Below are 112,793 nucleotides of genomic sequence, written 5' to 3' on the forward strand. Positions count from 1 at the left end.
TGTGATGTCAGCTTCAGCTGCCCAGCATGCACACCTGAAATGTTGGCGGTTTCAGTTGATGGTAACAGAAAGCTATATCACTTTCAGCAAAAAGAAAGGTGCTCATTGTTGATGTTCTTTGTGTTTGTGTTTGTGTGACATAATAGTTTTTACTATAGTAACCAAACGACTGTCTTCTGCAAGATGACTACTGTTAAATTAGAGTAAATGGAAAATCTTGTCATTTACTTTATAATTTCTTGCTATTTTATTATATTTGTTACATGTCGTAGACACGGGGAAGAGGCACATGTGGGGATTCCCAGTGGACAGCAGCACGAGAGACTTCAAGGAAGGCCTCCAAACTGGATGAAGAGGAGATGGAGGTCGCTGTGTGTCGACATGGATTGTGTCTTTTGTGTCACTTTCACTTCAGGGACGGCAAACTGTGGCGTGTTTCAGGAACGGTTACATGCCCGACAACTACACTTCTGAACAGGTCCAACTTTTGATTTGCACTCAGAATGATTACATCAAAGAGTTTAGTTAAAAACACTAAATGAAACCTGCAGACTTGCTTAAAGTGATTCGTATTCATGAGAAACTGGAGCGTCATTATCATTGAGTTTATTTCTTTCCCTGCTAAGCAACACCAAGTCTAGCCCTGATTGGCTGATATAAGTGACCACAGACCTGTCGCTGTGTGAGTTTGAATGGGTGATTAGAGACCAACACATGTTTGTTGCTGCTCCATGTTTTCTGCAACATTGTGTGTAGTTACTGCAGCTGTGTATGCATTCTGCTGGCAGGAAACAAGTGAAAGAAAACTGGCGAGCATCCTGGAAGGAAAACTTAATCGGACATAACAAGTTAAAACAGTTTGCAAGCTTCAAGCCAAACTGCTGAATCTACCGTCCAGGTTCTCCTTGATAGCGTGACTCTGTGTTGTTCTCCTTCATTCTTCTGTCTCTGTCTGTCAAATCTCAGCGTATTATAAACCAACTGTTGTCACCCTCTGCTGCTCAGTGTGCTGGCTGTTTTCTCGAGAATCTCAACCACAAGAAAGTTTATACGAACGAAGCTAAAAAACCTGTGACAGTTTGTGAAACGTCATTAGCAGCAGTGAAATAAGTTAGTTAGTGAAATGATAGAGGCTATTTTATGCTGGAAAAATTCTTCTAGCACAAAGTGGCCCAATAAACGGAATTTTTTAATACAGAAATACATCTAATGATAAAAAGCAGAGAATTCATTGTCTGTTTTCCATTGCAGAGCTGGGATGCTCGTCTCCTCATGGAGCGCTCTCGAGCTGTGAAGTGTCCAGATATCAGCGCTCACCTGGCTGGTACCAAGAAGGTTCAGCAAGTGCTCCCCAGGTACAGGATTGGTGCACATGTTGTTTCCTTATTACTCACACAGTGGTAACTGCTTCCTTTGTACACAGTTGAATATCTTCTTTTAAAGCGTAATGTTGCTCTAGCTGTGCTCACTGTGATCCTGAGCTCCTGTTATGTTTGCTGCAGGGGATCCAGCGGAGGATCACAGTGACCCTCATCCACGAGAAGGGCAGCGAGCTCCATTGGAAAGATGTTCGTGAGCTGGTTGTAGGTGAGCAGCCTGCCTTTAGGGTCTAGTCGTGCTATACCTCTGTGTAGAAAACAAAACCCCAAAGCACCGAAACAATGTTTTATAGTGTTTGTGTGCTTTTGATAGAGGAAGACAGGACAGAACATCATTAAAGGGATTTGACTTTGTGAGATCACCCTGAAAACGCACCACTCGGTTCACTCTGAGATATTTTCAGTCTGGAAAGATGAATCTGTCGGGCTTCAGGCTGCTTCTCACTTTAAGCAGTTCATGCTGTAGCTGATGGACCAAAAATGACATTTGATATTTTAGACATTCAGCTGCTGACTCTGAAGCCAACAGGCTCTTGAGTGTGGATGATTGTGTTGGTACTGGATGCTGTGATCAAACAGCTGTTCTGATCTGTCTTCATTCATGCCTGTTGTTATTAAGCCTCCTAAGCTCCAAACCAGTAAAAGCAATCTTTGGAGGCAACACCCTTTTTAGTACTTTGCTGTATTTGTTTGTGATTGTGTGACACTAAACCACAGTGCTATGTATATCCTCTGTAACACTCAGACGTTTCCAGATCAGTGTTTCCCCCTCAGCTGTTTCTCACTATAGAGTCTTTCCTCTGTAACAATGAGGCACCAGCAGAGCATATCTGGCTCCCAGTCTGTGGCTGATAGTGCCCCCTGCTGTTAATAACAGGAACAGTGTAACCTTGTATGGAGCTCATAGTGATGGTCTGAAGATTGCTGCTGCAAGGCAGTAATTTGTATCCATGTGTGCTGTCTATTCTGAGCATATGCAGTTATGTGAGCTCTCAGGTTTTATGTATCAGGACATAATTAAAAACAATCAGGTCCTTAGTAGGTCTTAATATGAGGTAAATATAAAACATGAAGTGTTTGTGAGGTTCATCTGCAGCACCTTTGTCTCTGTGAAATGTTTGCTAATTTAACATTTTCCCTCCTAAACAGGAAGGAGTTTGTGGAGGCCTATGTGAATCATGCCTTCAACACATCAGTGGAGAGTCTGTTCCAGGAGTTCAAGCGAGGCTTCTTCCTGGTGTGTGAGCAGGATTTGGTGAGGCTGTTTCGACCAGAGGAGCTGCAGGGAGTGCTGGTCGGCCAGGACGTGCATGACTGGGAAAAGTTCAAACAGGTACAGTCAGCCAAACAGACACAGGCTGTAGTTTCACAGCTGTCCTGTAGCACAATAACTGTGTACTGCATACTGCCAAAAGCATTCAGTCGGCTGCTTTAACACAAATATGAACTTGAGTCACATCTCAGTCTTAATCCAGACTTTTGTATGATAGTATAATATAATAGTCAGCCCACCCTTCGCAGCTATAACTGCTTCCACTCTTCTGGGAAAGCTTTCCACAAGGTTTAGGTGTGTTTATGGGAATTTTTTGACTATTCTTCCAGAGGTGCATTTATGGTGTCAGACACTGACGTTGGAGGAGAAGGCCTGGCTCACAGTTGCTGCTCTAATTCATCCCAAAGATGTTCTATCAGGTTGAGGTCAGGACTCTGTGCAGGCTAGTCCAGTTCTTCTACACCAAACTCACTCATCCATGTCTTTATGGACCTTGTATTGTGCACTGGTGCCCAGCCATGTGCACACATGCCCACACTTTACACTTGGCACAGTGCAGTCAGACAAGTACTTCTGGCAACCACCAAACCCTGACACATCCATCGGATTGCCAGTCAGAGAAGTGTGATTCGTCACTCCAGTAAACACATCTCCACTGCTTTAGAGTCCAGTGTTGAGATGCTTAAATCACTCCATCTGACGCTTTGCATTGTGTTTGTCAGTGTAAGGCTGGGATGCAGCTGCTCAGCCATGGAAACCAATGAAGTTTGGACATCTGTAACAACAGCAGACTGCAGATATTGGTGACTTAAGTGCACTATGAGCCTTAGCATCAGCTGACTCGCTGTCATTTCCAATTACTTCCACTTTGTTATAATATCACTAACAGCTGACTATGGAATATTTAATAGCGAGGAAATTTCATGACTGGACTTGTTGCACTGGTGCATCCTATCACATTACCATGCTGGAATTCATTCAGTTCCTGAGAGCGACTCGTCCTTTCACACATGTTTGTAGAAGTAGTCTGCATGCCTAGGTGCTTGATCTAATACACCTGTGTCCATGGAAGTGATTGGAACACATTAATTGAATGATTTGGATGTGTTAGGGAATACTTTTGGCAACATAGTGTATGCCTGACCTTACAAACTCTATGATTATAACAGTCATTTTCACTGTTTTCAGAACACAAGTTATGGTTGGAGATATCATGACCGCCACCCCACCATACAGATGTTTTGGGAGGTATTTGATGAACTAACTGAAGAGCAGAGGAAAGATTTCCTTCGTAAGTACTTGCTGAAGCCTCCATTATGATATGTTACTGAAATCACACTGTATCATATAAAACATTAGATTTTTCTGCGCTTTACCAAGATACATTAGAGAGCAGCATTGTTCTGATTAATATACTGTAAAGCTGCTTCTAGCTGGTGGACTGAGCCGCCTCACCTTTCACCTGGCTCACGTCACACACCTGGAGAGACTCGACCTCCACCTGTGTTGCCTCACGCGAGATGATCTAGAGGCTCTGAGTCAGTTGCTACCAATCTCACACGCCGGACACTAATCGCATGCTCGCTGCAGCAGTCATGTGACTCGTTGTTTTTCAGTCCAGGTGCTGCCCTCTCTCACTGCACTGACTGAGCTTGATGTGTCATCCAATAAGGAAGTGGGAGGTGTGGTCCACCTGCTGGTCTCCGCCCTCCCTGCGACACAAATGAGGCGGCTGCCATTCAACAGCTGCTACATGAGCAACGAGTCCTTCACTGCTCTGGGTAACACACACACACACACACTTGTTTATTTATAGAAGTTTTCCTTCAAGTCATTCTCCCCGAATACCTCTTCCACCCTCTAGCCTGAAATGGTGAAAACTTTGTGTTTATGCATCAGCCCTGGCGGTGTCCTATCTGCGCACGGTGGATATTTCCTGGTGTAAAGTGGTTGGCGGTCACTTGGCGCTCCTGCTGGATGCTCTGCAGCCATCAGTCGTCAGCGAGCTCCGTCTTTGCAGCTGCGAGCTCACCACTGATGACATGCAACATCTGGGTAACTAACACACAATGACATTATACTTTTTCTTTTTTGGTCTGTAGTGGATCATTAGGCTGCATAAATGTATATTAAGACAAGTAAAGCCTGAAGGAAATTGATATTTCTTTCATTTATTTCATGCTGCCAGCATCTGTAGCTGTCGTATAAAACAAAACAATGAAACTATTCGGTGTTATTTTTGTCTCCATCAGAAACATTGTGAACAAAACAGTAAAGTGAACAGGCATAAAGTGATCAGTTATCAATGGGTCCTCTTCCTCTGTGCAGCTGCCGTGTGCAGACGGGGCTGTCTCTCCTCACTCCGTGCACTGGATCTGTCCTACAACAGCTTGGTGGGAGACAACGGTTGGTGCAGTCTGTTTGCAGCAGGAGGTCTGGGCTCTCTGGAAGACGTGGATGTCAGTTTGCGACCTTCAACCTCTGCTCCGTGCTCAGCCTGGCTGCCCGCTCTGGTCCGAGCTCTGCCTCAAATGCCGGCGCTGGCTCGACTGGCCATGCAGAGGTGGACAGCTGACTGTCAGGAGAGAGAGCAGCTGAGGTACTGTCTGAAAAAGAGGAGCGTCCTGCTGGAAAGGGATCCAGATTTACAAGACACATCATCAGCATGTAAAGGGAACAGTCAGGAGAGCCTAGAAGAGAGTCAGCCTGAGGAGATTGGAGCGGACCGCACTGGAATTTACTGTCAAAGAGCGACCCACTTTGTTGCTTTATTATTATTTTTTTAAGTCTCTGTTACCACAAGAAGGTCAGTGTTGACGTCAGCTGCATCACGTCTGATGTAAACTGTGTCACACGTGATGGTTTCAGGGAATACTGGGAACTTACAGAGTTAAGCACAGCTGGTGTGGGTTATCATATTTGTCGTCTCTCACCTTGGCTGCAGGGTCTGGGTCTTTCCAATGCAGCAGTCCTAACACTTGAGACACACATGCCGAGAAGTGGGGATACCTGGAAATGGACAAAGGCTTTCAGCAGAGTTTTAAAGCAGCTATTCAGGAAAAGAGCTGTGAATTATCTGCATACCTTGTTAGGTAATCAGCTATTTTGGGGTTCTTTAACAAATCAACCAAAAGGTCGACTGAGTATTTTCTCGTCAGAGTACCTTCACCGTTCACGATGATGTTGAGCACAAGCTGGAGCGTTTGATGGATGTTCTTTGCATCAAAGAGCTACGAGGAAATCCCAGAGAGTAGAGACAGGATATTATGTGAATCAGCATGAATGTTGTTTGTTGTTCAACAGATAAAAACAAGAAGAGAAAATAGAAACAAAGTAAAAAAGGAACAATTGTTTCTGCCGTTAAGAAAAAAAAATTGAGTCATGGCAGAGACCTGCAGAAGTCTTGAGTCTCATTTGATGACATTTTGTCAGATTGCCTTGTAATAAAAAAAAAACAAAACTGTTTTTTGAGCAAAAGTTCTCCAGGTTTTTTTGGAGTTCTTTCAAAGTTTTCTTATTTTTGGACGTTAGCTGCTTTTTCACTCTTTTTCAGTCCAGTCTGTGCATCTGAACATTTACAGAAAGATTTCTTTGTTTCGTCTTTAGACACTTTGTTAAACGCAGATCCCAGCAGAGTTCACCTACCTTCTCTCCAACCTTCTCAGGTTTTGTGGATATTATACATGGTTATGCTGAGGATATGTCGGCTACTTTCCACTGGAAATGCCTTTTGGTTAAACTGTCAGCGAGGAATTTGCACTGTTACATTTTTATATAACTTTAATGCAAAAAAAACAGCTGCTTGTTTAAGTGAAAATACACTGATGGGGTTTTTTTCTATTCATGAACAGGAGTGTGATCAGTTTAATAAAAGAAAAAATAACCATAACCAAGATATGAGGGGAAATCTTGGACAAATACAAGCAGACTGGAGCAGCCAGCGTTCAAAACACCGACGTTCAAGGTAACAGAAGGTTCCCGAGCCACATCCACCCAGCTGGTTTCTGTGTTTCTTGTGTATTTGTGTACACTGTGACTTCATGGCTGTCTTGGGCTCCAGCTCTTGTTTTGGTGTCTCATTAATTTGATTTAATGTCCTGCTTAGTGATAACATCACTCTTGGCCTCCCTGCACTGGCTTCCAATTGAATTTAGGATTCATTTTCAAGTTCTTTTATTGGTTTTTAAATCTTTAAATGGTCTGGCACCTGCTGAAGCCCTATGTCCCCACTCGTTCGCTCCGGTCAGCTGAGCAGCTGTTGCTCTCAGTCCCCAAATCACGGCTGAAACTGAGAGGAGACCGAGCGTTCTCTATCGTGGCTCCTAAGCTTTGGAATAATCTTCCTCTTCACATTAGGCAATCGACATCAGTGCTGGTTTTTAAATCCAGATTGAAAAAGCATTTTTATTCACTGGCTTTTGACTCAGTGGTTGACTGACTTGTATTTTATTGTTTTTCGCTATGTTTATTATTGTATCGTATTTATTATTCTTATGGTATCTATTATGTTTCTATTGTTCAGCAGTTTGGTCAGCCTTGTGTGTTTTTAAAGTGCTATATAAATAAACAATGATGATGATGATGAACATAGTAACGTGTGTTGGGTTGCTCTGTCTTCAGACTCACTGTCAGACTGATTAGACAGTGAGTCTGAAGGTGAGAGTCCTCACTGCCCACGCCTGTCTTTGGGTCTGACCAACACCGTTTCCTGTGTGTCATTCCCCCCTCGCCTTCCCCCCATCCGTCCTGTCTGCACTGACCTCTCCAATAAAGACAAAAGGCCTCATTTTCTGAAACTCTTCCTATCCCATCACCTTGCGAAGAATCACTTCACCATGTTGATTAATAAGGACGGTGGGAATGGTTTGAAGTCTCGTCACAGAAAATGTGCCAAAGGCAAAGAATCTGAGCTTGAAATAAAATGAAATGAAAGATCAGCCCCACACAGGGGTTAAATTCAGATGGAAACTCTTATCACACAAAGAGAACAAGCGAATAAATATATCTGAGTGTGGCCCCTCGACTGTCACAGTGTAGCTGACATTTGATCTTATCATGTGTTAAAGCTATTTTAATTACTGAAGAGAACCAGTGTCAAACTCAGCCCAAGTATGGTTGTACGTTAATCCTTAAAGCAACAACGTTTTTAAAGTTGCAGCGTCATTTTTACACCACACCTAAAATCCCACTAATCGTCCGGGCTCTTCACCCTCTGACCACACGCTGGGGTATCTAACACCACATGACCCAAATGGAAACTATGTCAGCTGAAAGAAACCCATCGAAATGTGCAACACTTAAAACTTTGCCTGATTGGAGCATGGCTTCAAATACAGCCCTGAAAACAGACAGGCGGTCGTTGGCATTTCGTTACAAAGTTTCCTTGTTCAAAACTTCTGCTTCATTATAACAACCGAGTGACTGGGATCTACGAGCTGAGCTTGTGTAAGATGTCTGACACTGGAAGCTCAGGTGAGCGGCCATGAAACATGTTTAAAGAACGGCAGCTGTTTTATCATAATTCTGTGGAGAGCTTCATCCTAATGAGGGCTCATGTCCTGAGCAGGGATGCAGAGGAGGAGGAGGAAGGTGCTGGACACATCAGTGGCTTATGTGCGTGGAGAGGAGAACCTGGCCGGCTGGAGGCCCAGAGGAGATAGCCTCATCCTAGAGCACCAGTGGGAGCTGGAGAAGATGGAGCAGCTGCAGGAGGTGGGGCCTTAAAAGATTCATAAAGAAATAAATCTGTTTAATATCATTGAGGGAAAAATGACTTTTCAGCTCAAAGACCAAAGTGCTATTCTAAAAAGTTTTTTCTTAGAGTACAGACTTTACATGACTAACCTCCCCTCTTCTCCCCACCTCACATTCGCCCCCATCTTTCGTCCAGGTGGAAAAGACCCGTCACCTTCTGGGAGAGGCGGCTCCCGTGGGAACAGCTCCCACCACCAAGTCCCTGAGTGAGTCTCTGTCCCCCAGCGTGAGCTCCGGCACTCTGTCCACATCCACCTCCGTCTCCTCGCAGATCTCCAGCACCACCTTTGAAAGCGTGAGAAGGAGCTGGCCACCAAGGTGAGAAAAACGTGGGCTTAGTGGGCGTTCTTGTTGCTGCCTTCTTCCTTCTCTGCTCGGAGCTGATCGGTCTTGTTCCTGTTGTGTTGTAGTGCCTGCGCCTTCTGACACACACCTTCAATACTGAATACAAGCAGCTGGTGAACAGCATCAGTGACTGCAAGGTGAGAAATAATACAAAGAAATAAAAAAATAGCCTTTCTGTGTCACATCAGGGAGTTCCTATATTGACGTCTACCTCATCCTGCTGTTGTTTCACTTCAGCTTTCTCTCATCTCACCGATCGGACGTGATCCATCCGTGACGAGCTTCAGCAGTGCCACCCTCACCCCTTCCTCTACCTGCCCCTCTCTCTCGGACTCGCGCTGTGGCTCCATGGGCCAGAAGTAAACATATTTTTAGGAACATTGACCTCGATCTGCAAACGGTTATTGACAGGTTATCTATTTGATTCTAACTTGGTGTGATTTGTGTTAAAGGACCCCTGAGAACAGCTCACGTGCCTCCAGTCCCTCCTGCTCAGACTGTGAAAACTTCCCGATGGTTCCCACTCTGGAGACCTCCTACCTTGCGCGGGCTGCAAAGAACGAGTTCCTGAACTTGGTGCCTGATATTGAAGAAATGCGACCAGGGTGAGTAATGCCATATTAACCCAAATACTGTCACTATGACATGTGTCTCACAGACCAAATGTAAGTCGACACTCATGTTCTCTAGTTCAAGCAGAAATGATGTGGATCGATTCAAATTCCTGAGCCTGGATGATTTCAGCTGGAAACAAACCAACTCTGCTTCTTCCTCAGATAATTCAATTCAATTCAATTTTATTTATATAGCGCCAAATCACAACAAAAGTCACCTCAAGGCGCTTCATAGATACAGAGAAAAACCCAACAATCATATGACCCCTTATGAGCAAGCACTTTGGCGACAGTGGGAAGTAAAAACTCCCTTTTAACAGGAAGAAACCTCCAGCAGAACCAGGCTCAGGGAGGGGCGGGGCCATCTTCTGCGACCAGTTGGGGTGAGAGAAGGAAAACAGGAGAAAGACATGCTGTGGAAGAGAGACAGAGGTTAATAACAGATATGATTCAATGCAGAGAGGTCTATTAATGCATAGTGAGTGAGAAAGGTGACTGGAAAGGAAAAACTCAATGCATCATGGGAATCCCCGGCAACTATGCAAGTTGTAAACAGTTGTAGGATTAAAGATTATTGAATGTACAGAATGATTATTTACACAGAGCTATACAGTAGTGCAGTTAAGATAAGTGAGGGTGTAGATAGTTTCTACAGAGGCTATATAAAGTGCTAGTGGTTGTGAGTGGTGGTTCACTCCATGTTATTATTGTGTGTTTGAGGGTACAGTTGTCCATTGTGGGGGTGTGTATGTTCAGTGCATGAGTTTAACGTGGGTCAGATGTCAGGAGGCAGAGTTCAGGAGTCTGACAGCTGTGGGGAAGTAGCTGTTCCGGTACCTGGTGGTCTTAGTCCGGAGGCTCCTGTGGCGCCTCCCAGAGGGCAGGAGGGTGAAGAGTCCATGTGATGGGTGACTGGGGTCTTTGATGATTTTCCCAGCCCTTTTCAGACACCGCTTCCTGTAGATGTCCTTTATGGCAGGAAGTGGTGCTCCGGCGATGCGCTGGGCAGTTTTCACGACCCTCTGCAACGCCTTCCGGTCCGAGGCAGAGCAGTTCCCGTACCAGACTGTTATACAGTTGGTCAGGATGCTCTCGATGGTGCAGCGATAGAAGTTCACCAGGATGTCTGAGGACAGGTGGTTCTTCCTCAGAGTCCTCAAGAAGAAGAGGCGCTGGTGAGCCTTCTTGACCAGCTTGGAGCAGTTGGTCGTCCAGGTGAGATCCTCGGAGATGTGGACTCCCAGGAACTTGAAGCTGCTCACACGCTCCACAGCCGTCCCCTTAATGTGGATGGGTGGATGTGGGTCAGCATTCCTCCTGTAGTCCACGATGAGCTCCTTGGTCTTCTCGGTGTTAAGCAGCAGGTTGTTTGTGTCGCACCACTCAGCCAGACGATCCACCTCCTCCCTGTAGGCGGCCTCATCGTTGTCACTGATGAGGCCAATCACCGTGGTGTCATCTGCAAACTTAATGATGGTGTTGGAACCATCAGCAGGTCTGCAGTCGTGGGTGAAGAGGGAGTAGAGGAAAGGGCTCATCACACAGCCTTGTGGTACACCGGTGTTCATTGTGATGGTAGATGAGCAGCGGTTATCCAGCCGGACATGTTGGGGGCGGTTGGTCAGGAAGTCCAGTAACCATTTGCAGATGAGGGAACTGATGCCCAGGTCTGTCAGTTTCCTGATGAGTTGTGAGGGGTGGATTGTATTGAATGCTGAACTGAAGTCTATAAACAGCATTCTGGCGTAGGTGTTGTTGTTGTCCAGGTGTGAGAGGACAGAGTGCAGTGCGATGGAGACTGCATCCTCTGTGCTCCTGTTCTGGCGGTATGCAAATTGGTGGGGGTCCAGGGTGGGGGGGAGACAGGATTTGAAGTGTGCTAGGACCAGCTGCTCTAAGCACTTAGCTATTTACAGTTCATAACAAGAGACAAGGCACCATTTCTCTCCTTTGTGTTCCAGTCATCACAGCAGATTAAACTTTTAAAATATTTGCAAATAGTATAAAGAAATATATAAAGAAGTAAAACAATAATTTATTAATACTTAGAAATACTAAAACTTACATTTGTCAGCAAAAACTGCTGCCATCTGAACCGAAACGTTACAAACCAGCTTACCCACAATCTGTGTATTTTTCTATGCTGGCTACTTAAATTGGCATCCAACAAGCTATTTGCTTTAATCTTTTATTAGACAAAGGCTGACTGGTTAGTTCAAGCTTCAACTGCATCCAAAGGACTGAAAATGTTTTAACACAGTGACTGAACTTGATTGAAGTCTCCGTAGTTTGTTGAATCTGTTTCGAGTGACTTATTTTCACAATTCCAGGAATTTTTAAAAGGCACCAAAAAGCATTACAACGCTGAGCTCGAGTCTGTGGACTTCAAAGGAAATGCAGAGGAGGCCAGGGTCCACATCAACAGCTGGGTGGAGAAGCAGACACAAGGTAAGCATAATGTAACTTTAAATGATCTCCACTGTAAATCCTTGGGGATCAGTTGTGTTGTGTTCAGTTGAGACATTATTACCGGATTGTCCACCGTCCACATTATTTTCTGTTTCCAGTTCTTCCAGTCTAATTTCTATTCAGTATTAAGCAGCACTATCTCTGGGTTTTACTGTTTGGTTTCATGCTATTAATAAAACCATCACAGCAGTATGTTGCTGTAAATAGCAGGCCAATTCTTCTATTCTTATTATATTATGTGATGGGTACTTCTACTTTGATCACTTGTGTCTTTAACATATTTTTATTTTTCAGGCCCATTTAGGATTGGCTGCTATTGATTCTATATCTTTATATTATCTTAAGTGCAGCAGGAAATTCATTCATTGTTTTTATAAAAGCGCGATACAAATACAGGCCATTTATAAATCTACCATCTATAATAATAGGATACAAGGACTTTCTATGAGGGTTATAGGACTGTGGTGCCACCTGCTGGAAATGAGACAATCTTAATCCCATTATTTTTGTAGGAGCCATTTTTGGGTTGATACCTCATGTTGCCGCTAGAGGTAACCTTTTTAAGTTTTTTCTTTTTTTTTTAAACTTTATTTAACAAACAATGAGTATACAACATACGAACAGATGAAGTATACAAAACAACAGAACATGAACACAAAAAGCCAAGAGTAAAAGAAAAAGGTAACAATTATAAGAATTCACATACATGTATTGTTTTGAGAGCCTTTGTGTTGGTGGAGTCTGATATTGATTGTATGTACATTTCCACATCCTTAAAATAATGACAGAAATATGGTGTTTTGTTAGTAAACTTACATTTATGGATAAAAAATGTAGCTAAAAGTATGAACAAATTCATCATAAAAAACATTTCTCATACTTCTTGGGGAACTTAAACAAACAGAATAAAACATTTTCCCATCGTAAAGAAAACTCCCTTAAAATATGGACAATAACAAACCTGCTAAATTCCTTCCAGAATCTCTGTGAAAAAGAACAGTACCAAAAAAGATGCGTCACAGTTTCTGGATGATCCCCACAGAAAGTACAATTAGTATTTATGTCCCTTTTACATTTGACCATGTAGTGACTGGCTGGATAACATTTATGTAGAATTTTAAATGAGACTTCTTTCACCTTATTTACAATCAAATATTTATGGGGGACCATCCAGACTGTCTTCCACTTGATATCTGGAACATATCGGTTCCAATAAGATGTTATATATGGGAGAGAGACGATATCTTCTTGGAATAACTACGTATTCTCTTATTGCTGTTACCAAGTTCCTGTGAAAAGCAGATTTTTCCTATTGGTGACTCAGCTGGATCAGGGAGAGTGACTGAGGCAGATATTGAGCTGTCAGTGTTTTTATATAACATTAAAGTCCCTGAGGGTGTGGCACCAAGCACCACTGAGGATTCCACCTTTTTAAGTTCCTGTATGGTAGGTTTATGTAAGGTATTTAAGGTGGACGCACGTAATCAGCGTCAGGTGTGTTGTTAATCATAAGAAGGCAAAACGTTTGTGACCGCTGCGCTTTTATCTTAAAATGTTTGGAACAAAGACCAAAAAGGACAAGATAAGTACTGCTGGAGTTATTGGACTGTTTAATTAATTCATGCATACCAGAAGCATCGCGTCACCCCCGCTAACAACCACCTCAGTGGCTTCAAGCCTACGCTTGAATTTTTGTTTTTTGTTCCCTGTTATACTGATCATAAAGCTTTTTCCCCTTTTTTTAAAATAAAGACCATCTTGCTGTTGCCCTGTTTTCTGATTTTATAGCTGAAGATGTTGTACAGTAACTAGTGCATCTTTGGTAATAGTTAATAGTTTTCATAAATTCTTTTTACCAGATAAAATCAAGGACTTGCTAAGCCAGGATGCAGTGGGTAGCCTGACGAAGCTGGTTCTCGTGAATGCCATTTACTTCAAGGGCAGCTGGAACACGCAGTTTAAGGAGGAGAAGACTGCTGATGTGCATTTTCGACTGAACAAGGTAACAGTGCAGAAAGGCAGCATAGGATGGTGCAGTTATACTTTGATCTGTCATACTACAAACGAGCTGTGGACTTTGCTGAATGAGAACATAAAGCCTGGAGCTCTGAGGGGATAAAATCGTGCTTTTAGGACGATCACTTTCCAACTTTATGCAGTTATGCAATGCAGTTTATTATTCATGTAATATCCAATAAGTTCTCAAATAAATCTCAAACAACAGCACATCACAAACTTCGGCTAACAAGAACAAGTTGTGTTGTGACGTGTGCTCTACATCCAAATCCACTCAATGGCTGGAATAAAACCATGACAGAACTTTTTGAGATCATTTTGAGACTAAACACAAAAAACATTTCTCTTGTCTCCCCTATTTTTCAGAACGACACTAAGCCGGTGAAGATGATGCAGCAGAAAAGTAAATTTCCTTTTGCGACCATTCCTGAGGCCAACTGCAAGGTAACATCCATCACTTTCAGCTTATTACAGGATTTCACCAGCATGATCTAAAACTTGTCTTTTACAAATATCAGCCTAAATTTCTAGATTAGGAAGTCAGATCATCTTTGATGGAGTAATAAATAAAAACAATGTTTCTGGACAGATTCTTGAGATGCCGTATAAAGGAAATGACCTCAGCATGCTCATATTCCTGCCTAATGACATAGAAGATGATACCACAGGCTTGGAAAAGGTAAGATGCACTTACCAGTACTTTAATGTCCAGTTTCAATCAGACAAGCTAGTGACACTGTATCCACACAGCTGGAGAAGGAGCTGACCTATCAGAACTTTGTGGACTGGACTCGCCCAGACATGATGAGCCCCAACGAGGTTGATGTCAAGCTCCCTCGATTTAAGATGGAGGAGAAGTATGACTTGGAGAAAATCCTGACCAACATGGGAATGGAGAACGCTTTTGACATCTACAAGAGAGACTTCTCTGGTGAGAAATATTGCACCAATGAGACACACTGAATCAATTATACAGTTATATTGAGAGCACAAAAACTGCAAAACATCATCTGGTAAAGAAAAAAACACAACTGATTTCTGGGCTCTTCATCTACTAGGAATGTCTCCAGCAAATGACCTGATAGTGTCCAAAGTTGTCCACAAGGCTTTGGTGGATGTAAATGAAGAAGGAGCTGAGGCTGCTGCTGCCACTGGGGTTGACATGGAAGTCCGCTCTATAACGATTCCCGCTGAGTTTGTTGCCGACCATCCCTTCATCTTCTTCATCCGACATAAACCCACCAAGAGCATTCTCTTTGTGGGCCGGTACTGCTCACCCGAGTAAACACGAGCTGACATTGACATGAATTAAACATAAAACATTATATACAGTATAAGATTTTGTAAGGTAAACCTAGTTCATACAAATGAAGTAAAGAAAAGTTATTAAAACAAAACGTGCCTTGCTGTTTATTCTTTCAGTGTCCCACAGTAGCACATTTCCTGCTAGGAAAATGTCAGAAGTCACGTCATTTCTGTAAATTGGGAAGTAACTGTAATACATCAAGTCACCTCTGTCTCTTGTTACCAGGACTTTTTAAAATGAATGGTACAACATGGAAAGAGGCCCTACACAAGAGTTTAGCTTTGAGCTCAATATGCGATGATCCTTTCAGCCATGACATCTCTGACATGGGAAACCAGGGAATTTGATTAGAAAATGGTGAAGGATTTTCTTTTCAGTTAGAAACTGGATTTGTGTAACATGGTGGTGAAAAGCCCCCAAAGAAAGCAGCATATGATCAGTCGCTATATTGCATTTAATACAAACGTCCTTCGTGTATCCTTTGAATACAGAACAGATCATTTCTGATATCTATGAGTAAACCCAACGAGCACGTGTCCCAAAAGACCCCACAGTGTTTTTATCTGGCTTTTCCCTGACAGTTAGTGGACACTGACAGATGTGTGCTGAATATGAAAGGAAACAAAAGAACTAAAGAAGGTTTGCAGTGTTAAAAACAAGAACTACATGAAGGTTGTTTCATCCTGCTGTAACTTATGACAGAAGCATCTTTTGTTTGTTTTTTCATTTATTTACACAAAGACAGATGTTGAAATAACAGGAGTAACAGTTTAATTCAATTGAAATCGGTCCAATCGTCTATAATGAAATTATTGTTTTTCATTAGTTGGCAAAAGATGGGGGTTGTTGACGGCAATTCAGTGAATGCACTTTCTTTTTCTTCAGGAATAAAACACAGAGTAAGAGCACATGTTAGCACTGTGTACAACTGTGAGGGAAGCAGTTCAAAAACACGAGACAAGCTGTAAAACTGAATGAAATCAGGCACCATTAATGGATCATTACAATAATTCCTGCAGACATCTGCAAACAAATGACAGATACTTGCAGATCAGTGAACCAAAGCAACAGAGCAAACTTAGTTTGGAGTGGAGGTGTTAGGTGGAGGAGCAGGAGTGACATACTCATACATCTGTACACCGTTCCTACACAGATGAAGGGAGACAGATATGAGATAACAGGAAGAAGTTATGAATATAGAGATGTTCAGCAGCTGTGTTCACTCCAGTGTTTGTGTGTTTTACGTACAGTACTCCAACAGGACGCAGGTTCTGGAGCACACAAAACACACAACAGGTGACGAGACAAGCTGCAATACTATCATCTATCCACTAGGTGGAAGAATTGATCAGTAGAAAGAGGAGATGTGCTCAAAACGACATTCATACATAGATTTATTCTTCTTAGTTAGTCTTAAGAATTAGGATTCACTGACAGTGAAGAAGTTTACTGGTCAGCAAAGTTATTTAAGGGTCAAATACAAGAAAGGTGACAGCAGATTGATTTTACATTCAAACAAAACAGTTTTTCCTTCAGTTGGCCTGAAGCATGCAAAAGTTTTAAGCACTTTTATCAATTAAACTCTAATGACACCTGCCACTACCTCTGGTTGTCTCAGCGGTCCCTGGTTATCTGTCCCTGGCTCTCTGTACAAGTAAGCTGGCCTCATAATGATGGGAGTAACAGCGAGTGGAACTTGCTGCTGAGATACAGGAAGACAAGATCCCGGGAAGGTGTTGTTAACAAACCACCCAGTCTCTGCTGCTGGCTGAGGGGGGAAAGGTGTTCCAGTGGGCAAAGGAGGAGGAGGTGGAGGGTTGGGTGTTTGCCCAAACATCACATCGTCAAGCCTGCAAGGAACATCATGTTCCAGATCTTCCCTGTTGTCCATTTTCGTGATGTTTTTGTCTGAACTCATCCAGAAGAATTTCGAACCGATTCTGTCTGGGATCCTGTGGCACAAAAGGAGGGTTTGATCCTCTTAGACTGGGACTGACATCTTATATAATACAGAACTATACAAAGGACGAGTACTATGAGGGAACAAAGTGACTTATCAGTGAAAAAACTGGTAAGTCACACTTGAAAATATGACATTTATTTTACAAAGAAGTTTAAAAAGGACATTTAAAGTGCTGCATTTGCAAACTAATTGAAACAAAACTGAAAACTATGAAAAATCAACAGTAATTAATACCCCAAACTATGAATTCTGTTAGCTCAAGACTTCACTGCATTTATATTGTAATTGTTCGAATGTGACACAATCAGAGTTTAAAACATAATGCACTGTTACACATGCAGTTACCCACTTCTGCATAATATAGTGAACGGATTTCAGTTGTTCTTTACTTTTAGTTCAGCTTCAGCTCAGCCAGTTACAGCATTAAAGTACTGACCTCTGAACTGTGCTGCAGTGGGATACGGTGTAGATTCAATACTTGCAGATTCAAGTTTTACAGGCGCTCCTGTGATAAACTAGTACAATATGATGAATTGTTAGAGATGAAAGCATCCCAAAATTCGATTCATCTGTACCAATCCACAGAAAGGTTCATGTTTGTCTCTGTTTTGAGCTTGTGGGTTGAATGTATTTAATATTTCTGATACAATTTGCAATAAAATCCTTCAGTTATTGAAGAAAACAACTGTCAGTTGTTGTGTCGCTGCTCTTTTATAAAGTCCTACAGTTGCTATACACATCAAACACACAATGATACTTCATTAATCAACCCTTACAACAAATATCATCTAAAGAAAAAGTAGTTCAATTGGATTATGACTCAAACCACGGAGCACATAAAGTGGCAGCTATTTTACACATACAGCCTGCTACAGCTTTCAATAAAAAGAGTAAACATGCTTGTTTAGAAGTGTTTCACAAGAGCCCTACAGTACCCTATTAACATTTTCTAATATTGTATTTTATCCAGTTGTTTGAACTGACAGGACTCACTGCCTTCTTAGAGCTTTAGCTTGATCATGTTTTTGTGTTTTTTGCATCTTGTATCTTGTAAATTATTCTTTTTTTTTTTTTTTTATTGATATTTTTCTGTGTTTGTCAGGTTTCCTGTATTATTATTTTCAAAGTCCCCCCTTGTTCTTTGTCAGAGTGTCTGCTCATCTAGCCTCATGTCTCTCAGGTTGCATGTTCTCTGTTCCCAGTGTTTCCCAGTTTAACATTTCTGTTGTAGTTTCTTATTGCATCTTGGACACTATGGGGCTGTATAAAATGTGTCAGTGTCCAATTACAGTTAAGTGTATGAATATGTATGTGTGTTAGCCCTGCGACAGACTGGCGACCTGTGCAGGGTGTACCCCACCTCTTGCCCTATGACAGCTGGGATAGGCTCCAGCACGACCCTGAAAAGGATAAGCGGAAGCAAATGGATGGATGGATGATTATAATAAAGTACTTCTAACTGAGAGTTTTTGATTGAGAGCAGAATATGTCCATGCATGCCTTCTAATCTGCCAAATACTTTAATTACTAAAATTACCACAGAGGTGAAATGTGTGCCCCCAATCCTCCATATTTAACCTCAAATTTGAGACTTTTGTTATGTGGATTGTTTTTTCATATCTCAAAGGAAAGCAGGTCAGCACAGAATGTCTGCTCAAACATATTTATATCCAACTAGCATTGGTATGCGTTCACATATTCACACAGAAATACAGAAGATATTTGCAGGAGAAACTACAGATGCACTTCTGACACAGTGCATGCACGTGACAGCTAATTTAATGTTTTAAAAAAAAAAAAAACTAAAGCAAACAGAAAACATTTAAAGCAATCGCAGAGCATCACTGTCATCACTGTTGCTCTGAAGTGTTTGAAGTGGAATGTTTACTTCCTGTTTAGCTCAGGTTTGGTCTCCATCACTGCCCGAGTCATACCAAAAACTCAGATTTGTTTTGCATGTGCAACATCCCCCCCCACCCCAAACCCACGTTTCTTCCTTCCCTTCCCTTTCACAGTAAAAGTCCTGGAAACTAAACTTCTGGACTCTTAGATCAGGAGAGACAACTCCTGTAAAATAGCAACTAAATAAAAACCAAACCAATAAGGTCGATTCTGGAATTTAGAGAAAATCCTGTTTTTGGTTTGACTACTGATGCAACAGAACAGTTTATTTTCTTTCTTCTTATTAAATTATTCTTTAGATATACAAATACATATACAAAACGAAAAAGGAGAATCATTTTTTCTTGTCAAATACACACGTTAGCGTCGTCTATGAAGCTGAATCCAACAAGTGTGAATGATATTGCATTGTCGAAAATGTAATTCTTCATTAAATTAAGAAAGTTTCAATTAATCAATTAATTAAAGAATTAATCATGAGATAAAAATGATCATCTGAATAAATCTATTTTGTTCACTTTTGCTTTTCTTTTGTCCTTTGCTACAAATCAAATGCAGCCCAGATGTTTAGATCAATAAGATCTATCTGGAGGAAGTTGGTGGCAAGTTCTTTCTGCAGGTGAACCTGTGGAACGGTTATTAACAGCTGTATCAGCACAAAACTGAGGCGACTGCTGATCATCAGCTTCATACAAGCCAGCAAGCCACGCCGGTCTGCTGCCTCCTGAGCTTCTTCCTTCTCCATCTACACCTGCATAGGAAGCTCAAGGCCAGGCTATTGAGGACCCAAATGGGAAATCTCCATTAAAAAGATCATCTCTTAAAAAGTTCAGTGTCAGTCATTTTTGTATCTGGGTAAAGTTGAGTCACAAATCTTAAAAATGGTTCAAGCTTCGCTCAGGTTAGAAGGAGCTGATTTCTACGTCCAGTGCCAGTTAAAATCAAAAACTCAAAGATCACATGACAAGAGCAGCGTTCTATGCCAGTTGTTTTGCTGAAAGGTCAAGTTCAGCAAAATAAAGGAAAAACAAAAAAAAGCTCCCTAGGGTGTTGGCCGTGAGTGCATGCAGATCAAAAACCAACACAAACAGCGGCCAAAAAGCTACCCGGGGTGCATCTGAGCCATCTTTTTATAGGGTCAGTGACCCCTCCTACTGCTGGTGGGTATTTTTACATTCCTTGCTTTTTCCCTGTTCCATATTAAAATTAAACTAATAAGTATTTTCTTAAGTCTACAAATGTCAATATTAACCCCAACTACTGATAGAATATGGTTGTCTATACTTTTCCCCAGTCATTTGTCAATTTGCACTTTGTTCTTCTTAAATCTCCGACTCTTGTGCAAAATTCGTTTATTTCAAGGGTTAGAGATGGGTGATTAACCGCTTGCTGGCAGGAGAGAGTCTCCTATCGGTGCAGCTTAGCGGGGCCAAGTTTATTTAACCTTTTGTTTGGACTAGTTACCATTGGCCATAATACAATAAAGGATCCTAATCACTACATTTCAGACAGCATGGATCACATGTGCTCATTCAACAAGTGAAACAAACTTCATTAATATGCTTGTGAATAATATTTGACCTAAAGATGTGAGTCACAAAGAACAAAAAATGCTGGGTCAGGAGACCCAGGATCCTGACAGGAAGAGGGCCATGTGACACATCAAACTTATTAGTAATGTCACAAGAAAAACAATGGTGTGCTCGGTTTCAACGTAACTTTATTCTTTCATGAGTTATTTACAAGTTTCTCTTTGTTCACAGCCATTGACATGTCAAAGAAGTTAACATGTGAGGAACGGATCGAAATATGTTGATATCTGGTGAACGCAGCAACTGTGTCATTGCAGCAGATTTCAATGCAAGACACCCTACAAGACCACCCATCTCCCATGCTACAGTCAGCAACCTGCTTGCTAAGTTTCATGAAACGGGTTCAGTGTTGGGTTTGCCAAAATGTGGACGCAAGAAAACTGTCACTAATGAAGAAACATCAGCTTCATTCAGCAAGAGCCCACAGCATAGCACTCACCGCATGTCACTGGAGAGTGGCATTAGTCGAACATCCCTTCGGCGGATATTAGCTACTCACAAATGGCACCCTTACAAACTCCAGCTGCTGCAGCATCTCAACGAGGATGACCCAGATCGGCGCACAGAATTTGCAGAATGGGCAAAACAAAAATTGGAACAGGACCCTCAGTTCATGCAGAAGATTTTGTTCAGTGATGAGGCAAACTTTTATGTGAATGGTGAAGTTAACAAACAAAACCACCGCTATTGGTCTGACACTAACCCACATTGGATGGATCCCTCCAAGACTGTTGGAACAACAGAAGTGATGGTTTGGTGTGGTTTAAGGGGTACAACGATAGTGGGTCCATTCTTCATCAATGGAAACCTCAAGGCCACTGGATATTTGAAATTGCCACATGATGATGTGTTTCCCTCTTTATGCACTGAAGCTGGCACGTTCCCTGAGTTTTTCCAGCAAGATGGTGCACCGCCACATTATGGGTGCCAGGTCCGAGCATTCCTAGATGAGCAGTTTCCTGGAAAGTGGATTGGTCGTCGTGGGCCAGTTGAATGGCCCCCAAGGTCTCCGGCAGAACCAGGCTCAGTGAGGGGCGGCCAGCTGCTGCGACCGGTTGGGGAGAGAGAAAGAAGATGGGATAAAGACCTGCTGTGGAAGAGAGACAGTGACGGAGTTTGTGACTCTGTGTTTATGTTTTAGTAGTTATTATTATTCTGGGTTTTGTTTTCATGTTCCTATGTGTTCCCCAGTCTGTGTGACGTTGTTGCGTTGTGTCATTGCGTGTATGTGTTTCCTGTTTTATTTTGAAGGTCTGCATCTTATGTGAGTGTTTTCAGGTTGCCTCCCTAGTCTCGTCACGTTAATCACTCCCAGCTGTGTCCCCCACCTGTGTGTGATCTCCCTGTGTTCTCTGAGTGTTTTTAAGTCTTGTCTTCTGTCTTAGTCGTTGCTGGTTCGTCTGTGTTGTTTCTCCTCGCTCTCCCTGCGTCTCTCCGTATGTATTTCCCCGGACCTCCTGCATCTTCGTTTCTGGTTTGTTTTGTTAGTTTTACCCAGTTTAGGTTTTCCTGTTTCACCTTCACCCACGCCATTGCTGTTTGTATTTTCTTTTGTTAAATAAATACTCATCTGCACCAGAGCTGCCGCATTTTGGGTCCTATCTCCAATTCCACACGTCTGCCACCGCGGACGTGACAAACAGAGGTTAATAACAGATATGATTCAGTGCAAAGAGGTCTATTAACACATAGTGAGTGAGAATCATGGAAATCCTCCGGCAGCCTACATCTATTGCAGCATAACTAATGGAGGATTCAGGGTCACCTGGTCCAGCCCTAAATATATACTTTACCAAAGAGGAAAGTTTTAAGCCTAATCTTGAAATCTTGTCTCCCGAATCCAAACTGGAAGCTGGTTCCACAGAAGAGGGGCCTGAAAACTGAATGTGTTCACTGACCGGTGTTGCCAGCTTTGGTGGCTCGTCTCCCGCTCGAAGAGGACCAAAAAGAGAACCATACAGTGTTCAGCTGCCTGGCTGTGCTCTACACACACAGCCCTGCTCTGGTACAGTAAAAACCACATTTACATTTGTTTACATTTCCAATGTAGAGGATGAGTTTAGATCACTGTGGTCCAAGCTTGTCGTCAGTTATAGAAACTGGATGTTGCACAGGAAAGTGTGTTTCCTTACATTTATTTTGTGTTGACAGAAGTCTTTGATTCATATTGATTATTAAAGAGCAGCTGTTCACATGTTTAGAAAGATGCTTTGAAAGGAAAAACTTCCAACCAATCATTTCTTTTATTAAATGTTAAATCAGTTATTCTTACAATCCAACACATGCAGAAACTTTGACATGCTCTGATGTCTTGAACTACTTCACATTGTGCATTTTGTCCCTAAATTTTAAAAATATTTTTAATTACACTTTTTTCTTAAATGTTTTTATTTATTTATTTTATCTCTTTCAGGTCGTGAATTTAATGAAACCCATAGTTGCTGCTTCCAGTCATGTCGTGGGCAACAAGGATGTTGATAAAGGTGAAGATTTCTATGGCCACATGCAGAATAACTCATCAGATTGCATGTTAAAATTCCTTTGAATGAACCCTCATGACTCAGAGCTTCATATCTAATGTCTCTTAGCATCGTGCACAGCACTCTCATCAGTATTTGGTTCTTTTGTAGTGATCTGTCTCCAGTGTTGACCTCTAACTCTCAGTTTGTTTCTCCTCCACAGAAAGCCAGAACATTTCAGTAGCACTCATGAGAAAGTTTGGCCAGAACCACAGTGCTGAGGTCCAAGCAGCTGTGACCTCACTTCCTGCACAGCAGAGACCCTTGTTAACGTGCATGCCGTGTTTACTTTTTCTTATGTTAGGAGTTCGGGTTCACCATCCTGTGTTCTGTATTTTGATTTCCTGCTTCACTATAAATCGCTGCTGCTGTTCTTTACGCGGTTTGGACACACTTCGTGCTTTGTTCTCAAGAGTGTGAAGTAATGGATTTAATCTGCTAAGGAGAGTTTTTCATTCCCATTGCTCTTTGGGAGTCAGCGGGCTTTAACCTGTGGAGAAACACGTGTGCTCTTGCTCCTTCAAACGGTTTTCTTCAGAGATTTCTCACTGTTTGTACACATGCTGAGTGGCTAGTTTTGAAAACACTTACTTTACCTTTACTACTCTGCTCAGAAATGCAACCTGTGACCTTACACAGCCCAAAAACTTATCCTAAAACATAAATTAACAAGGACAGAAGCTTTTTACAAATGCTTCAACAGTGTAATTCTAACAAGGTATGCAATACATCTAATGTCAGTTCAGAGGTATGAAGTGATGACACTTTGACATCACTGAATAAAAGCAGTCTTGTCATAATAAGCTTTGCTGTGGACAGTTGGCGCGTTAAACTTTTTCTTACAAATAAAAAAGGTAATCAGATGTTAAGTTTGTTCAGTTTTAGTTGTTCTCATCGTGTTGCTCCTCAGATCTCCCGTTGTCCCTGAGCCTGACTAAAGCTCGGCAGCTTGTTTTCAGGGCATGGCAATGCAGATATGAGCTAAATGTGACACAGCAAAGAAAAATCAGAATCAAGAAACCCTGAGCTGACTTTCATGGCTACAGACGTGACATTAAGAGCCTCACAGATCAAAAAAGTATGGGATTTAAACTGCTTCTAGACCTGCACACGTCTGTTTCCAGGGCAGGATATCCATTCCAGTGCAGCAGAAGGAGCGGTCAGTGTGGACCTCGGTGCTGTACAGGACCTCCTGGAGCTGCTTGTCTCCTGGCATCTGGGCTTTCACTCGTATCTGAAGGACAAAATAGGAAAATCAAGTTGCTCTCACTGTCACCTGATTTCCACAGACTGCCATCTGACCACATCCCTGCAGTTGGATCCCACCGCCGTACCTCTAGGATGGGTCTTCTTGGTGTCAACCCAAACCACCCTCTCCTTCAGCTCTGAGCTGAATATATACACATGATTGCTTCTTAAAAAACAAACAAAAACAAAAAAACGTCCCCACACGGAGTGAGACTCAGTCTTGGATGCCCAGATCAGCCAGTGTGGTGTCCAAGAAAGGGAAGGGTTGGTTTGCCAAGTTGGGCTGTACCTCGATGGGCAGTGTCACCAACATGGGGATATCCTGCTCCAGTCTGACGCGCAACATCTTGTTGTGGGACCCCGGGAGCTTCCTGTCTGCCGATCCGCCTCTTCGTCGGCCTGCTCCACAGTCGCCGCCTCCTCCAGAGAGCGTTTTGTGTCGTCTGCTGCCAGCTTGACTTGCTGATCTTTATCTCAGGAGGCAGTGGGTTTTTACCCTCTCCCCCTTTGATCCTGTGTGTTATCGTTTAAAACTCGCTATCTGCATCTTTTGGCTCCAGCACGTCTTTATTGTTAGAGTTGTTGCTTGCTGTGTTCTTCTGCAGGGTGCTGATGATTCATTGTTCTGCTTCTTCTGATGGTAAACGCCTCTGGAAAGCCTGAATATGTGAGCGCGTCTGATTCATACAGAGTTCTGCTCTGCCCCCCCCGGACTGATATATGCAGCCAGTGTGAATGTGTGTTATGTATCACTCACATGTTAGGTTCATTAGACTGACACAAGGGTGATGCACGGATGTTGGTGTTTTTAGGGCCAAGTGTGAAAGTGGAAGAAAGACAATTTCTTTTGAAATGTTAAAAGAACGTTGGAAATTTGATCAGAATACAGTAAAAATGAGAGAAACAGATATTTTTCTCAGATCATTGTGTTAAATTGTCATAATCGCCATGTTCTCTTTAAGACTATCAGCTCTACTCTAAACAACCCTGAAAGCCTCTGCTGACACATGTCATCAGTTCCTTTCTTTCTTTGTAAACAAGGTCGAGTCTGTCAGCAATAGTACTTCCTACAGATGACCCATCAGTGTTTATTCCATGACTGTAAACATGTTTCCATTTGTCACTTCAGTCTTTACTCTGAAATACAGGAAATGACATCATGGCTCAAAATCTTTGTCGTTCAAACAATTCTTTATTTAACAATATTTTAACTTTATTTAACAAAATACATTCAATAAAAACTTAAACAACAGAAAACTGATTTTTAATCCAACCACTGAAAAAAAAAGGTAACGACTGAACACAAACAGAAGAACAATTTATAAAGATTAAAATGGAACTACAGGAAGTTTGATTCATAGCCTCATTTGAACTTTAACTTTAACTTAAACTTAAGGAGAGCCGACCTGAACTCTGTGGAGCCTGATCTCCAGGGTTTTAAGTTGGACTCTGAAACCAGAGGATGTTTCTCTCTCTTCAGATTCGCTGTCGTCCTGTGATGGGAACGGTTTCAGCCCTGCGTGATCGCGCTGATGTTTGCACAGAGCAGATGATGAAGTGAATGTTTTGGCACAGTGGTAACAGTGAAACAGTTTATTAGTAACGTGGGATCGTTTGTGTGCAGAGTATGAACTGAGATTACTGAAGCTCTTGTCACACTGCTCACAGCTGTAGTTTCCTTCCATGTGTGTACGTTCATGCTCGTTACGATGACCTGACTGTGAGAAGCTTTTGTCACAGTGTCTGCACTTGTATGGTTTCGCTCCTGTGTGGACTCGTTTGTGTCTTTTAAGGTGACCTGCAGTGGTGAAGGATGACCCACACTGATCACAGAGGTGCTTTTTGACCCCACTGTGAAAGAGTTCATGTTGTTTTAACTCAGCTGATGTGGGGAAGCTTCTCCCACATTCTTTGCAGTATTTCAGTTTGTCTCCAGTGTGTTTACGTTGATGTATTTTTAGGCCGGCTTGCTGACTGAAAGTTTTTCCACAGATGTCACAACGAAAGTCTTTCCCACCACCACAGCGATGACAGGGTTGAGAAGTGGATCCATCTGTGTCGCTCTGCTTCTAAACAAAGACACAAAGACAGTGTAAGTCAGTCCTTCAACACTTTTATCCTGAAAGTCGCCTGAAATAAAGAGCATCTCTGCAGACGTCCAATTACATTTTACTGTTTCAATTAACACACTCAGTTTACTGGGCTACAATAACTACAATACTACCACCATAATACTACAGCAATACTTATTTAATATTACAGTAACATCTGACTTACACTTAAATGAAATGAAAACCTGAATAATGGCTCAGAGCTACTCTTCGGTGCAGTAGAAGTGCTAACATGCTAACACAATTTAATGAGCAGACTTGTTCCAAACAGTCAGACTGAACTTACAAGAATAAAATAAAAATACAAACCTCACAGTAACTGCACTTGTAGAGTCTCTTTCTGGTGTGGATCTGTTGGTGTTGTCTCAGGTACTGTGGAGTTTTAAAAGTCTTCTCACACAGGTCACATTGATAAGGTCTCTCCTCAGTGTGGGTAAACATGTGGTGTTGTAACTCTGTGTCTGTTGTAAAGTATTTGCCACACTGATCACACCAGTACACATCTTCTCCGGAGTGAATGCGTAGGTGTATATTTCGGTACCCTAGCTGGCTGAAAGTTTTTCCACAGATGTCACAGCTGTATGCCTTAACTCCAGAGTGGGTAACTAGATGACTCTGTAAGTTGCTACTTCGAGTAAAAGCTCTGCCACACTGATCACAGCTGTAAGCTTTAACTCCACTGTGGACGACTTGGTGTGTTTTTAGGGCATTCTTCCAGGAAAACGACTTTCCACACAAGTCACAGCTGAACGGTCTCTCTCCAGTGTGGATGAGCTGATGTTGTTTTAGTTTAAACTTCCAGGTAAAATCCTTCCCACACTCGTCACAGGTGTATTTTTTCTCTCTCTTTCTTCTGTGAGGTTTGTCGGCCTCCTGAGAGCGCTGACTTCTCGGTCCACGTTGGTCCTGCAGTGACAGAGATACAAACAGAGGCAGTGAGTGAAATGCAGTCATTAAACAAACTGAAGCTTCAAACTCCCTCCATTAACACTAGTTTTAAACCTGAAGGTGGAGTGTGGCACCAAACACCACCAGAACCTGAACGACTGCAGGTGCTGATAAGTTGCGGTCGCGGTATTTCAACATCTAGTTAGCAATACAGAAGACGAGCGAGAATAAATGGAGTAATATTGTTTATGTGGCAGGTAATTTCAAATGCAGCGATTCTATCAGCCCAACAAACATCAGCAAACACACAAACTGTTTGTGTGCAGTTTGTCTCACAATGTGATGTAAAGACTGCAGTAAAATCCTCTGCAGGTTAGTGCAGGATAAGCAGGCAAGTTTACTGTAATGTGATGGATTTAAGTAAAGAACAGTGTGTGACTGGTGCACAGTGACTGTGGTGCTCATGTCAGAGTTAGATTACATCAAGTGTAGCAGAGATTAACTTAAACTTAAGCTCATGATGCTGACATTCATTCACTGAGCTCCACCCACATACCAACAGTATAGTGTCTAATATAAAGACAGTGTACTGTCAGTGTAGAGAAAGGAAATCAGCCAGGACAACTCGTGAAACATCTGCTGACATCTGGATGAATTCACAGAGAGCAGCAGGTCAGCTGATCACAGCCTGTACATTAAAAAAATCTACTGGAGCTCTCAATAGAAATGATTGTGAGCTGTGACCCTTTTCCCCACACTGAGCCACTACAGCTGATTTTAGGGTTGAATCCTGCTGAATCCCACTTTAACATCTTCCTGCTCATTTTGATGTTTAGAGGCAACGTCACCGTCTAAGATGTAGGCATTGTATACATTGTATACATTATTTCTACATTACATTAATATTGCACAAGGTTCACTTAGTTTAGCATAAAATATACATATCAGTACTTCAGCTTTTAATGGAGTATTTCTTAACACTAGTATCTGTCACCTTCTGTGTTGAGCTCATTGTTTTCTCTGCAGTGGCTGAGCTGAGTCCAAGTAGCTGAAATTTCCTCTGCTGCTCCGTCAGACTCTTCTCCTCCTCCTGATCAGCTGGGACACAAAACAGAACTTTGTTAAGCTCCACACTGCACTGAAGAGTCAAAGTGTCTCATATGTTCATCTGAGAACACACAGAACACATTTTAGCTTCCCTGGGTGGACAACTTGTTTGAAACAAACACAAAAGGTTTGAGCACCGATACCAAATTCAGCAGTATGACACACCAGTACCAGGAGAGCAATTCCTCTTTAAAATATGCCCTGGCCAAGAAAAAACCCAACAATATACGTGTGCCGTGAGAAATGATAGATAGATAGATAGATAGATAGATAGATAGATAGATAGATAGATAGATAGATAAAATTTATTTCAAACATGCAAATATAATTGAAATAACAACAGAAAAAAATAAAAATAACAAAACTTAAAAATCATCAAGTTTTCATGTAAATATCTATGTCTACAGAATGTGTGTGCTCGAAAAGGAGTAGGATGAAGTTTTCTTGTTCCTACCCCCTTATTTCAAATTTCATTGCTTACAAATCCATATCCAGGATTCAACATTATTTGATCATATATTTAACTATGTACAAGTCTAACACATTGAACATACACAAATAAAACCATTTTCAGCACGTAAACCAGAACAACAACAAACTACATTTTTTACATAAACTAATCACTCTGTTTATAACAGCCGCTTAATCTCTGAGTTTATTTTCTATCTATGTGACAAAAACCTTAATGAACACTTAAGGTTGGGTTACTCAGGCCTTGATTTATAAAAAATGAGGACACAATGAGACAACTCAGTCACTGAGAGGAAGATTTCCTATATTCATGCAATTTATTATTTTTTGAACAATCCTGTGAATTTTTGTATTGATGTACTTGTCTTGATTTCATCTGTATATCCGAGTGGGTGTAGAAATCTGAGCCTCATCACAACTTTGCGCTGATAAAGGCAGCTGTGTTTTAGCCTGGAACACATTTATTTTTACATTTCTCATAAATGTATTTCATTATAGCACTTTTACCGCCAACATGTTGGGTCTTTTGGAGCCGGAAGTGACCTTATATGGAAGAAGGGTGGCGCTAGCTAGCTTAGTTAGCAAGCTGCATTCATAAGCTGTGCAGGTGCCACAGAGATGCTAAGTAGCCTTAATAACAGGCTAATAAAACAACAGAAACTCTGATTACAATGAGCTCATTTAAAAGCTTTCTTCTAATAAAATTATTTTCTTCTCTGTGTTTCACAACCTTTTGCTGATATCTTTCTGTAAATTAGTTTAAAGCAGCTTGAGTCAATTTAGTCAGATTTTTTTTTCCAACTGGTTCACAAAAACTTGAGAAGAGACACCGAGGAGAGCAACAGAAAGCCTCATTCAGGAGCTAAACTCAAGATTAACTAGACTCGGATTAATATTAGCTCGGTGCTTACCTTTAAATCAGTCTTGACAATAATCGGAGAGAAAAACGCCATAAAGCGGGAACTCGGCTTCTTCTTCTTCTGCTCTTGTATTTTTTGGCGGTTAAAGCTTTAAGGCGCATTACCGCCACCTGCTGGACTGGACTTTTCATGTCCCAAACATCATCAATTGGGCACAAATTTGTTGGAGTTTCTGTTAATAAAAAAGATGGAATTCAAGGATCTTGTTATTTGGTTTGTTTGTTTTCACCATTTACTCTACAATTTTCTGCCAGTGTATAGCAAACCCCACAGCTCAAATCAATGAAGAATTTAGTATTTTTAACATATTGCTTAAGCTGGAACCAGCAGCTATATAGGCCTAATTTTTAATCCAAACATGTGATAGAGGTTTACCACCAGGAGAAGCAGACTGTAAATAAAAGACTGTGCTACTGAAAACTGTTAGTCTGACTTTGGATTGTAAATATGTTTCCTTTTGTCACTTCTGTATTTGTATATGGCTCAAACTATTTGTTATGAAAGCAAAACAAACAAACTGATGTTGTATAAATTGATTCAGGATTATTTACTTCGAGTCCAGAAATCATAGCTGTCTCATCAGATCCAGTTGTGACATTAGCTATAGTTTCCGCGGAGGGTACTTGGTTCTGTATGACAGCACAGCTTTTAGGTTGAATTCAAGCGCTTGAGTACAGCCTGATAATTAGAGGCCTGCAAACTGTTTGCTGATGAACTTTGGAAGTAAAAGTACAGACAGCTATAGAAGACACAGGACACGAGATGGGTTCATTATTTCTTTTGAGTTCCATGTAACAATCCGTAAGTCTGTAATTAATGAATGTGCCATTTAATCTTGGCTGCAGCCAAGATTAAATGGCACATTCATTAAATGGCTAAAATGGGTTGGCTGCTGTTCAGCATTTAGCACAAGTCAGCTTTTGATCAGAAAGTTTTCTGGTTTGATCCCTGGCTGCTCCAGTCTGCAGGCGAAATATCCTTGGACAAGATTGTAATCCCAAGCTGCTTTCTGATGCATCCATTGGAGTGTGAATGCTTTATAGAGTTTGTGAAACAGTTGTACGTGTGGTCAGATTGTTTTGTATTTGTGTGTGGATTGAAGCACATGTCTGAGAGCACATCAATCACTGCACATATTTTTTAAAATCTTAGTTTAAATAAAGTTTTTGATTATTTATTATAAAAAAGAGATGATATATATATAATGCAGTGGGCACTCCACCAGCTAACATGTCAGTTAATTTGACACATTGATTTATTTATCATTTCTTTTTCTCTCTCAGCTTTTCAGCTCCATATTTTTGCCATTTCTTCCACACTCAACTCTGTTCTACAAGGTGAGCCCACAGTTAATGTAGGAGAGGGCAGGTGGCATTAAGAGGTTTGATTGGGCAATCTAGGGCCCAGTTAGTTCTTCCTTTTGGTGAAAGCTGGGCTCTTCAGTTCAGCATGGTACAGCTCCAAAGATTCTGCAACATCAAACCCTCTGTCTGCTAATGTTACATCACCTGGGCTGAGGCAGTCCAGGTAATTGCAACAGTTTCTTGAAATTAGTTAATTTAGATATAAACAGAGTGACAGTTTACAGATTCAAACATGTCTCAGAGAAAACAGAAAAAAACAGTAAAGCCCAACTCTCCTCTTTGTGATCAGGAAGACAAAATTCAACTTCCTGATCAAGTAGACAAATCATTCAACCAGCTTCTAGAAAAGGAAGATATTCAAAAGTTGAAAGAAATGGAACTCCTAGACAGGGAAGAAACTTTGAGCTCCAAGCAAAGCTTGATAAAGCACTAGAAAAACTAGTGCTGAAGGACAAAAAGAATCAGGAGCTGCAAGTAAAGCTTGATGAAAGACCGCACACAAATGAAGAGTTTCTTCAAGAAAAAAGGCTACAGGAGATAAAACAGAAGGAAATGGATTTCAAGCTCCAGGACATGGAGAAACACAACAAAGGCGTGCAAATCAAGCTTAATGAAGCTCTGCAAAAAAATTAAAGAACTCCTCCAAGAAAAATAACAACAGGACATGAAGCAGTGCAAACTCCAAGGCATGGAGGAAAAATACAAAGCGCTTCAGGTAAAGCTTGATAAAACACTGAACAAAAATAAAGAGTTGCTTCAAGAACAAAAGCAACAAGAAATTAAACAGAAACAAACGGACTGCAAGCTTGAAGACGTGCAGGAAAAATACACAGCGCTGAAAATGAAACTTGATAAAGCACTGCAAAGAAATAAAGATTTCCTTCAAGAGAAAGAACAGCAAGACATGAAACAGAAACATCTGGATTGCAAACTTCAGAACATCGAGAAACACAACGAAGGCTCGCAAGTAATGCTTGATGAAGCTCTGCAAAAGAATAAAGAAATCCTTGAAGAGAAAGAAAAACTGGACCAGAGAGACACGCAGTGCCAACTCCAAGGTGTGCAGGAACAATACGGAGCGCTGCAGGTAAAGCTTGATGAAACACTGCACAAATATCAAGAGCTGCTTCAAGACCAAGAACAACAGGAAATAAAGCAGAAAGAAGACAAAGAAATTCTCCAGGACTTTGAGAGGAAAAACCAAAACCTGCAAGAACTTTATAACAAACTGAACTACAAAACACCTGAACTGGAAGAGGAAAAGGAAAAACTGCAAAACCAATGCTCAGAGATGCAGAGTAAGCTCAATGACATGCTGAGAAAAAACACAGAAGTCGAGGAACTTTCAGACAACGTGAAATGCAAAAACACTGAGATGCAGCTGTTTTGCGGCAGTCCAGACGTTGATTTGAGAAGAAGCCACGGCATGGAGATCACCTGAGAAGGTGCCAGGAGAAAGAGCCAGGCCTTTGCTTGTGAAAATAGAGCACGCAGAAGCAATGGACCCAGCTATGTCCTGACAAAATTAGGCACATATTCAGTAAACATGGCATCCTTCAATTGCTCTCTTAGCCACCCCAGACGTGTAGTCATCCAGGATCCTGTCTGAGTACCGCCAATGACTGATGCGTCTGACAAATGCTGATTGCTTTGCAAGAGGATCGGGATTGGAGGGACAGCGGATTTCACCGGGAATGGGACAACAGCAGAAATAGCTTCAAACATCAAACATTACTGCATGAAAAGCACAAAGAGTGGACACATTTCATTGTTTGGAACACTGCTTTTCACTTCAGCTCTTTGCATGTAAAAACTTTGCTCTTCTCCACAGCTGGCTGACGGACACGCAAAAGCGCAAGAGTGGCCACAGAGCCACTATGCCGGCCTTTGTACACTCTCTCCATCTAATGATAGAGAGGAAGGATACATTCACTACTTCTAGCCTCCACTATTCAAATTCAGTATTTTCACAGCGTCCTAAAAGCTTCCTGAAAAGCCTTTACACTATTTTCCAAAACGCTGCTGTGCTGCCCCTTTAATCCTCCTCAGTTCCCTCAGTTTGAGATCCTTCCTGGGCTTGGTGTCATGGTACTCCAAGTTTTGCCAAACTTTGCAACTGTTGTAGCCCCTATGTGTGGCTGTGCTAACGACAAGAACACTTTCACATGGACTTCAGGTGCACAAGCGAGCTTTGAAGAAGTAAAAAAACTCCTGGTGAATAGTCCTGCACTGGCACTGTTTGACCCTGCCTTGCGTGTTGTGATCTCTACTGATGCAAGTGACTATGGGCTTGGTGCTGTATTTGCTCAAGTGCAACCTGATGGCACAGAAAAACCTGTGGCGTTTGCTTCCCGCACACTGTCTGCAACAGATCAAAAGTACTCAACTGTTGAAAAAGAAGCTTATGCTTGTGTGTGGGCTGCAGAGAAATGGAGAACGTATTTGTGGGGCCGACGTTTCACTCTGCGGACAGACCACCAAGCTCTGACAACGCTGCTGAGCACCAAAGGGTTTAATAGGGTTGGCATGCGCATCGCCCGCTGGTCTGCCCGCCTCCTGTGTTTTGACTATGATGTTATTTGCCGCCCAGGTTCTCAGAACTATACAGCTGACTGTCTCTCTCGCCTGCCCCTGCCTGTTTCTTCCCATCCCACATCAGATTCAGATCATGAAATGGTAGCCCAAGTTTCTGCTGCCATGTCCTCACTTCCAGTTGCGGACTTTGACTCTGCCTGTTCAACTTGCCCTGAACTGGTTGCTTTGCGTTCACAAATACAAAGTGGCTGGCCTGCCTCAATCAAAGCACTTGATGTCACGCTTGCACCTTACTACAAAATCCGTAATGAACTCTCAACCCTAAGTGATTATGTTCTCAGAGGCTCAAGGCTCATTGCACCACTTTCAGTGAGACCTAAACTGATTGCACTGGCACATGAAAGTCACCATTGTGCGCACAAAACAAAGATTAAGAGATCTCTACTGGTGGCCAAAAATGGACTCACAAGTTCAGTCTGCCATAACCTCATGCCTCCTTTGCCAGTCCAATGACAAAACTGCACATACTAATCCTGCTCCTCTCCAACCCGTCCCACTGCCTGATGGACCGTGGAAAAAACTTGGTCTTGACATTGTTGGGCCTTTTGATACTGCAATACCTGCTTGTAGATACGTCATAACATTGACTGACTACTACTCCAAATGGCCTGAGCTTGCCTTTTCACCTTATGCTACTACTGATGATGTCATTCAGTTCCTCTCATCTGTCTTTAGTCGTCATGGCAACCCAGAGAACATCATAACTGACAATGATGCACAGTTCACCTCTGTAATGTTCACCTCATTCCTCCAGAATAGAGGCATCTCCCACAGCAGAACATCTGTCTACTACCCAGCTGCAAACGGAGCAATCGAACGGTTTCATCGTGCCCTCCGCACCTGTATCCAGACATCAATCCAGCAGTCGAAACCATGGAAGGCGACTGTGCTGGATTGGCTTCAAGTTTACTGTGCAACACCGCATGCAACTACTTCCCTCTACTTCCCTCTCCCTAAGAACTCCTGTGTGGCAGGAAGATGCATACTATACTGGATGTACTCCCTTTGCCTCCTGCTGTGTCTCCACTGGATACGTTGCACGTCACTCAGTTCAGAAATATCAGTTGAAAATGCAACGTTACACTGATGGTAGGCGTCACGCACGGAAACCTTCTTTTCTACCAGGAGAGAGTGTGAGGATAAGGAAACCCCACCATGTTCCCAAAGGACATCCCAGATTTACCCCTCCTGTAACAGTAACAAAAGCCAAAGGCTTGAATGCCTTCTTGCTGAGTGATGGAAAGAGTTGGAATGCCACTCATCTAGCACGCTGTCGCCCAGTGACTGAAAAGAACGCTGACACTGCTAGGCTGCACCACACTCAGACTGGCTCACCTACTGCCAGAAGACTGCCACGCGTCAAGTACAAGCCTCGCTGGCACAAAGACTATATTGTAGCATAATAGGTTGCTTCCTCTCTGTGCAGGGGGATGACTGAAGGGATCACCTTGCTAATCCTTGCTGTCCAAACTGGCCTCATTGAGCTGCAGGTCATCCACAGAGCCTTCCTCCTCTCTATCATCCTCTTTATTGTTGTTGCTTCCATCCTGCAGTCCATGCTGGAGATACCTGAGTCCTAGCCCTGGGAGCATCTAGAGGCAATTAAGATAATATACCAAAGACTTTTTTCATGTGTTTATTTTTAAGAAAACTCTGTGTCCCACTGTTTGTTTTATTTTTTACTGATCATAAACAACCAGAGGTGTGGACTCGAGTCACATGACTTGGACTCGAGTCAGACTCGAGTCATTAATTTTATGACTTTAGACTTGACTTGAAAAAATGTTCTAAGACTTGTGACTTGACTTGGACTTTTACACCAATGACCTGGGACTTGAATTGGACTTGAACCGGTTTACTTGAAAAGACTTGATATTTCACCCCAAATATAAAATTTAACACGCATATTATATAGAGATTGAAAATGTGACGTCATTCAGGGGTAAAACCGCAAAGGATTCTGGGAACTCGTGGCAAGAGGTACTAGCGCACGCAGGCTTTCAATTGAAATCACAGCGATAAAAAAGAAACACAAAAATGGCAAGAAGCTGTTGTATTATTAACTGCAATAGCCGGTCGCATGACAGCCACGGGAAGCCGACGGGTAAAGAGATCGGTTGTTATCGGATTACGTCGTTGAAGAGAAATTGTTCGAGCCATGTTTCCGAAGTAACAATGAGGCGACGGGTGGCCTGGATTGCAGCCATTCAAAGACCAAATATAACGTCCCAGAACCCTCCAGCTCACAGGTTAGTCTGCTCCAAGCATTCCCACAAAGGTCAGTCTGCTGTTGTAGTTAATGCGTCATTTTCATAACATAATTGATGATATAGGTTACAAGCAAGTCTGGCGCTGAACAGAAATTGTCGCTCCTTTGTTTGTTGTGCATAAATAGTGAATTGTCCTGACACAATATTGCGTTTCGCTTCTGTTATTTTGGTACATTGACAAAAACATATACTTTTATTCACAGGATAAAACAGGTTTTTTGTATCACTAATTGCCCAGTACGATTACAGCATACAGTATTGTTGTCACTGCTACATTTCTGTAACGCGTACCAGAAATTATTTCCACTGCTAATTAATTACCGTTGAGCTTAAAGGTCCTATTAATAAACGGTTAACGATTGTGTATTTATGAAGACGATTTGTGAGACTGGTAAACTTATGATACGTACGATGGTCTTTCGTTCTACACGGTGCATTTCAAGGTCCTGCACCCATCCGTCGGTAAACTGTACCTGGGCTTGTTGCAGTGACCGGAAGTTACTATCGTGCCAAACTAGGTATCCCCGACAGAATTTGTTTCCCCTGCGTCGGGAGCACACGCTGGACTGTCCAAATCACGGACAAACAGTATCCCACATTGTTGATTTTTAGTTTACAAACACTTCTTATAATGACTGACTACTCCTGACATTTTTGAGATCTTAGCTCTTTATACAACGAAGTTATAGTGGGATACAAATAATATCAGGCTGGTCCTGCCACAATTTGTTCCCCCTGTGTAAATCACGGACAAACAGTATCCCACATTGCTGATTTTTCGTTCACAAACACTTCTTATTATGACGCATTTCTCCTGAAACTTTGGAGGATTTAGCTCTTTATATAATAAAGTTACAGGAGAATAAAAATAGTTATTAGCCAAAATGTTTATGGTTTATTAAAATAATCCCATCTGATACCCCGTGAGCAATAAATATATAATTTTCTGTTGTAACCCTCAAACTGAATGGTAATGTAACGATACTAATTTTTCACAAAATGAAAACATCAGTACTTCCTGCATGCTCCCAGCACAGGGGAAACAAATTCTGTCGGGGATACCTACTTTGGCACGACACCGGTCCTACAACCGCATCCAAGAATAACATGCAGCTTATCTCAGAACTGTCGGTGAAAATTATCCTTGGAGCTAGGTTTAATTGAGCTGCATTTTAAAGAGGTGCAATTTCACAATTTGTGTATATTTTCTAAGTTCACTATTTTGTCATGTGTTGAGAAAAAGACAGATTTAAAAATTACATGGTCTAATATTTACATTTAGCATAACTGCAACATTATTTTTTCTTTTTTTTCTTTTTAAAGACTCGAAAGGACTTGAAATTCAAAATTTCAGACTTGTGACTTTACTCGGACTTTTACACCAGTGACTTGAGACTCGACTCTGACTTGCCTGACATTACTTGAGACTTACTTGAGACTTGCAAAACAATGACTTGGTCCCACCTCTGTAAACAACTATTAATAACTATGGGCAGTTAGTTAATTATCACAGAATTCATTATCTATGGTCATCAGTACAACTCATGCTAACATCATAAGTTAAGTAATACTACGGTGTACTGTCCTTCTTTCTTCATTCTTAAACAGGCAGTTTGTCTTTTTGACATCAATAAATGTAATCTGACTGAATGTGTGTTTGCAAAGCCTGTTATCAACCTGACTGCTTTCTCATACGCTGGTTTTGCTGCCCGTCCCGTAGGAGTTTGTGGAAGCACTTCCGTGCAGTTTCTCTCTGTCCCTTCCTGCTGATCTTTCCAGCGTACATGGCTTTTATGATCTGCCAGTTCTTCCACACGGACTTCTGGCTTCTCATCATCATCTCCTCCTCAATCCTCACCTCTCTCCAGGTAACACACAACCGCATCGCAGTGTGCAAAAACATTAAATTAAATAGTTTAAACTTGCTCTACCCAAACAGTTCAGGCCAGTAATAATTAAACATGTATATTTGCTTGTTTTTTAATTCCATAATAACTCTGAAACACTCTACCGCCAGGTGCTTGGCACTCTGTTGACCTGTTGTTCTCTTCATGGTGGAGGAGTTTTGTAAAGCTCCAGTGGAGAACATGGATGAAGTCATATATTGTGTAAATGGGACCTACAGATTGCTGGAGTTTCTGGTATGTGTCACACACACGTACAGCAACTCTTTGCTAAGTTCTGACTGTAAACCAACACTGTCATGTAATGCATCAGCACTGTCTCTGCCTCACTGTCAGTGATTTGTTACCTCACCAGGTTGCGGTGTGCTGTGGTGTATCAGAGAGTGTATTTGGCGAGTGGAGTATGATGGGAAGCACCATCATCTTGGTCCACTCATACTATAACGTCTGGCTCAGAGCCCAGCTGGGCTGGCAGAGCTTCCTGCTCAGGAGAGATGCTGTAAACAAGATAAAAAGCCTCCCCACAGCTAGCAATACACAGCTGGAGCAGTATAACGACATCTGTGCTATACCTTGTGTGTCACCTCTGACACCAACAACTGCAGCAAGCGTTTGGTGCTAGAGGTCACATTTTGAGTTTGTGAAGCTATTTAAGGTAGACACACGTAATTAGCGGCAGCTGTGTTGTTGATCGGGAGGAAGCAAACAGTTTGTGACCGCTGCGCTGCTGTTAAATCCTAGAAATAAAGAATCTGAAGGACAAGATGAGTAAGGCTGGAGTTATTGGACTGTATCAAGTTTAATAACTTCATGCATACCAGTGACATCGCGTCACCCCCGCCAACGAACACCCCAGTGGCTTCAAGCCTGGGCTTAGCCTCTACAGGAGAGGTTTCAGCCATGTGTGTCCATCACAAGCCCACCACCATGATCTCAGGCCTTGAGGCAACAATCACGAAAACTAATCTTAACTGAGAGTGTTGGATGTCCTCATTGTTGCAGAGCACATGGACAGCATACTCACCTGGTTCTGTGGGCCAGCAGCACATGTCACACCATTCATCACCCTTGTCATCACATTCAATCTTGGTCTGAGAGAAACCTGAAGACAGAAACGTTCAATGATAAAAACACACAGTGGAATAAAATTGTGAGAAGTCATCAGTTGATGCAGTTTAAGGACACTTGTTGTTCTGTGCAGTCTCACCTGGAGCTCACGCTTCTAGTTCATGCCATCATGACCAAAGATTCTTCAAATAATAGTTTAAAGATGTCCATGAATGCACTGCTAACTGCTCTTCACCCTGATAAAAATCAACATGCATTTAGAATAAGAAACACTTTTACAAAACCAAAAGCTTCACTGTACTTAGTGATTTATATGTCTAAGAAACAGGTTCAGTTTGTAACTGAGAGAGCGGCTCAGTGGTGCTGAATTATATTTCCAATAGAAACACAATTTCATATGTTGTAGTAACAACACACTGCCACAAGATGGCAGCCTAGGCCTACTTTACCATGCTGTTCCAGTCAAAAAGAAAAAGTGACAGAGCCTTGAAAGAGTGACAGAGACACTTTTTATGAACTCATCTGTAATGTGTCACCTTTTCTGTAGGATGAAGAAGTGCTTCCCTTCTTTTAAAGTAAATACAGGCTTACAAAGATCCTCTAAACATGTTTCTGAAATAATCCTAAACACAATCACTAAATCAAAAATGCAAGAAACTATTTATTTAATCACTCTTCTTAACTTAATTCCTTAACTTAGTAAAAAAAAAAAAATAGACAAGAACTTTTCTGCTGTCTCACCTCTGTCAGTTTTCATGCTGTTGCAAGAACAGGTGGAGGTGCAGGTGGAACTCTGACTTCAGTGTGGTTTGTATGTGCAGGCAGGAGTGTGACATCTCAGGACAGCAGAGGATTGTTGAGCACGGTGACTCCTGCTGCGACGCCCCCGTCTGACTGTCCTGAGCTCTTGGTCCTCAGCAGACGGCCCACACACTCATTCGTCAAGTTAGTCAGCCATAACCTGCTGACAACTTGTATCTGGTAGCTTTTTCACATCCTGATCAATGTTGTTGTCAAGTGTGTCTCATATACACTATTATCTCAGTCACAGTACAGCATGCATGAATCACAGTAGATACACAGTAACGCAAAACAGCAGGCAGTCATGTATGTGTCGTCACTGTTTTGACTGAGGCTAGCTCATACATGGAATGCAAGCAAATGCTGCATGTGTGTGCAGATCCACACAATGTTTGTGGCTGTAATGTGACAAAATGTGGAAAAGTTCAAGGGGGCCGAATACTTTTGCAAGCCACTGTAGTACCACGCTCCAACAGTTTTGCAAAAGCTTCCCTGGAGAATCATGGAGAAAATACTTTTAGTTCCAGGAAGGAGCTCAAGAGGTCTAAAGTGTAAAGAGTAGACATGTTGACAGATGCTGGCCAATATCCACTCCTAACCAGGTCCTTTAAATCAGGGCTGCACTGCTGCTGCCATGTTTGACATCTGTGTATCGCCTGGTGCACATCATAACGTCCTTGGACCAAAAAGAAAAAGAAACAACATGAATAATACACCACTGCCTTCACAGATGACTTCTGTTAAAGCAATACCATGTTCTGATTGTACAGCAAGGGCAGAAAACATGCTCCATCACACTATGTTCAAATCCATCACAGAAACCTAAATAGCAGGTTGCTGTTTACTATTAATGTCGATTAAAATCACGATTTTTCCTGCTGATACTGTGAAGTTTACGCAACCCACAGGAGCAGTTTCAAAGCTTTACTGTTGGCAGAATGCGAGCTACCAAGAAAGAGAAAACCACTTAAATAGATTCTTTCTAACTGGCTGTAGACACATATGAAAACCAAAATTGAGTGAATCTCATGAGGAAATATCTTGTATATTGGTGCAATTTTGACCGTCCACTCTAATAATACATGTGGTTGGAGCAATGGCTTTAAAAACATCAATAACACTTTCTCTGCTGTGGAGTGGCTGATGTTCGTGATGTAGAACATCACAATCCCCACAGAACCATTCCTCTGGAAGACACTCTCTGCACATAGACAGGACTTTGAACAAATTCAGCAAAATTTGAATAACTGAAAGTAGTATGCACTCAGATCCAGCCACTCTTGACAAAGGTAGCAGCTTCTATTTTGATATTATAGCTCCGGGTGGCTCAGTGTGCTTCACTATGAGCTGACGGTTAAAAGGACATTTGTCAAACTCATGTGGTTTTATAATTATTAAACTTCTCACACGCTCAAAGACATAAATGTCAGCCAACAAGGCATCGCTCATCAAGCTTAGCTCCATAGAAATGTATGTTATTGACACTTAATAACAGCAGGGTGAAGACAGTGGCAACACAGAGGATGGCCAACAGCTTCTGTGTCAGTGAGACATTTCAGCTGGTGTGGCCGTGCTTCTTTCCAGCACTCAGCAGCTTTCTGCTGCCAAAAGGACCGTGACACTGCCCTACTTCTTTGAGCCTCCGGAGAATGACATCAATCCAAAACAGCAGACAGCCTTTTCAAATACTTTTCTCTAAAGAATGCAAATATCAAGTATTCTTGCTCCCCTTTCTTTCTGATAATGTCACTTTTACAAATCCTGTCCCATCAGCTCTCATGGCTGGTTTGGCTTTGAGGGTCGGGGAGGACAAAAAGCTATTAAGGACCTTTTGATCTGCAGTCCAGTTCTCCTCTAAAGTATTAAGGATGAAGCAACAGTGCTCCTCTTTGCTATTCTGAAATGTGTGTTAAACACAGTGTAGAAGGTAAGTAGAAGCTTACACAGCACCATCAGCCATCATGCTAAATTTGCATCTTCAAAAGTCAATGCAGCCAGACTCACACCTGATTATAAATGTTCAGGAGACACTGTTGAATGTTTAGTGTTAACTTAAATCACTCATCATTTACAGCATTACAGAGTTCGGGGTTATGGGTTAGCACTATCATGTTACCCGTAACTGTATTAACTATGGTAGTAACTTAACTAGCAGTGTTGGTCAAGTTACTTACTTCCCCCAAAAGTAATCCCCTTACTTTACTGATTACTTATTTTCAAAAGTAATTAATTACTTAGTTACTTTTTAAAAACATGATTTATGACCTGAATAGGTAATAACGCAATAGATCTTTCAGCCCAATTCTACTTTTTCTGCATCATCCATCATACAAAATGTAATCAAATGGAAAAGTCTGTTTTTAAAACTTGTTTTATTAGTTTGAATCTTTTTACTTTATGCATCAAGCAAAAATTAAATTATATGCAACATCCTGACTAGAAGAAATTTGTGGAGGAATCCGCGAGTCTCTCTGTGAATTTCCAATCCCGTAGTAGCGTACTCGGTGCTTGCTCTGAAGTTAAGGGTTTTTTTCACTGTAAAAAGAAAGTTTCTAAAAGTTTTTGTCACTTTTTACGGAATCAAACTCAAAGTAAGTTCAGTACTTCCACGCTTTAAACGCTGCACGGTCATACTCTCTCTGCACTCCTCCATAGATTATCCATTCTTGATCTGCACACAGCTGTTATTGTCATGAGGCACTCTGGCAAAAAAATTACGGTTTTAGTAACGCAGTAACGCAGCGTGCTTATGGGAAAGTAACAGTAATCTAATTACCTTTTTGCAATAGTAATCCCTTACATTACTCGTTACTTGAAAAAGTAATCGTGTTACTGCCCATCTCTGGCTGTGAAACACTAATAAAAAATGATTAACTCAAGTTTTTGCTGCTAAAGTTGGTTCCATCAGCTGCTGAATCACAGGATGTACTTGGTTATAGTCATTTGTGCATTTTGGGTTGCTTTAAATAAATAATGATGTGTTGTAATCATCCAGATCTAGAAGCTTAAACTGCTTTTTCACGTGTCTGTAAATGAATTTCTTTCTTATCATTGGTGTGGGCTGACACTTGACACTCTGTGGCTCCTGATTTGTCTGTTGTCAAGGTCTCACCTCAGTGTGATTCCTCACGTTTTGTCATGATTAAAGGATGAATGGGAACACAGCTTCAGTCACTGTGTTCACTTCCTGATATGTCAGAACTGTGCTCACATCACTCACTTTTTTAACAACATGACACACTGCTGTAAACAGTGTGTCACGTTACTTGAAAAAAGTAATCGGATTACAGTAACGCGTGGGCAGTTAATGTCTCTGTTAACTAGTCATGATAGAAGCCAATATTTCTGTCCAAACATGGTCGGAATATGTTTCACTACAAGCTAACATTTACAGCATGACTTTAAGCTAGCACCATAAAGACGGTAAAAGACACTGTAATATGTAGAAATGCATGTGAAAAGTGTTATATTAGCAGTGGTTGTGCTACTCCACACAGCCACTTTAACATTACTGACACTGTATTTCTTACCTGTAAACAGCAGGTCTTGTGTGATAAAAGCTTGTGCAGAAAGTAGCAGGTGTAGACTGGTCCATAGCACTGTGTGAAGTGATAAGATGTGAAAGGACATATATAGGGTACCTTAAAGGGCGGCTTAAAAGTGTTTCCCTGAGCTTTTACTTGCAGCTTGATATCTAAATAAATGTAAATAAATATGAATGAAAAAAAAAAGCGGGAAAAAGGAGGAGCCCGGAGCTTCGTCTTTCGCTCGGCCTACCCCGCTATAGCAGACGGACCGTCAGAGACTCGAACTTGGCCGTTAAACTCTGGGGTCTGAATGCTGGCCTCTTAAGGCTGCGCACCACACAGCAGGCCAGAAGAAAATAGAAAAAAAAGGACATTTATCTTCTGTTGTTCAACAATTTTTTTTTCGTTTTTTTAAATCTATTTAGCTTGTTGTGCAGTATTGTTCCACACAAATGACACATGGAAACCTAGCTATTTTTTTATTGGCTTTCACAAAATGGGACTGCCAATGTTGGAGGTGTTACTGCAAAGTCTTCCTGCTAGCCGGAAACCTGCTGGCGGCGCCACTATGTTCTCAGCACACTCTTCAGCGTCAGCTTTGTTGCCTGTTTTCGGCACACCTACCTAGTCCCACTCATCCACTTTATCTGCTCATGGCAGATTTACCCACACTGAGCACTCCTTGGATTAAGGTAAATTGAAGCAGGTCATTATAAAAAAGACACACAGTTTATCATCTTATCCTTGTGCAACACCTAAAAGCACTCTGTTCATTTGTTTGCTAGATTAGCCGCTAGCATACACACACTGTGTTAGAGGCTTGTTGCTACCTAGTTAGCGATGCTACACACCTGTTACTGTGTATTTTTCAATGATTCAGCACTCCTTGGATTTTTAGACAGTAATGAGATCATGTGCACACTCCACAGAGGTCCAGAGTCCAAATGTGACCTCTAGCACCAAACGCTTGCTGCAGTTCTTGGTGTCAGAGGTGACACATAAGGTATCGGGTTTCTGTGCGATTACTTTTTCATATAGGACCAAGTATGTTTGGATAGCGTTTTGCCCTTGAAAACTGCCGTTGAATATTAGACATTGTTGTCTAATGTTATAAATGTATTGATGTGAAAGGTGTAAGTGTGACAAATATGGAATAAGATAGGAAATCAGAAAGGAGGCAAATACTTGTTCACAGGGCTATAGTCTGTAAATGATCTTTTGGCTATAGTAGATCTTTTACTTGTTCCTTTTTTAATTGTTTGTTTAAAATAGTTTTCTCTAGGTTAAGGCGTACGGTCCAGGCCTTCAGAGCAGTGGTCTGGCTGTTGGAAAACCCACTGAGTTCACAGTTGATGCCAAGCAAGGAGGAAAAGCTCCTCTGAAAATTATAGCCCATGAATATCTGGCTTTGTATATGATCACAAATATGTTAAATATATTGCATGTACCGTATTTTTCGGATTATGGGTCACACTTAAAATCCTTTTTCTCAATAATCGACAGTGCGCCTACTTAAATCTGATAGAACTAATCCCTTTTCTTCTGCACAGGATGTTGAAGGTAATTCTGTGGATGTCCAGGTTAAGGATAATGGCAACAGCACCTGCACCTACACCACACGCAAGCCTGTGAAGCACACTGTGATGGTCTCCTGGGGAGACGTTAACATCCCTGAGTAGGGATGGGTATCGTTTAGGTTTTATCCGATACCGGTGCCAAACCGGTACTTTTGAAACGGTGCCGGTGCTTAAACGGTACTCAAACCGGTGCTTAAAGAATGAAGAACACAAACTTTGTCCAAAAACCTCTCGTGTTCAGCATTGGTCTTACGCCTTTATTTATACCTTCATGGTACATGGTGAAACACACAGATAAAGCAGGAACTTAACTGCACGCCCTTCACTCGTGGGTGGAGAACATGCAGTTCCAGGAACTTAATCTAACAATAACAGCTGGTTTTCACAACTTATTGTGGTTAATGCTTTGTACGCTATCTATAAATTCAAATTCAAATTTTATTTGTCACATACACAGTCATACACAGTACGATATGTAGTGAAATGCTTGGATAACTGCTCGTGACCTAAAGAAAACAAAAAAGGAAAAGGCTATGAATAAGATAGGAAATAAATATGAAAAATTAAAAGGGTAAATTTAACTAGGAAGGAATAAAATATAAATTAAGGTTAAAAATGAAATAACTGTACAACACACTGGGAAAGAATAAGATAAAATATATAAATTAAATTGAAAAATGGCAAACCTTCTGTTGCTATGTGCTGATAACTAGAATATGCTTAAAGAAACTGACAGAAAAACAACTGCTTTATATGTGCTGGGAGTCAGGGAGTGTGCTCTCATGATAATTAAGTTTTGCACGTTCCTCTGACTGCTACAAGCATAAGGGAAATTTAAACATAATACACTCATATTTATTTCGCTGAAGGCATATATTCATAAAAGATAAAAATACTGTAACACAGATCGTTGAGCAGATCGTGTGTTGATCTGAGTCCTGTGATTTCCAGTAGTGATTTATTCCCATAACAAAATCAAATTGTCCTCTGCTGCTGTGTTGTTGCACAATGAAAATGATGGAGGTTTCAGAAACAGTCCGAACCTGGTTACTGTCTCAGATATGACGCTAGTCTTATCCTGCCTGCTTCTGTGTGTATATATGTAATATGCATATCCACATAATTATGGATTATTACAATTATGATATTTAATAAACACACACTGTGTTTTAAAGAACATACATTAAGAAACTGATTGTATTAAATTTTTATTTCAAATAAATTTCATTATATTTATAGTCATCATTTTATTATAGATTAAGTGCAAGAGTTGTTAAGTGTGGATAAATAAATAATAGTTTATTGCAATAGCAAATTGCGCCTTGGAGTCCTGAGGCACTGTGCAGGGCAACTAGGAAGTGTGTTCTGGACTCACTGTTAGTATCCACTGATTTAGTCACTGATCAACCTTCAGTCACGTAGGAGGACAGAGCTTCATGTTTATGGGATTAATGTGCAGTTTCATTGAATCCGTATTTATCTGTAAACAGGGTTCACACGGGTGCTTGAAATATGTGATCTTCGGTGCAGTTTTCCTGTTTTGTGGGGAAGAAAGGCTTTTTAAGCCAACCTAAGATGATTCGTTTTCATTTTCACATGGTCTTAGTGAGGTGATGCAAAGTGAAACATGCTTTCTGTGGGTTCTTTTGGCCATGTGCTGGGAAAGCTTGAACATGGACCTTGAAAGTGCTTAAAAAGTGCTTGAATTAGAGCCAGAAAAAAGCGTATGAACCCTTGATTTGGAGGTGTTGGAGTCTGAAACCATGTGATGACTGTAAGCTCTGTGATTTATTACCTGATGGACCAGCAACACCTTCACTGTGTTTAAATGAGAATGAATCCAGCTTTACTTTAATATAGACGGCAGTGTGCAAAAGTCTTGTGCCCTCGTTTCTTTACATTTTGCAGGAGAATTGGAAACGGGTGCAGCAATTTTTGTAGATCGGACTGCGTAGTTGTGAACTGAGTTTTGTAACTTTGTAAACCGAAAGATCAGAAAATTTCTAGTCATTCACATTTATTTAATGGGCTAAATTAAGTTTTGTCTTCAGGTCCTGGGATAATGGAAGGCGGGAGGGATTTGCTCAGATTAAACGGTTCTTCTTTCTAAACAAAAAGCGTGCAGATTCTGGTTTCGTTGTGTAGAATAAAATAAAAAAAAATGTTTTGACCTGGTTTAAAAACGTAAACAAATGGAGAAATGTGCTTATGGACGTAGATCCATCGATTATTCACTTTATTCAGTAATATGTGGCCTCATTAGTAAAGAACTGACCTGCCTTGTGTACTGTAAAGCACATGTACATATATTTCAGGATCACTGTAACCTCAGTGGCTTGAAATAAACTTTATTTTGGAGTTACATATTTTGATTTTGGGCAGTTTTCTTTACGAAACAACTGTTTCTGGTCATTCACATTTATTTAATATGCTAAATTAAGTTTTGGGCATGTGTGGCACCATGATATAGATGAATACATGAAAATTGCAGCCCCCCCCCCCCCCCCCCCATTTTATTTTTATGCTTCATGCTTCCTTTTGGGGAAAACTACTGTTAGTGTTTATTTTGCTGCAATATAAGTTCCGCCAGCAGAGGGCGGTCGAGTCTACGGTAGTGCAAAGTCTACGCTGACTGTAGACGGTTACGTCGTTTTCATTGGCCCGGAGTCTACGGTGAGCGTAGACACTGTAGACTCGGGCCAATGGGAGCGCCGAATCCCACTGTAGACGACCAATCGTCTGCTCGGCGGAAGTTGCGTCACCAAAACAACAACATACGGCGGTACAGCGAAGAAGCCGGCAAGTCCGCTATTCTTTATGGAAACTAGCATTTCTTTTATGTTTACAGTAAGTTATCGACTCTAAGACGCTCCTGGATTTAGCTGGAAGTACACGACGCCACGCTGAATACATAATTTAACCTTTTTTAACTCCATTTTATAGTCTTGGTATGGCGACACCGACGATTCGGGTAGTTAATCCAGATGCCCCTGCACATCGTCAGCAGGCGCTACTTATGGCAACCAAAGAGGCACGTTACTCTCGGGTGAGAAGTACGGTCTTCCCCAAACCTCCACAGGAGCTGCTCAGCCAAGTCACTGCCTTGACTCACGCAGAGAAGCTTCTTCAAGCCGAGGGTATCCACGCGCCTTTAAGTCAACAGTGCCTGGGAAAGCTGGTGGTGCCATTTGATCTTTACAATTGATCTTTTAAAAAACATTACAGTCAGAATCAAGTTCACTGATTGATTGTAGTGCTGTCTTTGTGTTTTACTGATTGCTTGCAGTGTTGTCCTTGTGTTTCACCATTTCATTTATTTTAATAAAGTGTTTTGTATTACAGTAACAGTGAGTTGTGGAATAACTTAATGAATGAATGACTTGGACTTACTGACCTTCTTTGAATCAGCATCACTATAGTCCAAAAGGCACTGACAAAACATACAAGCATAAATAAATAAAATCTATAGAAAGACAAACATGTTGTATATTTTTTTATTAAGTTACACACAAATAGCATACTCTGCCAACAGGTTTAAAAGACACAAATATGAAGAAACATAACAGACCTGAACCAAAGAAGCAATGTGTACAAGCAGGTGGCAAAGTCAAGTTCATAAAGTATTTGTACAACACATGTCTCTGCAAGAGCTTCAGTGTTTACTGGAATTGATTCTGAAACACTAACAGAGCTATTATCTATCTGTTATGTCAGTCAAATTTCCCATGATGCTCTTGGTTGAGATCTGGTGACTGTGAAAGCCATGGTATATGATCACACCATTTTCATAATCAACTATTCACTGACACTTCTTCAAATACTTTGTCACAGGACAAACATAATCTGTCATAGCAAAAGTGCACCCTAACATGGCAGCAAAGTGCAATGTCTCCCCATCTGGGGGTCAAGAGTTCAGGGTATGCCTTTAATTTCTTGCCTGTCTGTAAATGACAGTACAATGGCATGAATAATTCTTCACATTTTACCAGTATAAAAGTAAAACAATTACATGGTCTCATGGGGGCAACATAAAAGACTCCTCTTATGGATAGTCATTGCACATCATAATAACACAGAAGAAAAGAGAGCTATTTGTTTTCAATTGCTGTTGATTTCAGGGGACTTTCCAAACTGTTTTGGTTCAAAAGAGCCAAAGGATAATCATCATCACTATTGGCATAACAACTAGATGCTTTAATTGTATGTGCACTGATAATGCTTACTGTCCTGTCATTGTAAACCAGTCAAAATACATAAATAACACATTGTGAACATGGTGAAGACCACAGACAGCAGTACAGGTGTCAGGTGGGATAAAGGAGATGGAAACATCACCTGATGAAGAAAAAACAGACAACAGACTGAATGAATGAAAGAACGCTTCTTCATTGCACATTTTCCACCAATCACAAGCCTCTCCTTTCACTCTAGACTTTTGACCAATCACCAATCAGGATGAATTGCACTACTGTACTGTGCATCCCCATTCGCGGTGTCTCGCTAGAAGAGTAGTGCAGAGCTGGCGCACCAGGTAGTTCCTGATACCTCCTGTTTCTCTGTTTTTACAGGTATGCTGGGTTCCAAATAATACATATGCGATAGACAACAGTAGCAATCGATCATAAACGTAAAAGCGAGAGAGCCAATTCATGAGCTTGAGGGTTGATAACGGTGAATCGCCACCAGGTGTTGCAAAATTCACCTTTGTTAGAGGGAAGTCACCTTTGTTAAATAGCAAAGTATTTAAAAATGAATTTCATTATGTATGATCTGAGCATGCGCAGAATGATCCACAGCGCTCTTTGATCCTTTTTAAAAAAATTATTATTAAACTTTATTGAGAAACAGTATACAGAACGTGTATACAACCAGAGCAAAATTAACATATGCCAGGGGGTGTAATACAAAGAATTCATTCAAATATTTTGTAATTACTACAAATGGTAATAGTTTTCATAGCATTTTGTTAAGTAATCCACAAACCAATTTTATGTAACATAAAACATCATTATAGTAATATTTAAAATTAGGTTTTTGGTTACTGTTATTAGATTATTCTGTTATTATATGTTACCTTATATATGTAATCAAAGTAGTTGAATTAGAATACTGCTGTAGATCACATTATACCCTTTAAAATAGAGTGTGTGAGCTATATGTAGTGTAGTTCTCATTATACTTTTGAGTTAACAGAACATATTCACATATTAGTTCATTAGATAAATGTGCATCACTCTGTATCCTTGATCTGCTGGGAATGTGTTACACTGTTTTCTTGACATGCTTAATTGTTGAATCATGAAGAGAAGGTTGTAAGCAGGAGACTCTGTGTCTAAAGACAGGGGAGATAGATAGACCACATTCCACACCCCCACCTTACAGAAAGCAGAGAAACAACTGCCGAGGTCATAACTTAGGCGCTGTAACAGAGAAAAAATGTGATGTTTTGGCTTTTACGACTAGCTGGGGGCCACTAGAGACTATAAAAAGCTGAGCAACCCGTCACCATTTTGAGACATGTGCCTGACCCTCTGGTAGCATCTCTCCTGTCCGGACGTTGTAATGCTCTGACTGTTGAATTGTATGGAAATAAATGATTGTTGATTGAGCATTGATACACCGAGTATTGTCCCTCCTTCAGCCCAAAGATTCAAAGAATTGGGAGATTTCAACAACTTGGTGCCGTGTGACCCGGATCTTTGGTGTGCTGAGGAGGTGTAGATTTGGCCTTTGGTGAGATCGTGGGGCAAAGTGAACAGAAGGCCGGCCTAAAACAGAAAGGTAAGCACAGCCTGTTGTATTATAAATACCAAATGTGCATATTGGGCTTTCCAAATTAATCTGTTCGCTGAGTCACATGTATTTTCACAGTAAATTTGTCGGTGTCTGGTTTTTGGCGCAAGATACTAACAACATAAGTTGAGGCTGAATTCCAGTGTGTTAAATAAACTGCTTCTACCGAGATACTAATAACATACTACGTTGGACTAGTTGCAGCCACTTTACCTTCCACATTTAATTTTGTCTAATACTGGCTTCTGTAGCAATAATACGTTAGAATTTATTCTGAAGACGCGGCCATTAGTTCAGTACATTGAAGTCGAGGTTTGTTTATTTTGTTTATGGTGTCAGTGACGTCCTGGCTTTTGCCGGCTATGAAATAGAAGTTGATTTAAGGAAAAGCAGATGCTGGCTTCACGGTGCAGTTGAACGCTGGCAACGCGAGAGCGAAACACGTCCGTAGGTTTGGTTTATGATACGGCGTGTTCCGGTGGTGCGGCCGTGAAGTGCAGTAGTGGTTGGTGCTAGTTTTAGTACATTGGACAGAGGTTTGACGGTGGTTTGTGGCGTCAGTCGAGTTTTAAGGGCTGCGGTCATAATACAAAGTAAAATTTTAAGTACATAGAGCAACACCTGGTTTATGATGTCAGGTATAACTTCGGGGATGCAAGCATCACTTTTATGATGCGACTTTGCCCCGTTGTGGCGGTCATAAGCGCAGAGAAAGGGGTATTTTGGTCTATGGTGCAGTGTGCTTTAAGAAGATCTAATAGTTGAGCTCAGAGGTTTCTGTGCAAATTTCTGCTGATGAGAGGCGCTCTCTGTGTGTCACACTGATGGTGTAACGCGCTGTGTGTGTAAGGCGCGCTCTGGCCGTGGGTGAGGCGCGCTCTGAGTGTGCTTTTTGTGTGTGTGAAGTCTGAACACAGTGACAGTGACGGTTAATGTGTTTGATTAGGAGGACATTAGAGCAAATACACATTTTAGGATCAAAGGTTGATGCCTAGTGTACCTGTGGAACATTTTGCCTATGGAGTAGCGACCCTCCTGTCCAGGGACGCTTGGCCAGGACCGGCGGCGTCCGGGTGCTGAGGTGGTGACTTGGGGAGGTGAGGGCCCCCGCATAGCCACGGAAATAACACTGGAACGACCGTGTAATCACGGGTTCACATTTATTTCCGGACTAGAACAAGACACATTTTGCGAACAAACGTTGAGTCTAGATTAGTAAAGAAATATAAAAAGGTTGAATTCCTCGTTTCAGTGGTTGAAATTGTTGTGTGCCTGTCCCCTGACGAGTGTGAAATTAGAATAAAGAGGGAATTCGGAGCCACATAGAGATAGACGGGCATAATTGGGTGTATTACTCTGTGGTGTAATAAAAATAAAAAGGAGAGATAGTAAGAGGTGTGCAGTGGAGAATTATGGAGGAGTAGAGAGAGGAATGTGTTGGGAGACTGGCGTACAGTTTACGCTGTCAAGGTAGGCGTGTTGCCTGCTTATCTGTTTAACAGTGATGAAAATGAAATTAAATAAATCTCTTAGTGTGTTAATACAGGAAGCTGCGGACCTGGACCAACTGCCCCCACAAGCACAGCGGCCGAAGCAAAATTATAGGTAATGGGAACCACACCCAGCACGAATCAGCAGCTGTGAAAAAGACAGCAGCGAGGAGAGAATTAGAGGAGAAATTAAGAGAAGTTTTAACACATAAAATTGGGGCCAACGGACTTGTGGAGGTTGGGAAGGCGTCCGGAGCATCACAACAAAAAGGTGAAACAAAAACACACACAAGCAGAGAAATCTGAGAGAAAGGCTCCTTTTAAGGTAACGCCTAGTTTGAGAAAAGATAAAATTAACCTGCTTTTATACAAATGCACATACACGCAATGAAGAAACAGCTTACACTCATGAACACGTGAAGATTTTCCAGCAAGGTTAAAGAAAAATTAACATACTTAAATGATGAAGTCTATACATTACTGACAAAGAAACCCTCTGGGTTGCAGGACAACAATTTAACTTAAAAAAAAAAAAAGGAACACTGGTCTAACCAACCAGGCAAGACGCAACAAATTTAGTGGTAAAAAGAGTCAAATTGTGACATGTTTTCTGTTGATTGATTAATAAAAGTGATTACTGAATGAAAGAAAGTTCCTTTTTTGGGCTTTTAAACATGATCTTAAGAATTTTAACATATACCGGTGTTGTCCTGTCAACTTGGTGGGTTAGGAGTTGATTATATCGGGAGACAAAAAACAAAAAAAGGGGGAGAGAAGGCTGACACAGGGCCTGGTCCCGGTGTGTCTCCCCTCTGAATAACACAGCCAACACAACAACATTTTCCTGTTCGTTTGTTTTTGTTTTTTGTTTGTTTTTGTTTTTTCTATACATATTTAATTACAGGCTGCTTTGCCGGCCCTGAAAGCCGAGGCTGACTGGACTCCTGCTCTCCCCCATATGTGACACTGACCAAATGCTGCAACAGCTGGACCCACAACAACGACCTGAGAATGTCAACAGACCTGCAGGAATGTGATCTCATGCAGCCGAGACGGAGAGCACTAAACCTAAGGCCCGTTTCACTACACGGGGGAAAAATTCCCAGACTGCGTCAGCTGACAGAGCTGTGACGAGACGCCCGCCAAGCCCGAATGAAAAGTAAGGCAGAGCGAAAGAATGCTGACCTTGATAACTTTGCATTCACACTGTGCAGGACAGTGATGGACCAACACGGATGATCGGGTGGCGAAAAAGGGCGTGACCGAGACAAGAGGAGTAACTGAGGACAGAAGGCACCTCAGAATGGACAAAAACACAGAAGAAGATGCAGGTTTCACCTGCGGTGAACATCGACACTGGAGAAAGGACTGCCCCAATTGGGGTCAGAACCAGGACGGACTGAATTTTGAGCAGCAGCAGCAATGGTCGCAAACAAACTGAAAAGGAGGGGGGCAGGACCCCAGGGCACGCTTCAGGCCGTGGTTTACCCAGAACACCAGAACAGGAAAGTGATGAACACAAACACCCACACACACACACACACACACACACACACACACACACACAGATTCAGAATGAAGTGAAATACACACATGAACACGTGCACTCGTTGAGTGAGTGAGAAATGACACACACACACACACACACACACACACACACACACACACACACAGATTCAGAATGAAGTGAAATACACACATGAACACGTGCACTCGTTGAGTGAGTGAGAAATGACACACACACACATATACACACACACACACACACACACACACATTGAGAAGTGATCCACATACACACACACACACACACACACACACACACACACACACACACACACACACACACACACACACACATTGGAATGCTGATTCACTGAGAAGTGATCCACATACACACACACACGCTGATGCAATGAAGAATGCTTTGCTTATGCTGATATGCAAAATGCTGCACACAAACATCCCAATGCATAATTTTTATGAGGAGCCATTGATTACCATTAAATACTTAGAATGTGTTATATGTCACCTAGAAGGCATTTATGTAGATTTTAGGAATAAGCTCTAAAACGGTTTGGTTATGAAAACAATGTCTGTGCGTGATGTCTGTTTATGGCTCAAGGCCTTGACTGAATTCTTTGCTGTGCTTCACACAGCCCTGATGAGGAACAGTGGCACAGAGTGAAAATGATGAATTAATAGTGTAAGTTTTAGGTCGGAGTACGGCATTTTCTGTGATTGAGTTTTAATTCAAGGAGGAACAAAAGGTGTTACGGCACCTGAGGTTCTCATTCCCACACAATATTTTAAACCAGCAGGAAGCAAAATTTTCCTGTGAATTTCTGGTTGATTGTTTGGTTTTGTTTAGCGCTAGCTTGATTTTATCAGTGAGCTTTGGCTTGTGTTCTTTCTCGTAAGCGAGAGAGGATAGTTTTATGCTTGGACATGTCTGCAACGGGCCCTAGTTTGTGTTATTGTTGTTAGTGTTTTGTTGGTTATGTCTGTTTTCGTTTTGTTACAGTGCACTGAGATAAGAAAATCTGAGAGGTGTGATCCACCGGTGGTGATATGTTGATATTTTGTGAGTTCATGATTTAACAATCAGCTCTTTAAACAAGGCCTGAAAGATTGAAATTTAAAGCGCTATAAAATATTATTACTGTAAACAGTTGCAAAGTGTGCTTCTCCATGATTGTAATTGGCTTGGGAGAAATTCACTTATAGGGAACACTGATCTAAAAGGATTGCACCGAGTCAATCCGGCCCAAAAAACAACAAGGAATTGTTTTCCTTTAAAATGATGACGTCATCTTGCTGGTGATGGAGGCTCGAATAGGTTGCGCGGGAGACTCCATTATCAGCAACATCTGGTATGAATGTGTATGGAGGTATGCATGTGAATGGACTGTGATGGACTGACGACTAAAAGTTTTGACTGACTTGATACTGAGACAATGACTGCACCCACTTTAGGATTAGTAAATGCCAATAAACAATTCATAAACAATTCACCCAGCGGACAAGAGAAGGGTGGATGCTTCGCTTTGTTTTGTTTTGTTTTTTCAGGAGCAGGAGGATAAGAGAGACTGGAGGAGGAGACTCTAGCTTCACATAAGTATGAACTGCAGACTTAACACTGTGGTTGCTGATTTTGAGTTACTGATGTTTGCATTAAGAAAACTGTGCTATATTAGCTGTGTTTTGATTAAGGTATCATGTTATATTATTGGGAATGCCAAATGCTACAGTGGAGAAGACTTTTTATACCACTCATGACTGGAATATGTTATTATTAACCATAGCAGGCCACTGTAAAAAGTCAATTAAATTTTATAGAGGAAAATCGCCAAAATTGAACAATACCTATGAATGACTGGCCACATTCAGAATAGAGATATGCAATAATAAACATTGGTCCACGTGATTTAGGTTCTCACTTGAAATAGTAAGTTATTAAATGTAGAATATAATCGACAGGGACATTTGATAGGATGTGGTACTGCAAAAGAACAAGAGCAAAGTAAATAAAGAAAATATTGTGTTTAGTTTGGATAAATTCAAATTAAAATGTACCATTACACTCAGAGGATCAATATGAAATAAAACATATGCAAAATTTGTAGGAAGTACATGACTGATAACTGTTCTGTCCTGAGCGTTTGTTTCTAGAGCACCCACTTGACCACACCAACAGTTTCTCGCCACCGAGGAGGGGTACTTGCAAAAAGAATAAAATAAAAATTTGAGTTTAACAAAACATTTTAAATGTAAATATCAAGCTTACCTTTCTTTTTCCATGAAATGTGCTTGTGGGCACGCCAGCCATTTTGAAAAGGTGGGCAAAACAATTGGCAAGGCCACACCCCCACACATGTGATATAATTTTAAAGGTACTGTTGCCCTCTCTAAGAAACATCAGGAATTAGAGGAGTGGCAAGTAGAGTATGCGAGCTACAAGCAAAAACTAAAATGTGTACTACAGTGTGCAAAAATGAAATACTGGGTCATCAGGGGGTCATGAGGGACATTTATAAAACTAAAAGTCCCACTAACCTTAAAGTGCACTTGAAAAGCTCACACAAGAAGGCTAACCTAGCTTACCTAGAAGACCTCATCAGGGGGAGCACACTCCCCCCTCCTTGAAGAGCTCACCCACTCAACCCGCATCCCCAGAAAACAGCTAACCCCAGATAAGGCAGCGTGATGTATCCCGAGACAACAGGACTGGGACATCTAAATAAAGGTGTGAAACAATCGCCTTCAAAAGGTTATCAATTCACTTCAACCAAAATTAGGACCACTCGGTGCGGCAAGAGTTAATAGTTATTAGTCTCAACACCCAAGGATAACCAGAAGAGCATGACTGATATGATGGAACTGGGATTTTGTTACACTTAATTTTTGCAAAACACAAATAAAACTAAATTGAAACTAAGGATTTTCAGAAAATAAAAACTACACTAAACTAGCAAACAATTGGTAAAAACTGATTAAAACTGATGAAAATTGCAAAACTATTACAACCCTGGTCCAGACTAAGATGGTGTTGGACATCTTCGGGGCAGAAAAGGGTTGGTGTGACCAAGGTGTGGTTTGGCTTGTTGTATGTACATTTCAAAATGTTACAGCTCTGGATGGACCAGTTACCAGGGCATGGAAGGATGACAGACTTTATTACATGAGGAGAAGGGACATTTTCGGGATCGAAGATCCTCAGGGATGACAAGGCTGGAGCAACGGTACTCGAGAGAAGAATTTCTGATACTTTCTGAGATATGATGTCACCAACCTTCTCTTTTAATTGTCTAGCTCCAATGAATTGACACATGGGAGTGTGTCAAAAAGGGGGAAGTTGAGTCCGAACATCAAACAATGGTTTTATGAACATCTTATGACGTTATTTCTGTGTTTAATAATTTAGCTATGGTAAAACTTAAGCTTATAATGTGTTAGACTTAGAAAGGGTTCACTAATTTTTGATTTCTTTTACACACACATAGATTATGATTAGAATAGGTCCTGAACATAATATTTTAAACCAAATTTGAATCATTAGAAGAACAATGGATAACAATATTAGATTATCAAGGCTAGGGAGAGAGGTGTTTTGGTTTTCTGTCTCTTGCAGAGAAAGGAACAGACACCAGACGGGGACCCGGAGATGTGAGGACCCTTCACAGCAGGGACAGATGTAGGGACTGCCGAGACAGCAACTGGGGTCAAGTGTCATGACGTTTGGGCTCCTGGAGAAGATGGATCCCACAAACACAGCAATAACCATGAAGGGGTTGGCGAAAACCAGGAACACCAGACCAACGAGGTTCAAGAGGCTCTTGGCAAAAAGGGGGACACGCCGGTGACCCCAAAACACACAGATCCTTGTTTGAAATCGGGGCAGAATAATCCCCAGAACTGTGCAATGACTAAAGGGTGGTCTAACCCCGGAGGTCGAAGAAAGAAGCTGAGAATCACCCAACTGGAAGACACTGGTAGCTGCAGCAATAAAAATAAAGGTTAAAAGCTCCTTAGACAGAGGTTCTAGTCTAAGTACATTTGAAAGGTATAAGGTGGCATTAAAATGGGAGTGGAAAACTGGAGCACCAAAATAAAGCTGTGGGAGAATTGGGGAGTGATGGGAGAGTCATCTGTAACTGCTGTTATGGTTGTAAATCTAACTTTGCTTGCATCTGAACTGCGTGAACACAGAGGTCATCCCACATATGGTCCACCCGTTAAAGGGGGACAGAGGGCCTCAGGATCAAGAAAACCTGGACCTTGCGACCCTGGAGTGCATGTTGTAAGTGATCTCTTTCAGAGATCAAAAGGGGGAATTATTAGATTATTCTGTTATTATATGTTACCTTATATATGTAATCAAAGTAGTTGAATTAGAATACTGCTGTAGATCACATTATACCCTTTAATATAGAGTGTGTGAGCTATATGTAGTGTAGTTCTCATTATACTTTTGAGTTAACAGAACATATTCACATATTAGTTCATTAGATAAATGTGCATCACTCTGTATCCTTGATCTGCTGGGAATGTGTTACACTGTTTTCTTGACATGCTTAATTGTTGAATCATGAAGAGAAGGTTGTAAGCAGGAGACTCTGTGTCTAAAGACAGGGGAGATAGATAGACCACATTCCACACCCCCACCTTACAGAAAGCAGAGAAACAACTGCCGAGGTCATAACTTAGGCGCTGTAACAGAGAAAAAATGTGATGTTTTGGCTTTTACGACTAGCTGGGGGCCACTAGAGACTATAAAAAGCTGAGCAACCCGTCACCATTTTGAGACATGTGCCTGACCCTCTGGTAGCATCTCTCCCGTCCGGACGTTGTAATGCTCTGACTGTTGAATTGTATGGAAATAAATGATTGTTGATTGAGCATTGATACACCGAGTATTGTCCCTCCTTCAGCCCAAAGATTCAAAGAATTGGGAGATTTCAACACTGTATTTGTGAAAATAAAATTTAGCTAAGATAAAAAGTTTATTATAAAGTAAACATCTTTTTTTTGTAGCAAAATCCAAAACATTGAGACCACCGTGTTCATAGTCATTCATCACTACACTCTTTCTGATGTAATGTCCCGTTTTTCCAGAGGAAGTTGAAGAGCATTCGGTCAATATCCTTACAAGTTTTGCCGTGCAGAGAAATCGCTGCATAAGTCAGTCGAGACAGACCTTCTGCTTTTGAGAGCAATACCCTTCCTCTTAAACTTAAATCTCTCTGCAACCATTGATTTAAATTGGTTTGAGATTTTTTAATAATTGGGGGAAAATTTAGTGAAATTCTGTCTTTTGGATCTTTGCAGAACTATTAGCATTGGAATACAGAGTTTTGATAGCTTTGCAGAAGATATCACCAAAACCAAATTTCTGAAGTGTAAGAAATATAAATTCATGCTCAATTGAGTCAAAGGCTTTAGAGAAGTCCAGGAGAAGGATAAATGAGTCATCAGATATTAATGCCGAGTAGTCCAGAATATCCAAGACGAGTCTAATATTATTGGAGATGTGTCTGTTTGTCATAAATCCATAAATCTTGAACGAACAAAAGCTTCTTCAGCTTTCTGGCAGTAGAGCTCATCCAGTTCAGATTGAAAGGACCTAAGATGTAATCTATCCTCCTCCGAGACCTCGTCTGGTGGGAGTTGATATATCGCGGAAGATTATATTCTGCTGCTGCCCTTGACTTAGCTATTTTTGCCCCATACTGTCTTTACATTTTACTCGTTTCAAATTAAAAAAATTCCCAGTTTATGCCATAGGAATTGTCAATATTAGCCTTGTGTATAAAATGTTTTAACAGTCGTGTGATTTCTGAATTGTATGGCTCAAAAGCGAACTACTTAAGTTCCAATATGAGGATCTATTAACCTATCCCCACAAGCTGCATGTCTTTGGACGGTGGGAGGAAGCCGGAGTACCCGGAGGGAACCCACGCAAACACGGGGAGAACATGCAAACTCCACACAGAAAGACCCCGGCCTGATGGTGGAATTGAACACAGGACCTTCTTGCTGTGCGGCAACAGTGCTAACCACCGTGCCCCACTCTGAGAACTGCAATAAGAAAAAAAAAATTCTTATTGCAGTTCTCAGAGTTACGAGATAATCTGAGAGAGCTACAGGAAGTCAATAAATCACTTTTTTTTCTAGATATATAATTACCTGAAAGAGTTGCTGAGACATGAACTCGTTTCCTGCTTAGTGGCTTCGCACACTGTTTCAGCTTAAGCCTGATAAGTTTTGTGAGGCTTTAAAACTCAAAATCATTTCTGTGAAAATTTTTTCAGTTTTTCCAAAACTCCAAAATGTGGGAAGCTGAATATGATAGAAGCTAATGTCCTACGGTTATGTGGAAAAGAAAGCTGTCACAGGACTGTGAAAAACTAAATACACTTCATTATTCAGTAGCCTGTAGAGCTACTTCTGCAGCAATAACTTGAACTAATCACCTTCTGTATTGCTTCATCACTGTCACATTGTTGTGGAGGGATTTTGGCTCATTCGTCTTTACAGCATTGCCTTGGTTCATTAACATTTGTGGACATTCGTGCATAGCTCTCAAGGTCACGCCACAGCATTTCAATCAGTTTGAGGTCTGGACTTTGATTGAGCCATTGTTGTACATTTTGGGGCTTATTTTGCTGTTGCATGACCCAGTTTCACTCAAGCCGTGGGACAGATTGGCCTTACATTTTATTCAAGAGTACTTTGGTGTACAGGTTAATGGTTGAGCTAATAACGGCAAGGTACCCATGTCATGTGGTTGGAAAATAAACCCAAATCATCACCCCTCCTCCAAATGCATGTTGGTATGAGGTTTTTGTTGTGATATACTGTGTTTGCTTTTTTCCAAATGTGGTGCTGTGCATTATAGCCAAACATCTCTTTAGTAATCTTTGGTCTCGTCTAGGGCTGGGCAAAACGATTATTTTCCTAATCGATGAATCTAGCGATTAATTCTTCGATGCATCGATTAATCTAACGATTCGTTTTTCAATCCGATTCGATTTCGATTCGATTAACGATTTTTTCCCCCCATTATTTGACTTGTATAGCAATTTCACATTTACTAATTTATGTATATAAATGAAAAACACAAATTTATTCATTTGAAGACCTTTTAATAAAAAAAATTGCAATCAATACAATAGAGATAGCATTTAACAAGAATTGAAATGTGCAAACATATATAAAATTAAGGAAAAGTTAACAAAACATTTCAAATAAATAGCAACAATGGTGTCTTTAAACAAACAAAATGTAACATTCACTTTGCTTTCTGCCAAAAAGTGCTCTTCATTCACAAAACAAAATCCACAATAACATTGTACTACAATCTTCTGTTTTTAACAAAAAATTTAATGTTTTGCAAAACAAATATAACAAAGGAAATCATAGCAAAAAATTAATAATATACAAACAGCAGCAATGGCGTCTTTGAACAAATAATGAAATGACAAGTTACCCCTAAGTAGGACTCTGTGACCAGACTTGTCCAAGCATCAGTGGTAAGGGAGATTTTGGATGTGGCCTTTTTTAGTTCTTTCCTTAGTTTCTCCACTGAAGTTTCATACTTTCTCTCCATCATGCTTGTAAAATGACGCTTAGACGGCAGAGTGTAACCTGGTTGGAAAGTGGTCAGCATTTCTTTGAATCCCTCACCCACAGCAAGTGGTCTCTTGTCTTTTAAAATCATAGATAAGTCGCTCTCAGTAAGTACAGCCACCTCCTGCGGGGTGCATGGCGTACTTCTTCTCTGAAAGTAGTCCTCCAGACTTTTCTGTTTATTCCTGAAATCATAAATCACACACAGCACACAGATGAATTCGAATAATTACAAAATAATTATATGGAAAGCATAATATCAAAATAATTTGATAAGGATCTGGTTGAGATAGATAGATATACACACACACATACTGTTATGCCATGTGCTTTCATAGCATAACAGTAAGAGGTTAATAATAATCCCCAATGTTGAACATATGATATGCAGTAATCATGATGGCTGGAAAAGATAACGTTTAAATAGCCATAGCTGATGGCACCTTTACTGGTGCACTGCTTTCTAGTCATTAGATGGCATAACTTTGACCTATAAGATCAAGCTGGAGAAGCATTATGTATTAAAACAGCATTCAAATAGGATTAAACACATTAAATTTGACAAATCAAGAGTTCATTGTCATTTTGCTTTTGCAAGCACTTTAACAATGTTGTAATAGTGTCCACGACGGCTACGTTTAGCAGGTGGTGCATTATCCTTGTTAACATTTCTCCTGCGGCCAATTCGCTGTCTCACATTTTTTGTCTTTCGCCGATTCTGATAATCAGCCTGCGTGCATTCCGACTCATTTTGCCAGCATGGGCCACAAACAAAACAACAACAACAACTAAACAGCAGCTGCTATATGTTACTGCTAAGCAGCTTAAATGAGTTTTGCATTTACGGAGGTTGGGTGTTTATCTCTGTGTCTATGAGTGAGTGTACGTCTACGTGGGGGGGGTCTGGATGAATTAACGGGTAAAAACTAGCGTTAGTAAAAAAGTTGAAAACTTACAGTGGTTTGTCCTTTGCAGAAGCTGCTCCTGGATGCAGTCGTTTGAGGTGCTGGTGCATAGCCGTTGTGCTTTTATGATAGGCCATTTCCACCTCACAAAGCCGGCAAACGACTGAATCACTTCCTTTTCTGTTAAAATATCCCATACTGTAGAACTGCGTGTTCGGGTGGAGTGATTTAAGTTGACTGCAACTGCCTCATTCATGATTCCGCTACTCGCTGCCGCCATGTCTTTTTTTGAAAGTGACGACGCATCGACGCAGATTTTTTTACGTCGACGTATTTTTTGCGTCCACGTAATCGATTACGTCGACGCGTTGTCCCAGCCCTAGTCTCGTCTCTGCAAAGCATATTGTTCCAGAGGTCTTGTGGTTTGTTTAGATGCAGCTGTGAAAGCCTGAGCCATGCTGCAGACTTTGTTTTAGAGAGAAGAACTTTAACATGGTAATTGAGGCCTGTAGAGTCTGGGATGTAGCTTTTAGGGTTTTTCGCAGTTTCATTGAGCGTTGCACAATCTGACCTTGAGGTGAATTAGCTTGGACTGCCACTCTTGGCAAGACGGTTGAATGGTCTTAACAGATCCCTGAATGCTCCAGAAAAAAAAGAAACAAGGCTTAGTACGCATCACTGAAACAAAGATCTGATCGACAAGCTGGTACTCTACACATGCAGTTACCAGCATAAGGTATCAGTGTACAGGAAATGATGGAATGGGCACTGCATTGTGCTTAAGGTCAACTATCTGGCATCATTCAAATAAAACTGGGAGCAATGAGACCCAACAGAGTGTCAATCACAGAAGGCAAGCACAAGCTAGACTGAACAGCATCTGTCAAGATTGACTTGTGGGTCTGCTTTAGCAACAATCTCTCATATATTATTCCATTAACTAAGACGGTAGTCAATTAATGTTTCTTAGCACAATGCGTTAAAACGGATAGCTAGCTGGCTCTGACCAGAGACAAGAAATTCATCCCAATAACAAAAAGAGGAAGAGGTTGTGGTTTTGTTAGGCCTGTGCCAGTTTCATGACTTAAAGCAACAGCTTCCTCAAAGCATACTGTCAATGGGAGGTTACCAGGCAACCAGCTGTCCACTTCACTTACATACCTACCAATTAAGGATGTTAAGAAACGCTGAAGAAGATGGCTATTAATGATTTAGCAGAACTGAAGAAACCTATAACTAGCAGTTACAATAATCAGTCCATCATTTCTCACTCCAGTTTCTCAAATGTGAAAACAAGTTGTCTTGTTCTTTATATTTTTTGATTGAAAATGGCTTTGTCAGGCAAAATGACCAGACATCGTGCAAATGTAAATGAGTTGCATTTACATTTGCACGATGTAGATGCAACTCAGTGACAAGTAGTGAGCAAGTAGGTGATTTGAAACAGTAATCCATGCTTTTATTTCATCTCGTTTGGATTACTGTAATGCTCTGTATTTTGGAGTTAGTCAGTGTCTTCTCTCTCGTCTGCAGCTGGTCCAAAATGTTGCTGCACGACTTTTAACCAGAACTCATAAAAGAGAGCACATAACTCCCATCCTCGCCTAACTCCATTGGCTGCGTGTATAATTTACAGAGTGGGTCATTTATATGGATACACCGTAATAACATGGGAATGGTTGGTGATATTAAAGTCCTGTTTGTGGCACATTAGTATATGTGAGGGGGCAAACTCCTCAAGATGGGTGGTGACCATGGTGGCCATTTAGAAGTCGGCCATCTTGGATACAACTTTTGTTTTTTCAATAGGAAGAGGGCCATGTGACACATCAAACTTATTGGTAATGTCAAAGAAAAACAATGGTGTGCTTGGTTTCAACGTAAATGTATTCTTTCATGAGTTATCTATAAGTGTCTCATTGTTCACAGCCATTGACAGGTCGAAGAGGTCAACACGTGAGGAGCGGTTCGAAATTGTGTTGATATCTGGTGAACGCAGTAATCGGGTCATTGCAGCAGATTTCAATGCAAGACACCCTACGAGACCACCCATCTCCCATGCTACAGTTAGCAAACTGTTTGCTAAGTTTTGTGAAACTGGTTCAGTGTTGGATTTGCCAAAATGTGGACACAAAAAAACTGTCACTAATGAGGAAACATCAGTGGCTGTCCTAGCTTCATTCAGCAAGAGCCCACAGCGTAGCACTTACCGCATGTCACTGGAGAGTGGCATTAGTCGAACATCCCTTCGGCGGATATTAGCTACTCACAAATGGCACCCTTACAAACTCCAGCTACTGCAGCATCTCAACGAGGATGACCCAGATCGGCGCACAAAATTTGCAGAATGGGCAAAACAAAAATTGAAACAGGACCCTCAGTTCACGCAGAAGATTTTGTTCAGTGATGAGGCAAACTTTTATGTGAATGGTGAAGTTAACCAACCAAACCACCGCTATTGGTCTGACACTGACCCACATTGGATGGATCCCTCCAAGACTGTTGGAACAACAAAAGTGATGGTTTGGTGTGGTATATGGGGTACAACGATAGTGGGTCCATTCTTCATCAATGGAAATGTAACCCAGTGAGTTTACACGGCTCAGTAATGCACAACAACATGTATTGTTAATTGGGATTTATCATTACTCTATTAATCACTGAGTTGAGCTAAAGTAAATCAATAGTAAAAGATAAATACTATAAATATAAGAATAAAACCCAAAGAGTATATTTACAGTAACACCCCTACTGGTTAGGAAGGAACAAGCCCCGCCTTCCCCTGCTCTGTACTGTCACCTGCTCAGACACAGAGAGAGACGGAGGCGCAAGAGACCATCGCTGATTTTCACCGCCAAGCTTTTCGCTGGAACATAACTATTAACTTGATAAATTGAGCAAATATCCATACCGGAGATCTGCATGGACCTTGGAGAAACGGACCTGATTTATTGTGAACATTTCGGACCTTGAAACCATCGCAGTGAGTCAGAAGCTGTTAAGCTAACCTTGAAGCTAAAAAGCTAACAAGAGGTTAACAGGGAATATAATGGCCCAATTTCAATGTTGTATATTTGCGCGGGAGCGGATGAAGTGGACAAGATCCTCTCTGAGAGTTGAACATTAGAAGTGTGCTGGTGAGTTAAACTGGGACTGGGCGAATCAGGCTAATTGAAAAGCTAACTAGCCTAATGCTCATAGCTGCAGCTGTAGCTGACCAGGTTTTCACTTTTTTTTTTTTTTTTTTTTTTAAACATTAAACTTTATTAAGAAACAGTATACAGAACATGTATACAATCAGAACAAAATTAACATATGCCAGGGGGTGTAATACAAAGAATTACAAACATTCAAATAATTTGTAATTACTACAAATAGTAATAGTTTTCATAGCCTTTTTGTTAAGTGATCCACTAATCAATTTTATGTAACATAAAACATCATTATAGTAATGTTTAAAATTAGGTTTTTTGTTACTGTATTTGCATTTGTGAAAATAAAATTTAGCTAAGATAACTAATAAGTTTATTATAAAGTAAACATCTTCTTTTTTTTGCCTTCGAAAGAAACAAAATACAACATTTTCCCATTTCACAGTAAAGTCATTATAGAGATGTCCAGCAATGAATCTACTGAAGTCTTTCCAAAATGTTCTAGCGAATGAACAGATCCAGAAGAGGTGTTGCACAGTCTCAGGATGGCTTCCACAAAATCCACAGTTCACATTTATGTCCCTTTTGAACTTTGTCATGTAATGATTAGCAGGATAAAATTTATGCAATATTTTAAATGAGACTTCCTTCACTTTATTCGTTACCAGATACTTGTTAGGAATTGACCATACTCTTTTCCAGTTAATGTCACTGACAAAGGAATTCCAATAAGAGACCACATGTGGGATAGTTAGAGATTCTGTCTGGAACAAAGCACGAATATTCTTATTACTTTTACTGTGGTTTGTTAGACAGATTCTTCCTATGTGTGAATCTAAAGGGTTGGGGAGAGAAACAGATGATATGCAAGGTTGAATACCTTTAAAAAGCATTATAATACCCGTAGGTATTGCATCAAATAATATGGCATATTCTTTGGGTGTGGCTGGAAATTTATAGGTGTTTAAGAATTCTGAGTAGGACATGAGCTGCCCATTAGGATTAAACAGCTGATTCACTAAAACAATCCGTTTCTCAACCCACCTAGAAAAAAATAATGATTTATTTTTATACACTATGTTCCTATTATTCCAAATTGAATACGTATGGGGTGTAAAGTTGTGTTTATATATAAGGGACCAAGCTAATAGAACTTGTTTATGAAACATCGAGAGCTTTTCTGGAAGCTTATCTATATTATAATCACAACCTAAGATAAAACTTAGACCACCAAACTTAGAGAAAATGTAGTGAGGAATAAAATTCCAAATGGATACCGGATTTTTAAGAAAATGTTTAGCCCAATTAATCTTAAATGTATTGTTTAGAGTAGTAAAATCCAAAACATTGAGACCACCGTGTTCATAGTCATTCATCAATACACTTTTTCTGATGTAATGTGTCCGGTTTTTCCAAAGGAAGTTTAAGAGCATTCGGTCGATATCCTTACAAGTTTTGCCGTCCACATGCAGAGAAATTGCTGCATAAGTCAGTCGAGACAGACCTTCTGCTTTTGAGAGCAATACCCTTCCTCTTAAACTTAAATCTCTCTGCAACCATTGATTTAAATTGGTTTGAGATTTTTTAATAATTGGGGGAAAATTTAGTAAAATTCTGTCTTTTGTATCTTTGCAGATAATCAGACCTAAATATGTTGCTTCATTTTTAACTGTTATATTACAAATACTCTGAACATTACACTCTTTGACAGGTAATAACTGACATTTATTTAAGTTTAGGACCAATCCAGACCCTTTTGAGAAATCCTCTATTACACTTAAAGCAATTGGCACTTGGCTAGCATTTTTAAGAAAAATTGTGGTATCATCTGCCAATTGACTGATGACAATCTCTCTGTCTGCTATGTTTATACCCTTCACAGGGCTATTCGAAATATGAGAGGCAAGAATTTGGGTGCAAAGTAAAAAAAGATAAGGGCTAATCGGGCAACCTTGGCGTACACCTCGATTAAGACTAAAACGAGAAGTGGTGCCATTTTTCATTCTAATAGAACTATTAGCATTGGAATACAGAGTTTTGATAGCTCTGCAGAAGATATCACCAAAACCAAATTTCTGAAGTGTAAGAAATATAAATTCATGCTCAATTGAGTCAAAGGCTTTATAGAAGTCCAGGAGAAGGATAAATGAGTCATCAGATATTAATGCTGAGTAGTCCAGAATATCCAAGACGAGTCTAATAAGTCCCTGAGTAAGGCTGGGAGGAAGAGTGCCCCTTTCAATACTTTCATTATAAACCTGCAACAAAAAGGGTGCAAGCTGACAAGAAAATGATTTATAGAATTCAGCCACCAGCCCATCTGTGCCCGGAGATTTGTTGTTTTTAAGAAATTCAATAGATGTCAATATCTCTTTTTCAGTAATTGGACTGTCACAAAAAAGCCTATCAGCACTTTTAATCATTTTAACATTGTTTACAGAGTCAATAAATTGGGTAGCGACCTTTGCGTTATAATTGGATCCATACAACTTTGAGTAGAAATTACAACAAAATTGAGAGATAATTTTTGCATCATCACTGACCGTACCATTTATATTCAATTTATGAATAGTATTGGTTTTAGATCTATGTTTTTCTAAGCGGAAAAAATAAGCAGAATTCTGCTCTCCCTCCTCTATCCACCTTTTTCTTGAACGAACGAAAGCTCCTTCAGCTTTCTGGCGGTAAATCTCATCCAGTTTAGATTGAAAGGACCTAAGATGTAATCTATCCTCTTCCGAGACCTCGTCTGGTGGGAGTTGATATATTGCGGAAATTTGAACAATTAGATTTTCTTCTTCTGCTGCCCTTGACTTAGCTATTTTTGCCCCATACTGTCTCAACATTTTACTTGTCTCAAATTTAAAAATTTCCCAGTTTGTGCTATAGGAATTCTCAATATTAGCCTTGTGTATAAAGTGTTTTAACAGTCGTGTAATTTCAGATTTTACAATTGTATGGCTCAGAAGCGAGCTATTTAATTTCCAATAGGAGGATCTATTAATTGCAATAGTAGGAAAGAGTTGCAGATTAATATATATTGCTCTATGATCCGTAAGTGGAGTTGTAAGGATATTGACCGTAACACTGTCCTTTGATAGACTACTTGATATTAACCAGAAATCAATACGTGATTTCCTTGAACCAGAACGGTTACTCCAGGTAAAAGATATATCATCAGGAAATTTGTCTCTCCAAATATCAGTTACATTAAATTTATCCATAAATGTTTCCAATCTCAAATTATTCCTAAAATGTTGTGCTGGTGGCCATCTGTCTATAGTGTCATTTAGTGAAACATTAAAATCTCCTCCAATTATTAAGTTTGAACTGGGATATTTAGAGAGCCAAAAACTAATCCTTGTATCTAAAGAGTCAATTAAATTATCATTTTCAGGTTTGGTATTATAGCCATATAAATTGACAATTATGAAAATGGAGTGATTGTATTCTACTATCAGACAAATATAATGACCCAAAGAGTCACAATCTGAATGTAGAACAATACCTTCGAAGCTACCTTTGAGAGTTGTGACCCCAGCTGACCTCTCTGTGCCATGCGAATACCAAACATCGTTACCCCACTGAGACTTCCAGAAGTTCACATCAGCAGATACAGAATGGCTTTCTTGGAAAAAACAAAAATGACTTTTATATTTCTTAGCAAACAAAAATAAGGCTTTACGTTTACAGATCTGTCTCAACCCCCTGGCATTTAGGGAAACAATAGAAAATGACAATTAAGAAAACAAAAAATAAACAGCTAGAAATTTAAAGAACCAATATTGTGTGCTTAACAAAAAATAAACCTCACTAAGGGACCGAGCATTGCAAGGATGAAAATAACTCGGCAGAAATACACGAAATATTTTTTAGGATACAACTCTGGTGCTGAAACTTAAAGTGTCCTCACACTATAAATGAGGCATAGACTTAATGATCCAAAACGCCAGAAGGATCAATGAAAAACAGCCAACCAAGTCCAAGCAACTGTGCAACATTGTAGGGTCTTTTCCATTCCTTAGCTTCCCCCATATTCACCTCTCATTCTGAAGACGGGAAAACTTCTGTCCCATTAACAAAACCCCGGCATCCAACGTAATAGGCCTTTTTATTTTCTCTGCGAGCCTTCTCGATAATGGGCCACAACTTGCTCCGGCGCTCCCTCTCTTCTCTGGAAAGGTCCTCAGCAAACTTCAAGTCCCGGTTTTCCTTTAAGAATGGAGATGTCTTAGCTGCTTTCCACAGGCTATCTCTGGTTCTGCGGGAGATGAACTGGATGATAATAGGTCTGGGACTGGTGTTGTTTGGGCGTTTGGAGCCGACCCGATGTACGGTGTCAATGGTGTCATAAAGTTGGTTTTTACATTCAGGCAACGTAGCCTGACAAATCTCAACAGCAACCTTCCATGTATCCTCCTGTTGTTCTTCTTTGACACCAAACAGCCTGAGGTTCCACCGTCTGGAATATCGCTCGAGATCTGTGATTCTTTGCTGGTTTTTATCCATACGCTCTTCCTCTTTGGAGATTTTCTGCTCCAATGTGCCCACTCTGCATTTGACATCTTTTATCTCTTCGCATGCAAAGTCCACAGTTTTTCTGATCCCGTCAATCTGTAGTGCAAGGTTATCCATTCTTTCGTTTATTAGTTTTGATAGAGTTTCAACAATATCCACGCTATCTCCCTTTGAATGCATCGCTTTCTTTGGCGCCGGAGACTGGCTGGGTGAGACGGGTAGAGGTGGAAACTCGTCCATTACGTCCTCAGTTATTGGGAGAGGTAGTGAAAGAGCCGTATAGTCATGGCAGTTGTCAAGCAGTGGGTTCACTGACCCGGTTGTTTGGCTAGCATTAGCCTTTAGCAGTAGCTTCGTCTTGGAGCTAGACGAGGGTCTTTTATTGTCACGCTGTGACATTTTATCTCTTAATTGATCAAAATCAGTCCTTTTCTGGCTTAAATACCGTAAAAGCTTCTAAGGTCTGAGTTGACACAGTGTTGCTACCGTATTATAAGGTTACATTTGCTAAGCTCGGCAGTAAGCGTGTACTTACTCGGCCATCTTGGAACGCCCCCCCGACCAGGTTTTCACTGTGGGAGAACACACGGGGTGTCACTGTCACTACCCGATCCGTACCGGAAACCCGATCGGTACCCCGCATGCGCGAAAGGTTTCTACTTCCGGTCATAGCGTTTTACGATAGTTAAAGGTCAGAGTATCTGTTAAGATGTTAAGAATAACAAGTATATCTTAAAATGTTTGCAATAATGAAGCATTTCAGTACAATGTAGACAAAAACGAAAAATAAAAAGATAGTTACGGATCAGGACTCCCCGATCCTTACTGCGCATGTGTAAAGTCTGACCGTACAAATCGAGTCTACCCGATCCGTACCGCGCATGTGCAGATGTTTTCTTCTTCTTCTGTTCGTTTAATGGCAGTGTACTCCCCAGTGTACGAGGATACCGTCACCTGCTGACCGAGCGAATAAACCCTATTATAAACTGAATTAGCGTCATTATAAACGTGTGTTAAATTTGATTTAGCGATAGTCGAGTGTGTTTATGCTTGTCTGTGAGGAGAGGATTGTTGGAATAGTGATGATTATGATGTGCGCTATCACTGTCAATTGTCAGTAAACACTTCATCTGGCTGCTGAATCTACACGTGAGATATTACAAAGTCTGCATTATTAACTCTGTAATTAGGCGCCATTCTCCTTATTTTACAGTGCTGTTGCTCAATCGGGGGACACTCTCTGTTGAGGAGAAAAGCATGAATTTCTTTGTATACCGATTATTCATTGTTTAAATGTCCCGGGAAGTCGAAAAGGAGGCAGAGCTGTTGAGAAATGCTAGGAGCTAACTGGGCGCTAACCGTATCATTCAAATATATTGGATGTCGCAATGTTGGCAGAGAGGAAGTGACGTAAGATTCGCGCATGCGGGGTACCGATCGGGTTTCCGGTACGGATCGGGTAGTGACACGGGGTTTCTCACGGAGTTCAGCCATTTTGAGCACTCAGCTTGTGTGCTGATGATGTTCTAGTATTACTTGTTGAATATTAAATGCACTAAAATTAGATGATGGAATAAGTTAATGTTGATCTTAAAGGTCATGAATCTACTTTATTTTGTTACATTTGATGCTCGAGCGGCACTGGATAGATGTCTGTGTGTATTCTTACTGTGCTGATACGTTACCACATACTGTAAAACTACAGCCTGTGGGTTTTTGTATATTCTTTTCATAATTTTATTCTGTACATTGAGTGTAAATAATATATTGCTTCATTGCTATGCAGTGTAAAGCAATGCTCCTTTAATTCAGTTAAAGGGCAATACTGTAAAAAAAATCTACCATAGTTTATGGTTTATTTCTGATTTCTGATAGAAATGTGCACATTGATGATAGAATAAGCTGATTGTGACTTAAAGATTGCATTCATGATTAAGATGCACTGTATAGACTATAGTTAGAAATTAGAATTAATGTTTTGTGCTTGTTTTGTTATAGCACTTACATTATTTACACATGGCCATGTATATCATTAGAGTGTGAACTGAATTAGTAATAGTCCTGTTGTTTACAGGCTAGGTTTTTTTATGGGATCGTGAGACCTGGATCTCTTCCTGACGAGGAAGATGGCGAACCTTTCCCTTTGAACCGAACCACAGCCATTCTGAGTTGGCCCAGAAGGGCAGGTTGCTCTTCTCTCATGAACAATTGCAACAGTGCGGTAGGACGAAATCGCACCAATCACAAACTTTTGACCTATTGGATTTGACTTGACTGAACACTGACTATTAAGCCGGCAAGACTGACATATCTGAGCTGAGATAGGATTCTGACTGTTATTATTATTGCTGTCACTGTATTTTATTTTATGTTTTCATTCCTGTTCATGAAATGCTGTTAAATTGTTGCTAAATAGTTTAATACAATTCATAGCAACTTTACCTGTGGCTCCAGTCATTCTTCTCCACGCAACTCACTTTATCCCTCCTACGAATCTAGCTATTGGCCCATTCTCTCCATCTTACTTTAATTTCCCCTACCCTATCCTGTACTTGGCTACAGAAACCTCAAGGCCACTGGATGTTTGAAATTGCTACATGATGATGTGTTTCCCTCTTTATGCACTGAAGCTGGCACGTTCCCTGAGTTTTTCCAGCAAGATGGTGCACCACCACATTATGGGTGCCAGGTCTGAGCATTCCTAGATGAACAGTTTCCTGGAAAGTGGATTGGTCATGTCATGGGCCAGTTGAATGGCCCCCAAGATCTCCCGATCTGACCCCCTTAGACTTTTATCTTTGGGGTCATCTGAAGGCAATTGTCTATGGTGTGAAGATACGAGATGTGCAGCACCTGAAACTATGGATGCCTGTGCTGGCATTTCTCCTGCGGTGTTGCTATCAGTGTGTGAAGAGTGGGAGAAGAGGGTTGCATTGACAATCCAACACAATGGGCAGCACATTAACCACTAACCCTCCTATGCAGGGAAAGACACATACACCGGTGGCGAGGCGGCCGCCGATCGACCGGTGGTGGCTAACGTGGAGCTCAATCGTGGATAAGGGAAACCGAAGGCAGGAGAAGCAGGCTGCTGCCGGTCCGAGCGTGAGGTGAACTGAATTTCAGGTAAGAAGTTACGAACTGCACTCTATTTGGGTCAGATATAAACCGAGTTTAGGTGTAGTTTATTTTCGTTGTGCTGACAGTTACAATAACTCGTTCTGCGTGCTAGCTAGCACGACAGCTGTGTGCACCTAAGTTACTGATGTTGAACTTTATGACAGCCTCCCCTGTCATTCTCTCGCCTGTTGAAACTTCAATCATGAAACTGATCAATGATCGGCTTTTCTCTCGTTTGTTCATTGCGCTAAACAACAGCAGCACGGTTAAGCTTGATCAGCTGTTGTTAGAATTCATTTAATTTTAATTTCTAGTATCAGCTGATGTTTGCTGGAGCCACAGCTGTAAAAAAGGGCTGGTCGAAACCAGGAGATGTCCTTACTGAATCATCAGAGCTGAACTGGTGATGGAGAAACAGGTTTACCTTTTAGGTGACATGAATGAGTTGAAGGAAAGTTATCAACTGTTTCTGAGAGACAAATAACACCAAGCTCCTTTTTTTGTGTAGCTGACAGCTGGTAACTGTGCAGGGGCGGATCTAGCAAAGCTTTTGGCAGGGGGCCAGGTAGGGCATTAACAGGGAGAGGGGGACACAAAGATATACTTTTCTTTCTTGCTCTCATATAAAATATTTACCTTTTATTAAATAGTTATCTGAATCTTACAACCAAAGTTTGTATAATAATACACAAGATTGGCTGTAGACCATTGTTAATCATTCAGAACACTGTGTAAAAATAACAAAAAACAAAAAGTGAATGCAAAAGTGCATAAATATTTATTTTACGTGTTTGATGTGTGTGGCAGGGCGTGGTCTGCAGTGCCGCTGCAGGGGAGGTGGACCCACGGGCGTAAAGTCTGTGCTCTCTCGGCTGGTTTTTTTTTGGTGTGTGTTGGGCTGTGAGTTGAAAAGCTACAGCCGGCTGTGTGGGTACACCAACCATGTGTGAAAAGTGGTCCATAACGTAATGCTTCAAAGCGTGTTCATGCAAACATTGTTGGGTCTGCCGTGGTACAATGGGACTTCTGCTCATGAACCTCTGTGCACAGCGTCTGCAAATCGGGGCTGTACGAAGTCACCTCATCTTTACACAAAACTGTAAGCTGTCATCTGTGAGGCGCGAGCGGTGTTTGTTTTTACCATAGTTCATGGTGGAGAATGGCTGCTCTGCTGAGTTTTGCTCTCTGTAGCCGTATGAATGGCAAACTACACTGATTAGCAGCAGCATAGGCAGGCTTAAAAATTTTTCTGAAATTTTCGCTTTCTAGTATTTATTTAATATTTCTTTATGTTATAAAAATGACTTTGAATCCTGATAAAAATTCAAAATCATGGGTTAAAAATGAAAACAAGAGAACTAAGAATGTATTAATATTTGTTGACAGAAAAACAGAAACTGTATATGTGCAACCAAAGTGCCGTTTTAATTCAGATGAAAAAAAAGGGATTTATTCATTCATTGTCCATTCAGGATCTTAAAAATGTGATAATAATAATGAAATAATACAAATAATGTAATAATAAGAATGATGTAATAATAATTAATGTAAATCTAAATAATATTGTCCTTCAGAGAAATAGTTTGTAGTCCTGAAGATGGAGAAGTTTACTCCCGCAGAGCGACTGGGACTGTCTGTGGTCATGATGGTTGAACCTCCAACGACTTTCCCAGCTTAGCCTCAGAGTGCTGCTGCTACTGTAGCAGCCACTCTTCTCCTCTGTACTCGTCAGGACTTGCATTGTCACATCTGGGGAACCCAGGCCCTGCTGGAGAGGAGAGCCTAGTCTGGATGCTGACCTGCTGCCTGTAATTATTAGCCTTTTTCAGGCTCTTGTTACGTTCTGGTCCCGGCAAGTAAATAAACGTAACAAATAGTTTGCCCCACTCACTTCCCACCCACGCACAAACCCCAACAACGACACCTTTTTCAAGTATTTAAGCAGCCATTTATTTTCATCGGCAGTGAGCAATGCCAAAACAATAAACAAAACTCCCTATAAAACAATCCCTACTCTTCCCTACACCAAAATAAAAAGAAGCCAAAACAAAAGACAAGTCACTTAACTAACTATCTAACGAAAAACAGGAGAAAACTTGTTCAACAAAAGAAAACGGCTTCTCACGGCTACTAGGCTGCGACAATGAAAGTTATACAGCAAAGGAACAAAAAGTGACCGCCACTTGTTAACTTATTTACAATTATTTACATGGCAAGGCTAGAGGTACACGTGAATACTCCAGCCTGCACTACAATGACACAACACACAACTCCCTGCTCATGGCAAAAAAAACACACGCGGTTCTCAATGGATGAGGGGATGGCACGGCGGGTGCCCCTTGGAGACCATCTGGGCGGGCTACCGGAAGACGGAAAACTGTGAGCAGGAACCGAAAACACCACTTTGTGTGTCAACACAAACTCATCAGCCCGTATAGCAGCAGCGGCGAGAGTCGTAACCTTCTGTTCATTTAAGTAGGTTACCACAGTGTCTGGTAGTTGGTTTTTAAACTCTTCCAACGTCACCAACTCACCCAGGTCATTCAAGGTTTTTACTGCTGTAGCATGACACCACTTATCAAACAGAGTTTTCTTTTCTCTGGCAAACTCCACATAGGTCTGGTTGGCGGATTTTTCCCCATTCCTAAATCTCTGCCTGTAAGCCTCTGGCACAAGCTCGTAAGCACGCAGGACAGCAGCCTTCACCATATCATAGTCAAAACTGTCCTCCAGAGAAAGAGCGGTGCACACCTCTTGAGCTTTCCCCACCAATCTACATTGGAGTAGAAGAGACCACACATCTTTTGGCCAGTGCAGCGCACCTGCGATACGCTCAAACACTGTGAAATACGAATCCACCTCAGTTTCCCGAAACGCCGGCACCATTTTGATGTGTTTACTCACATCAAAGCCACCACCTGGCATCAAGGCCGGTGGCTGCGGAGATGGCGACTGCGGGGATAATGACTCCGGGGAGGGTGCCTGCGGGGATGGTGACTGGATGGTGAGCCCTGATCCTCAAGTGCATAGCTTCCACCTCCAACTGCTGTTTCTTTAGCTCCACCTCCTTAATGCGCAGCGTTACCCGCAGCTCCTCCGCAGAAGGGCTAGGTGGAGAAGGGAGATTTTTCAGTGGGGCAAAAACACCAGCAACAGACACACACACAGCCTGCACTACAATGACACAACACACAACTGACCGAGTCAACGGGGTTCCAAAAAGCACTCCCAGGTGACTGTCATCCGGACGTTAAGTACTGGAGGTGGTCCATCAATTATCCAGTCCGAAGATATGTAGAGACTCCACCCAGATACCTAGCAGCCACGCCCAGGTGTCCACCTCCTAGGAGAGAAAAAAGGGAAAATACCGCCAGCCATCCTCCGGTGGGAGGCACAACACCAACAAACACATCACTGGGTCATAACAGTTTCCCCCACCCAAAAAAAATCAAACATCCAACCCCACACAAAGATGTTTGATTTACGACCTAGAGAGGGCATCAGCCATAACATTCTCTAAGCTCTTATATATCGGATCTCAATGTTGAAATCCTGTAGGAGTAAGGACCAACGCATGAGGCGCTGGTTGCTGTTTTAGAAATTTTCTAGAAAAGAAACAGACTGGGTGGTCAATGCCATTTTCATCCTCCTGCACGAGCACTGCACCCGCCCCCAAAACACTGGCGTCCACCTCTGAATCCTTGGCCCCTCAGGAACCGCCCAGGGACACCAAAAGTCTCCAGATGGCGCTTTCGCTCCTCTGCCCACGTCAGTCTGAGCCCATTATCAGATGAGATGTTGTCAAAGAAAGACTTTGCTTTGTCATAGTAGCACTTTGGACCAAAATGATCCTCCCCCGAACTCAGCTGCAACCCCACCTTTTCTCTTCCCTCAGAATTCCCATCTTTTAGATTCAGCCCCTCCTGTAACTTCTTCTCAAGCGCCTCCTTAATGAATTGCGTGTTGGAGGAATCAAAATCAAAGTCTGTGTCAAATTTAAGGGGTGGGAGATGGAGCATTAGCCACCATCAGCTGGCCTCTTCTGCGGTTCCTGTGCCGTCGAGGTCCTTGTCTTTTTCTAGCAGGTGGCCTGGTTTCAGCATTTTGCTGCTGACTGTCCTGAAAAGTGACTCTACTTGGGTCTGATTGCATGGTGGCTTCAGTGACCCTTGTGGTTTGAATATTTGTTCTTCTCGTCCCCTTGGGCTGCCTCCTATTCTGCTGCTGCTGTTGCTGGGATCCACTCGCACCTCTCCTCTGCCTAAATGTCTTTACACTGACGGTTTGAACAGCCTTTGATGTGGCACGATCGAAACCACTGTTATTTGTAAGTGGTATATCAACTACTTCTGGCGACGGAAAAACTGTGCCGCCAGCTAGATCGTTTCCCAAGATGATGTCAATACCTGCAACCGGTAACTGGGGTCGCACCCCAAGCTTAACCTCACCAGACAAAAACTGAGATGAAAGCTGCACCAAGTGTAAAGGAACCCGTATTACACACATCCTAACTCCCCAGGCTAACACATCCGCCCCACAACAGGATTGAGCTGAAAACGGTAAGACCCCCTCACGAATGAGCGACTGTTTCGCACCAGTGTCTCGCAAAATACTGACAGGAGTCCGCCGATCTTCTCCTATCAAGGGAACAAAGCCGTTTGACACAAACGGCTTAAACTCCTTATCTACTTTATCATTTTCGGGTGCCATCACCTCCCCCCAGGTAGGAGAGTTTGTCTGTAGAAGGATTATTGGGGAAGGAGATGTACCCTCCCTGGTCATTTCTTTTCTCTTCAGAGCAGTGCAAACCGCAATAAGGTGTAAGGCAGAAACACCAGCAACAGCCCCCAGCTCAACCTCCCCCGCAGGACCCGGCTCACCAAACAACCCCTTGTCCGTCAACTGGACACACAGGAACTCCCTAAGCTCTTTCTTCTCCACAGGACGCCTGTCTTTTTCAGGCTCTTCTCCACAGGACGCCTGTCTTTTTCAGGCTCTTCTCCACAAGACGCCTGTCTTTTTCAGGCTCTTCTCCACAGGACGCCTGTCTTTTTCAGGGACAATCTTCACCCACAAATTCATAAAGTCCTTGTGAAGGGTCAGTTTCTCAATGATTGTTCGCCCATGGTACCTGTGGAAGATTACAGTTGTCATTAATTTTCATTAATTGTGTAAACTCACAGAAAATAAAACATTGATGCACTTCAAACCCATTTAAAAGTACCCACCTGGCTTCAGGTGCAGCATCCCCTGCCATTCTAGAGGCAGCAATTAGAAATCTTTCAGTGAAGGTTCCTGTTTTCAGGGTGACGGCTGCTCCAAGTTTGTCAGCCAGCTGGTGCAGGTGTTGAGCCGTGCTATTCCTCACTGCAACACAGCGATGGCTGAGCAAGGACAATATTAGACACACAACTCAGTGAACATGATCTCTCTTTCATGTCTTCTAATAAAATCACTACAGCTTCTTCTCTCCTCTTACGTCAGTCCTGTGTTAAACAGAGCGCTCAGAATCCGTCCATGGCTGCAATTTTCCACCATGGCATCAAGCGCCAGATTGACCTCCTGATGTAGAAAGTTGTTGTTGGTCATTGCAAGCTTCAGCAATAGAGCTCGGCCTGTTGTTTCAACTTCTGGGTCCATTGTTCTCTGGAGCTGAATGTAGAGCTCATTGATGGCATGTATGGCCTCAAAGGCTATTGCTGAGCGTTGGTTTTTCACCTAAAATGTGAGTGAAAATCATCAGTTGAGGCTGTAGTATGCACTTGAAGGGAAACTAGCTGCATGAAACGCATATAAGAAACATAAAGTGTGCAATACCTCCTCAATGAGGACCAGACACACTTCATGTAGTTTAGTCTTCAGGATGTCCGAGTGGTGCTTTGCCAGAGACTGAATAGTTTGCAAGCCCTGTCTTTTCTTAATCCTGTATTTACACAACACAACATTGAACACGACTTCAGGAACACCACAAATAACACAGCCACATTATGCAGCACTGTTTCTGTGCAGTATTTAATGTCTCCTTACTACGTTTCTTACCAGTCGTCTGAAGACAGCAGACTAAAGCTGTGGGACAGGCTCTCTACAGGTGTAGCTACAGGCGGGAGTTTGACCCTGCTCTCTCTTGGATTATTCTGACTGCACTGACTGTCTGCTTTCTTGTCTGATAATCAACGAGGTTAGTAAAAAGAAACTGTCATTTCTTCTAATTCGAAGCATGATGCAGTGATTAATTGTTCATTAAAATCTTTTTAAAAAATCTCTTAATTTAAAGTTTGATTATTCAGCATCTTCTACAGTTACTGAGGAAAACCACTTACCGTCTATAGGGACGACTTTTGCACGGCGCAGCAGCGTCCCAGGCCGAGGTCCTCGTTTTTGCGGTATGGGAACTGTTGGAGGTTTTGGAGTCAAAGGCTTTACTGCAGTAAATGTTTTGGTTGGTACTGTGTGTCCAGGTGAGGTTACAATCCCATCCTGGAAATGCTGCAGTTTTTCCAAAATAGGCCCAAATTTGTCTTTTGCTGTCAAGACTCTTATTCCACGAATGACCTTCGTGTCTGTTTAGACAAAAAAATAACTAAATAACTACAAATTGACATCTTACAAAAACAACAATAAACATTTTTCTTCCTGATTTTTTTTTTCTTCAAAAAAGCATATAAAATGAATGGACAGCAAGAATGTGTAATTTAGCATTAAAATAGATAATCTACAGTGTCAAATTTTAAAATCTAAACTAACTGATTAACAGCAGGTGTAACCACTAAAGAAAAGCATCACCTTTGAACCGACCTGCTCCTGAATGTTTAGCAGAGAAAACAGGCAATTGCGATGGACAAGCTGCTCGAGGAGGTGGAGGAACTGGAGTGAGCGGTGTCATCTCAACAGGACTAACAATGAAAGGAATGGCCCTCAGATCACTTGGTGTGTGTGTGTCTGCAGAGCTGAGGCTACTCAGACTTCTTTCAGGGTCCTCCTGATTCCAAAAGGGGTCATCCAAACAGTTCCAGCTTCCCTGGACTATCTCTGGAGAGCCTGCGCATTGCTCAGGTAAAGGTGGGAGTTACACAGCATAATCTCTGGGTCTCTGTGCGATATGCAATGTGTCTGCCTGTTGAAAGAACACATTTGTCTTACTGCTCTGAGCTTTGTGAAAGTCCAGGATCCTGGACTCTGTGGTGAAGCGCTGACAGTTGCTCTGTCTACAGTGACTTACACAAAAATTACACTGTGCAAAGCAGCAAAATATAACACATCTCTCAGAAACATTTACATTTGATCAGCAGAGAAGTCAAGAATGAGTATGTTTAGTTACTTACATCTCCACCTGTGCGTCCCCTTGTCCGTCAACTGGACACACAGGAACTCCCTAAGCTCTTTCTTCTTCGCAGGACGCCTGTCTTTTTCAGGCTCTTCTCCACAGGACGCCTGTCTTTTTCAGGCTCTTCTCCACAGGACGCCTGTCTTTTTCAGGCTCTTCTCCACAAGACGCCTGTCTTTTTCAGGCTCTTCTCCACAGGACGCCTGTCTTTTTCAGGCTCTTCTCCACAGGACGCCTGTCTTTTTCAGGGACAATCTTCACCCACAAATTCATAAAGTCCTTGTGAAGGGTCAGTTTCTCAATGATTGTTCGCCCATGGTACCTGTGGAAGATTACAGTTGTCATTAATTTTCATTAATTGTGTAAACTCACAGAAAATAAAACATTGATGCACTTCAAACCCATTTAAAAGTACCCACCTGGCTTCAGGTGCAGCATCCCCTGCCATTCTAGAGGCAGCAATTAGAAATCTTTCAGTGAAGGTTCCTGTTTTCAGGGTGACGGCTGCTCCAAGTTTGTCAGCCAGCTGGTGCAGGTGTTGAGCCGTGCTATTCCTCACTGCAACACAGCGATGGCTGAGCAAGGACAATATTAGACACACAACTCAGTGAACATGATCTCTCTTTCATGTCTTCTAATAAAATCACTACAGCTTCTTCTCTCCTCTTACGTCAGTCCTGTGTTAAACAGAGCGCTCAGAATCCGTCCATGGCTGCAATTTTCCACCATGGCATCAAGCGCCAGATTGACCTCCTGATGTAGAAAGTTGTTGTTGGTCATTGCAAGCTTCAGCAATAGAGCTCGGCCTGTTGTTTCAACTTCTGGGTCCATTGTTCTCTGGAGCTGAATGTAGAGCTCATTGATGGCATGTATGGCCTCAAAGGCTATTGCTGAGCGTTGGTTTTTCACCTAAAATGTGAGTGAAAATCATCAGTTGAGGCTGTAGTATGCACTTGAAGGGAAACTAGCTGCATGAAACGCATATAAGAAACATAAAGTGTGCAATACCTCCTCAATGAGGACCAGACACACTTCATGTAGTTTAGTCTTCAGGATGTCCGAGTGGTGCTTTGCCAGAGACTGAATAGTTTGCAAGCCCTGTCTTTTCTTAATCCTGTATTTACACAACACAACATTGAACACGACTTCAGGAACACCACAAATAACACAGCCACATTATGCAGCACTGTTTCTGTGCAGTATTTAATGTCTCCTTACTACGTTTCTTACCAGTCGTCTGAAGACAGCAGACTAAAGCTGTGGGACAGGCTCTCTACAGGTGTAGCTACAGGCGGGAGTTTGACCCTGCTCTCTCTTGGATTATTCTGACTGCACTGACTGTCTGCTTTCTTGTCTGATAATCAACGAGGTTAGTAAAAAGAAACTGTCATTTCTTCTAATTCGAAGCATGATGCAGTGATTAATTGTTCATTAAAATCTTTTTAAAAAATCTCTTAATTTAAAGTTTGATTATTCAGCATCTTCTACAGTTACTGAGGAAAACCACTTACCGTCTATAGGGACGACTTTTGCACGGCGCAGCAGCGTCCCAGGCCGAGGTCCTCGTTTTTGCGGTATGGGAACTGTTGGAGGTTTTGGAGTCAAAGGCTTTACTGCAGTAAATGTTTTGGTTGGTACTGTGTGTCCAGGTGAGGTTACAATCCCATCCTGGAAATGCTGCAGTTTTTCCAAAATAGGCCCAAATTTGTCTTTTGCTGTCAAGACTCTTATTCCACGAATGACCTTCGTGTCTGTTTAGACAAAAAAATAACTAAATAACTACAAATTGACATCTTACAAAAACAACAATAAACATTTTTCTTCCTGATTTTTTTTTTCTTCAAAAAAGCATATAAAATGAATGGACAGCAAGAATGTGTAATTTAGCATTAAAATAGATAATCTACAGTGTCAAATTTTAAAATCTAAACTAACTGATTAACAGCAGGTGTAACCACTAAAGAAAAGCATCACCTTTGAACCGACCTGCTCCTGAATGTTTAGCAGAGAAAACAGGCAATTGCGATGGACAAGCTGCTCGAGGAGGTGGAGGAACTGGAGTGAGCGGTGTCATCTCAACAGGACTAACAATGAAAGGAATGGCCCTCAGATCACTTGGTGTGTGTGTGTCTGCAGAGCTGAGGCTACTCAGACTTCTTTCAGGGTCCTCCTGATTCCAAAAGGGGTCATCCAAACAGTTCCAGCTTCCCTGGACTATCTCTGGAGAGCCTGCGCATTGCTCAGGTAAAGGTGGGAGTTGCACAGCATAATCTCTGGGTCTCTGTGCGATATGCAATGTGTCTGCCTGTTGAAAGAACACATTTGTCTTACTGCTCTGAGCTTTGTGAAAGTCCAGGATCCTGGACTCTGTGGTGAAGCGCTGACAGTTGCTCTGTCTACAGTGACTTACACAAAAATTACACTGTGCAAAGCAGCAAAATATAACACATCTCTCAGAAACATTTACATTTGATCAGCAGAGAAGACAAGAATGAGTATGTTTAGTTACTTACATCTCCACCTGTGCGCTTTCTCTGAATCAAATCTTCAAAGCGATGGAAAAAGTTATCTGATGTCTTTTCAGACATGCCTGAGATAAAAAGTGAACAAATTGTTTAGAAATAGAAAGTTAGTGAGTGCTGCTCAGTGTGTGAGTGGCAAGTTCTAACTGAGCTGCTCAGTAAATAGCTGTTATGATGTGGAACTCACAGAGCATTTTTTGAAAATATTCATATATATACACTATTTTGTGTTTACAAAAATATCAGACATGTCTAAATCAAAGGCAGCTTATGATCTCTAATTATGATCTTTAATCAACAAATTTAAATAGACGTCCTAATCACAGCTTCTAAAACTAGACAACACTATACTGATAAATTCATATAAAACAGCAAAAAGGAGATAAAAGCACTGTCATAAATAGAGAAATAAGTACAGTAAATAAATAAATACAGTTTTTAAAAAATATAGAAAAAAAACATGTGTCATTTGTTACAACGACAACAAAATAGCAGCTTGGACAAAGCTGTTTCTTCAAACTTCGCCTGCATTTAGGGGCTGCAAACCTCTGTCCCACAGGAAGAAGCTGAAATCCTCCAATAAGGGGTGGGAGTCATTTAAAGTAGAGTAACTCATCCTCTACAACTGCCTAGTATTCAAGGACTCTATGTTAAGATGCTCTAACATGGTACAGTACCTTCAGAAACGCCTCAAATTTCTATACTGAAAATTAAATCTCTTCTCAGGAACCTTTTCTCCATTCAGTAGAAGTAGATCTAGTATTCATTTTAAAGTTCTAATGAAGACAGCAGACTAAAGCTGTGGGACAGGCTCTCTACAGGTGTAGCTACAGGCGGGAGTTTGACCCTGCTCTCTCTTGGATTATTCTGACTGCACTGACTGTCTGCTTTCTTGTCTGATAATCAACGAGGTTAGTAAAAAGAAACTGTCATTTCTTCTAATTCGAAGCATGATGCAGTGATTAATTGTTCATTAAAATCTTTTTAAAAAATCTCTTAATTTAAAGTTTGATTATTCAGCATCTTCTACAGTTACTGAGGAAAACCACTTACTGTCTATAGGGACGACTTTTGCACGGGGCAGCAGCGTCCCAGGCCGAGGTCCTCGTTTTTGCGGTATGGGAACTGTTGGAGGTTTTGGAGTCAAAATAGGCCCAAATTTGTCTTTTGCTGTCAAGACTCTTATTCCACGAATGAACTTCGTGTCTGTTTAGACAAAAAATAACTAAATAACTACAAATTGACATCTTACAAAAACAACAATAAACATTTTTCTTCCTGATTTTTTTTTCTTCAAAAAAGCATATAAAATGAATGGACAGCAAGAATGTGTAATTTAGCATTAAAATAGATAATCTACAGTGTCAAATTTTAAAATCTAAACTAACTGATTAACAGCAGGTGTCACCACTACAGAAAAGCATCACCTTTGAACCGCAATTGCGATGGACAAGCTGCTCGAGGAGGTGGAGGAACTGGAGTGAGCGGTGTCATCTCAACAGGACTAACAATGAAAGGAATGGCCCTCAGATCACTTGGTGTGTGTGTGTCTGCAGAGCTGAGGCTACTCAGACTTCTTTCAGGGTCCTCCTGATTCCAAAAGGGGTCATCCAAACAGTTCCAGCTTCTCTGGACTCTCTGTGGAGAGCCTGCGCATTGCTCAGGTAAAGGTGGGAGTTGCACAGCATAATCTCTGGGTCTCATTGCGATATGCAATGTGTCTGCCTGTTGAAAGAACACATTTGTCTTACTGCTCTGAGCTTTGTGAAAGTCCAGGATCCTGGACTCTGTGGTGAAGCGCTGACAGTTGCTCTGTCTACAGTGACTTACACAAAAATTACACTGTGCAAAGCAGCAAAATATAACACATCTCTCAGAAACATTTACATTTGATCAGCAGAGAAGTCAAGAATGAGTATGTTTAGTTACTTACATCTCCACCTGTGCGCTTTCTCTGAATCAAATCTTCAAAGCGATGGAAAAAGTTATCTGATGTCTTTTCAGACATGCCTGAGATAAAAAGTGAACAAATTGTTTAGAAATAGAAAGTTAGTGAGTGCTGCTCAGTGTGTGAGTGGCAAGTTCTAACTGAGCTGCTCAGTAAATAACTGTTATGATGTGGAACTCACAGAGCATTTTTTGAAAATATTCATATATATACACTATTTTGTGTTTACATGGCAACGGGAGGAAACAACCCGGCAAAATAACACATGACAGCGAGATAAATTTATATTGGCATGTGTATTCAGAGTGTTACCACTATTCTAGGATTTCTATTGTCAGAATAATATTTGTGACTTTAGACCTTTATTTAAACTGTAGACTTGCTTGAACTTAAGAAAGTAGAAGGTTGGTTTGTTATGCTTCAAGGTTGGATTTTATTAATGAAAACATTAAAGGGAAAAATGTTAACAAGCAAACAAACCTTACTAAAAATGTTCATGTTATTCATTGCATTATACAACAGAGGTCCAGAGTCCAAATGTGACCTCTAGCACCAAACGCTTGCTGCAGCTGTTGGTGTCAGAGGTGACGCACAAGGTATCAGGTTTTCTGTGTGATTACTTTTTCATATAGGACCAAGTATGTTTGGATAGCGTTTTGCCCTTGAAAACTGCCGTTGAATATTAGACATTGTTGTCTAATGTTATAAATGTATTGATGTGAAAGGTGTAAGTGTGACAAATATGGAATAAGATAGGAAATGAGAAAGGAGGCAAATACTTGTTCACAGGGCTATAGTCTGTAAATGGTCTTCTTTTGGCTATAGTAGATCTTTTACTTGTTCCTTTTTTAATTGTTTGTTAAAATAGTTTTTTCGATCATATTGAGTATAGAGGAATGCAACTGTGAGCTTTAGCAATTATCCCGCTTCAACAGGACCGTGATCCCGATGTGTGAGACAGCAGGGTGCTGCCACTGGTGTTGTAATGTGTGATTTAGTTCCTCCTAACATTTCAGTTTTCTTCCAGTATCTATCCTCTGTGATTACTGGCTCTTTAGACAGATTTAATAGAAGTGTGTGAGCTATTGGCTCAGTATAAAGGGTCAGTAGTGTTTTCATGTCACCTATCCATCCTCCATTTAGTCACCCAAAGCATGTAGTAAATACTGCTCACTTTTATTCACCTTCTCTTAAATCCAGAAAAATTCCCACTTGTTAACGTTGAGTGTGTGTGTGTGTGTGTGTGTGTGTGTGTGCGTGTGTGTGTGTGCGTGTGTGTGTGTGTGTGCCAGTTGCAGCCTCCAAGTTGAACACCATCACCAAATCCAACCTGGGTCAGTGTGTCAGCAAGTACGACCTGCTGGTCTGGTTTGAGATCAGCGAGCTGGAGCCCACTGGAGAGTGAGTATCCACCTGGAGTGTTATATTCACGCACAAGCTTTAAAGGAACCATAAAAATGATCTCCAGGAAGAATATTATAAGTTGGGATGTTGTGTCACCTCCTCCCTCCATGCACAGGTACATCCCAGCCATCGTGGATCACAGTGGAGGCCTGCCCTGTCATGGTACCTACCTGCTGCACCAGGTACAGGATTGGTGCACATGTTGTTTCCTTATTACTCACACAGTGGTAACTGCTTCCTTTGTACACAGTTGAATATCTTCTTTTAAAGCGTAATGTTGCTCTAGCTGTGCTCACTGTGATCCTGAGCTCCTGTTATGTTTGCTGCAGGGGATCCAGCGGAGGATCACAGTGACCCTCATCCACGAGAAGGGCAGCGAGCTCCATTGGAAAGATGTTCGTGAGCTGGTTGTAGGTGAGCAGCCTGCCTTTAGGGTCTAGTCGTGCTATACCTCTGTGTAGAAAACAAAACCCCAAAGCACCGAAACAATGTTTTATAGTGTTTGTGTGCTTTTGATAGAGGAAGACAGGACAGAACATCATTAAAGGGATTTGACTTTGTGAGATCACCCTGAAAACGCACCACTCGGTTCACTCTGAGATATTTTCAGTCTGGAAAGATGAATCTGTCGGGCTTCAGGCTGCTTCTCACTTTAAGCAGTTCATGCTGTAGCTGATGGACCAAAAATGACATTTGATATTTTAGACATTCAGCTGCTGACTCTGAAGCCAACAGGCTCTTGAGTGTGGATGATTGTGTTGGTACTGGATGCTGTGATCAAACAGCTGTTCTGATCTGTCTTCATTCATGCCTGTTGTTATTAAGCCTCCTAAGCTCCAAACCAGTAAAAGCAATCTTTGGAGGCAACACCCTTTTTAGTACTTTGCTGTATTTGTTTGTGATTGTGTGACACTGAACCACAGTGCTATGTATATCCTCTGTAACACTCAGACGTTTCCAGATCAGTGTTTCCCCCTCAGCTGTTTCTCACTATAGAGTCTTTCCTCTGTAACAATGAGGCACCAGCAGAGCATATCTGGCTCCCAGTCTGTGGCTGATAGTGCCCCCTGCTGTTAATAACAGGAACAGTGTAACCTTGTATGGAGCTCATAGTGATGGTCTGAAGATTGCTGCTGCAAGGCAGTAATTTGTATCCATGTGTGCTGTCTATTCTGAGCATATGCAGTTATGTGAGCTCTCAGGTTTTATGTATCAGGACATAATTAAAAACAATCAGGTCCTTAGTAGGTCTTAATATGAGGTAAATGCAACCTCAGATGAACAGCACAGAACACATTATACCAGGTCATTATTTATTTAACACACACTGAGCCGAAATTCAGATGTTTCAAAAACTAAGACATCCAAGACTATTTCCATAATTATTTAAGAGGGTCAGTATTAGCCAAGTGCTAATCAAGTGCACTAGATCATCAGTAAGTGTAACCACTACTGTCAGTTTGCTGGTGTGGCGTATTCAGGTAAGTGGTAACATACTGAGGAGGAGAGAAGCAGTTGTTGATACCCATGAATGTGGGAAGGCTTTGAAGTCGATCATTTTACAGCAAGAAAGATTATTCGCAAGTTAAAAAATCAAAGATTATCTTATATCTTATCTAACTATGAAGATGATGTTCTGGATAATCTCTACATGGACTTTTGGTATGTGTTTTACTATAGAAGATGATCAGTAATCTGTCTCATTCTCAGGTTTTGCAGCTAAACTCATCTGATTTATAACTAATTTACAGATAATCTGGGATGGAACAGATGTTGACCTGGATCCTCAAACTCCTGGAAAGCCACTGACAGGTCAAAATAAGTAAGCATATAAAACATGAAGTGTTTGTGAGGTTCATCTGCAGCACCTTTGTCTCTGTGAAATGTTTGCTAATTTAACATTTTCCCTCCTAAACAGGAAGGAGTTTGTGGAGGCCTATGTGAATCATGCCTTCAACACATCAGTGGAGAATCTGTTCCAGGAGTTCAAGCGAGGCTTCTTCCTGGTGTGTGAGCAGGATTTGGTGAGGCTGTTTCGACCAGAGGAGCTGCAGGGAGTGCTGGTCGGCCAGGACGTGCATGACTGGGAAAAGTTCAAACAGGTACAGTCAGCCAAACAGACACAGGCTGTAGTTTCACAGCTGTCCTGTAGCACAATAACTGTGTACTGCATACTGTCAAAAGCATTCAGTCGGCTGCTTTAACACAAATATGAACTTGAGTCACATCTCAGTCTTAATCCAGACTTTTGTATGATAGTATAATATAATAGTCAGCCCACCCTTCGCAGCTATAACTGCTTCCACTCTTCTGGGAAAGCTTTCCACAAGGTTTAGGTGTGTTTATGGGAATTTTTTGACTATTCTTCCAGAGGTGCATTTGTGGTGTCAGACACTGACGTTGGAGGAGAAGGCCTGGCTCACAGTTGCTGCTCTAATTCATCCCAAAGATGTTCTATCAGGTTGAGGTCAGGACTCTGTGCAGGCTAGTCCAGTTCTTCTACACCAAACTCACTCATCCATGTCTTTATGGACCTTGTATTGTGCACTGGTGCCCAGCCATGTGCACACATGCCCACACTTTACACTTGGCACAGTGCAGTCAGACAAGTACTTCTGGCAACCACCAAACCCTGACACATCCATCGGATTGCCAGTCAGAGAAGTGTGATTCGTCACTCCAGTAAACACATCTCCACTGCTTTAGAGTCCAGTGTTGAGATGCTTAAATCACTCCATCTGACGCTTTGCATTGTGTTTGTCAGTGTAAGGCTGGGATGCAGCTGCTCAGCCATGGAAACCAATGAAGTTTGGACATCTGTAACAACAGCAGACTGCAGATATTGGTGACTTAAGTGCACTATGAGCCTTAGCATCAGCTGACTCGCTGTCATTTCCAATTACTTCCACTTTGTTATAATATCACTAACAGCTGACTATGGAATATTTAATAGCGAGGAAATTTCATGACTGGACTTGTTGCACTGGTGCATCCTATCACATTACCATGCTGGAATTCATTCAGTTCCTGAGAGCGACTCGTCCTTTCACACATGTTTGTAGAAGTAGTCTGCATGCCTAGGTGCTTGATCTAATACACCTGTGTCCATGGAAGTGATTGGAACACATTAATTGAATGATTTGGATGTGTTAGGGAATACTTTTGGCAACATAGTGTATGCCTGACCTTACAAACTCTATGATTATAACAGTCATTTTCACTGTTTTCAGAACACAAGTTATGGTTGGAGATATCATGACCGCCACCCCACCATACAGATGTTTTGGGAGGTATTTGATGAACTAACTGAAGAGCAGAGGAAAGATTTCCTTCGTAAGTACTTGCTGAAGCCTCCATTATGATATGTTACTGAAATCACACTGTATCATATAAAACATTAGATTTTTCTGTGCTTTACCAAGATACATTAGAGAGCAGCATTGTTCTGATTAATATACTGTAAAGCTGCTTCTAGCTGGTGGACTGAGCCGCCTCACCTTTCACCTGGCTCACGTCACACACCTGGAGAGACTCGACCTCCACCTGTGTTGCCTCACGCGAGATGATCTAGAGGCTCTGAGTCAGTTGCTACCAATCTCACACGCCGGACACTAATCGCATGCTCGCTGCAGCAGTCATGTGACTCGTTGTTTTTCAGTCCAGGTGCTGCCCTCTCTCACTGCACTGACCGAGCTTGATGTGTCATCCAATAAGGAAGTGGGAGGTGTGGTCCACCTGCTGGTCTCCGCCCTCCCTGCGACACAAATGAGGAGGCTGCCATTCAACAGCTGCTACATGAGCAACGAGTCCTTCACTGCTCTGGGTAACACACACACACACACACACACACACACTTGTTTATTTATAGAAGTTTTCCTTCAAGTCATTCTCCCTGAATACCTCTTCCACCCTCTAGCCTGAAATGGTGAAAACTTTGTGTTTATGCATCAGCCCTGGCGGTGTCCTATCTGCGCACGGTGGATATTTCCTGGTGTAAAGTGGTTGGCGGTCACTTGGCGCTCCTGCTGGATGCTCTGCAGCCATCAGTCGTCAGCGAGCTCCGTCTTTGCAGCTGCGAGCTCACCACTGATGACATGCAACATCTGGGTAACTAACACACAATGACATTATACTTTTTCTTTTTTGGTCTGTAGTGGATCATTAGGCTGCATAAATGTATATTAAGACAAGTAAAGCCTGAAGGAAATTGATATTTCTTTCATTTATTTCATGCTGCCAGCATCTGTAGCTGTCGTATAAAACAAAACAATGAAACTATTCGGTGTTATTTTTGTCTCCATCAGAAACATTGTGAACAAAACAGTAAAGTGAACAGGCATAAAGTGATCAGTTATCAATGGGTCCTCTTCCTCTGTGCAGCTGCCGTGTGCAGACGGGGCTGTCTCTCCTCACTCCGTGCACTGGATCTGTCCTACAACAGCTTGGTGGGAGACAACGGTTGGTGCAGTCTGTTTGCAGCAGGAGGTCTGGGCTCTCTGGAAGACGTGGATGTCAGTTTGCGACCTTCAACCTCTGCTCCGTGCTCAGCCTGGCTGCCCGCTCTGCTCCGAGCTCTGCCTCAAATGCCGGCGCTGGCTCGACTGGCCATGCAGAGGTGGACAGCTGACTGTCAGGAGAGAGAGCAGCTGAGGTACTGTCTGAAAAAGAGGAGCGTCCTGCTGGAAAGGGATCCAGATTTACAAGACACATCATCAACATGTAAAGGGAACAGTCAGGAGAGCCTAGAAGAGAGTCCGCCTGAGGAGATTGGAGCTTTATTATTATTTTTTTAAGTCTCTGTTACCACAAGAAGGTCAGTGTTGACGTCAGCTGCATCACGTCTGATGTAAACTGTGTCACACGTGATGGTTTCAGGGAATACTGGGAACTTACAGAGTTAAGCACAGCTGGTGTGGGTTATCATATTTGTCGTCTCTCACCTTGGCTGCAGGGTCTGGGTCTTTCCAATGCAGCAGTCCTAACACTTGAGACACACATGCCGAGAAGTGGGGATACCTGGAAATGGACAAAGGCTTTCAGCAGAGTTTTAAAGCAGCTATTCAGGAAAAGAGCTGTGAATTATCTGCATACCTTGTTAGGTAATCAGCTATTTTGGGGTTCTTTAACAAATCAACCAAAAGGTCGACTGAGTATTTTCTCGTCAGAGTACCATCACCGTTCACGATGATGTTGAGCACAAGCTGGAGCGTTTGATGGATGTTCTTTGCATCAAAGAGCTACGAGGAAATCCCAGAGAGTAGAGACAGGATATTATGTGAATCAGCATGAATGTTGTTTGTTGTTCAACAGATAAAAACAAGAAGAGAAAATAGAAACAAAGTAAAAAAGGAACAATTGTTTCTGCCGTTAAGAAAAAAAAATTGAGTCATGGCAGAGACCTGCAGAAGTCTTGAGTCTCATTTGATGACATTTTGTCAGATTGCCTTGTAATTTAAAAAAAACAAAACTGTTTTTTGAGCAAAAGTTCTCCAGGTTTTTTTGGAGTTCTTTCAAAGTTTTCTTATTTTTGGACGTTAGCTGCTTTTTCACTCTTTTTCAGTCCAGTCTGTGCATCTGAACATTTACAGAAAGATTTCTTTGTTTCGTCTTTAGACACTTTGTTAAACGCAGATCCCAGCAGAGTTCGCCTACCTTCTCTCCAACCTTCTCAGGTTTTGTGGATATTATACATGGTTATGCTGAGGATATGTCGGCTACTTTCCACTGGAAATGCCTTTTGGTTAAACTGTCAGCGAGGAATTTGCACTGTTACATTTTTATATAACTTTAATGCAAAAAAAACAGCTGCTTGTTTAAGTGAAAATACACTGATGGGGTTTTTTTCTATTCATGAACAGGAGTGTGATCAGTTTAATAAAAGAAAAAATAACCATAACCAAGATATGAGGGGAAATCTTGGACAAATACAAGCAGACTGGAGCAGCCAGCGTTCAAAACACCGACGTTCAAGGTAACAGAAGGTTCCCGAGCCACATCCACCCAGCTGGTTTCTGTGTTTCTTGTGTATTTGTGTACACTGTGACTTCATGGCTGTCTTGGGCTCCAGCTCTTGTTTTGGTGTCTCATTAATTTGATTTAATGTCCTGCTTAGTGATAACATCACTCTTGGCCTCCCTGCACTGGCTTCCAATTGAATTTAGGATTCATTTTCAAGTTCTTTTATTGGTTTTTAAATCTTTAAATGGTCTGGCACCTGCTGAAGCCCTATGTCCCCACTCGTTCGCTCCGGTCAGCTGAGCAGCTGTTGCTCTCAGTCCCCAAATCACGGCTGAAACTGAGAGGAGACCGAGCGTTCTCTATCGTGGCTCCTAAGCTTTGGAATAATCTTCCTCTTCACATTAGGCAATCGACATCAGTGCTGGTTTTTAAATCCAGATTGAAAAAGCATTTTTATTCACTGGCTTTTGACTCAGTGGTTGACTGACTTGTATTTTATTGTTTTTCGCTATGTTTATTATTGTATCGTATTTATTATTCTTATGGTATCTATTATGTTTCTATTGTTCAGCAGTTTGGTCAGCCTTGTGTGTTTTTAAAGTGCTATATAAATAAACAATGATGATGATGATGAACATAGTAACGTGTGTTGGGTTGCTCTGTCTTCAGACTCACTGTCAGACTGATTAGACAGTGAGTCTGAAGGTGAGAGTCCTCACTGCCCACGCCTGTCTTTGGGTCTGACCAACACCGTTTCCTGTGTGTCATTCCCCCCTCGCCTTCCCCCCATCCGTCCTGTCTGCACTGACCTCTCCAATAAAGACAAAAGGCCTCATTTTCTGAAACTCTTCCTATCCCATCACCTTGCGAAGAATCACTTCACCATGTTGATTAATAAGGACGGTGGGAATGGTTTGAAGTCTCGTCACAGAAAATGTGCCAAAGGCAAAGAATCTGAGCTTGAAATAAAATGAAATGAAAGATCAGCCCCACACAGGGGTTAAATTCAGATGGAAACTCTTATCACACAAAGAGAACAAGCGAATAAATATATCTGAGTGTGGCCCCTCGACTGTCACAGTGTAGCTGACATTTGATCTTATCATGTGTTAAAGCTATTTTAATTACTGAAGAGAACCAGTGTCAAACTCAGCCCAAGTATGGTTGTACGTTAATCCTTAAAGCAACAACGTTTTTAAAGTTGCAGCGTCATTTTTACACCACACCTAAAATCCCACTAATCGTCCGGGCTCTTCACCCTCTGACCACACGCTGGGGTATCTAACACCACATGACCCAAATGGAAACTATGTCAGCTGAAAGAAACCCATCGAAATGTGCAACACTTAAAACTTTGCCTGATTGGAGCATGGCTTCAAATACAGCCCTGAAAACAGACAGGCGGTCGTTGGCATTTCGTTACAAAGTTTCCTTGTTCAAAACTTCTGCTTCATTATAACAACCGAGTGACTGGGATCTACGAGCTGAGCTTGTGTAAGATGTCTGACACTGGAAGCTCAGGTGAGCGGCCATGAAACATGTTTAAAGAACGGCAGCTGTTTTATCATAATTCTGTGGAGAGCTTCATCCTAATGAGGGCTCATGTCCTGAGCAGGGATGCAGAGGAGGAGGAGGAAGGTGCTGGACACATCAGTGGCTTATGTGCGTGGAGAGGAGAACCTGGCCGGCTGGAGGCCCAGAGGAGATAGCCTCATCCTAGAGCACCAGTGGGAGCTGGAGAAGATGGAGCAGCTGCAGGAGGTGGGGCCTTAAAAGATTCATAAAGAAATAAATCTGTTTAATATCATTGAGGGAAAAATGACTTTTCAGCTCAAAGACCAAAGTGCTATTCTAAAAAGTTTTTTCTTAGAGTACAGACTTTACATGACTAACCTCCCCTCTTCTCCCCACCTCACATTCGCCCCCATCTTTCGTCCAGGTGGAAAAGACCCGTCACCTTCTGGGAGAGGCGGCTCCCGTGGGAACAGCTCCCACCACCAAGTCCCTGAGTGAGTCTCTGTCCCCCAGCGTGAGCTCCGGCACTCTGTCCACATCCACCTCCGTCTCCTCGCAGATCTCCAGCACCACCTTTGAAAGCGTGAGAAGGAGCTGGCCACCAAGGTGAGAAAAACGTGGGCTTAGTGGGCGTTCTTGTTGCTGCCTTCTTCCTTCTCTGCTCGGAGCTGATCGGTCTTGTTCCTGTTGTGTTGTAGTGCCTGCGCCTTCTGACACACACCTTCAATACTGAATACAAGCAGCTGGTGAACAGCATCAGTGACTGCAAGGTGAGAAATAATACAAAGAAATAAAAAAATAGCCTTTCTGTGTCACATCAGGGAGTTCCTATATTGACGTCTACCTCATCCTGCTGTTGTTTCACTTCAGCTTTCTCTCATCTCACCGATCGGACGTGATCCATCCGTGACGAGCTTCAGCAGTGCCACCCTCACCCCTTCCTCTACCTCCCCCTCTCTGTCGGACTCCCGCTGTGGCTCCATGGGCCAGAAGTAAACATATTTTTAGGAACATTGACCTCGATCTGCAAACGGTTATTGACAGGTTATCTATTTGATTCTAACTTGGTGTGATTTGTGTTAAAGGACCCCTGAGAACAGCTCACGTGCCTCCAGTCCCTCCTGCTCAGACTGTGAAAACTTCCCGATGGTTCCCACTCTGGAGACCTCCTACCTTGCGCGGGCTGCAAAAGAACGAGTTCCTGAACTTGGTGCCTGATATTGAAGAAATGCGACCAGGGTGAGTAATGCCATATTAACCCAAATACTGTCACTATGACATGTGTCTCACAGACCAAATGTAAGTCGACACTCATGTTCTCTAGTTCAAGCAGAAATGATGTGGATCGATTCAAATTCCTGAGCCTGGATGATTTCAGCTGGAAACAAACCAACTCTGCTTCTTCCTCAGAAAAACAAGCGCTCTCTTAAAAAATAAATAAATGAATAAAATCTCTTCTTTTCAGATCTGTTGTGTCCAAGAAGGGTTTTCTAAGCTTCGTGGAGCCTCGCTCTAACTCATGGGGGAAGCATTTTGTGGTTGTTCGCCGGCCCTACGACTTCATCTACAACAGCGACCAGGACCCCGTGGAGCGAGGCGTCCTCAACCTCTCCACAGCACAGGTGGAATACAGCGAAGACCAGCAGGCCATGCTTAAGGTTTGAGGCAGGATAGAGAAAGGCTGGATGTAACACGTTTGTCTTTAATGAGAATTCATTCAAATTGTTTTGGTGCACGTTGATTGATGAAATGGCAAATGGACTGGGATTTATCATTTGAATGAATATGAATATAATGTGATGTTTTCTTTTCAGACGCCCAACACATTTGCAGTGTGCACAAAACATGGAGGCATCCTCTTGCAGGCCACCAACGAGAACGACATGAACGACTGGCTGTACGCTTTTAATCCTCTGCTAGCAGGAACGATAAGGTACACACACACAGACACACACGCTCCTCTCACACCACAGTCAAACGTGCAGCTTCTGCACCCTTCAAAAACATTCCCTTCTTCTCACAACGTAAAACTCTCCCTGCAGATCTAAGCTGGCGAGGCGGCGCAGCCTTCCTCCAGCAACCCCGCTGCCAGCTCAGCTTTCCTCCTCTCTATTCCCTCCCCTCAGCTTTTTGTGTTTTTGTTTCGATGACAATGTTTGGGTCTAATCTTGTTCCGCTTAGTTGTCATTCCCAAACTCTCCTAACTAAGTAGCATGTTGTAGTAGTCTACTTGTGTGTGCACGACTCTTTAGAAACTTTCCGTTTGCCAATCATCTGTACAAAAAAAATGTCTCTATCAGTGCTATTTGTCTCCTGAAATGAGTTTCATTCTATTTTGGGGGTTTTTGCTGTTGGTTTTTTAATAAATTAACATGCTCGCATGATACCTGCAGCAGTCCTCAGGAGAAGACCAGGTTTGCTCAGTTTAAAACAAAAAAACAAAAATGAACCAAATCAGCCAGCTTACATTTGAAACCATGAAGGAAAAATCTACAGTTATCTCCAAGTGACGTGTTAGTTTATGCTCTGTGTTACGACCCGGCTCTGCTAGGCGACAGCGGACGTAACATAAACGAGCCCAGAGACTAGGGGGTTAGATAAAAAGAAAAACATAAGGTTTATTAACACAACTGAAAACCGTTAGTGAAACAACTCACTAGGCAATAGAGTGATTTTAAACAAACATAACAACTCCAGTAACACCAATAACACCAGTAGAACACTACTCATCTAAACATCTCACAGGAGGCAACTCAAAACAAAGGCTCACATGGCAGCAGTGCAAAGGCAGGAGGGACCGTCTCCACAGTCTGTTCAAATCAACAAGTCCCTCCACGAATGAAGAATCCTCAGCCTTTTATCTTCTCAGGTGATTGCAGGCAGCTGTGTCATTGGTCTGTCGTACTCAAGGCTCCCTCAGCAGCCAATGGTGTGAGTGGTCTGGCACGCTCTGACCTGAATGAAGGTGGGGCGGGCATAGGTCCGGGCCAGCCAATCCCCCGTGAGTCCTGGAACACGTTGATTTCCATAGAGGAAGGCGGGGCCACCCCTCCCCTTAAAGTACCACCTATGTTGGGCAGAAGCAGACATTAAAGAGTGTGAACAAAAACAAAGAACAAACACAGCAAAACATGTTTACAAGCGGGACAGACCATCAGCTAAAACATTTTCAGACCCCTTCTTATGGTGAATACTTAAGTTGTATTCCTGCAAAAACAGAGCCCAGCGCATAAGGCGCTGGTTATGATTAAACATGCGAGTAAGGAACACAAGTGGGTTGTGGTCGGTGTACACAACAAGAGGTAACATGCTGGACCCCAGGTATACGTGAAAGTGCTGAAGAGCCAACAACAAAGTCAGGGTCTCCTTTTCAATGGTGGAGTAGTTTAACTGATTTTTATTGAACTTGCGGGAAAAGTAACAAACGGGGTGGTTCAAACCCTGCAAGTCTTCTTGCAACAGCACTGCCCCAGCCCCGACAGCACTGGCATCAACCTCCAGTTTGAATGGTCGTGTCAAATCAGGTGCAGCTAACACAGGAGTGTGGCAGAGGAGGGCTTTCGCACTCTCAAAAGCATCTTGACACTCACTTGACCATATAAACTCAACTTTTGGGCTGAGTAGGTCAGTCAATGGCTTGACTACTGAGGAGAAATTTTTACAAAGGTTTCTGTAGTAGCCCACCATCCCTAGAAACCTACGCAACTCACGCCTGGTGGTAGGTGTGGGAAACTCTTTAATCACTGCCACTTTGGCATCTATGGGCCGGACCTGTCCACGTCCCACCTCCCTGCCTAAGTACATCACTATAGCTTTGGCAAACTCACACTTAGCTAAGTTGAGAGTTAGAGTAGCTTGAGCCAAACGGTGAAATACCTGCTGTAACGTTTCCAAATGATCTTGCCATGTTTCAGTATAAATTACTAGATCATCTACGTAGGCACTGCAGTTGGACAGGCCACGGAGGACTTTATTTACCAGCCTCTGGAAGGTGGCAGGAGCGTTACACATGCTGAAAGCCATGACTGCGTATTGTAGAAAATCATCAGGTGTAACAAAGGCAGAGATGTTAGAGGCACGTTCAGTTAAAGGGACCTGCCAGTAACCATTAAGAAGATCTAATTTAGTGACATACTGAGCAGTCCAATACTGTCCACACAATCCTCAACTCTTGGGAGAGGATGTGAGTCAGCCACAGTCACAGAGTTCACCTTCCGGAAGTCTGTAATAAAACGGGGCGAGCCATCTGGCTTAGATTCCACTATACAAGGCGAGCTCCAGGGGCTTTGACTGGGCTTCGCTAAGCCATGTTGCAGCAGATAGTCAGCCTCCTGTTTCATGAGCAAGCGCTTATGGGGGCTGGCTCGATAAGGATGCTGCTTAATAGGTTTAGCTCCCTGGACATCAATATCATGCTCTAGCACCGTAGTGCAAGTTGGCACATCCCCGAATAAACAGGTGTATTCCTTAATCAAGAACACAGAGACAGAATCAGAATCAGAATACTTTATTGATCCCTGGGGGAAATTATTTTTTGTTACAGTGCTCCATTTTAAACCAACATTAAGACAAGACAGACAATACGCTAACTAAGAATAGTACAATATATACATATATATACATACATACATACATAAGTCACTCATAAATAAATATTTGGAAAAGAAACATGTGTAGTTGTAGCAGCAAACAGTGTGTTAAGTGGATGCGTTGTACAGGGAGATGGCCACAGGCAGGAATGATTTCCTGTGTCGTTCAGTGGTGCTTTTCGGTAATCTCAGTCTCTCACTGAACGAGCTCCTGTGACTGACCAACATGTCATGGAGTGGGTGGGAGGTGTTATCCAACATTGTCTTTATCTTGGACAGCATCCGCCTCTCCGACACCACCTTGAGGGAGTCCAGCTCCATCCCCACAACATTGCTGGCCTTACGGATTAGTTTATTGAGTCTGTTGGCATCTGCGACCCTCAGCCTGCTCCCCCAGCATGCAACAGCATAGAGGATCGCAGTTGCATGCTGGGGGAGCAGGCTGAGGGTCAGAGTCAGGAGCTGTGATAAGAGGCCTGGTGGTGCCGACCTTTTCAATAAAAGGTGATCATCATGTCTGGCGATTATACCTCAGCAGAGACTTTGTTTGGTGAATGACACAGGTCAGAAATAATAGAAACAAACTTCTGAGTGACAGATGAGCAACCACACACAGCAGCGCCATCTTGTTACCAGTCAGGTGTGAAGAGCAGTTAGACCAAAGGTTCATTCAAGACTTTTTATGTGAAGGGAAGGATTTTAAACTGGATTCTGGATTTATCAGAAAATCAGTTCAGCTCGATCTGTTTCAGGATGGCTGAGTGGTCTAAGGTGCTGTGTTTAGTGCTCACTCTCCCCTGGAGGTGTGGGTTTGAATCCCACTCTTAGCAGTTTCTGCTTCATTGTCTTTCTCGGTGTTCACATCTCCTCATTCCTGAAATGGTCTGCTCACATTCACGTCCAGTCCAAAAAGGCTAGGCAAGCGCCTGTACCGTCTCCGACAACTCAGGAAGTTAGCAGGTTTTTCCAGTGGTCCTCAGAACTTTCTATTCAGGCGCTGTGGAGAGCATCCTCACACAGAACATCACTTCCTGGTGTGGGAATAACTGTGTCCAGGATTGAGAAGCAGAGTGATCCGTGCGTCAGAACGCTGCTGCGTTACAAATGCAAATACAGTATGATCCACAAATATAACTTCCCTACAGGACATTTACACCAGGAGATGTTGGTCCAGAGCATCTCAGATATTAAAGGACTGGTCCCATCCCAGTAACAAAATGTTTCGACTTCTGCAATCAGGCAGAAGGTTCCACACCATCGGGGCCAAAACAGACACTCGAGGAGGAGCTTCTCTCCTCAGGCCGTACGAGTCCTAAACCAGAACACGCCCCCACTCCCCTCATAGCATCAATAAGTGACTGAAACAGGACCTTATATCAATCTGTTCACACTACCCTGGTCGCATTACTGTTTACACTTCTCTGGTCACTCAGTTGAATTACTCTGTTTATATTACTCTGCTCACTTGTTTACTTGCACAGCTCTGTCAATACGTTGCTGTGCTAATATGGCACAAGACACTTTAACACTCCATTTGCACAAAGTACATTTTCAGATTTTTGATTTAAAATTTCCAGACTTTTAAAATCTATTTACTTATTGTATATAATGTCTTTTTTTGTACAGTCAAAGGAGCAGTTCAGGAGACATTTCACTGTTTGTTTTGTAATTTAATGACTATGCATGTGACAAATAAAAAATCTTCAGTCTTGAACGTTATGCTCTCTCTTTCTAGGCCCTGCCAGTACTCTCGCTCCAGCATTTTGGATCAGCTGAAGGCTTTTGAGGGAGTTTTTATGACATCTGAAAATAGCAAATTACAGTTTCCCAGGACTTGCATGAACAGTTCAACAGCAAAGCCCCAAAAACCAAACAGGCTCATCAGGGATTTGAACCCAGGACCGCTTACACCCAAAGTGAAAAGGGAAAAGCTTCCTTAGGCATTTTCCAGGTCACAGCAGAGGTGTGCTTGCAGGCGGAGGAGGAGTGAGGTGCTGAGGCTGCTCCTGCTGCCCTCCAGCGAAGCCCAGGTGGCTGCTCTCAAACCTGCCCACAGCAAAGAGGAGCAGCTTCAATTACATGTTTCTTAGATTGTCACAAATAAGCTTTCGTCTAATTTTCAGATGATCACTTTTAATTTTAAATTAAGAACCAATTTAGGTGGGTTATTTAGAGCTTCCAATGAGGTGCATGTGTTTAGATCATGGCGGACAAAAAAAGAGTACCTGAAGAAAAACCCTGCAACATGGAGCATGCACCCACCTGCAATCAACACAGTGGCATGAGCATATAGTCATACAGATGAGCATGACAGCGTCAAGCTTCATAACCAGAAACCTTACACCACAAATTAAGTCACATTTTGACCCTAAAATCTGAATTTTGCAGTTAAAATCATCACATAATTTTCATCTGTAATATTTTATTTCACTTGGTACATAAGTTACATGTGTGCATAATGCACTGAAAGAGATTCCTTCGTGGTACTGAAGTACTAATGTTTACTGATGTTTATTTTTGGCCCTTTTGTGTATCAGTAAAACTGATGTGCGTTCTTCCACATGCATATTGTTAAAGTCGTGTGAGAGAGTTACACATTTATAATATATGATACATAACTGTGTATTGTAGTAGTTCTGTGTACAAGTTTGAATTGAATTCTCTTATTTAATCTAAAATAAAACTCTGTGTTATCTTGAATAACAAATAATTACCTTAGAAAAACTTTTTGGAGAATTTAAATGGTAAACAATAAGAACAAGGCCAACAACATCCTTCATATCAGATCTGTTAGCTGTCCCTGTATGAGGGACTATGGGAACATGTGTGCAGCTGCAGAGATTCTTTCAAATGGAGCCTAAACAGCATGTGGCAGCTGAGAGGCTCTATAGACAACACGTGGGCTCGTCCAGGATTTGAACCCAGGACCTCTCACACCCAAAGTGAGAATCATACCCCTAGACCAACGAGCCACACAAACAGTCCAGCAAGTCTTTTTTCACAAAGTCTCACATCAGAGCAACTAGATGAAGAAGAATGTGTGAAAGATTGTCTTGAACGCTCAGAGAATCATCTGTTTGTGTGCTTGATTCTAGATTTTATTCTAGGATTAATTCAGTAGAGATTTATTGGACATACTATAAGGACACATTCTATTTAACTTGAATTCTCAACAACAACAATGAGGGCTGGCCCTAAATAAATAAAGTTAAAATAAATCATATCATACTAACTGCTCTGTGTGTACTTTTTAAAAGAATCTTCTATCATTTGAATATAGCAGACATGCTTTATAAAAGCCTAGTATATATTATTTTCTTTCTTCCCTTAAACTGAAAGAATTACAAGTATGTAACTAGTATAGCAAGTTGAGAGTCATACTGTACCAAAAGAAAACAAACCTCTTCTGCCAAAGAGGAGGAGTGTAGAGATTAGAATATTATTTTACTGTTACTATTCATAACATTATCATTACTGTTGCATTACGTATCATTTATCATTATCATTTCATTAGAGCATTTATTGAAACTGTTGATGTTACATTAAAGTTTGTATTTCAGGTGTGAGCATAATTACATAATAATCTTTCATTGCAGGTGCAACTGTAACCATGTTATCCATATTGCATTTTGTGCTAATTAAAGAGTTGAAGCTCGGTCAAGTTAATTAATGGTCTGAAGCTTCGGTCAGCGCGACGTCTGGCCGATCAATAGGAAGTTAAGGTGACCTGGAGCCATGAAAGAATTGCATACATGCTTACAATACAATACACTACATATAACCTGTAAACAGAATAGAGGCCTGTGTGTGTTCAGCAGCCTGCTGCATTGGAGTTTGCCTAGTAACAGATGACTCGAACGGAGTCAGGAAGTATACTTCTAAGATGTCTTTGTTTGTCGAGTGAGGTCATGCACTGAGGTCAAGACACATAGTCTGCCTGAACACACATACACAGTATATAGACTTGTTTTGCTCGAAACTGCAAAGTTGTTTTACCTGCATACGTGACAGTTTAGTTCCACAAATAAGTGAAGTGCAGTAAGTGAAATAACAGGAAGCATCTGGCGGTGGCGGAGGAACAGAGGAAGGAACTGTTCTTTTTTAGAATATGTCCAAGGTCGGAATTACTGGAACTGATGCATGTTTCTTATCTGCTTTGACGCATGATGCTTGTCATCGACTATGTTATATATATGACTGCTCGTTTACTGTTCTGGGGAGATCGAGGCTGATGTTTTGCAGAGCTCATCTTTCCCACACACGTGTGTGCTTTAATAAAATCATTGTTTTGACGCACAATGGACCTCCAGTCGTTTGTCTCTTACCTCAAATACGAAATCAGGACACTTCTTAAACACTAATAAAAATATATAACATAATTCACAATCCACTTATGACACGTTTTATGAAGTGTCAAACTGAAAGAAAAGCGTGTTTTGTCATGGTATGTCATAACAATAGCTGATGGGCTTCTATTCCTATAAAGCAGACTAGACAAAGAGAAACCATCTGTCACGGTCCCCGTGTCTCTCTGGTTGGCCCACGCTCGCTACAGGTTTTGTTGTTGTTAGTTTTGGGTTTTTTTTGTCTCTCCTCCTCCTCTCTGCCTGGGTGGAGCTCATTACGGGCTCTCACTCTTGGCCCACGCACCCCTGTGGATGGTGTCCACCTGCGGCTGATCCGGCTGATTTCCCCAGCTGCTATTTAAGGCAGTGGCACAGAGCAGCTCACCGCTGGAACGTCGAACCACCTGAGTTCGTGCTCGCGGCATATTCAAAGAAGAATCGCTTACACGTGTTTTATGTTGTGGAACTAACCTTGACCTTCTGTCTGTAGATTCTGGACCGAATTACCGGACCTGTCCAAGTGGGGCAGTGTGTGGAGTGTTGGAGCGAGTGCGGCTGAAGAGGAGTGCGTGTGTGCGGAGGAACGGTGGCGGTGACTGAGTGGAAGAGGAAGCGTGTGGATTCCCCCCCCCCCCCTTCTCTCCCTGGAGCCCTGGACCCCCTCCCAACTCACTGTACATATATTTTGCACTAAGGTGATCCCTATTGTAAATAAATCCCCTTTTTGTTTCGTTGAAAGAACTGTCTGCGCGTGGGTCCGTTCAGTAGCCATGACACCATCCATCCATCCATTCGCTTCAGCTTATCCTGTTCAGAGTCGCGGGGGCGCTGGAGCCTATCCCAGCTATCATAGGGTGAGAGGCGGGGTACACCCTGGACAGAAACACTTTGTTGAAAACAAAAGTGAAAGGGCGACTCACATCTGACTGTGTTCCCGGTGGGTTGAGTCACTTTGTATATAAAGCATTTGCAGCATTTTTAAAAATCTATTGTTCCAAATTTCTCTGTTTTCTCAACTTTTTCTCAAGCTGAGCACTTGGTCCACTTTTACAAGCGATGGCAGCAGCAGCAGCCTTTTCCAGAGGTTTTAGTTTTAGTTTTATGTGCAATAAACATTCATTGTGTCATTTATTAATTCATCCTTTTTTTATTTTCACTTTTTAAAAATCCACTACATGTTGTGTTGTGTTTAGTTGTGTTTAGTGCCGATGTGGGACAGTTTCCAATTCCATTGTACTATTGTACCAAATATGAATGTGCAATGACAATAACGAGTTATTCTTATCTTATCTTATCTTATCTTATATCTGATCTCAGATGCACTCCCTGATGTACCCACAGTGTCTGTGCATTTAGGATACACAGACAGCTAGTATAAATCCATGCACGCACATGCATATTCTGAATATAGTCTCTGTTTCGTTTTGTTCACTGTGGAAGGTCTTTCAAGGTCACAGTAGTTCATGTAAAAGAAGCTGATATTTTCATGTAAGCAGAACGTGACTTTTTGGAATTCAAATGAAAGAGGTGCTTTGACTCAAAACATATTGCAGGCAGATTTTCATGCAACATCTCTTAAACTTAGAAAGTTCTCTTTGTACATTTCTTTACAAATCTTTATTTCCTTAAATCCTTATTGATACTTTCTCATGTGTTTCAGAAACTTTGATGGCAGCGGCACAGTTGACCATGAGTGGTGTCACAACTACCGAAGGCTTAGTTAGGATTTTGCTGTGTCTGCTCCATCTTTCAAGTTCACTGATAAACAAGGGCGAACTGGTAAACTGACTGTTAACTTTCTTTTTGTTGTTGTTGTTTTAATAAAGAATGTAACTTTTAATTAACCACCTTTACCATTAAATCATGACCGTCCGATCACTGGTTAAGCTTTTCTCCTTACTTTTAAAATGCTCATTTTGTCCCAGTTACATGTTTCGCACGCATGTTTGTTGACGTTCTTTCTGGTTTTGCAGGAGGAGCTGAAAGGAAACGTTGAAAAATTACAAAAGGAAACAGCAAGAAGGAAGGTGAGTCTGTCAATGACATGGATGTTGACAGACTCCAAACAGAAAAACATGCTTTGCTATGACAACTAAAACAAAAAAACAATTTCCCATCATACAAAAGTCTGTTTGCACTCTTTACACTACATACTTTTGTATATTTTGTTACATTAATTTGGTTTATTTTTGTCCTCCAGGCTGAAAATAATTTAGACAAAGCCTATGTTCCTGCTGTCCTTGATGATGTTAAACGTCTCATGGATCCTTTGTACGAACTTTTGAAGTCAGTGAAACGTTTTACATCACTGCTTACACCAGTGCTGGATTTAATGGATGACCTACAGACTTTCGTGGGAGCCGGCAAGGAGTACATGAATAAGTCCTTTGAGACAACAGCTGCAGAAATCAATCACAATGAAGAGAACCTACGCAGAGTTATGGCAACACTAACACAACTAGAAAAGAATAAAGATGAACTGTAGCATATTAGTCAGCGTCTGTCTCTGGTAAATGTTCTGTGAAACATCTCTTTCATACTGCGCTGCTTCTAAATCAAAGCTAACTGTACACTTGATTTATAAACTTTGATGAGAAAAAAATCTTTTCTTTCTTTCTTTCTTTTCTTTGTTATATCAGGTCTAATGCGAACACAAAACACAAAGCTGAGATTTTCTCTGTTTAGAAATCACATTAAATCTGACAGTTGTTAATGATTCATATGTAGAAACACTTTCATGTGAATAAAAACATTCAAACTGTTATTATTGCAAATTGTGACGTTTGTAAGAATAGAAGCGGTGGCTGATTGTTCTCTAGTGTTTGTGTGTGGATCAGTGTTGTTCAAGTTACTTGGAAAAAAGTAATTAGTTACTTATTACTGATTACTTCTCAAAAAATGTTATACCGTTACATTACTGATTACTTAATTTCAAAAGTAATTATTTACTTATTACTTAGTTACTTTTTGGTACACACCTGAATACTTAATAAAGCAATAGACCTTTCAGCCCAGTTCTATTTTTATGCATAATCCATCATATAAAAATTCAGTCAAATGGAAAAGTCTCTTTTTAAAAATTGTTTTATTATTTTTAATCTCTTAATTTTAGGGAAATCGCATCAAGCAAAAATGTAATTCTATACAACAGTTTTTAAAAAAAAACTATGTGAAAAAATCTATTTTCACCTGTTTAGCAGGAGTGGGGCCGGTGGTCATATCAGTGGGGGATCTGGTGGTTTCTCTGTGAATTTCCGTTCCCATGGTAGCGTGCTAGGTGCTTGTTCAGATTTGAAGTGTAATTTTTCGCAGAGTGTACAACGGACGCTAATGTTTTTGCCACTTTTTACAGAATAACACTTGAAGTAATATAAGTACTTCCACGCTTTTAACGCTGCATGGTCGTACTCTCTCCTGCACTCCATATTACCCATTGTTGATCTACGCACGTCTGCTGTTGCCACGTATATGAACACGCATGATCAGCACAGCGCACCAGGTAGAATCCAGTTTTCAGGCCCCTCTTCTGTGGAATCAGCTTCCAGTTTGGATTCAGGAGACAGACACTATCGCTACTGTTAGGTCTGCACTCGCAGGCTCCACTAGTTCAGAGATTTATCACCATGAACGAATCAAGACGATCAGAGCTCGATCGGTTTTAAACTTGCAAGGGAAGTGTCGGATCCGGATCTTGGAGCTACAAGCTCCTCACATGATCCCAGACAACTCCAAAAATCCAGCGTCCCCAAGCAGGCTTTTATTCAGTGACAATAGTTACACAAACACCCATGGTAAAACCCTATTGTAATAATTTGTGATAAATAAAAGTAGAGTCTGGGGAATATTTGATGAAAGCTTATTGTGATTAATGCTGGGGTGAATTTCAAAGTTGATGTGACGTCTGTTTGAAGTTGGTGTGTTATGTGTGTGAATGTGTTACGTCAGCCAAGAAACGAGATTAGATTAGGACATTTGGATAGGGGATTTTATTCCCACATTGATTAGCAGGGTTGGACTCGGGCACCAGATAATTTAACTGTGGAATCGACAGTGGTGCTTTTAAATTTATTTAAATTATTTAGGACGGGGACGGTAATCCCTAGGAGCGCGGTTGCTCAGCGTGTGGCATCGACTCCTGATCACAGATGCGTGGTCAGGCCTGGCGGCGTCCAGTTAGCCCGAGTGGCGCCCGCGGGACTTCGGGAACCCATTAAAAACCAAGTGGTCAAGGACCACTTCTTTACCGTGCTGTTTGAGTAAAGAGCGGGCCTCAGGCGTGACCATTTCAACGTGGCTGACAGGTAAGCTTTAAGTAAAGCTTAAAGTGGGATATTTAGGACTTCCGGTCAGCATGCGACCCGAATAGACGCAGGAACGAGCTGCTGTGGTGAACTTAACTCCGCTTTGACCAGTTTCACCCCTTCAACTGCCACCTTTAAGTCGCTTACACTCGTAACTACTTTTCTAGTGTTTTGAACACTTTTGACCCTTTCCAATGGCTGCTAAGAGTGCAAAAGCGAACAAAAAGGAGGACGCTAGCTTAACACTGGAGGCTATCACCACGCTGCTCCAGCAGCACCGAGAGTTGGCATCTGAATTTAAGACCTCATTTAACGCCCTCGATTCAAAACTGGACCAGGTACGACAAGCCCAAGAGGAACAGGCCGAGAGAGTTTCATCCTTGGAGCTTGCAACTGAAGACCTGAGCCAACGTGTCGCTGACCTTGAAAACACGTGTGCCGCTCTTCGCGAAGACAACAACCAGCTAAAGAACAAAGTCACTGACCTGGAGAGCCGTAGCAGGCGTCAGAACATCCGCGTCCTTGGACTGCCTGAAGACACTGAAAGTGGGCGCCCCACTCACTTCTTTTCCAACCTTCTCTGTGAGTTATTGGGCAAAGAAATACTTCAGTCTCCACCGGAGCTCGATAGAGCGCACCGCTCCCTCGCAGCGAAGCCGCCCGTGGGACGCCCACCTCGCCCGGTGATCATCCGCCTGCACCGATACCAGATCAAGGACCTCATCATCCGAGAAGCTAGGAGGAGAGGGAAATTCGACTACCGAGGCGTGCCTATCCGAATTGTGGAAGACTACAGCCCCGAGGTCCTCAATCAGCGGGCGCAGTACAAGGACATTATGTCGGAGCTCTACGGGCGAGGCCTGAGGCCGGCTCTCCTCTTCCCAGCACGGCTTCGCATAACGCAGGCCAGAGGCGCCAGAAAGTTTTTCAGCTCCGTGGACCAGGCTCAACAGTACATTGAGAGGCTCCCAAAGGCTCCGGAAGCCCCGTGAAGAATTATTACTGATAAAACAATGGCACCAAATGCAGGTACCAAACATTCCATATAGGTATGGAGGCGCAGTCGGGATCCACGTAAGACGTTGCTTTTCCTCTCCGAGTGTAGCGATGTAGTCTGAGTGCTATAGCACTGAAATGCTGATTATTACTTTAATTTAACTCGATAATCTTATTTTGTTTTCTTTGTTAAATAAGGAGACAACCTCATTGACTTCTACCCGTTGGCTAATGACGTAATACCTGTTGCACGGAGACGGGGAGTTTTGTTATCTACTCGTAGCCTTCTGTCTGTTCTTATTCAATAATTCAGTTATAACGGTAGTACTTATTGAACTACATCATCTTTTTGTGTTTGGTTGTTTGTTTACATACTTGGACTCTGCTTTGAAACACTCCAGCAATTACATTTGGACTTGGTGGCTGATACAGTTTCGAAACTTAACAGTATTATAAGGGGTTTCAGCTTACTATGCTATGGCCACCGGAGCAGTGGTTCGACTGCTTCAATACCTAGGTTATTGGTATCATAGACAGGAGGAGTAACACTCTAAATATGTTAAGTTTGAAGAGCTCGCTGCTTGTTCTTGTTCTTTTTTTTGGCAGCCATTTTCTGTTGTGGGGAGGGTTTGGGGAGGGTAAGGGTCACTGCTTTGAACCTCATACACTGTTCTTTTTTTTAACCTGTTCTGAACTAATTTCCACCCACTGTAAAGTTATTCTGTTCTTATCATCTAAGGCCAGTGTGCATAGTTTCTTTGCTCTACAAATCAGATGAGTCTGCAATTGAACTTTCTAAGCTGGAATGTTAAAGGTCTAAATCATCCAGTCAAGAGACGGAGGGTTTTGTCACATGTTAAACACCGTAACACTGACGTGGCTTTCCTGCAGGAGACCCACGTCAGGGCCTCTGATAATGTCCGTCTCTTCTCCCGTTGGAGGGGCCAGTGTTTTCACTCACTTTTCCAAGCTAGGGCACGTGGGGTCTCTATATTGGTCAGGCAGAACATTCCCTTTGAGGCCCACAATGTCATAGCAGACAAATATGGTAGATATGTCATAGTCATAGTCCTCAACATGAAGAAGAAGGCTTTCAGGAGCAAAGTGAAAGAGGAGATGAAAGCAGCACAGCGGGAGGTGAAACGCTGCCTGAGGGAAGCAAAGGACACCTACAGGAGGAAGGTGGAGCAGAAGTTGGAGAGGAACAATATGAGGGAGGTCTGGAATGGTGTGAAAACCATCACAGACCACAACACCAAGAAAAGCACAGTGGGGGGGACTGTGGAGAAGGCAAACGAACTCAACAACTTCTTCAACAGGTTTGACCAGCCCACAACCCCCCCACCCTCACCCTCACCTTCACTACAGAGTCCTCTCCCCACTCTCCTGCCTCCCTCGCTTCCCCCCCTTCCTGACACCATGACACCCCCCTCCTCCAATCCCTCTCTCAGCAGCAAGACATCTCCCCCCCTCCCCTCCTCCCAAACACCTCCCAGTGTCACAGTGGATCAGGTCAGGAGGCAACTGAGGAAGCTTCGCCCCAGAAAGGCAGCAGGCCCAGACAAGGTGTGTCCTAGGATGCTTAAGGCGTGTGCTGCTGAACTTGGGGAGCCGCTACAACGAGTCTTCAACCTCAGTCTGCGACTGGGGAGAGTGCCCGCCCTATGGAAGACATCCTGCATCGTCCCGGTCCCCAAAAAGAACCGGCCCAATGAGCTGAATGACTTCCGACCGGTGGCACTGACGTCACATCTTATGAAGACTCTAGAGCGGCTCTTCCTCAACCTCCTCCGACCACAGGTACAACATGCCCAGGACCCACTACAGTTTGCATACAAGGCGGGTGTCGGAGTGGAGGATGCCATCCTGTACCTCCTACACAGAGCCCACTCACACCTGGATGGGGGAAAAGGCACGGTCAGGATCCTGTTTCTTGACTTTTCCAGTGCCTTTAATACCATCCGGCCCTGTATGCTTCAGGAAAAACTGAACAGGATGGAGGTGGACCCCTGCCTGGTGGCTTGGATCTCCGACTACCTCACCGACAGACCACAGTACGTCAGGCTGAAGGACATCACGTCTGACACTGTGGTCAGCAGCACAGGAGCACCACAGGGAACTGTGCTGTCCCCTCTTCTCTTCACCCTGTACACCTCTGACTTCTGCTACAACTCTGAATTATGCCATATTCAGAAGTTTGCAGATGACACGGCCATCATGGGGTGTATCTGGGATGATCAGGAAGAGGAGTACAGAAGTCTGGTGAGGAACTTTGTCGCATGGAGTCACACAAACCACCTGCAACTCAACACCTCAAAGACTAAGGAACTGGTTGTGGACTTCGGGAGGTCCAGAGAAGGTCCACTGCCGGTTCAGATAGAGGGGGAGGAGGTGGAGGTGGTCAACAAGTACAAGTACCTCGGGCTGTGGGTGGACAATAAACTGGACTGGTCATGCAACACAGAGCACCTGTATAAAAAAGCCCAAAGCCGACTGTACTTCCTCAGGAGGCTGAGGTCTTTTAACATCTGCAGGAAGCTCCTGAGGATGTTTTACCAGTCGGTGGTTTCTGGAGTACTTTTCTATGCTGTGGTGTGCTGGGGGAGCAGCACAACAAAGAGGGACTCATCCAGGCTGGAGAAACTGATCAGGAAGGCTAGCTCTGTGGTCGGCATGAAGCTGGACACTCTGGTGACAGTGGCAGAGAAAAGGACATTAAAGAAACTGCTGGACATTATGGACAATGCTGGGCATCCTCTGCACACGGCCATAAACAATCAGAAGAGTCTGTTCAGTGACAGGTTGCTTCTCCCCAAGACAAGAACTAACAGACTTAAAAACTCCTTTGTCCCACACGCCATCAAACTGTTTAACTCCTCTCTGGAGGGGAGAGGGAGGGGAAACAGGAGGACAAAGGAGGGGGGAACAACTAAGCTGTAGTGCCTCTTCACCTCACTGTACAATACCTTGTGCAATACTTTTTGTAAATAGTCAACAGTGCAATAGACTCAATACTTGAAATGTGCAATTCACTTGTATTTTTATTTTTTATTCCTATTTATTCTATTTATCCCCTTTGTATATTTTATTTATATTTGTCTCTGTATTTATATATGTGTGTGTGTGTGTGTGTGTGTGTGTGTGTGTGTGTGTGTGTGTGTGTGTGTGTGTGTGTGTGTGTGTGTATATATATAACAATTCTGTAACTGTAACTTCGGTCGTTGCTGTGCTTTTTTTGGAAGTCGAATTTCCCAGAGGAACCCACCCGAGGGATTAATAAAGTTCTATCTTATCTTATCTTATCTTGTCAGTGGGAAACTGTATAACAGTCTTGTTGCTCTAGTAAATGTGTATGCTCCTAATACAGATGACGAGAATTTCTTTAAACAACTATTCTCCTCTTTGCCCGACTTAAATGTCTACTCTCTTTTTCTGGGGGGTGATTTTAACTGCTGGTTAGACCCAGCCCTGGATCGCTCATCCACTAAGAGCAATGTTTTAAGCAAATCTGCATCTGTCATTCATGCCTTTCTATCAGAATATGGAATGTGTGATGTTTGGCGTACTCTAAATCCTCATAAAAGAGATTACTCCTATTTTTCACATGTGCACCATACATATTCAAGAATTGATTACTTTATCATTGACACTAATTGTCTGCAGCAGGTCCACTCCTGTGCCTACCATAGCATAGTTATTTCAGATCACGCCCCTCTTACTTTGTCTCTGTCTCTTCCACATCCTCCTGTTAAAGCTGCACAATGGCGTTTCAACTCGACCCTCCTGTCGGATGAAAATTTTGTAAAGTTTATCCAGGATGAGATACGCTTTTACTTTGCCACCAACTCTTCCCCAGAGACTTCCAGCCTTGTCGTATGGGATGCCTTTAAGGCGTATATCAGAGGCCAGATTATTGCTTATTCGGCAAGAATTAAAAAACAGTCCACCCATGAAAGGAACAAGTTAATGCAACAGATTAAGGAGACTGATGAACAGTATGCTCTCAAACAGAGTCATGAAATATTTAAAAAGCGTGTAGAACTTAAAACAAGACTTGACCTACTCACAACGTACTCGACTGAACGTTTACTCTTACATGACAAATCCAAATTTTATATGCATGGTGACAAACCTGATAAATTACTGGCGAGCCTTCTAAAAGGTTCTCGGGCAAGGCAAAGTATTCTTAAAATTCGACAACAAATTCAAATTCAAATTTTATTTGTCACACACACACAACCATACACAGTATGACATGGGGGTGAAATGCTTGTAGCTGTACAATGCCCGACCATTAAATGACAGAAGAAAAGTTTTACAATATTTACAATTTACTACAAAAATTTACAAATTAACTTAGGAATTTACAGTAAAGAATGTGCAAATAGCAGAAGAGATTATAAAGATAAGGATTGTAAATTATAGGAATTATAGGATTATAGGAAATGTGTGGTGGTGCGTGTGGTGACGTGTGTGAGAGTCCAGTCTTATAGTGACGTGTTTGGGAGAGTCCAGTCCTACACCTGGTTCAGGGCCCGAATAGCCTGGGGGAAGAAGCTCCTCCTCATTCTCTCTGTTTTGGCCTTAAGGGAGCGGAAGCGCTTCCCAGACCTCAACAGTGAGAAGAGTCCATTGTTGGGATGGGAGAGGTCCATCATAATCTTCCTAGCTTTGGACTTGCACCGCTTGGTGTAGATGGACAGCAGGTCAGGGAGCTCTGATTGAATGATGCGTTCTGCCGAGCGCACCACCCTTTGCAGATCTCGTCTGTCCTGCTTGGTGCTGTTCCCAAACCAGGTG

General features: G+C 41.9%; 5 protein-coding genes and 5 long non-coding RNA genes across 11 annotated transcripts; 7 read left to right on the forward strand and 3 right to left on the reverse strand.

Annotated features, from left to right (window-relative positions):
• Window positions 1-8,102: 8,102 nt before the first annotated feature.
• LOC112432475 (leukocyte elastase inhibitor) lies at window positions 8,103-15,247 on the forward strand. The gene is made up of 12 exons (XM_076885368.1): window positions 8,103-8,124; window positions 8,219-8,286; window positions 8,543-8,701; window positions 8,989-9,110; window positions 9,204-9,356; window positions 9,410-9,416; window positions 11,696-11,813; window positions 13,694-13,836; window positions 14,217-14,294; window positions 14,440-14,529; window positions 14,601-14,781; window positions 14,909-15,247. Exons 1-12 carry the CDS (start codon window positions 8,103-8,105, stop codon window positions 15,133-15,135), a joined length of 1,368 nt encoding a protein of 455 aa, XP_076741483.1. The 3' UTR covers window positions 15,136-15,247.
• Window positions 15,248-22,017: 6,770 nt separating this feature from the next.
• On the forward strand, window positions 22,018-24,447 carry LOC143419149 (uncharacterized). The gene is made up of 4 exons (XR_013099125.1): window positions 22,018-22,258; window positions 22,466-22,618; window positions 23,027-23,096; window positions 23,296-24,447. It is a non-coding gene; the product is annotated as an uncharacterized LOC143419149 (long non-coding RNA).
• Window positions 24,448-25,484: 1,037 nt separating this feature from the next.
• On the reverse strand, window positions 25,485-39,835 carry LOC143419090 (uncharacterized). The gene is made up of 5 exons (XM_076885370.1): window positions 39,820-39,835; window positions 39,035-39,112; window positions 28,374-28,477; window positions 26,801-27,397; window positions 25,485-26,449 (listed from the first exon to the last, which is right to left on the reverse strand). The coding sequence occupies exons 1-5, from the start codon at window positions 39,833-39,835 to the stop codon at window positions 25,772-25,774; spliced, it is 1,473 nt and encodes a 490-aa protein (XP_076741485.1). The 3' UTR covers window positions 25,485-25,771.
• Window positions 39,836-47,542: 7,707 nt separating this feature from the next.
• Window positions 47,543-48,328, forward strand: LOC143419150 (uncharacterized). The gene is made up of 2 exons (XR_013099126.1): window positions 47,543-47,830; window positions 47,927-48,328. It is a non-coding gene; the product is annotated as an uncharacterized LOC143419150 (long non-coding RNA).
• Window positions 48,329-54,028: 5,700 nt separating this feature from the next.
• On the forward strand, window positions 54,029-58,671 carry LOC143418923 (uncharacterized). Its single transcript, XR_013098872.1, has 2 exons — window positions 54,029-55,384; window positions 57,079-58,671. It is a non-coding gene; the product is annotated as an uncharacterized LOC143418923 (long non-coding RNA).
• A 6,417-nt stretch (window positions 58,672-65,088) lies between these two features.
• LOC143418924 (uncharacterized) lies at window positions 65,089-88,384 on the forward strand. 2 transcript variants are annotated; one of them, XR_013098873.1, is made up of 7 exons: window positions 65,089-65,437; window positions 72,956-73,096; window positions 86,177-86,285; window positions 86,404-86,470; window positions 86,618-86,702; window positions 88,040-88,110; window positions 88,207-88,384. It is a non-coding gene; the product is annotated as an uncharacterized LOC143418924 (long non-coding RNA). The 2 variants fall into 2 exon arrangements; XR_013098874.1 differs by having other exon boundaries at window positions 65,089-65,283.
• On the reverse strand, window positions 78,080-79,543 carry LOC143419030 (TOG array regulator of axonemal microtubules protein 1-like). Its single transcript, XM_076885087.1, has 4 exons — window positions 78,908-79,543; window positions 78,570-78,808; window positions 78,319-78,474; window positions 78,080-78,221 (listed from the first exon to the last, which is right to left on the reverse strand). The coding sequence occupies exons 2-4, from the start codon at window positions 78,728-78,730 to the stop codon at window positions 78,080-78,082; spliced, it is 459 nt and encodes a 152-aa protein (XP_076741202.1). The 5' UTR covers window positions 78,731-78,808; window positions 78,908-79,543.
• On the reverse strand, window positions 79,969-85,571 carry LOC112429740 (uncharacterized). The gene is made up of 11 exons (XM_076884665.1): window positions 84,364-85,571; window positions 83,990-84,142; window positions 82,928-83,004; window positions 82,389-82,719; window positions 81,926-82,165; window positions 81,645-81,768; window positions 81,423-81,528; window positions 81,085-81,323; window positions 80,834-80,989; window positions 80,413-80,736; window positions 79,969-80,204 (listed from the first exon to the last, which is right to left on the reverse strand). Exons 1-10 carry the CDS (start codon window positions 84,638-84,640, stop codon window positions 80,595-80,597), a joined length of 1,845 nt encoding a protein of 614 aa, XP_076740780.1. The 5' UTR covers window positions 84,641-85,571; the 3' UTR covers window positions 79,969-80,204; window positions 80,413-80,594.
• A 1,792-nt stretch (window positions 88,385-90,176) lies between the features above and the next one.
• Window positions 90,177-92,885, forward strand: LOC112432949 (uncharacterized). The gene is made up of 2 exons (XR_003023293.2): window positions 90,177-90,395; window positions 90,669-92,885. It is a non-coding gene; the product is annotated as an uncharacterized LOC112432949 (long non-coding RNA).
• A 1,835-nt stretch (window positions 92,886-94,720) lies between these two features.
• On the forward strand, window positions 94,721-102,728 carry LOC105941450 (kinesin-like protein KIF1B). The gene is made up of 5 exons (XM_076884666.1): window positions 94,721-94,753; window positions 94,847-95,000; window positions 95,227-95,419; window positions 95,576-95,694; window positions 100,086-102,728. Exons 2-5 carry the CDS (start codon window positions 94,990-94,992, stop codon window positions 100,288-100,290), a joined length of 528 nt encoding a protein of 175 aa, XP_076740781.1. The 5' UTR covers window positions 94,721-94,753; window positions 94,847-94,989; the 3' UTR covers window positions 100,291-102,728.
• Window positions 102,729-112,793: the final 10,065 nt, after the last annotated feature.

This window comes from Maylandia zebra, linkage group LG6 (genome assembly GCF_041146795.1).
Source record: "Maylandia zebra isolate NMK-2024a linkage group LG6, Mzebra_GT3a, whole genome shotgun sequence".
Taxonomy (NCBI): Eukaryota; Metazoa; Chordata; class Actinopteri; order Cichliformes; family Cichlidae; genus Maylandia; species Maylandia zebra.

Bases quoted from the DNA above. Each gene is read 5' to 3' on its own strand.
- LOC112432475 (XM_076885368.1), top strand. From the start codon at position 8,103: ATGTCTGACACTGGAAGCTCAG. The intron at 13,837-14,216 runs GTAACAGTGCAG...CCTATTTTTCAG, and splicing joins TGCATTTTCGACTGAACAAG to AACGACACTAAGCCGGTGAA. The intron at 14,782-14,908 runs GTGAGAAATATT...TTCATCTACTAG, and splicing joins CTACAAGAGAGACTTCTCTG to GAATGTCTCCAGCAAATGAC.
- LOC143419090 (XM_076885370.1), bottom strand. The intron at 28,478-39,034 runs GTGAGTATGCTG...TTTGTGTCCCAG, and splicing joins CTGCTGGCCCACAGAACCAG to CTGATCAGGAGGAGGAGAAG. The intron at 26,450-26,800 runs GTTTGTATTTTT...GTCTTTGTTTAG, and splicing joins ACAAGTGCAGTTACTGTGAG to AAGCAGAGCGACACAGATGG.
- LOC143419030 (XM_076885087.1), bottom strand. From the start codon at position 78,730: ATGGACCCAGAAGTTGAAACAACAGGCCGAGCTCTATTGCTGAAGCTT. The intron at 78,475-78,569 runs GTAAGAGGAGAG...GTCCTTGCTCAG, and splicing joins CTGTTTAACACAGGACTGAC to CCATCGCTGTGTTGCAGTGA. The intron at 78,222-78,318 runs GTGGGTACTTTT...AATCTTCCACAG, and splicing joins GATGCTGCACCTGAAGCCAG to GTACCATGGGCGAACAATCA.
- LOC112429740 (XM_076884665.1), bottom strand. From the start codon at position 84,640: ATGAGACCCAGAGATTATGCTGTGCAACTCCCACCTTTACCTGAGCAA. The intron at 82,166-82,388 runs GTGATGCTTTTC...TTGTCTAAACAG, and splicing joins AGGAGCAGGTCGGTTCAAAG to ACACGAAGGTCATTCGTGGA. The intron at 81,769-81,925 runs GTAAGTGGTTTT...GTTGATTATCAG, and splicing joins AAAAGTCGTCCCTATAGACG to ACAAGAAAGCAGACAGTCAG.
- LOC105941450 (XM_076884666.1), top strand. The intron at 95,420-95,575 runs GTTTGAGGCAGG...TTTTCTTTTCAG, and splicing joins ACCAGCAGGCCATGCTTAAG to ACGCCCAACACATTTGCAGT. The intron at 95,695-100,085 runs GTACACACACAC...CTCTCTTTCTAG, and splicing joins CTGCTAGCAGGAACGATAAG to GCCCTGCCAGTACTCTCGCT.